At 50.7% G+C, this 138678-nt stretch overlaps 7 protein-coding genes across 18 annotated transcripts in view; 4 read left to right on the top strand and 3 right to left on the bottom strand.

Annotated features, from left to right (window-relative positions):
* LUC7L (LUC7 like) overlaps positions 1-2171 on the top strand; it is a 17713-nt gene extending 15542 nt beyond the window's left edge. For 3 of the 4 annotated variants that reach the window (XM_062639497.1, XM_062639499.1, XM_062639501.1), the window contains one exon: positions 1808-2171. In XM_062639497.1, the coding sequence (XP_062495481.1) occupies positions 1808-1949 (142 nt within the window). In that variant the 3' untranslated portion in view covers positions 1950-2171. Of the gene's footprint in view, positions 1-427; positions 490-1807 lie in introns of all 4 variants that reach the window. The other variant, XM_062639500.1, reaches the window with a different exon arrangement.
* Positions 2172-3383: 1212 nt separating this feature from the next.
* Positions 3384-21449, top strand: FAM234A (family with sequence similarity 234 member A). Its single transcript, XM_062639496.1, has 12 exons — positions 3384-3485; positions 9301-9609; positions 10659-10775; positions 10969-11157; positions 14694-14824; positions 17181-17310; positions 17759-17897; positions 18194-18334; positions 18722-18800; positions 19226-19378; positions 20214-20316; positions 20463-21449. Exons 2-12 carry the CDS (start codon positions 9345-9347, stop codon positions 20672-20674), a joined length of 1659 nt encoding a protein of 552 aa, XP_062495480.1. The 5' UTR covers positions 3384-3485; positions 9301-9344; the 3' UTR covers positions 20675-21449.
* A 2899-nt stretch (positions 21450-24348) lies between these two features.
* On the bottom strand, positions 24349-29388 carry RGS11 (regulator of G protein signaling 11). Of its 3 annotated transcripts, none has more exons than XM_062639493.1 (17): positions 29268-29388; positions 28404-28500; positions 27985-28035; positions 27793-27899; positions 27645-27696; positions 27505-27563; positions 27246-27322; positions 27052-27133; positions 26911-26979; positions 26267-26296; positions 26121-26182; positions 25780-25893; positions 25540-25655; positions 25143-25230; positions 24919-25057; positions 24773-24855; positions 24349-24697 (listed from the first exon to the last, which is right to left on the bottom strand). In XM_062639493.1, the coding sequence occupies exons 1-17, from the start codon at positions 29325-29327 to the stop codon at positions 24571-24573; spliced, it is 1413 nt and encodes a 470-aa protein (XP_062495477.1). In that variant the 5' UTR covers positions 29328-29388; the 3' UTR covers positions 24349-24570. The 3 variants fall into 3 exon arrangements, with proteins under 3 accessions (XP_062495477.1, XP_062495478.1, XP_062495479.1); XM_062639494.1 differs by having other exon boundaries at positions 26267-26290; XM_062639495.1 differs by lacking the exons at positions 27645-27696; positions 27793-27899; positions 27985-28035; positions 28404-28500; positions 29268-29388 and having other exon boundaries at positions 27246-27348; positions 27505-27550.
* A 1225-nt stretch (positions 29389-30613) lies between these two features.
* ARHGDIG (Rho GDP dissociation inhibitor gamma) lies at positions 30614-34518 on the top strand. Of its 4 annotated transcripts, none has more exons than XM_062639491.1 (6): positions 30614-30776; positions 31882-32064; positions 33063-33146; positions 33228-33304; positions 33881-33944; positions 34027-34518. In XM_062639491.1, the coding sequence occupies exons 1-6, from the start codon at positions 30704-30706 to the stop codon at positions 34224-34226; spliced, it is 681 nt and encodes a 226-aa protein (XP_062495475.1). In that variant the 5' UTR covers positions 30614-30703; the 3' UTR covers positions 34227-34518. The 4 variants fall into 4 exon arrangements, with proteins under 4 accessions (XP_062495475.1, XP_062495472.1, XP_062495471.1 ...); XM_062639490.1 differs by having other exon boundaries at positions 30631-30776; positions 31879-32064; XM_062639488.1 differs by having other exon boundaries at positions 33063-33304.
* A 213-nt stretch (positions 34519-34731) lies between these two features.
* PDIA2 (protein disulfide isomerase family A member 2) lies at positions 34732-37835 on the top strand. Its single transcript, XM_062639492.1, has 11 exons — positions 34732-34974; positions 35316-35522; positions 35766-35899; positions 35972-36106; positions 36178-36294; positions 36364-36489; positions 36562-36756; positions 37026-37146; positions 37281-37462; positions 37546-37632; positions 37755-37835. The coding sequence occupies exons 1-11, from the start codon at positions 34755-34757 to the stop codon at positions 37818-37820; spliced, it is 1590 nt and encodes a 529-aa protein (XP_062495476.1). The 5' UTR covers positions 34732-34754; the 3' UTR covers positions 37821-37835.
* Positions 37836-39780: 1945 nt separating this feature from the next.
* AXIN1 (axin 1) lies at positions 39781-113153 on the bottom strand. 4 transcript variants are annotated; one of them, XM_062639483.1, is made up of 11 exons: positions 112941-113149; positions 109909-110880; positions 70611-70751; positions 64253-64504; positions 64050-64146; positions 56532-56669; positions 50588-51141; positions 48069-48245; positions 46622-46867; positions 40945-41112; positions 39781-40237 (listed from the first exon to the last, which is right to left on the bottom strand). In XM_062639483.1, exons 2-11 carry the CDS (start codon positions 110784-110786, stop codon positions 40111-40113), a joined length of 2778 nt encoding a protein of 925 aa, XP_062495467.1. In that variant the 5' UTR covers positions 110787-110880; positions 112941-113149; the 3' UTR covers positions 39781-40110. The 4 variants fall into 4 exon arrangements, with proteins under 4 accessions (XP_062495467.1, XP_062495468.1, XP_062495469.1 ...); XM_062639484.1 differs by having other exon boundaries at positions 109909-110877; XM_062639485.1 differs by lacking the exon at positions 48069-48245 and having other exon boundaries at positions 112941-113153.
* A 22069-nt stretch (positions 113154-135222) lies between these two features.
* On the bottom strand, positions 135223-138046 carry MRPL28 (mitochondrial ribosomal protein L28). Its single transcript, XM_062639476.1, has 5 exons — positions 137732-138046; positions 137416-137568; positions 137000-137134; positions 136234-136320; positions 135223-135597 (listed from the first exon to the last, which is right to left on the bottom strand). Exons 1-5 carry the CDS (start codon positions 138017-138019, stop codon positions 135520-135522), a joined length of 741 nt encoding a protein of 246 aa, XP_062495460.1. The 5' UTR covers positions 138020-138046; the 3' UTR covers positions 135223-135519.
* Between the last annotated feature and the right edge of the window lie 632 nt (positions 138047-138678).

Below are 138678 nucleotides of genomic sequence, written 5' to 3'. Positions count from 1 at the left end.
ATCAAAACACCTACTGTGTTGGAGGAAGGATGAGACAAGCATATGTAGGAGTATTAGAAAAATTGAATCCTTGTGTTTCCTTGCAGCTCTTCTAAGCCCAGGAGCAAGTCTATCACCAGGTGAAAAGCTTGCTGAAGCTTTTTTTAAGTCCTCCTAATTCATAGGGGAGTGCTTTAGCACTGTCTCACCCGATTAGGCATCACTGCTCAAGTACAGTTCTAGAAACAAACTGACTGCTGGGTGTCTTGTGTCACTTTAGCTGAGGGGTAAGAACAGGTTTTAAAGATACCTGATGATGGGGAGGGAAATAATGGTCTGAAAAAATATATCTTAATAATTGAGGGGGGATGTGTAAATACTGTTAATTCTCCAATGGCTGAGATACTAAAGTCCTTTTTTAAATCTGTCTTGAACATGAAAAATAAAGAAAAGAAGTTTGGACAATTAGGAAGTGAGGAAGACCCTGTAATAACTATTACTAAAGAGCAGGTAAGGGATTACTTCAAAAACCTTGAACACATTCAAATCGGCCCATGGAGGTTGTAGGGGGATTGGCTGGCTGACAACTTGGGAGAGACCAGGATCAGTTTAAGAAAATAAACCTAGGAACAAACAGAAAACCCCTGTTCCTTCAAAGACTGTAGCTTCTGTTTTCACCTTGAATTAATGAAGCCTGCATTCAGGTTCTGGTCTGAGGTCTAACCTGTAGAAGGAAGGAAACAGGCTGTCACAGGATCTGGAAATCTTGGGGCAGCAGGCATTGCTACGGGAACAGGAAAAGAGTTAGTATCAGACAGATGCATGTTGTCATCTGGTTAAATGTCACCATTTAATGAACATGAAATGGCTTGTGATACAGAGAGCTGCAAGGTTTTAATGTATCAGTTGTGCAGTATTTCCAAACCTTACAATCAATGTGAATGAAAGCTGGAACCTCTGAGGTGCCTGCCAGATCCTCCTCTTTTGACTGTAAAGAAAAACCTGTGTGCTGAGTCCATAACTAAAATGTAATGGCCCTGCAGGGTCTGTGAGAGCCTCTGCCTACTTCTGAAGGGGCTTGGGCCGATAGGGCTCATTCCTGATCAGCACCTTTTGAAGGCTGTGAGACAATAATCATGCAGGAAAACAGCCTTTTTGGAGTGGGCCTTCTGCTTAATTCTGAGTGGGCTGATAGAGTGAAGCGCTGCTGAATCTGCAGCTGTCCTTTGAGCCAGCTGTGAAAGGCGTTGCCTGTAGTATGGGCTGTGAATGTAAATCTGAATCACCCTGACTTTGAACCCAGGGGGCTGCCCAAGACCATGCTTGTCAGGCTGCACAGTAAAAATCCCAGGGCTGAGCAAGCATTTGAGTCCAGAGAATACAGTTGACATTTATAATGGTTGAGCAGAAAGCCACTAGCTTAAAGGATAATGAAAAACTCTCTAGAAGACAAAAGCAGAGCTGAGTCATAGGTGAGGAAGAAATTGGAAGGGCTTTAGCAGGGCCCAGTTAAGTAACAAGGGGCCCAGAGAAGACCTCAGAGAGCCCCTTTAGCCACAGCTTGAAAGGATTACTCCAAGGAGAAAGTAACAAAGGCTGAGCTGTGCACTTAGCACTGTAAAACTGGTGTTCTCCTATATAAAGCTTGTGGAGGGCCCAGGGTTGCTGTCTCAGGGCTGCCAGTCCCTGCAGTGCAGTACCTAGGCACATTTCTGCACAGAACTTGTGTTATGCCACAGCCCTTTTAGGGAAAGATGCTGTCATTTTGTGAGTATTTGAAACTCTTTTAGTTGTGAAGCTCATAGCGATGGTTTACTTTGTACTTCAGATCTTCTAGAGATCGATCTTCAAGAGAAAAGTCACGAGACAGAGAGAGGAAAGAGAAGAGCTCTTCTGAGAGGCGGCACGAGAGCACAAATGGCAAATCTCGTTCCAAGAGATCAGAAGAGAGAGAAGCTGGCGAGATCTGAACTCAAATGATCTGTGTTGCACTGTAAATAGTCTGATAAAACATTCTACACAAAGCCTAAATTCCCCATTTATATTTACTGAATATAACTCATCTTTTGTAGTTTGGAATTTTTATTGTTTGGCAGATAGCTGTGAGTTTGTAGAGACAGAGTTACGTACTGTTTAACAGGATCTTGTTTTAGTAGGAATCAATAAATCTGGATGGATCGTTTCAAATTCAGGCCTGTGGCTGCCACGCTGTGTTTGTCTGACCCAGTGACCGCGGCCACCTCTGCAGCGCTTCAGCCCTTCCCTAAAGATCTCCCTCACCTTCTGTGAGCACACCAGTAGCACTGGTTCTCAATTAATTTCTCCTTCTGTTTATATGAAATTCAGAAGTGTTTTGTTTTTTTTTTTCCTTTTAGTGCTTACACACCTCTTTTATACACCTCCAGCATTTGAGAGCTCCCTTGCTACTGCAGCTAAGTCAAGACAGACCAAATTCGGCCCTCATCTGCACATTTTGAAAGCTGTTCATCTTTTGTGAGAATGAGCAAATGATCTGGAGTACATTTCTGAGAGGGGCTCAAGTCTGGTTTTAGTACTTTTCCAGTTCAGATACAAACAGTGCAAAATCTGGGCCAGTGTCTTCAGTAGGGGGGTATAGAACCAGCCTGCCTGTTTTCTGTGCACTCTGGAGTCAGGGCCACCTCCTGGTGTTTTCTGACTTGCAAAAAAAGCATTTGTGTATGTGTTTTATCCAAGGCCAGGCAGGCAGAAGGTGGCCAAGAAGCAGAGGTGACTGGGGCTGGAGGAAAGGCCAGGGTGACGGAAGGGAAGGCAGGGGCTGCCAGCAGCGCACTGCTGCGCTTGGGACCTCAGCACCAACGTGTGGAAGAACTCTGCATATTGTAACTTGCTTGTTTGTAACTGGGTTTATTTTGCAGTGGGGAGGAGCCCGCCCCGCTGTGCCCGACACAGCCCGGACCCCGGACCGGTGTTCTGTGAGTAACGCACTTGCTGCCAGCCGCGCTGGGAGCTGTCGGGGCACGGGGCTGGCTGCTGCTCCTCAACTCGCTGAGGCCGGTGTCATTAAACACCTCTCTCTCCTAACGCGAACAGGAGCGTGTCTGTCAGCCTGTGCTCCGGCCGTGGCCGGTGCGGGGGGGTCCGGGCGGTGCTTGTCCCTTTCCATAAAGCTGCTTTAACAGTTTCGGTTCCCCGCGGCCTCCCCGCGCCCTCTCGGTGTTAGTCCTTAGTGCATGCGACCCCATCCCTGTTGTTTTACATCTAACCCGCGGTTCGCGTATTGTTTTGTGACCCCCGTGCCGGTGCGGGGAGCGCGGGGCGGCCGGGGGGCGGCGGGGCGCTCTCGGGGTGTCTGTACGTGCCTGTGCTGTTCTCGCGGTCTGATCGCATTAAAGACTGTGTTTGTGGCTCTCACCGCTCCCGGACTCGTTCTTGCGGGGCCCCCGCACGGCGGAACTGGGCAGCTGCGTCCTGCCGTCACTTCCTCCGCCGGAGGAGGAAGTGACGGCGGTGGCGGCGCGCACGGGGTGAGTGCGGAGCGCAGCGGGGCGGGGGTCGGGCTGTGCTGCCGGTGCGGCTCGGCCGCGGCGGGGCCTCCCCGGCTACCGGCTGGGGGTGAGGTGAGCTTCGGGACGCCCCGAAGGTCTGGGCTTGGCTCCGGGCCGCCCCTCCGCCACTGCAGGGGGTCCTGTAGAGGCAGGGAACCGGCTCCAACGGGGCGGGCGTGGTGTGCAGCAGCCGCTCCACCGGCGGGGCCCGCGCCGAGCCGCAGCTCAGAGCTGGGGAAGGCCGCCAGCAGGGCCGGCGGGGAGCACCGCGGAACCCAGCCCTCCCTGCTGCACTTGTCCCAGCCCGGTGCCCCTCCTTGTGATCTGGGTGTGTGTGTGGTGTGTTTGCTGTCCATCTTCGGCAGCTCAAGAACCGGCCTAAAGCTATATCGAGAAGTCTTCGGAAGAATTTAATCCCTTTTGCAAGAGGCAGGGGCTCTGCCCACAGAGCTGGTTTCTGTGTTTAATCTGAGCTGGTTGATCCCGGGTGGTTGGGCTGCGTAGGAGGTCTGCGGAGATGCGCTCGCACAGCGCTGTGCGTGTGGGTCTGTGTTCAGACAAACAGAAACGCGAGAAACCCCTCATCTCTACAGAGCAACCTCCAGCTTTCAACACCCTTCCTGGACAGGGTTCAAGTTCCCTTTTTGTTCTGCCTCAGTGGCTGATTTGCAGATGTGAATTAGAATGTTTCTCGCAGAAAAAAAGTGCTTTAATATGTTGAATTCCAATCTCATTTCCACCCTTTTTGCCTTATTTTGGAAAGCAAAAACCTCTGTGTGACCAGAGCCAGCCCTCTGCAATGGAGGCTGGAAGCCAAGAGGTTCTGCAGGCTGGGTGTTGGGTGTGCAGGTAGAATGGCTTGTGAATGAATGAGGTTTCCTCTGTGAATGTGTGTCAGAGAGAAGAAGAAAAAAATCTATCTCTGGGGGGAGAAGAGGGGTTTATTTGGGAGGTAGCTGACAAGAACAGCAGAGGCTGGAGGAAGACTGTTGTTTCATCCTGCCCTAAACCTCGTTAGGCTGTGCAGGACCCAGTGGGCAGCACGGCGTTTGTGACCTGTGGAACAAGTGTTCCCCTTAAATGTACTTTCTTTCTGTCTTACAATAAACCCACATGAAATGACCATAGCCTCTTCTCAAGGGTTTTCCTGCACCGAGATCCCTCTGGCGGTGCAGAGAAGACTCTGTGCTGGTGAAGGCCGGGGAGCCCCATGGGTGAGGTGGGGATGTCTCTGACATGAGAAATTCAAACAACTCTGTAACTACTGCTCTTGGGGTTGACGCAAGGGATCTGCAACAGTCAGTGAGGGTGAGTGGCCTGGTTCCAGCAAAGCTTGTAAGTTCCGGGATGATAAATGGCGCATGTTTCTGCTGGTTGTTATTACTGGCCTACACTATAATTAGTTCCATACAGGCTCTAATCATGTTCTTCATCTTAGAGTTTTGCTTTTCCCATTGCTCTCTTGGGAACTTACTGGGTCGTGTTTTGCTCTTTGCTAAACAGATCAAGTTTCTCTACTTGAATCCCTGTCTCCTGTCCTGGAAAACAGAACTTTTCTCCTACAAATGACAAATGTATCACATTCTAAGGTGGTACTTGGTTATACTCTGAGGATTTTGTAACTTGTGCTGTGAATTCTCTGTGGCACCAGACAGTTATGTGTCATTTAAGAATAACTTGATGTTTTGGAGAGACACATGATAACAGGCAAAACAGCAGCAGTGAGGGGAGGGCAAAGGACAACTGTAGCAGCAGAATGTGAGTGTTTCTCTGTGCTGGGTGCCTGCGTTGCCTTTGTGTGGTCTGGGTTACAACATCCTGCAAAGGCTGTGTGGACACAAGCAGGAGCAGAGGTACCCGGCATTGGAAGGAGATGGTCTCCTTAAGGCAGTTCTCCCTTCCAGCCTGTGCTGTGACTTTATATTGAGAAAGAGTTATGAGCTGCAGATGACCCAGCCAAATGACAAGCTTGTGTGCAGGGTGTGGATGTATTTGGAAAGGAAAATCTCTTCATTTGTGAGAAGCCTTAGGTGTTATTTCCTCTTGGCTGGACCCTGATGTGAGTGGAAGCGGAACTATGGAAAAGGGAAAAATCCAACAGTGTCTGCATGTTGCAGCAGGTGACTGCCCAGCAACTTTGCTGCAGAGCCATGCCATACAAGGGATCAAAACTGAACAGTCTGCTTGTGGAAGGAGCTGTGAAAGGAATGTTGCATCCTATTCAAAGCAAAACTTGGAAGCTGTTTCACCAATATTAATTGCAGCTTGGGGCTTCAACGGTTTTTGGCTGACAGGGAGGAAACCTGTAAGGTGCTTAAAACAAACAAACACAAGAGCCAGGGCAGCCCAGTGCTGTGTTTGGGTTCCTAAAATGGCCAGTCAGAAACTGAATTTATCATTCTGTGAAAGGTATAAACATACTGAACATCAAACCTAAGTTATGGTATATTGCTAGGAATTTTCCAGGAAGAACTAGTGCCTGGTGAGATTACAGATGCCAGGGTTTGGTATTTTATGGGTGGAAAATGAGTTAAACCTTCCATCACACTGATACTTATATGGTTTCTGTCACCAGTCTTCATACACCTAACTGCATGTGGTTCTCTCTGCTTGTCAGGCAGTTCTAGCTGACTGGTAATGATAGTTTGTCTCTTGGATGTAGCTGTGGCTTGGTGTGAACTGCTTGCTGCACAAGTTTCACTGGTTTGGTTGAGATCAGATCTGTAAATATGCGCTGTAGCTTCAAGGAGAAGAGGAAAGTCAGTCCCTGTGAAGGTGGGTAAAGCTGTGTCTGTCCTGTGCGCAGCATTGTTGCTGTGGGACAGGAAAGGGTGTTTGTTCCTCCTTGGCTTTGATCAAGGACTGCTTTTAGCTCTTCCAGTTGCTGAGGAGAGTAGCCTTTAGAGCTTAGGGAGTGATGGAAGCACTCACACCAGCAGCTGAAGTTGTGTGGGATGCAGACCCTGGCTGTACTGCAGTGGGTTCAGTTTGGGTCTCACATGCTGCGGTTTCTAGTCATTTCCTTTCCTGTGAAGTCTTTCTCCCATGTTTTCTCATGATAATGCCTCCCATCCACAGGTAGCTGTGAGACCTAGTGCATGCAGCGTGTGTTCATAATGCAGCAGCACAGGATCCTGTCACTGCTTAATTCCTTGCAAGGTGGCTGGATGGCTTGAACTTCCCAGTGAATTATTTGGTGTCCTCTACCAGCAGGAGACAAAATGCTGGCTGCTAGAGGATAGTAAAACCATCTGAAACGCATACTATCATTTTCTGCTTGTCTTCAATTAAACCGATTACCAGACTTCTTTGTTGTTCAGAGCTCAGACCATTTCCCGTGCTGCCAGCATGTACTTTGCAAGTGCAAGCAATGGGATTTCCTGTATTGTTTTGAGTCTTTGCCATTGACCTTTGTGGTCCTTGTTCTGGTACTGTCTCTGCTCTGGCAGGGGTGCAAAGGGCATTATTCAAACCCTGAAAGAAGACATAAAGAATTGCTTTAAATGCTTTGAGGGCTCTTTGTAGTCCGTGGCTCTGAGGGTCATTGCTGCAAAAGAAGGGGAATTACTGGGGCTGTCAGGATAATTACCACTCCTTTATTGTTCTCATCCCAGTCTAGATGAGAGTGGTGCGATTTGTAGTGAATCATAAAAATAGACCTTGCATACAGCGTTAGGATGGTGTCCCTTTTGGACTAAGTTGGGAGAAGCCCAGCTTTGGGTCTTCTTGGGGAATTGCAGAGGAGCTGGAAGCACTTGGCTGTGCCCTGGAGGTTCCCTGGCTCCATCTTGTGGAGCTGTAGATGCTGGTGGTGGTGTGCTTGAGCCCTGCTGCAGCCCGTGCCATGGACACTGATTGCCACTGCGTTCAAGAAGATCCACCTCTGCCTGCTGCTGGAGACAGGCAGGCCAGAGGCACAGGAGCCATCTGCCTCATGGCAAGGGAGGTCACTAAGCCATTCCTGCTGCCATCCCCCATTGCTGCAGCGGTGGTTGCTCTGCTCTGGTAAATCATTTGCTTGGCCTGTGTGTAGAGCCTTGTACCTTGAACCTGCTGCAGGTCTGGTGCTTGGCTTGCCAGCACGGTGGCCAGGTCAGGGGGAAGGCTGGATGCATGACTGTTCCTTCCCCTTTCCATCTGGAGCTTTCCTACCCCTGTCAGGTGCCTGCAGTTGGTCTGCAAACAGCCACCTCATGAGAGTGTCTTTTGTGTTGCTGTAGACTGATGTGAAGGGCAGATGAGGTCTTTAGAGCAAGATCTTTGGAATAAGATACAGCTTCTACATTATTGATTTGATTGCATTTGCATGGTACTGTTCTGCTTGAATTAAATTGTCTGGAGTGAGATGTTGTACTCGATGTGCTGTTGTAGAATAGATGTCAGGGTACTCAGGTTCGAGTAAGTGTTCCATGACTCCAGCCTTGTAAGTCCAGCAAGCATTTGAGGTTAGCTGTGGGACTGACAGCAGCATGCCAGGCTGCCCTGCTCGCCCCAGGCACTCAACTTCTGCCTTGCTGTAGGTCTGGCCCCACTGTGATTTGTACCCAGAAGAGAAGAGGCCTCTGCAGCTCTTCCCTGTGATGGGACAGGGACAACCCCAGGAGGTGAGACTCCCCCCTGGCCTCCCAAGGGTGTCTCTCATCTTGTTTCTTTGAACCTGTAAATGAGCTTGGGCGTGAAACATGAGATGCAACAAGCCCTGTTGTTGTTGGAGTTGCAAGCCCAGGCTCTTTGCATTGTGTTGGTGCTGAGTTTAAGCTATTTTCTGCTGGGGAAGTAAATTGCTCCAGTGGACAATCCAGGCACGTGACTGCTGGGGCAGTCATGGAAAATTGGCTCAGTTGCTGTGTTTATTTGCTCTGATATAACTTTTTATGACACTGCCATGCAGCTTTTTCCAGACTACTGGAATGTGTTATTCTGTATTTCTTCCCTTCTGCTATTTTTTGAAAGAAGCACTATCAACCTCCATTAGCATTGTTCTAGTGGGTGATGACTTACAGGCTTCTGTAAATGACCAGGGCTTTTTTTCCCACCCCTCTTTTTTATAAGGTGGATCTCGTAGCTCAAGATTATGACTTGCAACAGGACAAGTTAAAATAGCAGTTGTTAGCTCTTCTTCCATTCTGATGAAATCAAATTTGCCTGATTTTAGTCTCAGTTTGCACCTCCTTTTCCTCCAGTGGGGAAAATCACTCTTGCTTTCTGCAGGGCTGGTTTGCTAAACTTACCAAGTGGTTTCTCTTCTGAGAAGGTGTTGAATAGCTTTGGTTTGTTCCTTACAGAATATGCTGGTGTTTGTTTCTCTCACTGTCTCCTGGGGAAGCTCAAGTGCTCACTGCAATAGGGAACAGCCTTATGTTGAGGTATAAAGGTCATGAGTGTTTCCTTTCACCTCTCCATCTGGGAGTCAGACAGACACACACAGGAGGCAGCAAGAGGTCTTTGCAGCAAAAGGAGCTTTTGGTGTGTTTTTCTTGAGGAAGACCTACAGACCAGTCAGTCCTTTCTGCTTAGAGGCTGTAGCCTTCTTTGTCTGGGTCTAGCAGAAGAAGAAGAAATTGAAGAAGAAATTGTGCCCTTCCTGCATCCCACAGTCTCTCTCCATTGCTCTGTGTGGGAGACCTCTGGTGCCAGCAGTGTTTTATATCCAGCTCTGCAACAATACACTGATTTTCTCACCTCCTGTTGAGTATTTTCAGAGTGAATATCAGGTAGTAACAGAATATTTTGGGTTGGTTGTTTTTTTAATATATTCCAAAATCTACTTTAACTGCTCTTTCTGTTACTGTAGGTGAAGGGAAAGAAGGGTGTCAGGATACCTATGAATGAGGTGTGATGGATAACAAAGACTCGGAAGCTGAGATCCACCCTCTGAAGACTGAGGATGTAAAAGTTCAAGAGAACCATGAAAACTCTGTGGAGAGAAGAATAGTGAACAAGCAGTCATCGCAGCTGTCCCGGCTGTCCCGGTGGCGCACTGCCGCCTTCTTCATCTCATTATTTCTGTGTCTCATAATTGTGTTTGCTTTCTCCTTTATCATTCCTTGCCCAGAGAGACCAGTTTCAGAAAGAACATGGTTCCGAAACTACAACCATGCAGGTGAGCTTGCTGTAGCAGGATAAATAACTACCAACAGTCCTTTTCCTTTATGTGCCATGAGTTTGAATTGTGGACCTCTATCTAATCACGATCTGGAGCCAGGCCTGCAGGGATGCTGCCCTTGGGAGTAAGAGCTGCGTGAATACCTGACCTGAATAAGCAGTGGCCCGTCATAATTGGAGTGGCCTTCCAGGAGGTGTTTACAGGATCTAATGGACAAATTAGATGCTGCTCTGAAGCTCTAACAAGGTAGCAGGCTGGCCTCATTTGGGAAAGAATTAAGTGGGGAAGTGAATCTAGGAATATAACTTTGTTTAAATTTGGTCTGTAAAATGTTCCCTTGAAGTTTGAACTGAGGTCTGGGGACAATTAGGCATTTTTTTCCTCTGTCCGTATGACTTTCTGACTTTTCCCCATGGCTAACAGGAAGGGGAGAAGAATTGCGTCTTCTTGTGGTTTTTATAAGTTGCACACATTTGTAGTTGCTTTAGTTGGCTCATTCGCCTGGGTACTGCTCCCTGGTGGCTTCTGTGAAAGCTTTTCTTTAGTCTTATGTGTGGTGGGTGTGTGCTGGTTGTGCTATAAACACAGAGGTGGTGCTCACCAGTGGGGATTGAGCTTTGTGTGTTCCTGCGGACATCCGAGTTCTTTTGCTCTGGGCTGAAAAAGGCTGTTTTTAGCTGAGAAACATGGAGTATCTGGGGCTGGGTTTGGGTTTGTTTTGGGGCTTTTATATTTCAGAAATAGAAACCCCACACCAAGACCAGAGCTGTTCTTTGTTCAACATAGTTCAGTCTCTGGTTGGTTGGCTCTTAAAAAAGGACAAATCCTCTGGGGCATAAGAAACTTAAAAAATCCTTTGGCACTAATTTCCAGCCCTCAGTACTCATGTGGATGGCTTTTTTAATACAAAAGCCAATTTGTCCTGAGGTTACACTGTCAGAGATGGAGGCAGTGAGTAGGACTCTAGGAATTTGTTTTGCTCCAGCTAGCTTTGTTGTTGGTTGAGGCAATCCTCACCAGTGCCTGCCTTGTGATCTTTTTTACAGTGGCCTACCAGTTTCTCGCCATACAAGATGTGAATAAAGACAAAGTGCAAGATGTCATCTTTGCATTCAAAGCTAGCAATGGCAGCAGCAGCTTCAACAGATCCTGTCTGGATGAAGGTAGCTGATTCAGAAACAGAAAGCCTTGCAGTAAGGGCTGGTTTTGCTCTTTTAGCTCTAATTAGTGAAGCTGCTATGGGTCTGGGTTATGTGGGTGTGGAGAGGGACTGGGTGAGTCCCAGCTCTCAGGTGGTGTGGAGCAGCAAAGGTAGGGTGTGTAGGTAGTGTTCCCTCTGACATGTCTACTCCTCAGGTCTGCCTTCTCCGTGTGCCTTCATTGCTGCTGTATCTGGCACCAACGGGAGAGCGCTGTGGGAGAGGCCTGCTGCCGAGGAAGTGGAGTGGATGGAGTGTGGCATCAAGCAGCTTGGGGGGGCTGAGGCCTCGGGTTGTCTGGTGGTGGGGAAGCCGGTGTCTCTCACAGCAGTTGACCTGCACACAGGTGAGTGGTGAGTAGGGTACTGCTGCCATACTGAGGATGGTGCTCCTGCTTTCCTCACCCTCTGACTGTGGGACCTCTGCGGCTGGGGACGCCAGCATGACATGACTTGCTGGTACATGAACAATGGGCACAGAGTATTTATTATCCTTCCCAGAGCCATTCACTGGGCTGTTGAGAGGCGCCTGTTCTCTCAGCCTCTCTGTTCCAAAGGCTGGACTCTGTTGTGGTGGTTTGTGCCAGCTGCTGTATTGTAAGAACAACATCTCAACAGCTTTTGAAACAGGAGCAGCAGTCACTAACTGTGAATGTTACTTCATACTGTCAGGGGTTGCACCTGCAATGCTTCCCAGTCATTTGTGTGTGTGTGTGCTAGGAGTGCCTGCTGTGACAAGAGGAGTGTTAAGGATTTATCATTTTAAAGTCATCAGGGAGAGCACTTACACTCACGAGTCTGTTTCTGTTGTCCAGGATTTTGCATAGTTCCTCTGAAAGCCTTCATTTCTGAACCCATAGATGGAGAAATTCATTATCAACTTGCCTCATGTAGGGTGGGGGTAAAGAGTGCCTGTACTTCTCTTGGAACATGGCAATGATCATCCTAATGCACTTTGAACCTTCCACACTCTTGAAGCTTGAAACATTTTTCCATTTTGGTGGTCACTGTTTCAGAGGCTCTAAAAAATGCATGTTTTCCCTTGGAACCAATCCTAGGATCCTGTACTCTGTATCTCGGATTGAGGCACTCGCGCCCTATTATCCAAAAACTGGGAGAGAAACAATGAGAGGTCTGAGGAAGATCTACTGTAGCTTTTGATTTCCAGTGTGGATGGAAGTATAGATGCACACATAGATAGAAAGCTTCTGTAGCAGCTGAGATATCTTAGCACCATTTCCCTCATCAGTAACCTTTAGCACAGGTTATTTAGACTATTAATGAAGCAGTTGCTTTCAGGTCAAAATGTAGGTGCCAAATGCATGTAGCTAGAGACAGTCATAAAGAAGTAGCTCCTGGAGAGAAGGAACCAGGCTAAGCCAGAGGTCACAACAACAATACAGTAGATAAAATTTATTTACTGTATTTATTCTGTAAATAAATTAAAAGCAAGAGATTAAAAATTGCTTCAGACAGAAAAGTGAATAACCCAGAAGTTGATGTATTTGTTACCTTTATGCTATTAAGTAGGTTAAAAGGGCTTTTTTTGGTGTAGTTGACTTTGGTTGGGGGTTGGGAGGCCAGAATAAAATGTATTTAAATAAGCTAAATGTATTTAAATAGGCTAAATGTATCTAAAGTGGCAAAGTCTGACTTGCATCACATTGTGCTAAAAACAGTAGCCAGAACAATGTTTAGCTGTTAATGATTCATTATTATGGAGCATTGGTGAGATCCCAGGGCTCTCAGGCTGTCTAACCTCTGCCTGTAGGTTAGGAGGAAAGATAGGCAGATCATCATCTGAAAGTATCTAATGTGTTTTTGATCTTTAAATGCTGATAAAGCTAGTGCTTCTGTATCAATTCTAGTTGTGTTAAGTCTTGCTCTTTTCATTGTCAGAAGTGACCTGAGCATACAAGAAGTGTAGGATTGCATGCCTCTGTTTGTGTGGGACATCTAACATTCCTGCATGTTTATCTTACAAGCAAACTGAGACACAGGAGTTTAAGATTAGCTATTCCAGGTCAAAGCAAAAGTCGATGTAGGTGCGTATTCCATCTCTGCCAGGGCCAGGACCAGGACCAGAGTCAAGAAGAGGACAGGAATAAGTCTTTTGTTCCAACTTCTCTCTTCACCTTGTCCTCCAGCAGCCTGCAGTGTGAGCCCTGTGTGTAGTTCTGGTCTCCTGAGGGGTATGGCAGAAAGTGGACCACGATGATCAGATGTATGAAATTGTCTCTGTGCAAGGAATCACTAAATAAGCCGCAACTCCAGCCTGGAGGATGTCTGACAGAGAGAAGTCCTCTTCGGCTGCTTGAAGCAAGAGCTGGAGTCAGTCCTCCTAAATCCTAATTTTATTATTCCTTCTATATGACCAAAAAAAACCCAACCGTTTCACCCAGGTTTGATTTGCTGTCCAGGCACTTGTCTGATTTCCATCTTGCCTTCTGTTGCCACGCTTCTGCTGTGAGCTTGGGCTTTGAGCAAGCACCTTTGTGTTAGACAGAATAGTCTTATCTCCAGTTGGTGGAACAGAATGGGACTGGTTTCATAGTTAGTGCTCCTAGAGCATGAAAGCTTCTCAAGTGCTTTGTGTTGAGTCCATCTCACTGTTACCTGTTTCAGTTAAGTCAGATTGCTCTTCTAAGACAGTAATATGCGTCCTCCAAACTTTATCCGCTGTTTGACCAGCAAAGAATAGAGCCCTTATGTATTGAAATCCAAGTATCATCAGCCTGGTCTTACTGTTGTAGCTTTGAACTGTGCTGAACCCAGGATATAGTTATTTAAAACTTCAGTTTTCCTTTGCCTTTTTGTTTTCTCCATAGGTAAAATTCCTCACCTTCCCATGACTTCGTAGGGGCAATGTTCTTCACATCTGTTGTCATAATTAAAAAATCCAAGTATTTTTTTCCAATGTTTTAGTAACGGCTTTGGAGGAATCCTACTGCAAATACAGCCTGCCTTAAATTATTGCAGACAGCATCAGGTAGTAATTCTTGGCCTTCAGTACAACTGCTTTCCTGACAAGGAACAGATTATGATGTTGCATTCCTGAAGTGGTAATTGCTGTATGTGATACTGTTTGAAGGGGAGATGAAGCATTTCCCCTCTAAACACCTAGTTAGTCACTTAAGTCTTCCTTAAAAAGAAACCCCCTCAGTGGTCTCCCCACACTCACACCAAATTCCACTGCAAATTCCACTGGGCTGTGACTGGAAAGAGGCCAGCAGCATATGGAGTAGAGCCACTCAACCAGCCTAGAGCTGTTGAGGAGAACACCCCCCCCCCCCCCATTATTTAGAAACCAAATCTTTGCCACCTCTATTTACACACGAGCTTGAATGTGCTGTGTGTTCTTCAAAAGAGGGAGAGGGGGATGTGAACAGAGTTGCAGCTGGTTGCATCACCATGGAACATCTTGGGGAGGCAAGTTGCAGCAAAGAAGGTTTTATGGGGAGTAGTTGCAATGCTGTGTTCAGAATTCAGCTGCTTTATGGTATTCAAATGTCTGTACAGATTTAAACACACAACAGTAAGCTTTGGATCACGAAAAAAGGATTCTCTGTGCCATCAACATGCTGATAAACGTGTTAACCTAAGGCACAAGAAAACCTGTCCTTGGGCCCAGGATGTTTGGGTGCATTTGTGCAGGCAGCTAGAATTACTTTCCAATATAACTCAAAATTGTGGGTATTGGGACTCGTTTGAAATGTGGAAATGCAATGAAGTACCTTGTGATGAGCGTTAATGTGACTGGTTTGTGGTGCTGATGGACTGTGAATGGCTGGCTGCTGCAAAGTACTTCCAGGAGCAGGGGCAATAAAAGCCTTTCAACCTAAAGTGCGTTTTAGTGAATATTTCCTAATAACTTGTCTTCTAGGGGAAATTCAGTGGAGACATTCCAGTGATTTTGGAACTAATTATACTGTGCTGACTCCTGTGTCAGTGATTCCAGATGTGGATAATGATGGAGTTCAGGACCTGATAATCTTCATTGCTACAGGAGATAAGGTACGTCACTCTGAAGCTGTGATAAGCCCAGTGGCTGGACCACGGGGCATGGCAGGAATGCTATTTATTTCAGTCTTGTAGTCTAAGAGGGGGTGTCCAGAGGCCTCTGCTCTCTGTGGGTTTGGGACAGGTTCTTTCCCACCCTGCAGAGATGAATCCAAACGCTCCCAAATCAATGTAAGTGATTTACAGTTAAAAAAGAAAGAAAGAAACAAGGAAAAAAAGCTGTCCAGGAATCCCTGCCCTTCCTCAGTGTGCTCTCCACTATGTGTTCCTGGGTTGTGTGTGAAATGAGCCTAGGCTAGATGAGCTTGCAGTTTTCTGGGACTCTGTTCAGAGTAGTGGAAGTGAACAAACCCTGACAGGTTTGGCTCTTAGATCAAAGCACAGCTGACAACCAGTGCTTTTGTACCACCACTGCCCTTTCCTCACACATTATCTCTGCCTGTGGTCTGCTTTGCAAAGCTCTCTTCCTAGTGTCACTGTGCCAGTTACTTCTGACTTGGGTCAGTGAAATAGCTGCCAGTTGTGTTACCTTCATATTTCCCATTTCTTAGAGGGGGAAAGTCATGTATCTAAAAGTGTTTTTACGCTAGAACATCTTTATCTGTGATTGAGTGGTACAGCATCACCTGCATGTGCAATCTGTCCTGTTTAAAGCATACAAAAGTTAGTCTCCCTGCAAGTCTGATGGGAGGAGTGGGAGCTCCGTGTCTTCGCACAAGAGTCCTCCATAAGCAAATAAGGTTTTGCTGTCCAAGGCATTGTTGCCAGCGTCATCAGAAATTCCATCCTCTTGACTCCTATGGTTCACTTCTGTTTTCTTTCTTCCTTGTTTTTGCTATCCCAGTTATCTCAAGACTTCTTTTTATTTTATTAATCTTAGGTGGCCCAGAAAGGTTTGAATGTAGTCTCTGTTCTGCAAACTGCCTTTTGATTTGTTTTCCAGTTAACCTCTCTAGCTATCTTGGTACAAAATCCCTTCCTCCTTCGGACTTGGCAAGCACTCTGCCAGCTTAAGTAAAAATATATTCTTTTTTGAGAAATCATGCAAAATGTAGGGAGCTTGAGTGGCGCTCTGCAGCTTGGAAAAAAGCAGCCTTGTCAGAAGGCAGATTCAGAATTTAAGTAAATTAGCTTTGTTGCTAAGAGGGGCTGAAGCTGAACTTTACTTCATACTGCTCTTCCCTGACATGGCAGAACTTTGAGAGGTGTGCAGGGGGTTTAGATGGCAACTTTTTCTGAGAGGGTTATTGACCTCTACCTGCTGCAAGCTTCAACACTAACATTTCCAGGAACATACAAGATTTTTTCAGGATACATTGCCTGTAACAGCACATAGAGGTATTAAGCACTGCAGTGAGTAAAGTGGTGTGTAGCTGCACTTGCTGTATGAATGCCTTTGGCTGTTGCTGTCCTGGGGCAGCTGCTGAGCTAGGGCTTGTAAGTAAAGGTGAAGCTGATCTACAAGAGCTGGTATGTGTCTCCTCCCAATGCAGGAGGCTGGGAACAGCTGGTGGATGCATTGCTCTCCCTCTCCAGCTGTGACTTTCATTCTCCTCAGCAAACTATTCCTTATTTACCTGCCAGACTCCCCAGCTACACTTCCAGAGCAACAGATCTTCCCTTTTCCATCCCTCCCTCTCAAGGACCAGAGAAGGGTTCCTCCCTGACTCAGCATCTCTGAATGATGCTATTTCTCTGGGTCTGATGTTTCTCTTTTCCCTAGTGTGTACTGCTCTCCACAGACCATGACTATTGCCCAGACATTTGAATCTGATCCTCATTTTAGCCTTAATTCTCATCGGTCAGATGTTTTTAGTGGATTTTGTTACCCTGTTAAAAGATTATAAAGAAACATGTCAGCTCTTTTATCCCCTTAGATTCATGTCAACCTTAAGAGGAGTAAATTAGGGCACTTAAAATATTTAGCAGAGCTACCATGTGAAGCCTAGTTTCCCCTGTGTCCATATGCTGGTATGTTTCTGCCTTTAGGTCCTCTCCATTGTTGTCACTGTTCAGTAGGCTTGAATAGTTCTTTGCTGTTCTTAGCAGAGCTGGGACTTGCTGTTGGGTGGTCCCAGCTTGCAGGGGAGGTGGTTGGCAGAGGTAGTAAAATCTCAGGGCAAGGGGATGTGCTGAAAGTGACTTCCAAACTTGAAAAAGGGATCATCTAACTCATGCCTATCTCCAAAACCTCCATCCCAGGCTATGCTGCTCCCACTCAGCTGCTATTCAGTACCAGCTGCTCAGAAGCTTTGTGAAACACTCAGGTTTGAGCAGTAGCAGTACTGTAACCTTTTTTTGTAGTCTTTAACCTTTTTTATTTTTTATTTTTTATCCCTTCCCTCTGTAGATTAAGACCTTCATCCATTCAGGAAAAAATGGCAAACAGATCGGCTCCACTGGAAGCCTGACTGTGGATGGGAAACCTCGTTATATCAGGCTGAACCTGGTCTCCTCCTCCTACTTTCTTTTCTATACAGGTACAGTTCTGTTTGTGAATTCAGTCTGAAAGCAGTAATTATAGCTGTGAAATGGGGATTCCTAAACAGTTTTCTGAAAGAGTGTTTTGCATTCTTAAAAGCTGTGTCGTGCTTTCACCTAGCAAAAGAGCTATTCAAGGCCAAGGGAAGAGGTGGCTTCTGCTTAAGCTAAGGTTTGTTACGCCTTGTAGTAATTTTATTTGAAAAAATGTTGAGAATGTAAGGTTTAAGTAGTCATTTCTAGCAAGTGATTACTGTGGAACACTTGGATTATGAACAGATAAGATGTTAAAAACATTCAAATGCAGGCTTGAGTCTCAAAATACCACTACAAGTCTATGATGCAAGTCCTAAAAATACAGTTGATCTGCCAGATCTGGAAAATTGTAGAGTTCAGAGGAAGGGCAGGACAACTTACCTCCTTCATTCTTGTTTTTTTTTTGCACAGAAAACTCTCTCTATGCGTATTCCCTGAAAGATCTCTACAGTGCAGCAACTGGGATGGAAATTAAGCTTCCCAGCCTTCAGCAAGATCCTCAGTGGGAGAAGAACATTGACAGCACTACGCACCGCTTGTCCCTTCTCAGGTGTGAGGTTGTTTTGGTTGCTGGTGGAGTGGAGGGTACTGGTGTTCCTGACAAGATGGCTTTGTTCTTTCATGGCTACATGGCTTTTGGACTAGGAGCACATCTGAAGCTCATGGAGAGTGCTGGTGTTGATGGCTTGGTCAGGGTTTCACAGGAAAGGAGAGAAAGCAGGCTGGGGTTTCCTATATGCATTTACTATGCAGGGAGAAAAAAAGCCAAACCAAGCCAAAAAACAAAACCCTCAATAAACCCATCCACAGTCTAGAAAGCATAATCATCCCTCTGTCCTTGTTCAGCTTTGGGGACATCCGTTACCTGGCAAAAATTCCTGGGCAGTCACAGGAGAACATCCTCGTTGCAAACTCGGACATGGCTACGCTGATCAATGCACACAATCTGCAGACTTTGTGGACCCTCAACGTGTCCCGTGTTGTGAGGTAGCGTTACCAGTGTGGGGTGGATGTGGCATTTTCAGGTTCCTTGCAACAGCAGAGTCCTGGCAGATACATTTTCATTTGGGACACAGGAATTATGTTATCTGCTTATCTAGACCATACTTACTGTGTTGTATGTCCTCTGCTAGCAAATGTCAGGTGCTGCTTCACAATGGAGGCACCCAAAGCTTTGATTCTTCATTCTGTGCCTGTTGTGATATGCCTAGGACTGGGCTTAGGGTTGGAGTGATACCAGGCTAACCTAATGTTGTGGCAGTCAAGTCTTCTACCAGGGGAGCTGTGGGAGGACAGAGGCTGCTCTGAAAGAGCAAGGTATGCCCAAGCCATCAGGGTGTGTTATGATCTGTCCCTTCTCTTTCTCTCCCTTAGTGAGCCGCTGCTTGGTTACTATAAACCTGATGTTCTTGGTATTGTCCTTGAGAGTGAAATTGGACCCAACAGGAAGAAGGTTTGAAATCTCTTCCCTTTAACTTCACTTTTCTCTGCATCTCACAGCTCGAGCAGGCATTGAGTTGAGGACAGCTGGTGGGATGTTCCCTCTGGCTGGTTTTAGGAAGCTTTAGGCAGGGAAAGGTTCTCTTTCAACAGGTTATTGAAGCTGGCTCAGGCACTTTAATTCTTTTTTCAGCAAGAGGCTTCAATGAAAGAGCTTTGAACCCCTTGAAATAGCTACAAAACTTTGACGTTGCTCTAACGTGGACTGCCCCAGCTCTCACAGCTCTGTGATGCTCAGCTTCAAGTATTTCATCAACTTCCCTTGAATCAGATGCTTGTTCCCATAGACTGTGTGGGGTGGAGACAGCTGACTCAATTTCTCTCTCATGGCTTGTCAGAGTTCTTTGGTATGAGTTCCTTTTCTTTCTTCCCTGCTAGGTTATGGTTGTTGAGAGTGGATCTGGAACAGTCCAGTGGAACCTGAAGCTAAACTCAAGAGCAGAGAGCCCTGGGCCAGCCACACTTCCTACTGCTGATCATCGGTCCACCTTCCTCATCTGGGGTGAATACCAGGTGCCAGGAAACGAAACGGTGAGTAGTGCTGCTGAATGGTTGCTGTTCCAGGCTTTGGGACAGAATTGGGTGGAGCTTCTCCCAGTGTTCCCATTTGCATTTGTCTGTGCCGCTAACACTGCAGCCTCTGCACTGGGTGTGGGGGCTCTGACCAGTCTGTCCTGCTTCAAGCAGGTAGACCTCTGCATGTGGTCTTGTCTCTGTGGGGCCCTCACAATGTCCATAGCAATGTCCCTGCTAACAGCTGGTAGTGGCAGCAGCACCTTTGTCATCCTCAGCCTGGCTATGTAAAGGGACTTAGCGTCATTACAAGCAAACTCACTGGATGCCCTGAGCCCTGCCTTGGTGTGGTACTGTAGGTGAGGTGAGAGGCTGCTGGCTTGGTACCTCAGTGGTTGCTGCTGTTTGGCCAGGAGCCTCTGGTGGCAGTACCACACACAGTGATCTCCCATGGCCATGTGAATATCCTCTCTGTGCACAACTCAGCTGGGTCACAAACAGCTCTCTAGGGCAGTGGCTGGCAACGTTAGTGACGGGTTGTGTTGGAGTATGCCATGTCTGAGCACCAGCTGAGCTTCCTGTGCTTCCCTGCTAACTCAACCAGCCCTAAGGCAAAAATCTGTCTCCTGCCTGTGGCAGGCAGGCCTGCTATTTACAGGGAGCTTGGGGCGGGGAGGAGAGCACTGAACAGTAAGCAGAATCCCAGCACTAGTTCTAGTGGCATCAGACAGGATAAGTACATGGACAGACATGGACAAGTAACTGGATTTATTCTGAGTAATAGCTGAGCCTTGTGCTGGTGGTGTCTCTCTGATAATTTATGGGTCCATGTCCTAATGGTGTCCTCTTGCAGAGATCCAAAGCTCCTCTCCAGAAGCTCTATCTTTTCCATCCCTCCTACACTAATGTCCTGTTGGAGCTCCGCAATAGCACAGACCAAATAATTGCATTCGATGGTAAGTCCTCTCCTTCCAGCCCTCCAGTGAGGAGGCACAGGGGGACACTTCTGGTACCTCCTGTACTCTGGGTGCGTGGTATTGGGTCTGGTGGCCACTGAGCACAGAGACCTGAGGCTGGGCTTTCCCTCTGCTCTGCATTACAGCCCTGCTGTTCGAGCGGAGCCGTCACGCCTGTTATGTGCTGCTGCAGGGCCCTCAGCCCAGCGAGGAGCCAGGGACGGTGTCCCTGATGAAGCGTAAGCTGAAGGAGGATGTGTCTGGGAGCAGGGTGATCTGGCTGAGCCAGGTGGCTGTGGACAGTGAGCAGTACATCCGGGACCGCCTCTACAGGATGCGATTCCAGAGCCGAGTGTGAGCTGGCCGAGGAGGGGGAGAGGCTGCCCAGGGCCGGGTGCCTCTGTGCTGCTTCTCCTCTGCAGCCGTGCTCTTGGCAAACCCAGATCATGGATTCAAATGGGAAGCTGCCTTTCTTGATCCACAAACCAAAGCATGACTGGTGGGGAAGCACCCCCAGTGTCTGGGGATGCCCAGGCCATGGGGGAGCTGCCAGTGCATCTGTCCTCAGAGCTGATGGGACTTCAGTGCTTGGCGACCACTGAAGTGCTGTCAGCTTGGGGAAGAGGGCTTTCCCCTCAATACTTCTGTGCCCACAGAACTGTGCTGACTCAGCCTGTGTCTGGAGGAAGGCATGTGCTTGCTGGGGATGCCGGAGTTGATTATTTCTTGGGTGCTTGTGTGAGAAGTGAAGCTTCGGTGTGTGGTGTTAGGTGTCCTTTCTGAGTCAGCTCTCCTGGCGTGGGAGAGGTGCTTGGCTGCAGGTTGGTTTGCAATCACCCTCTCCTGGATTTGGGCCCCTCCTTTGGTAGTCATGGGATGTGCATAGTGATAGACCCCAGCCATGGCGAGGTGTCACGGAGGCCAGCAAAGTGCAGGTTAAACTGTTCATTCTACTTAGAAAATGGCCTGTTCTCCTAAGAACAGCCCTGTGTGCCCTACTGTGCAGTCACAAACCTACCTGTGTCTGTCTCCTCTGCTGCTTCCTTTCCAGCCGGGCTGTGCAGTGTTGGTGACACAGAAAGGGAGCTGGTCTCTCACCTGATTCATGCATCAGTGTTCCTTCCTGCCCCAGGCTGGTTGGTCCCTGCTGGTTCAGACACCACCTCTCTTACTGGTTTTGAGGTGCCAGAGGATGTAGGACATTATTTTCAGAGTAGAATTGCATGTTAACCTTTTCTGGGAGCTGGGCTTGCCACTCTCAGAACCCTCTACCCCAGTGGCAGTGCCAGCTGCCCTGCAAGTACTCATTCAGTCTTGCAGCTGCTGAGGAGCCATCTCCAAGCACTGTCCCCTCTGCCAGGAGGTGGGCAAGCTGTAAGACTGCATGGGGAAACAGCACAAGTTCTCTTTGCAGCACAGCTCCAAAGAGAGCTCCGTGCCCTTGGAATTGAAGTGATGCTGGGTGAGGATCTTTGGGTGCTGTTCTCTCTGTCCAGCCTGGTAGCCTGAGGGAATGGAACAGGTTGCTGAGTAAAGGTGACATCTTCCCTGGAGACTTCTGTGGCTCAGTGTCTTTGCTTTTCCTGGTGGGGTCGGGTGTGGAATGTGGAAACAACAGCCTGGAAGGAAAGGTCTGAGTTGGCTGCGCAATCCTGGAAAGCTGCAGTCACCACATGAGCTGCTCTGAAACATGAGCCCTTCAGCTCTTCCAGTCCTGCAGTAAAACAAGCTGCAGCATCAGTGGTCTGCCTGGACGCTCACCTCCTGCTTCCAGCTGGTGTGAAGTGTGCCCTGACTCCCTCTGCCCTGTGATCCATATCTCAGGCAGTCAAGAGAGCCATGTGGAATGAGTTCTGCTGGCCTCTGCAGTCCTGCCTGTGCAGGAAGCTGGGGATGCTCCCTGGAGAGCACTCAGAACCTTCAGAGCACCCTGGACTCAAACTGGTGGGTTTTCCCTATGTTTCTCTCTGTCCAGGCTGTTCCGTGCGGAAACCTGGGGGTGCAGGGATGCTTTCCTGCTGTGTCCCCAAGCTTAGGTTGCCTCTTTGCTCAGCAGAATAAAGACCTGAAGTGCAGCAGCCTCACAGGTCCCTGTGCCAGCTTTGCAGGGATCACGGGGCTGTGCCAGTGCTGCACATCACGGGTTGTGAGGGCTGGATTCAGCCTGTCCTGGGGCAGAGCTGGGAGCATGGCTGCAGGAGCCCAAGGCTGAGTGCAGTCTGATCTGAGTGTTGGATGCAGATTGTATCCCACTGAAATTCCCTGGGGAGGGAGCAAGGAGCCCGGGCTGTATGCTCGCTGCAGTCACACTGTTGTGGCACTCTCCCTCCTCCCATCCCTACCTGGACCTGACCTTTCCCATAGGCACACTGAATGTTGCTTCAGGAAAGATGAATTTTCGGCTTTGGGAGGCTTTTCTGGCTTTAAGTTGTTCATTAATGTTTCCAGATAGTTTGGAAACGGAGATTTCCCTGTGGCAGCTCAATTAAACGCATCAGTGCCAAACCAGCACCTTCTTAACAAAACAAGTCCTTTTTCCAGCTTGTTTCTCAGTGTAATTGTTTCTTTGCAGTATTTAATGAATGACTTTGTGCCTTGATTCAATAACTCAGATGGGTGATGATGGCATATATCACTGTGTTACGTATTAGTGTGGTTTTTAACACTAAGACTGTTTGGTTTGGTTCTTTAACTTATTGCAAATTGTGCCCTGTAGGACTTGGTCTAACTGAATGGTTTCAATAAATCCTCTTTTGCATTGTTTGTAAATGGTGCCCTGCTTTTGGTGTGGCAGCTGAGGTTATGCAACACTTGGGATGTTCTGGCAGCCCTTTGTGTGACTTCCCCAAGGCAGAAACCCCTGTTTTGGGATGGATCCAGGTGTTCTGGTGATGCTTTGATGGCTGAGCTGGCCGTGGCTCTGCCCCAAGCCACCTCCTGCTGCCCTGTCCCACTGCCGGTAGGTGATGGACTGGGAGAAGGGACCATGCAGAAGGAAGCTGGAGTTAGATAACAGCTCAGGCAGCCCATCCCTGCCTCCTGCCTGGGGCTTGTGACCTGGTTTTACACCCCTGCTGCAGTTCATCAGCATGAAAATCTCATGCTGGGGTTTGGCTTTGGATCAAGCCGGAGGGAGCCGCATGGCAGGCACTGTCTCCTGGAGTGTGGGACCATCTGTCACTGCCCAGTGGCTGCCAGCACCAAGCTCCCAAGCTCCATCCTGTGACTGAGGCTCCTGCAGCTTCCCCTGCACCGAGGTCCCTCTGTCTGACCCCGCACTGAGCCATGAACTCCCCCCTGCTCCGTGCCAGGGGCCCCAAAATCTGTGGCAGGGAAGGATGCTGTAGTCCCGAGCATTCCCAGCACCCTGCTGTTCCTTAGCTGGGGTGCGGGCTGGCTCTGCTCAGTCCATTGTGGGCTGGGGATGCCCAGCAGGGGATGGGGTATGAGGCTGAGCACTGGTGGGCACCAGCCCCCCTCTCCTTTATGTAACTGCCAGCATTAATCCCTCACAGCTGTGGCTCGGCTCCAGGGAAGAGAATAATCCTGATGGAGATCCTTGGCCTCTGCTCAGATTAACGGGTTGTGGGCAGGCAGAGGCTCAGCTGCCAGCCCACAGCGCCACTGCAGCCGAGTTTGCTGACCCCTGGCACCTCTGGCCCCACACGAAGGGCCTTTTTGTCCACTCCATGGGCTGTACATGTGTGCACCAGGGGCAGCAGGGTGACTGAGTGTCTCAAGTGCTGGCTCAGCCATGCCAGGAGGGCAGTGAAGTTGACAATGGGTCTGGTTTTGCCCCTTGGCACAAACAGAGCCATGGTGGTGGCTGTGCCATGGGCACATATGAGTGGTACCCCCCTGCCTGGGGTCTGCACCCTTGCTGGGTGCTGCAGGCAGGGGAGGGTGCTGCTGCCAGCCCATGGCAGGAGACGAGACACAATCCAGCCCGGTTGCCACCATGTGTGCCCCCACCCTGCAGCTGGTCACCCCTCCACAAAACCATGGGAGCCACAGCTTTGCCCATGAGGGCTTTATTGTCTTGTACCGGGGGGTGGGAGGAGGGTGCAGGGTCCCCAAGGGGAAGAGGAGGGTGCAGGGATGTGAGCAGAGGGTACCGAGGGGGGACTATGGCTTCTCTCCTTCAGTGCTACTGCCCCACGGTGCTGCGGCGGGGCAGGGGGTGCTGGGCAGGGTCTGCAGCCACGCCGGCGGGTGCCGGGCCTGGGGGCTCCCGTGCTGGTGGGTCTGGGACTCTCAGCTCTCCTCCTCGGGGACGGGGTCCGCGGCGGGGCCGCGGCTCCGTTCCTCGGTGTCGCCCGCGGGCAGGAGCAGCGCCGGGCTGGGGCTGGAGTGCCGCGGTTTGCGCATGAAAGGGAAGACCCTGCGGGCACAGCAGGGTCAGTACTGGCAGCCACCACCCCAGCACCGACCGCGCCGGGGCCAGCCCTGCCCTCACCTCTTCTTGGTCTCCGGAGGGATGACGGCCTCGGCCAGGAGGTTCCTGTAGAGCTCCGACTTGAGGAAGCGCGGGTACGAGTCCTGGGCGGGCAGAGGTGTCAGGATCCTGCTCTGCCCTGCCCTGCCCTGCCTGCCCTCACCCACCTTCTTCATGAGCATGTAGATGTGCATCTGGGCATCGTCCATCACGTAGCGGTGGGGCGTCTTGATGCCCTCCAGTGTCCGCTCCATGGTCTTGCTGTCGATGTTCACCCAGCGAGTGGCCCCGGGAGCCAGGAACTGCCTGGGGGGTGCCCGGCCCCTGCACTGTGATGGCCTGACTCCCCCTCAAAACCTTGCCCCCCAAACCTTGCCCCACTGGCACTCACTGGTAGATGGAGTCCACAATCTCGTGGATGCGGGACTGCTCCCCATAGCGCAGCTCCTCACATGCCTCCCAGAAGCTCAGGTTCTCGGCTGGGGAGGGGGACATGGTGTTGGTGATGGGGTTGTGGTGCTGGGCACCCTCAAAGTCCACCGTGGCTGGGCACATGGCCCAGCAACCACCCCTGGGATGGAGCCAGCTGGTGTGAAGTGGTACAGGGGTGCTGGGACAGGTTAGCTGGGAGATGCTGGGATTGGGAGGTCAGGTGGGGGAGGGCAGGACAGAGCAATGGGTTGGTTTGGTGTCAGGATGGGATGGTGGATTAGGTGGTACTGGGACACGGTGGTGGGTCTGGGGGTGCTGGGATGGGAGGTTTGGGGTGCAGGGCTGGGGCTGCTCACCACTGAACTCCTTCTTGAGGAAGTCGAGGAGCTGCGCCCGGCCCAGGGGGTCCATAAGGAGCTCGCTGAAGTTGAAGCCCCAGCGCTCCACACGCAGCTTCGTGGGGGTCGGCACCCTGTGGGCAGCACCTCGTGGAGCTGGCAGGGGGCAGCCCATGGCTGCTGCATGACCCAGCACCTCATCCTGCAGGGTGGGGTACTGAGGAGCTGAGGGCTGGCAGCCCCCATGTGAGTGCTTACGTGGGGGCATTCATGGCCCAGTACGTGGTGTCGTCTGTGATCCAGGGGTTGCTGGGCAGGCAGCCAGACATGATGGGGTCGTGGGGCACGTACTGCTCATTGAACTTGATGTACCTGCCAGGACCAGCAGCTGGAGGTGGCCAGGGCCACTGGCTGCTGCTGCCACCAGCCCCAGCCACTGTGGGGTAGTGGCAGGGACACGGTGGGGATGTACTTTGTGATGACCACAGAGCCTCAGCTCCATTCCCTGCCGATGGCGATGGCAGTGTGGAAGCTGTGGCTGCAAGGATGTGGGTGCTCCCATCACACCAGCAAGGACCTGGCAGCCACCAGCCACTCACCCCTCGAGGCAGATGGAAGACTTCACCCTGGTCCTGGCCATGGCCTTCCTGAAGTACTCGATCTGGGGCCAGGAACAGGAGACACGTCAGGGGTGCTGTGCAGCTCATGTCCCCTGGGAGCAGCCTCCATCCCTTGCCCCACTCACCTCCCGCTTGTAGTAATCCATATTCTTGGTCTGCAAGGGATGTGCAGGGTCAGGTGAGGGCATGGTGGGGCTGGGACACTGTGCACTGCCCTTGCCACCCTGGGCAAGAACCCAAGCATCCAGCCCCCCTCCTCACCCCAGCACCCCACAGCCCATCCTTGTGGCCCCAGCCTCATCCCTGCACCCCTCCTGGCTCAGCCAGCACAGTCTGTGGTGTGAACCCCAGCATCCACCCCCCGGCATGGCACCAGCCCTGGGTTAGTGACACTTACGTGGGCAGAGGACACGGCACCCGGTGCAGAGAAGAGAAAGTGGGTGGTTAGTGAGGGTGAGCTGGGGGGGTGAGGGTGTCTGGGGCAGCGTTAGTGGGACCATCACATGGGGAAGGACCCAGGGATGGCTGCTGGCACCCAGGGTGCTGGGGCTCCTCATGCACAGCTACACTGCAGGGATCAGGGGTGCTGGCACAGAGGGGTGTCAGGTACACAGGCAAACACATGGATACCCCCCAGCTCAGCAGGGAGACAGGCTGGACACGTGGATGTTAGCAGAGCTGGGGCTCACACCCCAAATGGGTTGTGTTATGGAGTGGCAGCTCAGCACCCCAGCACACAGGGTGGCTGTGCCCTGTGCACCTCACTCACCAGCTGGACGCGGGTGGTGTGGCAGTTCCTGCGCTCGGGGCCCTGCTCCAGCACGTTGGGGGCTCCTGGCTGCAACAAGAGCATTGTGCCAGGGGCTGGCAGCACCCCCGTGCCCTCAGTGCTACCCCATCACGTACTCACTGGGGGCCGGTTGACGAGCCAGTATGCCTGCTCCTGACAGTCGATGACGATGCGGTCGCCCTTCCTTCGCTGCTTGGCTGCCCTGCCCATGCAAAGGCAGTGGAGAGGCGCTGGAACCCTGCCTGTACCATCACCCAAGGGTGCTCCATCCCTGGCAGCTCCCTAGGGTGCAGCAATGCTGTGCCCGAACTCACCGGAGCTGCTCCCGCGCCTGCATCACCACAAAGTCCCACGTGTGGTTGATCCGCTTGTGCAGGAGGTTGTAGTTGTCCTGGGGAGCAGCAGTGGTGGTGTCATCTGGGTAGGCATGGCATGACACCCATCCCCGTGCCTGGATCTGAGTCCCGTTGGCACTCCAGCACAGGGAGTCGGTGTTGCCCCACAGGTGAGCCCCTGCTCCTGGGTGAACTGAGACACCCTAGTTCGTTGCAAGGTGAGGAGGGCAGCGCTCACCTTCTCATGCTCGATCAGGTCACCCTGCCTGCGGATGTTCTTCTTGGCCAGGTAAATGGCTGCAAGAGGAGCAGTGGCACCTCAGGGAGGCCAGGAAGGGGCTCGTCCCATGCCGGTGCAGGTGATGTGATGGTACCTACCATAGTCCAGCTCTGTGGCCGGCCACTTGGTGCTGGTCCAGAAATAGGGGGTCTGGAAAGGGAAGAGGAAGAGGCTGACGTTAGCACCATGGGTGTCGTAGTGCCGGGTAGAGGGAGCCCCAGGACTGTAGCTGCAGCAGGACCCTACCTGGAAGCGGTAGGGCGACTCGTCTGCCCGCAGCACCAGGCTGCAGGGGTCCTTGAGGGGATAGATGTAGCCGTGCTTCACAATGAGGTTGCCGAGGTGCAGCGATTCTGGGGGAGCAGCAATGGGGCTGCACGTCTGCTCAGCAGCCTTGGCAGCCTCTGCCGTGCCGGCTGCGTGTGCCGGGGCACTCACCCTCCTCAGAGATTCCATACTTCTGGATGAGCCACTCCACGATGTCATTCCCTGGGGACCGAGGCTGTGTTAACAGGGTGCGATGGGGTCCCCCAGACTGAGCACAGGGAGGTTCCGGGACTGGAGCACCACGGTATGGTGGGTGCCAAGGGAGTCACACAGGGTGATGGGGGCCCTGCCAAGGCCATGCTGGGCCAGGCACCCCGGCGAGCGCCCGCCCTGCTCAGCCGATGCATAATTGATGCCAGCTGCAGTGCTGAGCACCCGCGGGTGCAGGGAGGAGAGCGCTGTGGGGTGCTGCTGGAATGGGTGCTGCTGGGGTCCACCCAGGTAGCTGGGTGCTCCGCGGGATTCCCTCAGGGAGCACCCAATGCCTCCCCACCCGTGCACCTCTTGGGGCACCCCATTGAGGGTCCCACCTGTCATGGCGTGGGGGATGACAGTGATGAGCAAGCGCTGGTTCCTCATCTTGACGCCCATGTCGGGGTCCTGCATACTGACGATCATCCGCTCCATCTGCCGGGCAAGCATTCGCCACGCTCAGCCCCTTGCCCAGGGCACTGGGCCTGGACACTGCCTGGATTCACCCACCCGACACTGGCACCCTGTGCCTGGATCTGGGACAGCCCTACACCTCGCAGCCGGACCAGGGCACCCCGCAGCCGGGCGAGTGAGCAATGCCGGAGCTGCGAGGTCATCCCCGGGCCAGGGAGCCCCGGTTTCGGGGACCGAACACTGCCGGGACCGTGGCAGCGCCCCGGGCCGGCGGGCAGAGGCTGAGCACGCATCTCCGAAGCGCTGCCGGCGGGTATCTCCCCGCGGGGCGGTGCCCGGTGTCCGCGGAGCACTGAGTGGTGCTGGACCGCGGTCCCCGGAGATCCCAACACCCGTGCCGCCGGGGGTGCCCTGTCCCTGATGCCCGCATTTCCCAGTGCAGTGCTGGTGCCCGGGTCCCCTCGGCGCCAGGTCCCCACGGTCCCAGCACCCGGTCCATTTCGGTACCCAGTGTTCCATAGTGCCTGTGCCCGGTACCAACCATCTCAGCAGCCGTTTCTCTCGACAAGCGGTCCCCAGTGTCCCAGCGCCCGGACCCCTTAGTACCCAGTCCCCAAGGTACCAGTGCCTGGTCCCCTCGGTACCCAGTCCTCAAGGTGCTTGAGCCCAGTCCCCGTTATGCCAGCGCCCCGACCCCGCGGTACCCGGTCCCCCCTATCCCACTACCGGCTCCCCTCGGTGCCCGGTCTCGGCGCGGTGCCCGCTGCCCGGGGCCGGTGCCGGCTCACCTTGTGCAGGCACGGCATCGCGAGGCGGGGGTGCAGCCGGCGGGGACCGCCGATGGTCATCTCGGGTGCGCGCCCCGCTCCGCGCTGCTCGTCCCGGCCCCGCCCCGGCCCCGCCCCGCGCTCCCCCCGCCGCGGCTGCCGCCGTCTTTGCTGGGCCCCGACGGGCCCCCCGGTCCGCGGCACCCCCCAAGCCCCATCCCCGGTACCGGCCGCTGCCCTACCCACGGGACCCCATGGCCCTGCCCGATGGGGACTGCCCTCAGCCCCTACGTGCTGCCCGGGACCGCGGCTCTGCCGGCTGGGACAGGGGAGCGCAGGGCTCATCCCGCTCCTCGGGGGTTTGTGCTACTGGGTGACGGCAGAGGGGCACCACTGTGACCGTTGAGACGGGTGTGCTGGCAGGGAGCAGTACAGGCAGGGCATGAGCACGAGCACGGTGCGGGCAGGGGGCGGGCAGTGCACTGAGGATGCAGGCAGGAAGCTTGCGGAGTGCGGGCAGGGTGAACAAGGCCTTGGCAGGGTGTGGAGGCTGTGGGCAAGGGGTGGGCTGTGTGCAGGCAGGTGTGACTGGGCATGGGCAGGTGCGGGCAGAGCTGGCAGTAGGACAGGGTGTGGGCACCGGGGGTGGGTGCCGACACTGGGGCTCGGTGCGGGCAGGATTTATACGGGGCACCAGTGGGGCAGGGTGTGTACAGTGGGACAGGATGCAGTCAGAATGTGAGCAGTGGGTCTGGGTATGCGCTGTGGGTCTAAGTGCGGACAGTGGGGCTGAGTATGGTCAGTGGGGCTGGGGGCAGACAGGGTGCAGGCAGTGAGCCTGGGTTTGTGCACGGTTTGTGCAGAGCGGACAATGGGGCTGGTTGCAGGCAGTGGGGCAGGGTGTGGGCAGGATGCGGGCAGTGGGGCTGGTTGCGGGCAGTGGGGCAAGGTGCAGACAGGATGCGGGCAGTGGGGCTGGGTAGGGGCCGTGGGGGCTGGTTGCAGGCAGTGGGCCTGGGTGCGGAGAGGGTGCGGGCAGTGGGTGCCGGTGCGGGCAGGGTTTGTGCAGGGAGGCAGTGGGCCTGGGTACAGGCAGCGGGGCAGGGTGCGGGCAGCGGGCAGGGTCTGTGCGGGTTTGCGCGGCGCTGCGCACGGCGGATGAGCTCACTGCAGTCTCGCCGCCCATGAGCGGCGGGGCTGGAGCCGCCCGGCGCCGAGGGGCGGGGGCGGGCGGGGGCGGGCAGCGGAGCCACCGCGTCTGCGGGAGCCGCCGCCGCCGCCCCGCCGGGCCGCGCCGGGCAGCGCAGCGGGAGCGCAGCGGGAGCGCAGCGGGAGAGGCCAGAACGCGGAGCGGGGCAGCGGGCCCCGGCGGAGCCGCCGACACCGGCAGAGCCGCGCCCCGGGCCCCGGCAGCGGCCGCCCCGCCCGGCCCCGGGGGCGCTGGGCCCGGCCCGGCCATGCTTGGTCTGGATGTATGCGAGGCCGGCGGGCAGCTGCTGGAGCTGCTCTGGCTGGCGCTATGCTACCGAGGTGAGCGGCGGCGGGCCTGGCGGCGCGGCCCCGCAGCGGGAAGGCATCGCCCGGGTGCCCCGGGGGCGGCGGCGGCGGGGGGGAGCATCGCCCCGGGTGCGCAGCGGGTGAACATCGCCCCGGGCGCCCGCTGTGTTCAGGAGAGCATCGCCCCAGGCCCGGGGTGCCGGAGCACCACGTACGGGCGGGGGGGGACTCCCCCGCAGCCAGGCCTTTGGCACCCAGCGCCCACCGCACGGTTCGGCCACCCCTGCGGGGTTGAGCGAGACACGGGGAGGGGGCATCCCCGGGTGGGAGGCAGCGCGGCCGGTGCTGCACGCTGTCGTGACAGCCGAGGTGCAGGGGCTGTCGCTGGGGACCCAGGGGCGCAGCGGGGCCATCGCTCCTTGCTCCGCTCACTGCCGCTGCCCCGGGGACACGCACAGCTGGACCGGGGTCCGGCGCCTGAGCGAGGTGTCCCCTGCCCCAGGCTGTGTCCCCAGGGTCGGGGTTTCCAGGGGTTCTGGGGGGCTCAGTGCTTGTAGTCACAGGGTGTGGGGGGCGATACAGCAGGCAGGGCAGCGTCGGGCTGTGGGGCATCCCCCACCCTTGTGCCCCCCAGCAGCCTGGCACCCACTGCAGGCGCTGTTACCCTCAGAGCTGGCTTTATTCCCTGCAGCCGCCGGTGGTTTGGGTTTGGGGTGGGAGATGGGGCTGGTGGCTGCCTAGCGGGGTTGCAGGAGGTGACAAGAACCTCTCTGATTGATGAGGCACGAAGGGCACCCGCGGGCCGCGGTCGTCTGCAGGCACCCTCAGCACTGTGCGCACCACGTAGGCACCAGCGCGTCCTGCTCCATGACCATGCGGAAATGCAGCCGGTGGCAACACCTCTGGTCTCAGCTGTGGCACCAGGCCCTGAGGACACGGAGCCTGGCAGTATCCCCATGGCCCTGAGCAGGGGGACAATGAGGCTGCCCCATAGGGGTTGCCTGCATCCATCCGCAGTTTACCCCAGATCAGTTGCCCCCTGCCCACCAGTGCCTGTTTATCAAGGGGTGGGGGTGTCTCCAGGGTGTCCCTGGGGTGTCCCCAGGGCGGTGGGACTGCCACTGCCTGTCCCCCGCAGACATCATGGCTGACAAGGAGGGGGTGACGCTATCGCTGGAGGAGGAGGAGGATGCCGACGTGGCCCTGGCGTACAAGACGCCGGAGAAGAAGAGCCTGCGGGAGATCCAGGAGCTGGACCCGGGGGATGAGAGCCTGCAGAAGTACAAGCAGGCGCTGCTGGGTACCATCCCTGTGGCCGTAGGTAAGGCTGGGGGCTGCCCCCCAGGGCTGGGCACCTCGGTACCCTGGCATCCCTGCTGGGTGATGCAGCCTCAGCACGTGCAGGTTGCTCAGGCATCCCCAGTGCCCATGGGGCATTCCCAGCAGGGGGGGTTTGCATCACTCATGGGTGCTGCCTGTGCCCCCCACCTGCACAGAGACCTCAGCATCCCCCTGCAGACAGGGTAATGATTCCCGGGGACCCCGGTTGCCTTGGTTACGGGATCACCGCCGCAGTTTCCATAGGAACAGTTACAAGGGACCAGGAAATTCATTGGGATGATGGAGATGGAGTGAGCAGCCGCAGGAGGCTGGGATGGCACGACTGACAGTGCCCGCATGGTGCTCCTCACTCCCCATGGCATCCATAGCAGCCACCCCAGCCTGGTGCTGCCCTCAGTATCCGTGGGTGCCCCCCACAGGTCTGTGGGGTCTGTGGGCTCAGCACTCTGCCATGCTGCCTAATGGGTGCATGAGAGCTGGGGGGATGGTGTGTGCAAGCTGGTGAGGTGTGTGCAAACCAGTGGGGTGCATGAGGTGTGCACAATGGTGTGTGTGCAAGCTGGGGGTGGTTGGGGGGGTGCAGGCTGGGGTGTGCAGGAAGGGTGCCTGCCCCAAGGGATACCTTTATCTGCACATCTTGCCTCTTCCTTCCCATTGCTCTGGCCTGCTCCTGAGCCAAGGAGCACCATACCCCAGGAGATATCTGCATCTGGGCCCTTGAGATGTGCTCTTACCCCAAAGGTGCTGATGCCACTGTTGGGGCTGGGCTGAGATGCTCCCAGCCTTTTGCACCCTGCCTGGGCTGCCCAGCACCCTCTGGCTCCTAACACTCCACCATGGACACTGTGGCCCTTCATGCTGTTATGGGGGGGGGGGGGGGGGGCACGGGCAGCCCCTTGGCTGTGTGGGAGCAAAGGGGCCAGTGGCAGTGGGCTGGGCACGGGTGGGTAAGGGCTGCACCCTGCTGCTTATCCCTAGATGCCAGCGTGCCCAACGTGCAGGTGACGAAGCTCACCCTGATGTGCGAGCAGGCGCCGGGGCCCATCACCATGGACCTGACAGGTGAGCAATGGGCACCCATGGGAGGAGGAGGAGGAAGAAGAGGAAGGGGGGCAAGGCTGAATGGGCCATTTCCCTGCACAGGAGACTTGGAGGTGCTGCGGGGCCGAGCCTTTGTGCTGAAGGAAGGGGTGGACTACAGGGTGAAGGTGTCCTTCAAGGTGAGGTGGGATTATAATGCCCTGCTGCCCTTACATCCCGGGGTCCCTCTACAATGGGATCCCTGCTCCCCATGGGTCCTTTTCCCACATGTCCCTGCTGCACATGGTCCCTTCTGCACCCATGGGTCCCAGCTGCCCTGGCATCCCTGACACCCAGGGTCTCTGTGCCCTTGGGGTGTCTGGCTCCTACCCCTCACCCTGAAAGTCCGTGCCCCTCTGGGGGTCCCTGACCCCCTGGGAATCCTTGCTGTCCCCATCGCTGACACCCCAGTGTGCCTTCTTCTGTCAGAGGTTCTATCTGTGTGGGGTCCTTGCCTTTCCCAGTGGTTCCTGGAGGTCTCATTGGAAGGGGTGTCCCTCCCATCTCAGGGTCCCTGCCCCACTCGGGGGTCCCTGCCATGCTGGGGTCCCTGCCACCGTTGATATGCTGCCCAATGCCCAGTACTGACCAAGAGGCTGGATCCTGGGGTAGGGGGGATTGGGATGGGGGTGCACCCCACCCAGGCCAGGGGTTCCAGGGCAGCAGTGGGTGTGCTGTGGAGCAACACCCATGGCACCCCTGCCTTGCGCCCGCAGGTCAACAGGGAGATCGTCTGCGGGCTGCGGTGCCTGCACCTCACCTACCGCCGGGGCCGGCCCGGTGAGTGGGGTTGGGGGGCTGGAGGGCGGCTCATGCCACTCTGGCCCCGCTCATTCCTCCCTCCGGTCCCCTTCTCGCCCAGTGGACCGCGATGTCTTCATGGTGGGCAGCTACGCGCCGCGGGCCGAGGAGTACGAGGTGGTGACGCCGGCGGAGGAGGCGCCGCGGGGCTGGCTGGCGCGGGGCTCCTACCGGGTCCGCTCCCTTGTCACCGACGACGACAAGATAGAGCATCTGTCCTGGGAGTGGAGCCTCTGCATAAGGAAGGCCTGGGAGGACTGAACCCCCCGTCCGCACCCCGGTTCCCCCCCGCCAGCTCGGGGACGCGGTGCCTGCCAGCCCGGGGGACCCTGCTCCGGCACCGCCGCTGTGTGGGGTCGGGGGGGTCCACGGGCAGCGGGCGCTCGCGGTCGCGGTCTTCGCAACCAAAGTTATTTTTAATTGCTCTTTTTATTTAACCCCCGTCGCCCGCTCGGTCCCCATCGCCAGGGCTGGGCCGCGACCCTGCCGCGGCAGCACCTGGCCGGAGGCTGTGCTCTTCCATCGCCATTAAACCCCACAGACTGGTCTCTTACTGGTGTGTCTGCGCTCCCACCGGCTCTGCCTGTTTCCCGTCCCTCTCCCGCTGTCAGGGCCGGGTCCTGTTGCAGGGATGGGTGGCTGGAAAACGGCCACCTGGTCCCGTTGCCTTATCGGCAGTGCCGGGCAGCCAGTAGCGGAGGGACACGAGCCCCAAGGCACCGGCACGACCCGCCCCGGGCCCTTATCTGTGCCCTCACCTTCCCGGGCACCAGCTTTGGTGAGGGCACTATGAGGGGCTGCGGGGCCCGGCTGGTTTGGCTGCTGGTGCTGGGGCTGGCCTGGCTGGGACCAGTGTTGCGGGGCGAGGAGAAGGATGGGGAGATGGAGGTGGAGGAGGAAGATGGAATGCTCTCAGATGAGCTCGGGGAGGAGGATGGTGTCCTGGTGCTGCACGAACACAACTTTGCCCGTGCCCTGAGTGAGCACCGGCTTCTGCTGGTGGAGTTCTGTAAGTGCCCCACTGTGGGCAGGGGTATGGGCAGAACCAGACACGGACGTGGGTGCAGAAAGGGGCACAGGATGGGGATGTGGGCAGGGGCACAAGGCATGGATGTGACAGGACAGGGTATGGTGCATGGCATGAGGACCGGGACACGGAGCAGTGACACAGGCAGAGGCATGGGGCAGGGGATGTGTAATGGGAATGGGACACAGGGCATAGGCACATAGTTGGGGTGTGGGACATGTGCCCTGGAGCAGGCTAGAGCCCAACATGCTCACGCAGCCTTTACATGCCCTGGCAACCCACCGAGCCCACCCTGGGGACCAACCACCAGCCCTTGCCCACAGACGCGCCCTGGTGCCGGCACTGCCAGCGGCTGGCCCCTGCCTACACCGAGGCAGCTGTGGCACTGAGGAACGAGTCCAGCCCGGCACGGCTGGGCAAGGTGGATGCCACAGCACAGACAGCCCTGGCCAAGGAGTTTGGCATCACCTCCTACCCCACACTCAAGCTCTTTCGTGACGGCAACCGCACCCACCCCATCGACTACACCGGTAGGGCTGTGGTCACGGCACTGTTGTGGGGATGCTGTGATGGGTGCTGGGGTGGGATGGGTGTGCAAGGATGGGTGGCAGTGGGTGATGGTGAGATGGGTGTCAGTGTCCTCATGGGGACTGCAGGGTGGTGATGGAGAGCAGGTGATGGCATGGGGTGATGGCAAGCGGGTGGCTGGGGGCTGATGGCACAGCGTGGGTGCAGCCCAGTGAGGGTGGCCGGGGTGATGGCCCCCATGGCAGGCCGCATGGACATGAAGGGCATCGTGCGCTGGATGCAGCGTCGGGCCAGCCCCAGCGCCATGCTGCTGCAGGACACTGACACCGCCAGCACCTTCATCAGCTCCCAGGACCTGGTGGTCGTCGGCTTCTTCAAGGTGGGTTGGGGTGGGTAAGGGCTGGACCGGGGCTGTGCCCATGGCCATGGCTGCTCACGGGTGGCTGTGCAGGACCTGGGGGGCGAGGCGGCCCAGGTGTTCTATGAGGTGGCCATGGAGATGGTGGATGTGCCATTTGGTGTGGCTGAGGCGACTGAGCTCTTCCAGGCGTACGGGCTGTCGGCCGACACCGTCTGCCTCTTCAAGGTGAGGAGGGAGTGCAGGGGCTGTGGGCACATCCTGCCCACCGCAGCCCTCACCGTGCTCTGCACTGTCAGTTCAACGAGGGTCGGACAGACTTCCCCATGGACCCAGCACAGGGGCTGGATGCGGCTGAGCTCACCCAGCTGATCCGCGCCCACAGCCTGGAGCTGGTGGTGGAGTTCACCAGAGAGGTACAGCCTGTCCCTGCACCCATCCTTGTGGAGCCAGGGCCCTGCCCTCACCCTCCTCATACTCCATAGACCTCCGACCAGATCTTCAGTGCCAAGATCCCACACCACATGCTGCTCTTCCTCAACAAGTCATCGTCGGCACAGCTGGCACTGCGGGATGGCTTCCAGGCAGCTGCTGGTGCCTTCAGGGGCAAGGTGAGCAGGTCCCATGGTGGGGACCCACAGCCGCAGGTGACACCAGCCTTATGTCACCCACCCATCTCCCAGGTGCTGTTTGTGGTGGTGGATGTGGCCGGGGATGGTGCCAACGTCCTGACCTTCTTTGGCATGACCCCCGCTGATGCCCCCACCCTACGCCTAGTCAAGATGAAGAACAACCGCAAGTACCGCATGGAGCAGGATTCCTTCTCGGACACAGCCATAAGCACCTTCATCCAGGCTGTGCTGGATGGCAAAGTGAAGGTGAGCGGTGCGGCACTGTGCCAACCAGCATCAGGGGTGCTGGTTGCTCCAAAGCCTGATGGACACACCAACTTGTGCTGTCAGGCCTGAGGATCTGGAGGGGGGGGTATGGGGAAGGAGGCAGGGGATCATTGATGTGGAGACACACAGAGCTGGGGTGGTGGCGGCAGAGGGGAAGCAGCGGTCCGATGTACAGGAGCACCCCCTGGCTGCCGTGGGGCCCTGGCACCGCTCAGCCCAAGCTGTGGCTGTCCCGACTGTCCCCACAGCCCCACCTGCTGAGCGCGGAGCCACCCGAGGACTGGGACACGCGGGCTGTTAAGGTGCTGGTGGGCCAGACCTTCGAGCAGGTGGCGTTTGATGAGACCAAGAACGTCTTTGTCAAGTTCTGTAAGTGCTGGGACCCCCATAAGCCCCTGGGCTCAGCCTCCCTGCCGCAGCCCCAGTCCCGCCTCAGCCCCCTCAGCCTGACCCACGCAGAGCCGTGTCCCTGCCTGGTCCCCGGCACTGTGCCTGCCCCACAGATGCGCCGTGGTGCTCCCACTGCCAGGCGATGGCGGCAGCCTGGGAGGAGCTGGGGGAGCGCTACAAGGACCACGAGGACATTGTCATCGCCGAGTTGGATGCCACGGCCAACGAGATGGAGAACGTCACCATCACCAGCTTCCCCACCCTCCACTACTTCCCCGCGGGGCCAGGCAGGAAGGTGGGTGAGGGCACCAGAGGGTGCTGTGCCAGAACCCAGGTGATGGGGTCATCATCATCCATCTTTCCACCTCGTGGCTGCAGATGGTTGAGTTCAAGGGCTCCCGCGACGTGGAGACCTTCTCCAAGTTCCTGGAAAACGGGGGAATGCTGCCCGAGGAGCCACCTGTGGTGAGCGGGGTCTTCCCACCCCCCTGGGGTGCCTCCAGCCTCTGTGGGGTGGGGGACAGATCCTGTGGGATGGGGACAGGCAGGAGCTGTGTCTGTCCATGGCTCACTACTGCCTTCTCCAGGTGCCCAAGACCCCTGAGAACGGCACAGGCAGCAAGGAGCAGAGCGCATCCCGGGATGAGCTGTGAGCCCTGTCCCAATCCAGTGCGTGCTATAAACCACCTGGAAACCATGTGGGCTCTGGTCTGTGTCTGCAGCTCCACAGCACCATGGCAGCAAGTCTTGGGGAGCACCCACGTCTTGGGGACAGGGCAGGGCTGACGATCAGCAGAGGAGGGTGCAGCAAGGGGCCCTTGAAGGGCCCTCTGCCTCCCCAGGGTGCTGGGCTGGCACAGCCCCATGTGTGCTGCAGCACTTGGACTGGCAGCCCTGTGATGGCACAGGGTGGCCAGGGCTGAGGAAACACAGCTGTGACAGGGCAGTCTCCCTCACGCTGGGCTGCCAGGGTGCAGGTGAAGGGGGCTGGCGGAGCCCCTGTTTCATAGCTTGCAGGCAGCTCTCCCACCCCAGGCCTGGGCTCCACAGCCATGCACCAGCCCAACACGGGGCTCCATATGCTCCTCTTCAGCCTGGCTTGCAACCTCTTGGACCCCCCCAGCATCCCCTCAAGGCCCATCACCATCCCCTCTCCCCTGGGTTTGCTGCTCCCTGACCCCGAGCTGTTCCTCCGTGGGAAACATGTTGGTTTCCTGGGGCCGGTACCTGCCCTGCCACCCCTCCATGGAGCCCATCACTGCCCCAGCCTCATCATGTGCCCAGGCCCTTTGCCATCCTGCTCCATCTGCTGGCTGCGGGGGCCACGGCGTCTATTCCACAGGGAAGAAAGCAGCAGGCAGTGGGACATGGGGTTTTATTCACTTTATCCAAGTACCTTTGAAAAGACCATTGTACAAGTCAGCACATGAGAATGTAGAGAAGGGGGCTGCGCGGCCACTGTACATATTTACAGGGGACCCCCTGAGAAAAAAGGGGGAGACGGAAATTCCGGGCACGTTCACAACCTCACCAGACACAACCATCAGAACTCAAAAAACCAGGGAGGGAAACCCCTCCTAACGCTGTTCCTGGGCTGAAAACGATTGTGGATTTTGCTGGACTTCATGTAGAGTATAGGCAAGTCACAGAACCGTGTTTTAAAGGCACTCGGTGACATATACAACGGGCTGAGTCACATCCCGGCGCCATGCTACAGGGTCCCCAGCAGCCCCAATGCCAGGAGCAGTGCTGGGCAGGGCAAGTGTCAATGTGGAAGCCCCATGGCTTTGGGCGCTGCCTTGGTTTCAAAAGGGCTGGTCTCAAAAGAGCTGGCACAGAGCTGTAGCTGTGCTGGAGCAGGGCAGGGCCAAGGCCAGGGTGGTGGGAGCACCAGGGCAGCCCTCAGCTTTCTTGCATCTGAGTAATCCCAGGAGGCTTCCAAGGTGCTGCTGGCTGCCCCACTGGGTGCCCTGGCTCTACAGGAGCCCCACATACTGGCATCAATCACCCCTCTGCTCTCACAGCAGGCTGCAGTGCTCTCATGCTGCCTCCTGAGACACAGAAGCCAACAAGATGCAGGACTCTAAAAATAGACATTTCTTGTCCTCAACTTTAGTGTCTTATCAGTTCTATCCCCTATGTTTCTCCTAAGAAGAGTCCCCTGTCCAGAGCTGGAGCTCAGCATCAGGAGCTACAGTGAACCAACCCTTCTCCAGGGGCACACTGTTGGGGGGATGAGCACATGGGCTGTGGGATGCCAGAACCCAGCCTGCCAGCCCACCTCCGAGCCGGTCCTCCCAGCCCCAAGAGCTGGCACCGACCCTTCTATCCCTCAGGATTTACTCAGTCACAAGAAAGCTCAGGAGGAAAAAAAACATCCTACCATGTGCAGCAGCTGAGACTGCCAGAGAGGGGAGAGACCGACTCAGTCCAAGTGGCTCAGTGATGTTCCGAGGTGAGCAGCAGCCTCTCTGGAGCGGGGCTGTGCCATCCACACTGGGGGCCAGGGCAGGGTGCTGTGAAAGCAAGGAGCAGACGGAGTCTGATGGGTGGCTGTCTGCTTTGGGCGAGCTCTGCAGTACCTGTACGCTTTACATTTACATAAGAGCACTGTGACATTGGAAGTATTTTCCTTTTATTACAATATATCAAAAATATGCAGCTTTAGTAAACAAGGTCATATTACACTTTCTAATGCACTGTACAATGCTACATTACACTTATATTCGGTATGCAGAGGGAGCCCAGGCTCCCACTGGCAGGTCTGAGGGGTGAAACGGTGTCTACCAGCAACCCGGAGCTTGGCCAGGTCCGTGCCGGTGCAGGCTGCCGCTCTCCGCCCAGTGCCCATGGCAATGGCATCACCAGCATCCGCCCCAGACCTTCTCCTCCGGTCCCAGAGTCCTTCACAGTCCTGTCCTCGTGCCTTGGCAGACCTGGAGCCTAGTCGATCTTTTCCACCTTCCCAATGATCTTCTCTTCAAAGATGGGCAGGATGGTGTCATCCTCCCGCACCTCCTCGAAGACCACACCACAGTCAAACTCGTCACTCACCTTCTTAAAGTAATACCTGAAAAATAGAAACATGGGGGAGAGAGTTAAAAACCATGTGGTGTGTGGGGAGCAGCTCCCCCAGATGTGGAGGCAACCTGGACCACACTTCTGCCCTGCAGAGTGAGCTAAAAAAGCATGGTCAGAATCCATGCTAGCACATTCCGGAGCTCCAACCGTGAATCCAAGCCCATTCACAGCTTTCTCCAAAGCAATGGATGAGGCAGTGGTACTGGTGAAGGGTTGCTAGGCATGCTTTTCCACGGCAACTCCTACTTGGAAGGGAGAACTCTGAGAGCTACTTGCCCCATGCCTGGCTGCTTTGTGATTCTCACAGGACCCAACCTCCCTATTCTCACTGGAAGAAACTTTGGGAGGAGCCAAACCAGCTCTGGGAGTCAGAGTGTTACCCACAGCATCACTGAGCACTGGCTGATGCTGCTCCTCACCAGCCCAGGACCCCACAGGGCACCTCAGCAGCTTCTGCTGAAGGTGCAAACTGTGATACAAGATGCTTTTGCCAAAAAACCCAATCTCCCTTGTCCCTGTAACCTGCCTCTTAAAACAGCCAAGATGCCTTGGCCATGCTGCCACATCCCCACCACAGCACGCCCTGCGGGAGCCCTCCTCCACCACGCTGCTTCACTTTGGTGGGGGCAACATGGCATCTGCTAGGGGTTGCTGATGGTCTGCGGCACCACAGCACGCACGGGGAGCAGCCCTTACCTGTAGTTCCCTTTCTTGGTCAGCAGCTCCTTGAACTGTCCCAGAGTCACCACGCGCCCCTTGACGAAGGTGCGGTAGGGGATGGGCTCTCCGCAGAAGTAGTAGGCGACCACGATGTTCTCACATGGCTGGGACGCGCCACTGCCTGGTCTCTTCTGAGGCTTCAACCTGGTGTGCACGAACACAAGAGACCTGCTGAGTATGAGCCCACAGGGCTCAGCACCACTGATGTGGGTACCCATCTGGGTACAGGGCTGCCCAGGAGAGCAGTGCAGGTCAGGTCCCACTGGAGGTGACAGATTTGGCTGGAGGAAACACAATACATCCTTTGCTCCCACCACCAGCTCTCTTGACACACATATGCACACTGAGGCTGGTAAAGAAGGAAAAGGCACTTGTTGGAATGGCTGGATAGGGCCAGACCACAGTTACAAGGTCGGTGCAGCTCACTGAGGTTCTAGCTTGGCCCTTTCACACTGAACAAACCTATCTACATGCTTTTTGCTGTGCTTTCCAAAGCACTGCTGGTCTGGTGAGTCATCAGTAAGCTCCACACAAGACAAAGCATCCCAGGCCCATGGCAACAGACCCAAGTCACCATCAGCATGCTCCTGGCATGCACTGAACAGGCAAGGCTGGAAGTGTGCTTGGGGATGATAATGCAAACACTGCTCAGACTGCTTGGGATTACTGTTGCCATGGCCAAAATAGCTCAGCATGGCTTTCTGATGACCTATATCCACAGGGCTGTGCAGACAGCACTGCTCCTGCTCCCCATGGCACCTCTCCCATGGGAGATGGAGGTTGGAGGAGACAGAGGTCCCAGTGGGGCATGCCCTGGAGGCTTTGCTGCCTGTCCCATTTGCACAGTGTAGCAAGGCTGCTGCCATCCCTAAAACCTCAATGACTTTCAACCTGCTGTGTTCTCCTGACCCTCAGAATATTGGTCTGCTCTCTGCTTTCAGCCCCCACACTGGGGTTTTGCTACATGGTGCCATCACTGGACCGCGAGCATCAGCCCAGTCCTAACCCCATTTTCAGCGGCAGATGAAAGTAGTTGTAATAAAAATCAGGGTACTTTGTCCTTCTGTAGAGCTTCTCATCTGGGGTGCTGTAAATGCTGCACAAACACTGGAGCAGCCTACACAAACTGGTAAGTTGGCATGTGTGGTCTCAGCCAGATGCAGCCTTCCCTTTTGACGTCACATAAAACAAATTCAGCAGCTTTAAGAAATGGTTTTAAAAGCACGCTGGATAAAAAGGATGATTTTGTATTTACATGGCTGGAAAGTTGGTGTAAAAAACAGAATTTGCCAAGCACATGAGGTAATTGCAGCTTTGGAAATGACTCTGACCTTAACCTTTAAACACTGGCTCACGGGCAGAGCACCTACTTAATGGTATGCCCACATAAACACTGGCATTGCAAACCAAGACTGAGCACAATCTTTACACCTCTTTCTATAGGCATGAGAGGTCTAATGTTCAACTGAACAACCTTCCTGCTGCCTGCTCTGCCTGGGGGACCTTGGGAGAAGACGCAGCATCCTGAGAGGCAAGGGTCCACTCCTGGTGCCAGCACTGCCCTCAGAGCCTCTCCCATCCCCATATCAAAGCACAGGATGCCCTTTAGCTAGAAAAACATTCCGGAATTGAGTCATCCTTAGGAAAAAAAATAAAATAAAACGAGCCATTTAAAAGAAAAATGGGTCATAAATTCAGGCAAATTCTGTGAACCCTGCAAGCCAGAAGTTAATTGAAGGGGTTTGGAAAACCTCAAAGTCCCCAAGCTTCCCTTAATCCTGCTAGAAACAAGTCATGACTAAGAGAGAGCTGCTGTGTGCCTGGGGATGTAGGGACACAGCTTCACACTCTGTGCAGGCAGCAAAGCTGGTTCCAGGGCTGCCATTCCCCTTTGCCTGGGGAAGTGCAGAAGACACCCTTGAGCTCTGCACAGAAGCAGCAAGAGTGGGATGGTGCCAGTGGCTGGAAGCCTCTTTCTTCCTCCTCCTCCTCCTCCTGCCATGTAATTCATCCCTGAAAGGCTGTTTCTGAACATGCTCAGCCCAGCTCCAGTGCTCACCTCTTTCCAGAGCAGAGATGTGCCCCAAAATGATTCCTGAAATGATGCTCCAGAGCAGAAACTCTGCACTGCTTCACAGAGCTAGAGGTAAAACAACCCCCATGGCTTTTGGATGTCCCTGCTATGCCAAAAATCACAGTCTGGGTTGGAAGCAGCCTTGCAGATCATCCAGTTCCAACCTCCTGCCATGTGCAGGGACACCTTGCACTAGAGCAGGTTGCTCCAAGCCCCATCCAAACTGGTCTTGAACACTGCCAGGGATAGGGCAGCCACAGCTTCTCTGGGCAACCTGTGCCAGTGTCTCACCACCCACACAAGAAAGAATTCTTCCTAATACCTAATCTAAATCTCCCCTCTTTCAGTTTAAAGCCATTCCCCCTTGTCCTGTCACTATGTGCCCTTGTCAAAAGCCCCTCTCCAGCTTTCTTGTCAGCCCTTTTAGGCACCGGGAGCTGCTCTAAGGTCTCCCCAAAGCCTTCTTTTCTCTAGGCTGAACAAGCCCAGCTCTCTCAGCCTGTCTCCAGAGCAAAGGTGCTCCAGCCCTTGCAGCATCTTTGTGGCCTCCTCTGGTTGGCTTTCTGAGCTGCAAGTGCACACCGCTGGGTCATGTTGAGTTTCCTGTCAACCAACAACCCCAACTCCTCCTCAGGGCTGCTCTCAGTCCAGCCTGTGTTTGTGCTTGGGACTGCCCAGAGCCAAGTGCAAGACCTTGCACGTGGCTTAGTTCAACTTCATGAGTTTTGCACAGTCCCACCTCTCAAGCTTCAAGGTCCCTCTGGATCCCATCCCTTCCCTCCAGCATGCAGATGGCACCACACAGCTTGGTATCATTGCCGAACTTGTTGAGGTGGAGCTCAATCCCACTGTCCACATCACTGACAAAGATGTTAAACAGCACTGGTCCCAGTACTGAGTCTGAGGAATGCCACTCGTCACTGGCTGTGTCTATACTTATAAATTGAGTCACTGACCACGACTCTTTGAGTGTGACCATCCAGGCAATCCCTTATCCACCAAGTGGTTCATCCATCAAATCCATGTTTCTGCAGTTCAGAAACAAGGATGTCGTGTGGGACAGTGTCAAATGCTTTGCACAAATTGACGTAGGTGACATCAATTGCTCCTATCCAGCAGTGCTGTAACCCCTAGCAGGCTGAAGCAGAGCTGAGGAATAAAGAATCACTGAAAATGGAATTTTCCAAGAGCTCCTCTCAGGAGGATGAGACAACACAACTGTCTCCGCTTCCGTCATCTCCTGAGACCATGGCTTACCCAGACAGGCCACCAGACTGTCTCTGAGCCCTGCCTCATTAAAGCTTCCACCTGCACCTATTTCCAGGGTGGCAGTGTGACCCAGAAACATAGTCAGGGACCCCCCCCGCCCTTTCTGGGATCACCTCCGTTTGCTGCATTTGTCACAAGCAAAAAATATTACCCATTAAGGAACCAGCAGCACTCATCTGACTCACTGCATCTGCATTTCAGTCCTGGTTTCTCAGCCGCATAAACCAGGGGTGCCATGACAGGGAAACTAAGTCTGTGTTACAGCACCAATCTAACCTTGCTGCCACACAGAGGTAAGGCACCTGGTTCACTCCAATATTCTCCCCATTTGCTATGGAACAGCAAGAGAAAGGCTTTTTCTGCAAAAGAAGTGTGATTTATGGAAGAATATCTATGATTCCCAGTACAGGCACTAGAGGTGCCTCCTTTATCTTTAGCAGGGCAGTGCTGGGGTGGGAGCGAGACTGCTGGCACCCCAGCCAGGGCAATGAGCTGGGAAAGGCCACTGCTGGTGAGGGCTCTGCCAGAGGACACATGGGTAACTGCTGGAAAGCTCAGCCTGGCCATACCAAGCTGGCATGGTGCACTCTCTTCCCACAGCCAGCTCAAGCTGGTGCCTCAAGGACACCTCCACGTCTCCTGCCACTGGCACTGTGCTTCCCCAAGGCTGCTGGCAAACCTAGGACACTGGTTCCAATCTCCCAGAGTTCTTCAAAGCTCCCAACTGAAATAAACTGTTTTCACATGAGCTCTCCTCTCCGTTTCTCCTTTGCTCTCAGAAGAATGATGGGGTCTATTTTCAGGCAGACTCCTGTGTTAACCATGGCAGCAGCCTTCTAAAACGCTGCTAGCTCAAGCTTGCTTCAACTGGAGCACCCAATCCTGCCAAAATCCAGCAGAGAGATTTCAACATCCACAAATCTTTGGCTCCTTGGTTACCACTGCATCCATTCTTACTTGCTACTGGGCATGGACACATCTGCCTTTCATGAACAATTCCCTGCTGGCACACATGGCTCCTTGGTTTTCCACACACGGAGCAGGTCAGGGGGATCCCTGCACCATCAGGAGAAGAGCCAGACCTCATGAAGAGGCAGTGTAAGCAGAGCAGCCCAGCACTGGAACTGCTCAGCCTGTTCTCCCACTGGTCTGCATGGCCTTTACCACAATGCTGTGGGGTTCCTACAAAAGCTACACTTACCACACATGCCAAACTACTATGAGAGTATTAACTGCATATGCATATAACCCAGGTCATTGTTTCCAAAGTGTGTACCTGCATCTAGGTATTTCTGGGGAAGGTGCATGAATTTAGTACAATTGTAAACAACCGTAGTAATAAACCTGATCCAATTACACCAACTGAAAGGTAGATCAAATAAACTTGGCTTAACCTGACCTGGGAGAGCTCTCTAATTTTACCTGGCTTTCAATCAATGCTGTGACATCAAGATGCAGAAGTCTGCTACATGGTCACTGCAAGCAAAAATAACTTGAGCTCAGCAATTAGAAGAGCTTTTTTTAAATTACACTTGTGTTTCTAAGAGCCAGACTGCAGTTCCAGGTTTTCAGAAGACAGCTATAAAGCCGTGAAAGGTTTTTAATGGACAAAGTGCTTTTAGCTGTTAACAGTAATTATCTAGCACTCCCCAAATGCTCTTCATCTGACAGCTGTGTGCCTTGCAAATAACGTCCCCTGAAAGATAAACACAGGAGCAGGAGAATTAGCTCTGCAACAGGCATTAAGCTGAGTCACAAAAAGATGCAGTGACTTGGGTACAGCCATGCAGTGAGTCAGTGCTGCAGCAGCAGGACTACGGTGCACTGCTCTCATCCAGGTGCCATGAGCATCTTTTGCCGGAAGTCTGCGGGAGATGTAGATAAAGAGCAAATAAATATTCCTCTTCTGCACTTAAATCTGCTGCATTCTGCTAAATCCTGCTCCTGTACCAACCTTTGAAATCATCACCTGAGTGTGAATGAGCAGAGAGTCAGCAAACACTGGGGAGAGAGATCTCCCATGCCATGCCCCTTCTAGATACACTCCCCCTGTCCAGCTCCTCAAGCTCTCAGCAGCCCTTTCCCAACTCTGCCAGGAGCATTTCCAGGTTCTCCATCCACAAACCACAAACCCAGGCCCTCAAGGTGGGTTTTGGCATTTGCACCATGATGTCAGAGCAACTGGTGCAGATTTCTCTGACCCAGATGGTGCTGGGAGCTGGAGACCACAGCAGAGGATGTGGACTTCTCCTTCAGCTGCCACCTTCAGAGCAATCTCCCCCTTCCCTACCATTCACAATCAGACCCTACCTTTGTTTAAGGGGGAGTTTTCCAGCCCTTTTCTCTTCCTCCTCCAACCTCCTGCGAGCTTCTTCCAGCTGGGTGAGAGGGTTGGGGGCTGGATTGGGTGGCATGGTGGGATCTTGGATGAATGGGTGAGAAGGCTGGACGACGTTTCGGAGCTGGGCACTGACCCATGGATGCACCGCAACAGGTCGTTCAATGGAGAGGGATCGGACCATATCATGGGACAGCTGCTTCTTAGCACCAGAAGAGCTGCACACAAACACAAAGGTTTTACATGAATCAACAAGATGCTTTGCACAGGTACACAGTCACTCCTAAACAGACCTAATGCTTTTTCATCTGGACACAGGCACCCCTGGGAAGCTCCTTATAGCATGGCTTCTGAAGGAAAGGGGAGCACCATCCACCTCTAGAGAAGATTTCAGGAGAGCAAGTCCTGAGACATCAGGGTGAGCAAGCCAACCCTGACACAAAGCCCACAGATCTGTTTAAGGGCTCTCATCAAGCCCACAGTACATAAAAATAAAACCAGCAAAAGGCAGCTCCACCATTTGTGACATTCCCCCAGAAGATGCCCTTCTACATTCTGCCAACGCTGCCAGCCTGGGAGCCTCTCCATGACCTGCTGGTCAGCATCCAGGGAAGGGGATGTTGCAGAGATGTGCTTGTACTTCCCCAACTCCAGCAGCAGAACCTGTTGCCTTACTTCACAGTGGCCTGGCACTGCCTATGGCCCTGGCACTCAGTCCCAGCTGCCTGCAGTGCAGCTCATCCTGACCTCTATCATCAAGCAAGAGAAGAAACCACCAGCAGTTTGACCACTCAGCCACCAGCGCAGCAGTTCCAGAAGGGACAAGACCCCGGATCCCTCTTGTCAACACCCAGCAAGTGCTGTGTTTTGCCAGACTGACCAGACTGTGATTAAGGATCAGTGCCCATCAGAGTTATGTTTGACTACAGAGAGATTCCCGAGACAGCCATATCCTTGGCTCCACTCTAGGCAAGTGAGGCCATCCCAGAGGATGCTCCCAGCAAGCCAAAATGCTGGGCAACCCTGAACTGTGCTAAACTGCTTACTCAGGACCAATGGCTAAAGTGCATCAGGTTCCTACGTTTCTATCAGCACCCTGCAGGAGTAACAGGTATTTACAAACAGGTGAAAATCCTGCATGCCATGTTATCCACCTTGGAACCACAGAGATAATTCATGAGATTCCCTGGTGCTGCAATCTTCCGCCATGGCCTCAAGTTATCCTTCAGAAAAAACCAGCCCTAATAGCCCCTAAGCAATCCTCAGTCTCCAAAGGGTCTAAACCCTTGTGCCTGGTGGATTCTTGTCTTCCTGAGATCTCCAGGAACACGGCAGAGTGTTAGTCAGCCTAGACACCCATGCTTTGTGCAGGGGATGCAATACCATAGCATGAAGACCCCTCGCTCTGCTCGCCCTTACCCATGGTTTGTTTTCTTATGCCTGCTGATCTCCTTCTCTCCTTCTATGATCCACTGAAGGATCTTCTGGTTTCTCTCCACGTCTTCAGGAGATCCTGGCATCTCATAGTTGGCACCATCACTTTTCCCTGAATCGGTCTTCTTAACATTTCTTTTTGAGAGCAGACTTGCTTTCCCACTGCAAGAACAAAGCTTGAGATATTAGCGCTTTGCCTAAGCCAAACCACTGCAGACCATGGCAGAGGATGGACACGTCTATCTCCAGACACATTCATTCCTGCCAGGGTCTGGTGCTCCTGCAGTGCAGATGTGGCCCTGGCTGCCTTCCAGAGCCCTCTGGCGTTACTATAGCTCAAAAACCAACCGTGAGCCCAAGAGCAAGACTGGCTAGACCTAGGCACAGCAGACTTCTCTGTCCAGCCACCTGCAAGGCCTTCTCCTTAGGCCAAATGAGCCACAGCAACATGGCAAGATCTCCTGCCACAAGAAGGGCTGTGTTAAACCTCCAGCTCTTTGCTCAGAGCAGGAGGTTCATCCTGGTGCTGCAATCTGTTGCTGCTTCTCCATGCCAAATCACTGCTTCAAACCTGGACCTTTCCCATCACCCCACAGGTTTACCGATACCCCAAACTGCTGACTTGCCATGCCCAGCATTTCCTTCTCACCCCAAATTGAATCAAAGCTTCTCATCATGGTGGAAGATCACATCCTAGCAGGGTGGGCTGCCTTCTGTGGCCTCTCATGCACTGGGAAGCCCAGCCACCTCACAGACTGTAGCCAGATGGATGCCAGGCAGTAGCCATCACTACTGTACAGAGGTTTCTACAGAAACCCCATGTGCCCAGCTGAGCTGCCCCATGTTCACAAGGCCATGTGGAACTTACGCATGCTGGCCAGTCCTTGTCACAGCCTGTAATTTCATGGGACCCCCACTATTGTAATCATCCACTTGCTGTACTCCATAGGACTTCCCTACCTCTGTTTCTGCATGCTCACTAACACACATAGGAGAAATAATCTTAACACCACAGAGGAGTCAGAGGCCTTCAGATAGCTTTGCTGATTTTTTTGGGAAAACCCTGGGGAGGGGTTGCTGAGGATCTACAAAGGCAGGATGAACTGACAACTTCTCTCTTCTCCCCACTTGAGGACTAGTGGGTATCAAATGAAATCCTCCAGGAGCAGGTTCAGTGCAAACAAAAAATCCCCTTTTTGTGCAGGTTGTAATCAATCACAGACACAGGAGCAAGGGACTGAAGGGACAGCAGCTCAGCTGGGGTCAACCAGGAGCCAAGGTCAACAAAGGAGCCAAATGAGCCACTGTAAGAGACTGCTGGCTGCCAAGCAAGACCAAACTTTGCTGCAGCCTCTGGTCTTGTGAAGTTCCTAACCCGGGGACTGTCATGAACTAGGGAGTTTGTGCCAGAGGAAGGACAGCTCTGAAGGTGCTATCTTATAACTCCCTTAAATACATGCTGTAGTTGATGCTAGAGACAAGCTCTGTGTCTAGGATGGGGCTTTGGGTTGACCCAGCATAGCCATGCTCATGCTCTGTTGAAATAACCTTTCCCCCATAGAAACAGGGCAGATTTAAATGTTTCTCTCTCCCTGGAGCTTGGGCTGCCTCTGCACTCTGCCTGGAAAGTTGGTCCTGCCCACCGCAAACCCAACCACCCTCCTTCACTGGTACCACCCCTGGTACGCTGCAAAGCAACACTCCAAACCCATGGCCTTAGGGAACCGGCACAGCTCTCCCCTGCGGCTGCTCCACCACCATCCCTTACCCCAGGCAGACCACTCTCACCTTTGCAGTCACCCAGTAACAGGCCTAGCAGGACCTGCCATGGCAGAGGAGTTTTGCCCTTTCACCTCAGCATAGAGGGGATGGAGAAATTCAAGTGGCCAAGGGAAAGTGAACAAAAGCCCATAGGCAGCAAGATGTCTTTTCTGGGTAGAGGGTCCCCTAACCCAGAGAGCATCCAATTAGTACAGGATGCCACAGCAGTACCACAGCATCCATCGCTTTGCTAGGAAGAGAAAGGAGCCCTTCTGGTGAATGGTTTAGGACCTGCAATAAGGTGGCTTTTTTGTCCTCTCATAACACCTTATGAGATCAGCCTCTTACCCAGACCCTGAGACACAGCCCTATACTTAGAAACTCCTGCTGCACGGGGAAGCAGACCAGCATCTGTAATTTCTAAGCACCTCCACTACTTTAAGGAGCAGAAAACTTACTTTACAACCAAGACCATTAAAAATCCCAGGAAGAGGTGTCTTTCAGCACCAGATCAGAGAGATAAAAAGGGGTCTATAAGGACTACTGGGGTCTATAAGGATTACCAGGGGCACATCCATTTCTGAAGGGAAAGAGCAGTGGGAGGCACTCAAACTGTGTCCCAGCACAGGCTTTCACAACATGTGGTTCAGACACTGTTTCACTGACATGCTACAGCTGTTTATGAAAGAGCTTCCTAGAGGAGCCACAGCTCTGGGATTCCTGTTAGGTGTTGCTTGACTCACCTGTAGCCTAAAGAGTCCATGGGGACAGGGGCCATGCCCAAGTTTTCAGGGTAGTTTTGTGTCTTTGTTGCATAGTTATGTGAATCTATATTCCAAGCAAAGCTGTTCTGTACTCGCTGCGTGGCCTCAGCCTCGATCTGCTCTTTTGGTTTCATCATGCTGTGGTGATGGATGTGGTGGTAAACGTGTTTATGGTGGTATAAGTTAGATGCATCCAGTTTCATTCCTGATTTTGTTGCGTGCTTGCCATGCCCTGGAGGAATTGTTCCTAGTGTCCCTGACAGTTTTCCTAAGTGGCCGCTTTCTGGGGACCGTGGCTTAGGAGAGTGGCGTCCAGGTCCTGGAGACTGGCAGCCTGGTGTTTTCATCACACGCTGTACGTGTTCATCAAGGATGCTTTCTGGGTTTTCTTCATGAGCATCTCTCATCTGCATCCCAGTGCAGCCCATCTCAGAGTAACGAGGAGCAAAGTGATGAAAGGCTTGGGCGGAAGGCATCTTGTGGCTAATGACTGAGGGACCAGAAGAGATATCTGCATCCTCACCTTCTTCTTCCTGCAAGAAACATGAGAACAATCAGAGAACGACAGCAGAGTGCTGAAAGGGCCCCAGTCCCCCCTCCCGCTCGCAGCAGGACTGCTGCCAACCCTTGAGTCAGGCCTGGCTTAGTCCAACCAGATCCTGAAAACCTTCAAGACAGAGATCCACCAGCCCTCCAGAGACCTGTCCCGGAGCGTGCCACCCTCCTGCAAGGAATTTCCTGATGCTCAATCCAAGCCTGTGCAGTCTTGCTGCCACCGAGCAGAGCTGCTCATGTCTGTCTATGTACCTGCTTTTTGAGCCACCATTAGCAAGGGTCTCCATGCATTACCCAAAGAGACTGAGGCAACCTCTGACAGGCAGCCCCCACACCACAACCATGGTTTACAGATGCAGCTTTCTGAGAAGTGTAACAACTCAATCAGATGTATGACTGGGCAGAGCTTACTGAAAAGCTCCTATATCCCTTGAAGGTGGCCCTGTAACAACCACCGCCAGCAGAAACACAACTTACTGCACTGTACCTGTGCTTCCTATGAGCCTTTGGTAAGGCACTGCCTCAAATCCTATCAGATAAAGCCCAAAGCGACAGGATATGTGGCAAAACAGTTCTGGAGTCAGGACCAGGGGAGTTTCTCACCCAAATGGCTATTTCACATGGTAAAGCCAACAGTGGGCTTGTAATGGAAGGGAACAACTGAAGGTTGACAGCAACATGAATGGTTTTGAAAATCAAACATTGATTTCTCCCAGGCCTGCTACAGGCTGGAGTGAAACACTTCATGCAGATAAAGAAACAGGCTGGAACTAGCTGCTTGTTCTTGTAGTTCACAATGGTCTAGGACACAGTGTTAGCAACTTCAGTCCTTGCCAGGAAGAACAAAACTCCTCCATGCTGACAGCCACAGTTTTGATGCTGACAAACTACTTCACGCTCCAACATAAACTCAGAATGAAGTTTCTTTATTGGAAGTCAGGGTTCCTATTTTTTTTTAATTACATAAGCAAGATTCCAGTGAGTCCTTTAATCCTGCTCTCTTTTCCTCCTTTGGCATGTAAAGAAATCACTTGTAGCACAGGATATCTCTGTCCTGCCAGATAAATGCATCTGCCAGAAAACACTGACTCCCATCAGCTTTGCCTGTCAGATGTCATCATCCATCACTTGCTAACTAGCTTCAAAGTTTCAGCTGCCAACCACACAGAAAGCAAATAACAGACTTCTTCCCAGTTGTCACACCTGGGGACAGGGACAATGTCAGGCTTTGAAAATGCCAAAGGCATAGACACTGCAAGCCTGGGGGTGTGACATGATGCCCACGTCTGGAGGGGACACACCACTTTCTAACAGATTGCTTTGAAGAACTTCAGAGGCACCTTCCATCTACAGCCACATCGCTGCAGCTGCCAACTGCTGTCCCTGGGAACCTAGCTCAGGGACAAGAAAAGATGAAGCATGTGCTGTCTAAATCCCTGCCACTGGGGTAGGCGTTTATGAGCAGTTTGTGATAATCTGATAGGCTCAGCATTTGGTAGGCTTTTAGGGCTGGTGCTTTGTGGAAAACGCTAAGGTTTAAACACCACCTAATGTGCAGGGAAAGATGTGACCCATGCACTGACCCCTGAGGAACGGCAGTGTGCCCTTTCTGCTCAGGGCCCAGAGCTCCAGCTGGCCTCTCACACTGGAGCAGAGTGGCATGAGAGTGACAACCTGGGATGATCCGGCCAAATGGATGCCTGGGATTTGGGAAATCCTCTGGCTCCCTGGAACTCTATTTTGCTGATAACTGGGACCTGGTAGTTTGCTTTGCTCCAAGAATGAGGTTAGGGTGGGTTAAGGGAAGGAGAGGGATGCATTGGCTCTCTCTGCCTTGGCTCAGCTCGTCTGTGTCACTGAGCAGGAGATCTGGACCCCAAGAATGTCCTCAGGCAGGAGCAAGTGATGCTGAGATGGGTTGTGTACAGGCAGGCCTGGGGCAGCTGGCTTCCCACCCCCTAACATGGGTCTCACCCTGCATCAGATAAGAAAGCCCCAACAGTGAGAAAACAGTAGCTAGTGAAGATGTCCCTGCTCATTGCAGTGGGGTGGACTACAAACCCAAACTATTCTATGATTCTGTGAATTGGGGTGCCTATCCCAGGCTGCCCTCTCTCCCTGTGCAGGGCAAAGGGTTGAGTCAAGGCTGCAGATCCCAGTTCTACTGAATCTTTTCACCAAAAAACTAGTGAGGTCAGGGCAACCCAGGCTGGGATTCTAATGCAGGACTTTGGACACAGCAGAGTCAAGCTTTGGCTCAGCCACAAACACTGGTGCACTGCAAGGTGCTTCTTCCCTGTGTTACCTGACTGCAGTCTGTACCTGCAATGTAGTAGCAGCCTTCCCTCCCTCTCAAACCTGCCTGTACCCAGCTGTACATGACTGCCACTTAGCCTGCATCCCTCTGTGCAGCAAGCACAGGCAGAAGAAAGGGACTGCAAGACAACAAGACCAAGAGGCAAGGCAAGAGGCAATAACTGCAGCATTTTACACCAAAAAAAACTGTGGGCCTGGGAAGCCCCCCTCCAAGGGCTCAGCTTCCCTGGACGCACGGGTGGCTTGGGCCCTAGAGCTGTGTTTCAGCATCTTGCTGCAGTGAGCTGGGCAAAGCTTGGCAGCAGCACAACCTCTCACAGGCAGGGAGGCCCAGGTGCCATAACCACTAGATGGTGCTTTGTTGACACAGTATTGTCAGAAACCTCTTCAGCTCCCAAAGGCAGCGGCAGCCACAGAGATGCAGGCTTCAACTTTGCTGTCTGCTGAGCTATTTTTACTCTCCAGCAAGGCTGGGGGTGCTCTTCCCTTTGAATTAGGAGGGAGAGACCTGCACTGATGAGCTATGGGCAAGCGATACCTTCCTGCAAACCTCGTCTGCCTTCTCCCAGTCCCACCTATCAGTCTGTTGCTGGTGGTTAGGGCAAAACAGATCACCTAACCACAAGTGCGCTTTCGATCATCATGCAAATGATTTCCCTCTCTAGTTAGGCCATATTTTATATCCAAACAGCGCGAATCTCAGCAGTGGCTTTGCTTCCCCTGGGTTATTTTCAATTTGTTCAGTTCAGACAAGGACAGAATGACCTGTATGATATGATACCGATCAGTACGACATGATACTGCAGCTTCCATGCATGGACACGAGACTGAAGTGGTTCAAACAGTAATAAGGGAACACACATCTCCTCTAATCCTCTCCCATGACACTCAAAATAATGAATGAATTCAGAATTTTGGTGTTGTTTTTTTAAATCAGAAACCTTACTTTTTTTTTTAGTAAAAGGCATTTGGCTTTAAATCAGATGCCTCTTCTCCACATTGCTGCATGATGCGGCTTTGAAAGGGAACCTGCAGGCATCTCAGCATGGGGGAGAAAAGTTATTTTCCCCTAGGTCTTGCAAAATATTTCCAGCTTCTCTGCTAAGCTGCTAACTGTCCAGTGTGAGTAACGCTGGTGGTTTTCCCTCTGCGGCTGTGCAGTGAGCCCTGCAGACATGGTAAGAGGTTACCCTGTAGTCCTGGTGCTCAGGTTGCAGAGAAAAGCTCTGTGACCTATCAGAATTCAAGCTCTCCTCTTGCTGATACCAGCAGCTCCTGCACCTTAAGTGCTGACCTAAAAGAGCTACAATTGCTTACTCTGAGTTTTTCCTGAATGGCTAATGCCAGATGCCAGCCAGTCAATGAAATACATTCTGGAGACAGCAAGGAGGCTTAATATATAGCATTAGTGGGAGTCCTGGGCTTAAAAATAGATTAAGTCACACAAAAATGTGTTTCAACAGACTTAAATTTATTCTCTGGCACAGAGGTATTTGCCGATTTTATGGTATTGCTACTGGCAGCTTCTTCAAGGAGGGAGAGGGCTGGGATAATGTAGTCTGGTACAGGTGGCAGCTGCAACTGAGCCATGGGAGGAGGAAGAGTGCTTTAGGATTGTGTTATCAGAAAATGCTGCTGTTACATTGGCTTCATCTAGAAAGCAATAGGTACCAGGTGGAGAAATTCCAGAAGTATGGGAATCTAACAGGAATCTAACCTAATCTCACTGGCTTTCTCTGGCTGGATGCTGGATGCAGGGGTATCAGAAGTCTGCTGGACAATGTTTGGGGCTGGAAGGAGCCTTACCAATCCTCCTGCCTTCCTAACTTCTCTGCATTTGAAATACAGATGTGATTTAAAATGAATACTTAAACGTACAGCTCCTTCCTGTTTAAAGACCTGCTAGATGAACATTTAAAAATACTCTAATGGGGCTGTAGGGTCTGCCCTAGAGCTTCAGCCTCTCTGAAAGCACAGAGCTAGCCAAAACAGACACCAACGCTTCTGCTTTAAGGCAGAGCTGTGGGTTACTAAGCACAGAGCCTTTGCCTCAGGGCCATGGCAGCTATTAACTGCAGAGACCCACAATTATTTCACACAGGGTTGTAGCTATACTGACACTGGTGATGTTCAGTAACACTGTGGTGTCCTCTGAAAACTCTCCTGTATCCCCAGCACAAAATGTACAGGTACCAATGACATGCATCATCTCAGAAGATGCGGTGTGAGTAGTTCTGAACAGAGCGTCTCACACAGGCAGTACTACATAACCAATACCTAACTCTCTCCCTTTTGGACCTTGTTGTGGAGCTAAAGACCTTCCACACTTCCCTTGGTTCATCTACCGAGTCTTTGAGCTCTGAAGGGCCCCAGTGGTACCAGGGCTCACAGCCTGTAGTGCTGGGTTGGTTTTCCCCAGCCACCCATGTGCCCAGGAGAGGATTTTTGGATGCTACACCTCATCAGTTCCAAATTTTCTAGGGATGTGCTAGGCACTGATGGGCAGAATCCTTGCCTGATAGCAGACACAAACATCTCACATCAGCTAGGCACTGATGGGCAGAAACAGCCTGATAGCACACAAAAATATCTCCAAGCATAACATCGTCTGCCATCTGATTACTAATTGTGGGGAAAACAGGGATCACACAAAACCCCACAGGTGAAGGCAAACCCCTGTTACATAGTACCCATCCTCACATGGAAGGGACTGCTCACAAAGTCAGGAGAGCAAGGGTGCCAAAAGAATGATGGAGAGCATCCACCACCTCTAACTGGTGGCAGAAGTGGGTAGTGCTGTGCCATAGTTGGTATCTAAACTCCGGGAGGGAGCGTTGGAGCTCACAGAGCCCTGCAGGTATGGGGGAACAGCACTGTGGAAGATCCTGGGGCAACGTGAGACTCCAGGAGCCTCCGTGGAAGTGATGACCATGGCTGTTAGAGCAGGGGAATGGTCACCTCAGTTACTTTTACAGCAGCTGAAAGCTCCTTGTGGTGTACAGAACACAGACAAGACTCCCGGGCTGGTGGAGGGGGTAAGGAGGTTACTAACCGCTCGAACGCGTTTAAGACGCTCCTCTAACTTCTCCTCTGCTTCACGTTCCTTTTGTACTTCCTCCAAACGATTGATCAGCTCTGCAGCAAACTTCTCTGGTTCAACGTGGATATCCTTTGGCATTCGGTATGTACGCTGCAAGGAAAACACACCAGGGGTTAGCAAAAGATGCATGGAAAATCACACGTTTGCTGTGGAGGCTTTGGTAACTGGAAATGCCAGCCATTCCGGTGGGGAGTTCAGGAAGGGCAGGCTGGCAGGCAGAGGTACAGCCCAGGACCAAAGGGCTGGAAGCTGAGCCATTGCCATCGGCTGGCACCAGCTCCACACACCACCCCATGTAAGGGGAAGGTTTCCTGGAGGCACAGCTCAACAAGCTCTTCTGGCATCAAGCTCTACTTTGGGATGGATGTGCTTGCTCCTGTGTACACAGAGTCAACAGGAATATCCTGATCTCAAAGGGTGGGAAAACGATGTACAGAGAAAACTCTCAAAAATCATGCTCATAGCAGTGATGTTTTGACTTTGATAGAAGAAGGACTCTTACACATTAATTCAGCTCATTCCAGGTGGATCAGCATATGCTGGTCTATCTGCAGATCTAGCCCACAGCCACAGAAAGAAGCGGAAATTCTGTCACCTCCAAGCACCTTACTTCCCTCCATCTTCTGCTACAGCCCAGTCCAGCCACAAAAGGCTGTGATTCCCACAAAGCATCCTCTCTTACTAGAGAATCCTGCAGGATTGCATCTTAGCTCTTCAGAGCTGTGCAACTAGCAATCCCCTGCTTGTCAATACAGCGACCTTACAAACACAGAGATACCATTTTTCTACTTGCTCTGGGTGAGCAAATGAATATTTCTGAAGTTCAAGGGCATTCTTGGTTCCTAATGCTGAGCTACTTCGTTCTTAAATTCCTGAGCTCTAGGATAAGAAGTTCACGTACTGAAGTATGAAGCTATCAGCTGCTGGTTTTTTTCCCCCTCATTTTTATTCCTTCTGCATTATTTTGTTATAATAGTAGAAAAAATGACACAGCAGAGTTAAAAATTTAATTTGGAGAAAAAAATATACAGAGAATTCAACAGTATAAAAACCTGCATTCAAATAGTTTGATACCAACATGAGAGATATCCACACTCTATAGGACCAGAGATAAAATGAAATGTGAAGATGTGAAGTAATTCACAGCAAAAGAACAAATGCAGCACCAGAAGCAGACATCGAGCTTGAAATCTTTAAAGGAGGATGAGAGACCACCCGCATATATCCCAGATCAGCCAAAAGATCAGTGTGGAAGACTAAAATAAACCTGACAAAAAGTATGCAAATCACATTGGGTTTTCATTCTGCCAGCTCCCAAGTGGAAGGCAAGGGAAGAAAAACAGAGGCATTGAGAAGCTGAAGACATCTTTTGTGACAGCCGAGTTGGGTTGCAGAGTCTCAGTTAAAGCATCACTTGGTTTGTTCGCTGAGAGCAAGACCCAACCCTGCCAGCAAATCCCAATCCCAATGCCCACTGCTGTAGCCTTCCCTTCCATTCTGGATGGTGCTGGGCTGCAGCATCCCAGGGGACATCTGCACACACGATGGGGCTTTGCAGGCACAGGGCTGCCTGCTCTAGCACCAACTTTCCTTGACAAGCAGAGGGACTGACAGCTCTGAAGCTGTGCCAGGTAGGACAGACCCATCCAAGCTGGAAAGGGCCCCAAGCAACCATCCCCTTTATCCAGCGATGAAGATGCTGGGGAGGGCATAAGCATGTTTAAGCTACCAGGTGGCTCCCACCCTGGGATGGCAAAGTCTTTGCTGCCACCAGGTCCTCCAGCAAATCAATGGCCTATATTAAAAAGAAATACTGCAGGAAAAGATTTCTATCAACAAAAAATGACATTCAGTCTTGAAATATTGGCACACAGGCTGAAGTGGCATGTTTCATCCCAGAGCCTGGAACTTGTGCTCTCCAGAAATGGGCCCCAGACATGCTCCATTAGGGGGGAAGGCATGACAGAACTTGTCCCTTCTCTGTTACTCCCTGGGGAGCTTTTAGGATCCAACTGATGTTTCCCCATTCCCCCTGCATAGCCCAAGGGAACACTTCTGGCTAAGGCAGTCTGCTTTAATCAGAAACCCCAAACCCATGACCACCACCATGCACCTGGTGAGGTAGCGCCAGCGACTCCCTAAGGAGGGAAATCTCTCTCTTGCCTGACAAGTCACTACCTGTCGGTGATGTGTTCACTCCTTCCTGCCACCCCAGACATGCCAATTCTCCCTGCGGTTGTTTATATGACGGCAGCACCAAGCCCTGCTCCGTTAGAAACTTAATGAGCCTAATGAGAGGCAGGTTGGTGCTCAGCAGTTACAGTCCTGGGTCTCCCTGCTGCAGCTACCACAGTGACTTCCATGGAAAAGCAAAACTGGGAAAGAATTTCCCTTTATTTGCAAAGCCTTTGATGCAATGCAGCATCCCAAACCAAAGTCTCTCCTGAGTCCCCAGCAACAGTGGGTGCAAAGGCTGATGTTTGCTAACCTGCATGTTCGAGTCCTGTTACAATAAGGTGGTTGCCTCCAGCCTCAGCAAAGCTTAAGAACACAGCTCTATCTCTGATGAGGATCTGAAGACATTCAGAGTCACTGCTGTAGCCAGGGAACTCAAGATGACTTTGGTCTTTTACAGCTCTCAAAGTCTGGAGGTGATTAAAGCTTAACTACAGAAATGAAAGTAACTGAACCCAAGAATCTTTAGGATGAACTTTGTTTTCCTCTCTCTTTGATAAACCACTGCATTTGCAAAACCCACTGCCCCATTCTTGGAGCCTTCCACTCAGCGGGATGGCTTGCAGAGGTCCCGTTCGAGGGTGCAAGATGCAGGTTCCTCTTTGAAGCCATTTCTGCAAGGGTCTCCCTGACCATCCAAATTCAACGCAACTGAAATAAGCCTTGCATCACCGCACAGATATTGGCTGTAAGTGCCCTGTGTTGCTCTGTAAGGGGCACTCACAGAAAACTCACAAGCAGGATGATGCTCTGAACACTGCTGCTATGGGTCTGACTTTATTCCTAGCTCAAAGGATGAGCTACACAAGCTTCCCCAAAACCAGCAGTACTGCAGAGTAATGCATGCAAATTCTCTGTGCTGAAACAACACAGATAACTGCTGAGGGCTCTCCCTGTCTCCCTGGACAGCAAACATGGACTGCATTTACCTGGTTCAAAAGGCTTAAAATGGTGCATTTGAAATGTTTATGAAATAATAATAGGCTTGACTTTGAAGGGAGTCACACTCCATAAAGAGGATGAAGGGAGACATGCTCCATCCAAAACCAGCCAGGCTGAGCCTATGCCCAGAGGAGGATCCTCCAGGGCTTCAGAATTTTGAACTTGTCCCTGGATTCATGTGGACATACAGAGCCCTGCCAGTTTATTGCTCCAAATGCTTTTGTTCCAAGTAAAGGGTGCAGAACTCTCTAAGAGCTGGCTGGTTTTGGAGGATCCAGCCCTCCAGTCTGAACCAGAAGGTGATCTCTGGACATTATGGGTCAACAATTCAGAAAGAGCGAGCTCCATTTAGACCTTTCCAGAACCAAACCATGCTGAGTTGTGGAGGTTGCAGAGGACAACAGATGGGAGGGTGAATGCCAGATAAGCTGGTAAGAAAGAAATTGCTTGAAGTGTTCTGCATGAAGCAATCTTTCCTAGTGACAGCTGTGAGGAAGAATTTCTCAGGGTACCTATCACCAGACATTGTCCTTGACATGTGAAGTCTCTGGTACCCTTGGGAAGGAGCAGTCTGCTATGAACATATGAGATACACAAGCTCTCTAGTAGCTCCATTTAGCTCCTGCTATCATGTTTTCTCCTTTTCTTGGAGCTGACAGAGTGGGATTTGCAAGGGATTTTGCTCCATGAGGCTCATGCAGGTTTTGGGTTTCGATGGAATTCACCTCCCCTGAGAAACTGAGTTCTGAGGACCAAGTTGCACATCAGAACACACCAGCATCCTAAATGTCTGGTTTTACTACGATCTATATATGAAAAGGCTGAAAGGGAAGAATCTCACTCTGGTTTGCAGGTTCTCCTTGGGAAGAATAAACCTCAGCTGCTCTGAGATGAAACAGGAGGTTTTACAATGTTATCATTGGCTAGAGGTCTCCAACCAGCCCCAGGGATCCATTTCTGACACATCCAACTGGGTCAAAGAATTCTGTGCTGCTAAATCTCCCTCTTCTACAGGAGGTGTGATGCCTTCATGATGCCTGAGTGGCCAACTTTAGCTCACAAGTCAGTCTTGCAAATTAAAGGAAGACAGCAGGCTAGAGAAGCCAAGAGAAAAGAACTTCTGAACCTTCATGTTTCCCAGATTAATGCAGTCCTCTGTGACACATGGTTTTAAAGAATAAACGGTGTTTCCGTACCAGAAATGCTTGTTTCAAAGCTCATGGATAGCTGAATTTTAACATCCATGTTAGCAGCATTCAAGGATTAGCAAGGAGTCCCACTGCTGCAAGGCATTTGAGGAGAACGGCATGAAATGGCTGGTGGGAATTCTGAGCATGTTTCCAACTTGCAGGAGCAGAAAGCTCATTTAGCTGTAGTTATCCAGGCAGCACAAGACCAGGGCTCATCCCATACACTCCTTACTTGTACAGCATAGCACAGTGGTCACTCAAAATCTTGTGCTGCACTCAAGCACGCTATGGAAGCCACCTTGCATACATATAGCCCTGCATTCTCTATGTCTTCACACTTCCTTTGGTAACTAGCTTGCTCTTTCCTTCCTTGGTGCTCCAAGTCTCTGTTTGAATCCAAGAGAGACACAAAACCACATGAAAAGCAACACTTGTTTGCCATATAATGGGTTCCTGCCAGAGGCACAAAACAAAGGTTTCACTGCTTGCTAGTGACCTTCACCCACTTCATTCCTGGGCAGAGAGCCATTTTACAAAGCACAGCTTTTCCAGACTTGGAGCACTGGTGAGCTGGGAAGTGTGGAAGGTGCAGAACACAGCCATCCACGCACCAAGATCTCCTGCTGCACAGCAGGGCATCCCACACAACCAGCACATGCCTTCATTATTTGGAGGCAGCACAGCTGTTGAACCTAGCAGGCAGTCTCCTATGAACACATAATCACTAGAGTTTATAGCTTCTGGACCTGACTAAAAGTGCTGCTGTTAAAAGTAATATAAGTTCTTTCAGAATTTTGTGTAATAGCCCCATAACTCATTTGTAAGGGAACAGTAAGGTCTCTAAAGGACTTCTGAAATGGCTTTTCGGAAGTAGGAGGTTCTCTACTATCACTAAGAAAACATGCCATGCATTCTGCAAGCACTATCAGTACAGACTCTAGATATGAGTCCATAAAGACATTCACTCAAAGGTTGGAAATTAGTCATTGCTGCATGTTTAAAAGCATGCTAAACACCAGGTCTAGGCAGCTGATGGAGACTGCTTTAGCTGTGGGCTGTGAGATAGCCTAACCACTGGCTTTGGAAAGCACCACTTGAAGAAACATTTGCATGGCTCCTTGCTAATTGGGGACATTTAATTCAATAAGTGTGCAGTTCGAGGTGATTTTAAAAGACTAACTTTATAACATTTCACACTGGTGTTGTCAAAACATATTGTCTAATTACCTTCTCCTTTCTTGGCTGATTGATAAGTGAGGGCAGAGCTGTGCCTCTCTGAAGTCGATGCCAATTTTGTGTCAGTAATTGGCTGGCAGGAGGTGCCAGAGTGTCTGAACTAAACTTTTATTCCCTGGAGAAAGACTACAACTAACTCGACTTCTCAGTCCTCCACTCCCATATAAATATGCACCAAGATGCTTTTTTCCCTGAGACTTAAAATTACAGTGCAGAACCTAATGGAAACAGTGGATGTTTCACAGAAAAATCCTTGTGAAGCATCTATGTGTAGTTTAGGAGGAATCTGTAATTCTAACAGACTGTGTAGATAAGTAGGATAATATAAAAATTTATAAGCAGCAGGTGGCCAATTTAAACCTTGTTTTCCCCTCCCTTTTTAAACTGGTTTCCAAAAAGGTTGCTAAAATTTAATGCTAAATAAAACTAATTAGCCTGCAAGGAACTGCTGCTGGAATGACACTTATTCAGTTCAACAAAAGAAATGTTTGGCAGATGGAAGTTCGTTAAAGCAGAGCTCACTATACATATTTAATGCTCCATACTCCGAGTTTATAACCTGCAGTTCACTGAGGCATTGGCAGTGCACACGATCAACAGAAAGGCACTATTATTTTTATCCAAAAGGTAAAGCCACTGACAAGCTTTGAAGTTGGAGAATATTCACTCAGTCGTTCCCACTGCTGGGGAACAGCAACAACAATAACAACAAAAAAATAAAGGCCAAGCTTTCAAACTTCAACTCTAACAAAGACATGCTTACAGTAAAAACGGCATCGAGTGAAATAAAAAGGCACCCAGCCAGCCTTTTCAACAGTGAGCACACTGTGAAAGCAACTGTGTGAAAAGAGAGGTGACTGAGCAAGGATGGCTAGTGAGCGTCCGCAGCCAGGGCTTTTATTGTCAACCCAGTGATCAAAGCACAGGAGACCCTCTTAAATCTAAGGAAAATAATCTAATTTAAAAGGCAAAACAAAGAGTGGTGGTTTGGGGTTTTTGGGTTCTTAAAAAAAACACCAAATCAGATTAAAACAAGGGTGCATTGCTGCTGGTATTGTGCTGCTTTGAGCAGGCAGGATGAAAACAGCTGTGTCAAGTTTGAAGGCACTTCTGGAGAAAGCAGATGGAGGCTGTTTTTCTCCCTGTTTGATTTGTGCTGGAGTCCAGCTGTCCAAAGGGGAAAGAAGCACCTTTATTCTCTGCTAGATATTAAATGTCACCTGTAACTTCTCACAAAAAGAAAGTAATAATAAGCAGAGCTGCAGATGGTGCTGCAGAGCCCTAGCAGTTATGCTCATCTCCCAGAAGCTGGCTGCTTACCTGGAGCAACTGGAGACACAGAGTCAGACAAATACTTACGCCTGCACTTTCTTTGCTTTCCTGCCTCATATCCCCAGGCATGCTTTGCCGAGTACTTGAGAAGAACAGGTTACAGCTGCCTTTGGCTGCCCAGTGCAGAAATACTGCTTGGGACAGTTGCATTTCTCCCCAGTTTACCTTGGCTGGGAGCTACATCATCCTCCACGTCCAATGACCTCCTACACCTTCCACAAACACCTTCAGCTCACCCGAGGGCATGTAACCTGCTTGCAGGTAAATGCCAGCCAGTGCTTCCCTTCTCCAGGAGAAACAACTGGCTACTGACTGAACAGTTAAGAAAAATTATGCTTTCTGGGGCAGCTCTGGATGATGAATTTGGCAGAAAACTACCAAGCCCTTTCTTAGAATGGTCCACATCCATCTTAAAACATCCTCAAATGAACACAGTGCTAAGGGCGGTTAAACTGGAGAAAGCAGAGCAACTGTATACTAGAGCTCTCACATATTTTGCATATTTACCTCTGGGAAAGGAGATAGTGCTACTTACAGGAATGTGAGGTAGTGGCACACGTCCATTTGCTTTGGCACTTTCTTGCATCTCTCTGCGATGCTGCTTTCGGAGTCTGTATGGTGGGATCCCATCTCTGCCAGAATAAAACAACAACAGGCCCTGCTTTAGTGCCTTTCTCTGATACATTATGTTCACTTAAGCTTTGCAACTGCGCAGTGTCAGGTAGGAAACCCCTTTACCTTTGAGAAAGGCTTGGCATGCCCAGGGCAAGTGCAGCAGAACAAGAGGAATCTATGTGGGGAATGATGCTGACCGAGGTTCCTGAACCAGCAATGCTCCTGGCACTGGGTACCAGGAGGGACTTACATGGTATCTGTCTGGAGCAGAGTGAGGTAGGGCTCCTGCAATCACTGCTCCTGACAGAGGGCAGGGAGAAGGAGTTGGACCACATCCTGGCACCTTTCATAGTTGGTTGCTTTCTCTTAAAGAGCCTGTAATATACACATTAAACCACAGAGCAGACTAGGAGAGGGAGGAGGAGGAGTGGGAGCTCAGTGAGCATCTACACCTTGCTTGGGGAACAAGGTATACATTTTTAAGAGGGCATGACAACTTCTCAAATGGCTTATCAAAGTGAAGGGGTAGGCTCTGCTGCTCTTACGATGATCCCCAACTCAGTCTGAAATTATGGGCTTGATACTGGAGTTACTGTGTGAAAGGACCTAGCCCTCTCTCCAGAGGAGGCTGGATGAGGTTAGGAAGGGATGCCGTAGGCAGTGACATCCAGTTCTATTCAGGTCTGTGCCCTTACTGGAAAAGCTGGCGACAGAGATCTCTGTCTCTGCAGAGATGAATTGATGGAGGTGGCAACGATCCTTGGTCCCAAAAGACCAGGAGCTGGGTCTGTGGCTCTGCCATGCACTGGGTGATGGTGCAGACCTGGTGTGCCAGGGCGCACGCAGGGCAGGGTGGACGTTGGTCCCAGTGATGGCATGTCGGGGGGGCAGAGGCACCAGGTTTCACTAAGCAACCCTAGCAGCAAAGCATCACTGGCTGAATATGACTGCAGGTGAAGAAAGGAAATGCATTCTTGTTCCCATCACTGTGACCAGCCTGCTTACATCCAGGGCGAGAAGAATGTGGATAAAGCAGAGCCCAGTTATGAGACAGGGTCAGGGGCCCATCTCCTGGTGACACCAGGTTATTTTGAGAAAAACCAATGAATGCAAAAACATTGCCTGGCAATTTGGAGCTTTCTTTTTTTTATTTTACACATTTCACTGATGCAGTAAAAGTAACTGCTTGGTAAGGATGTGCAATGCCACAGAAATGGGAGGATGTGAATGGAGGGATTTGGTTTGTCCAAAGTACCAAATAACTTCCATGCACGCACACTGTCTCCTTCCAACCCCACACCACTCTGAGCAGTGCAAACGAGCCAGTCCCAACACATATCACAAAGAAAAGATGTTTGCATAAGCCAAATGTCTTTAGCACCCACCCCCCTCCTCAATTGCCAAGCACAGCTGCTTCTCAAGAGCATAAACTAAACAGTTTAACCAGCAGATTTCTAAACTTGAAATGCCATTTGGCAAGGAAAACACAATATACTGTACTGCTTTGCCTGCAAACCTCCCGAGTTACAAGCACCAGCCTGTGCAAGGATGGTCACCATCAGCTTTCTTTCCCATTTCCATCGTACCTGCAGCCCGCTGGCTCTCTGGAAATGTGGGTGCAGGCAGAATTGCCACCAAATTACAACAGAATTCAATTTCATGCAGTAACTCAGGCATTCAAAATTAAATACCATTAAAACAAAATAAAACCTGTGATTAATGACAAGTGCTTTTTAGTAGGAAGACAAATGAGACAACAGAAAATTAGCCAGGCTAATTACAGCTCTGGCTAGTGGCTGCAGGTAATGCGGGAGGAGGAAGAGCATCACCTCCATTGCACCCGGCAGTGACACCTTACGGGAGCAGCAATTTGCCCAAGCGTTGCTATACCGACAGGTGATTACGATGGCTTTCATTAGCCAGCTTCATTTTCTTTAATGACAAACTTCCATTTGAAAAATAGCTTGAGAGTCACAACGGTTAGAGAGTTCCATCACCATGCAGCTTTTTCCAGGCTGGATGGCAATGAACAATTGGCAACTTTTACAGGAAAACATAAAACCCAAAATCTGGGGGATTATTGTAGCCATCACTGGTCGGCATCAATAGACAACATTCCAGCTTAACCGCCGCACAAAACCTGGTTGCCAGCAACTCGCCACACAGCCATTCGCAGGAAAAGAGGCATTATATTAGAAGGTGCAATTTTTCTTTCTTTCTCTCTTTTTTTTCTAATTCTCCCCAGCAGCAGTCCCAGCGGAAAGAGCGACTTTTGTTCCCAGCACAGTAGCGAAAGGCTGATAATGGCCTCTAATCTATCCAGCTTCAAACACATGTTCAGCCCTGCTGTGCTGCCTTTGATGTCATTTTAACTAGATTCCCCAATGCCACCTCTGAACTTGGAACATTCCTTCGTTCAATGTACTGTGCCAACTCAACCAGAGGAAGCAAATTCAAAGATAAGCACTTTAATTTTATCCCAACAAAACCTTATTCAATAGATGGGGGGAAAGCAAGGAAAACCAATACCGCACTTTTGTTTTCCTTTTGTCAGGTAGCTTGCTTTGAGATATTTTCAATAGATAGAGAAATATTATATATATATAAAAAAAAAAATCAAAACTTTTTTTAGAGCACATCTACTTTTAAAATAAAACTTTCCCAAACTGTTTTTCCTTGTTTCACCATGTGATTTTCTGTAGCACCAGGAAGCTCTGTGCTGAAATGCAACAGGGGGAGCAAGTCTTTCCGTCATTCATTTAATGATAAAGCAATTGGTTTGCTACTGGGGAACGTGGGGGTTTCCTCTCCTCTCCAAACCAACCTGCAAGAGCCTCTAGTGAGCAGGATGGTTTTGGTGTGGCTCTGCAGTTGGACTCTTCTAACAAGGGCTGTCTTTGCTCCTCCGTAGACAGGCTCCAAACCCAACCATCAAGCCTAACAAGTTGGAAATCACCATTTGGAATCTTTTAAATTAAAAAGCTGTTAAACTTGTTTAAATACAGCAGAACTCAAGGTCATTCTGAATCACTGGCCATAGGAAAGACAGGAAACAAATCCACAGCAAAACTGGTATTTTCTACCAATTCCTCTTACCAAAGCACCACTGTCACTGAGAGACCCTTCTCACATAAAGAAGCATGATGGGAAAATCACCAGGCATTTTGGCCAAAGGCCAGTCATCCGAGGAATAATATTTAATTCACAAGGTTTTTTGAAGGAGTTACTGCTGTCCTAAACCTCTTTGCTCCAGCAAATGGCCATCCATACTCTCAGGCAGGTTTGACTGGAATTGGGGAAGAGTAAGTACTCCTCCAGCCTAGCCCACCAGCATGGAGGGCTTCTCAAGCCCCTGGGAGAAAGCAAAGCTCTCAGCCAACCAAGATAAGCCAGGACATACAGTAAGAGCCAGAGGAAGGAGTATTGCTGTTTAGTTGGACCACAACACTGGGTTTAAGAGTTCACATTACCTCTTGTTTACCCATGTAAGCTCTTGCAGAAACAATGAAACATATGGACCTAAGGCATTTCTGCATCTGAACTGGAGCATCACATGGCAATTTAATGCATTTCAGCTTCTGCCTGTAGTGTTCCTACCTAGAGCTGCCTTAATTTCCTTCGAGCATCTCTGTTGTGACAACCCCTCCTACCCAGAGGCTGTTTCCTCCACTTGGGAAAAATGCTGTCCTTATGTGGGGGTTATCAGAGACAGCAAGAGCAGTTGAGGACTGTACTGCAAATGGTGCTGCAAGCCTGGGGCAGGTTCCAAGCAGCCCAGGATGGAGGCAGAGCCCCAACCCACCACTGACCCACCCCGAACGCCGGTGCTGAGCAACTCAGCCCCATGTGTGGCCAAGGCACTTTTGCCGGGCCAGCGCTTGCTGAAGCCTTTCACCATGTCCTCTCCAGACCTTCCCTCCACACAAACCAGCTAAAACAACACAGCTGCGGTGCCGATTATAAAAACAGGCTTCAACAGAGAGGACTGGAGCTGTTTTGCCTACAAGGGCAGAGGAATTCGTATGATACAGGAAGACTGAAAAATAATCAGTGGAGCGCAGGCATTTAAGAGCAATGATTTTTAAGCCACTCGAAAAGCAAACTCCTCCAGCAACAGCAACCAATAACATATTCGTTATACAAATTCAACCCATTACAATAATATTTACCAGAGCTTGGAAAGACATCCTGTTGAAAGTTTGTCTTTTAGACAAGCATGTTTGTAGCTGGTACCACAGAAATGACTTTAAAAAACACTCTGGTGAGCTGGGTGCTCCTGAAAAGCCTGTGCCTGCCTCCCTTCACTGCAACTCAGGAGGCCAGGCAGCCAAAGCATTGCTCAGGTCTTTGCTAGAGGCTTTGCATAGCTGGGCTGTGCCTGCAGCCACATCCAAACCCCGCACTCCCATCATCCATACAGTATCAAAGCTTGGAAGGGAGCTGGTGACACTAGAGAACAAGCAACTGCTCTATGTGTCTGCCTTCACTGATATGAGCTGGCCAACACTGAAGAGCGTGCCTTGCATCTAGCCATGATCTCTGTGCACCTGCCTGCTTCCCTGGTTTATTAGTGCTTCCCAATTAACTGATGTTTGCATCCTGATTGTCCAGACACATTCTCCTCTGATGGAGGGTCACAGAGGTTTCTGCCTTGGGATCGCACCCATTCATGTGCTGCCTTGGAGCAGAAGCCAGATTTATTCATTACTGAGCTTGACTGCTGTATGTAAACAGCACACATAGGGAAGAACCTCGCTCATCAGCAAACGAGGCTCTTATTGCCATTTTCCTCAGAGGAGGCCTAAATTCAAAGCACCAAGACATGTAAGTCTTGTCAAGCAGCAGGAGTCCCTTCTTTAACTTGCGTCTGGTTGTTCTTCATTTTAGCTGCCTTGAGCAATACTGCAAAAATTCCTTTGAAAATCAGGAGGCAGATAGGTTCTGCAATGCCACATAAAACCCGAACAAAACCTGCTACTGGAGTTCTAAAGCATGTAATGAAGAGCGAGTGCTGAAAATAGAAAGAGTTTTTGTAAGCCAAAGGTCAAGGCTGTACATCCAGAATCCCAGTTTGGGGATCAATCTGCATGCAGCCAGTTTAAGATGCACAGGAAGAAAGATCACAGGTTTACCCTTACAATTTTTGAGACTCACTTAAAATGAACCACTGAGATTGGGTTAATTATTAGCAGAAGTCAGCCCACATATCAGAAGTAATTAAAGTCCTAGAAGCATAGGAGGGATGGTGGGCATAGAAGTGATAAAATGCCCAAAGGAAAAAGGAGCAAAGAAAAAAGAATGCGTAAGACAGTCCAACAGAAATTATTCCCCTCGTGAAAGAAATAAATTATGGCTACTGAAATAAAAATTAGAAGGGTGAAGACTCCAGCATAAATGATCACAACTTATCGCAGGTATAACCATCAGTGCAACCCCATGAGCCTACTGGACCAGTGGAAAAGGAAGCGCTAAAAGCTAATTAATTTTGAAGAGTTCTTACATCTGTCTCTTCCGATAACTAGAAGTTACATGACCCCTGCTAGCTTCAGAGTACTCCTCCATACACATTGATGAATATGAAGAATTGCAGAAGGATGCAGCAAAGCAGCTGGACTTGTATCAAACAGAGCCTTCAATCAGCAGTCCTCTACAGCTTTCTGTCCTAGGGGTATCCTCCCACGCCCCTTTGGCCAAGGCCTGCCTCCACCATTTTGTAACATGGCACGGGTAAGCTGTAAGGAGCTGGTGCCAAGGAGCAAAGTGGACTCAACAGCTGATCCTAAAAGGCTCCATGTCTCCATGAAGCCAGACAAGCACACTACACACAGAATCCTCCATATCATGCTGCACACTCACCAACTCATGGTACTCACTGAGGGCTGTGGCACCCCTTAACAACATCTGTGACAAAGGCTGGAAAGTTGCTTCAACAAGGTCTGACAGCTCCTGATACTCACAGTGACACTAAACGAGCCTCTTGGAGGACTTTGTGTTTACAGCACTGAAGTTAATAAAACCCTCTCCTAATTCTGTAAACCTGTCATCTTTCGCTTGAAGAATCAAAGGGTTTCTGCTCTACAGAAGCATTTGCACTACTAAAAAAACAGACAAAACACTATTTCCCTCCAAATCCTTTTTTTTTCCATCACAGAGATGCAGTCACAACAAGAATCCCTTTTTTCTCCCTTTGCAGACCATCTTTAAGGAAGGTATCTCATGGGTAAGATACAGGGCACTGTCATGAGGATCAGAACTAGATAAAGCAGAAAAGATTTGGTGGGGCTTTATCAGTGCAAGTTGTGTTAAAGTGCACACATAAACTAGAACCGGTCAGTCACCAATCCTACTGAAGAGTAATCGCAGACTGAGCACAGTCTGGCAGCAAAAAAGCCCCCAAGAGAAGTACCCAGGTAAGTACCACTGCTCAAAAACCAAGTATGCTATTGTCCCACTTATTGTCCACCAGACTGGAATTACTTACACGCTGCTGTCTGTCAGCGACATCGTATCGGCATCACTGGACATGCTCTGCTGCTCGCTGTCATTGGCACTGGTTGCTGGTGCCAAAGCGTAGCCCGTGTTGACATAGTAAGGGTTAACAGGCTCTCTCCATGACCCATGTCTGCAAGAAAAATGAGAGTCAGATTAGAAGGACACAACCTTGACCATACTCTGCATCACTATGCAGTAGAACTCTGCCTGGAGCCCCAGCATCAATGACAGGCTACAGAGCAACACGAGTTCATACTAAGTTGCACTGACAGAACCACAAACAATTTGACTTGTAACTGGAAGGAAAAGGGAATTCATGGAGTAATGAAGATGATACTGTTAAGACATGCAGAAGGGAGGGAACCAGACTATACGGAAGAAGTCCAGTTCCCATCAGGATTTAAGGTGTCCATTGGCTAACTCCTTACCATTGTCATCCTATGAGCAAGGCAGGATGTTTAAAAGCAATCCTAGATAACAAGACAATGTTTTTCTCAGTCAAAACGGACTTCTTTGTTCCCACAGCAAGCGATACATAGTGCAGCTCACCCAATCTATGCTTGCTTTTACATCCCTCTTTTCACCAATATGCTTGCCAAGGGAGGAAGGTAAAGCAAGAAATGGCTGTTGCTCCCAATTCAGTACCAAAAGCTGACCTCAAATGTCACACTTGGGTACATCAAACACTTGCAAATTCCACCAGGAAGTACCATCTAATCACACCGGCTTTTCCAATGGACAATCTGTTCATGTATCTCTGGAGGCTTGTTTTTACACAACCACATGCCTTGTCCTGCAGACAAGTTATTCAAGTACGTGTGCATGCAGGCCAACATCCTTCTCTTCAAAGAAATGACAGGGAGACTGCCTGCATGAGCTAATCTGAGAAGCGAGTTCCTTGCTCAGGAGACCTGCATTAACGGTGAAGCAGCCTGTGAACCAAGCAGGTAAGAGCTCCTTCATGCTGACTCTGCCACTGGCATAGAAAAGCTACTGCTGCGAACGTGCCTGCAGCTCTGCTACACTGCAGGACAGTCAGGCCATGCAGGCGTCTTCTTGTCAATGCAAGTCATTTTGCAATTTGCCAGAAGGAAGAACAAAGCTGAAACATTCACACCAACACAGCGCCGCAGCATAATTTAATCCCCCCCTCTCCCTGCTTACTCTTCTGCATGAAGAGCAGCATTTGTAAGCTATCTCGGAGTTTATGAATTCCCGGGTTTTGTAAGCTCTGTTACCAGCTCTGAATCAGAGTCCTGTTTTAATTCAGATCACGAAGCTCATCGGCATGATCTTTCATTTAGTAACTCAGTAACCGACACCTAGTTGATGTGGTTTGTAATGGACCTTGAGCAAACACCTCCAAGGAGGATACATCACATAATTCATGCTTCCTCATTCTGCCATGAAAAGCTTTTCTGACTATTCAGTGGCGGTCAAAGGTATACAGACAACAGAAAACAAGCCACTGCCCTCATGAGTTTACATTTAGATACAACATGGAAACCTGTGAGAAACACACAGATGGAAGGACCAAAGGCAAGACACCAGCAAAGTTGGCAGTTTCTGCATATTTGCACAGAGTATAAAGGCAGGACAGCTACTACATGAACTGGGACTAGCAGGCAACCCATTTAAGGTGGAAGTTTGCAGAGTGATTTATATATAATATGGTACTTGGTGCACAAGGATGGAAGCATTACCAAAGTATTTTAAAATCTGAATTTGGCAAGGCTATAAGCCTTCAGTTAACACACTGCTCATACAGCTCTTATTCACCCTGCCCTTCTGCTCCTAGTCACAAAACCAAATTTCTTTGTAACAGGAGTCATGGATGCTCACTGATCACTAAGAAAAACCATACTGGTTTAGGTCCATTATGGGGTCAGTTAGAAATGAACTACCCTTCCAATCGCACAAACAGAAAACTAATACTTTGCTTGCCACAAACCAACAGAAACGCCAAGCTATTTCTCCTCAGATGATGAAGCTCAGTATAGCTGCTGAGCGGTGCAAAGAACATTCAAAACTGAATCAGCTGAGGTTTTTCATGATTGCTTGAGGGACAGGGTGCCTTGTCAGGTTTCTCCACACTTGGGTGCAATACAGAGTCAGCTGGGTACGAACGCTTCCAGGCTCCTTGGGATGGCAAGTCACCATGGACATCTTCCAGCACACGTTTTCTGTCTGTCACTGTAAATGTGCAGTGGAGCAATCTTATTTCTATATTCCATCAGATTTTAGAACAGCTTTCTAGGGCAAATGTTTAAGGCTGGAAATAATTTGAACAAGTTCACCCTGAAAAGCAAGGTATAATAAGTGAAAACCTTACCACCCCCCTTCACCAGTTCTCTCCTTGCATAACGGTCAGTTCTGAACATTAAAGGAGTGCTGGGCAGTGCAACCCTCCTGTCAAATCTTATATGACAGTTGCATGATGGAGCCTGATACAACCTCTTAAATTGAGGCAGGAATGATGGATAGCTCAGGCCTTCCCTGCGGGCAAAGAGAAGGATGCTTTTTGGATAACCCAATTAAAATACAGCACCAACTTCTACTGGACCTTCTCCCAGGACTCTCTGGAAGAGACATGGATTGTTCTAGCAGTATATTAAGAAAGCACTATGATATATAGAATAAAATAAATCAATTTCTCCTTTGTATCTGCTGAGACAAAGACAGAGCAACAGAGAGCATCTGAAAAGTTTGTTGGGTATGGGTCTGAGATGGCTGAAGGAACCAAGAGGGAGCATATGGATGCCGGGTGGAGGAGTCAGGATGGATGGGCTCTCCTGCAGCACTCCACAGGTGTGGGCTTCCCACTGAGGATGCAGGCAAGAGCTTGGTCACAACTGTTTTATTTAGCTAAAATTACACACTTAAGCATGTATACAGCAGGGATTAATTCCATTTTAGCTCTGCCTCTAATACATCAATGCAAATGTAAACTTTTGGTAAGCATAAGTAGATGGAAAGGGTATAGGATTTCAAAGCAATCATAACAGGTTACATTACTTTTGAGGAATCCATCTGTATTCAATCCTTCTCCTAATGTTCCCTCTCCCTGACAAGTCTCTTCAGCTGGCTCGTATCACTATTTGAATGTTTTGTGGCGTGCCTCTGAAGAACGCTTTCAACATCTATTAGGAGGAAAACATTAAAGGAACATGGAGTCTAACAAAAAAACCTGGTCACTTCTGATCTGGGAGGGGAGGCTGCTTTAAAAGGGATACAGGCACACTCAGAGAGATTTGAAATGTCAGCTAAAAACCTCACACACTGAGTTCTATGTGCTGATAAGGGCGATAAAAGGAAAGGTGAGCATTTAAAGTTAGACTTCACAAAAATTCCTGCAGACTTCCTGAATTTAATTTTATTTTTCAGACAGAAAAGGGGATGAACGTTTTTGAAATGAACACAGAACATTTCACACATTACAGAAATAAAGCTCCATGTCTCTTCTGCAGCTCTCAGTTGCTCAACCCTCAAAATAATCACATAGGGAACAATTATAATAGAGATCACAGTGACCCAAGTAAGTCATCCTGACCAGCTGCCTTTTCTTTGCATAAAGTCCTCCAATGATCACTGTAAATCCTGATAATGCTGACAAGGGCTAAAACTGTTGTAGAAAACCAGCAAGCATCTGCTTAGAGCTTCCTTCTACCTGTTAAGAGTTTATTTTGAATGATGTCTTGGCTGCATCCCATTGCCAAATTTTTCACCCCTCCAACAAAGACAGCACTTTGAACATTAGCACCATCAGATCTTGGAGCTTCAGTGTAAGTTAGAAGAGAAGTAAGGTCTTCTTTGGTCCTCCTGTGCTATCTGGAATTCCCAGTGCACTGCGAGTCCATAAAGGCATCCTTTTCCTTCTGGCCTGGGATCCCCAGTCTCTTTCACACAATTTCACCTGATGGCTATTTCAATTTTAAATTAAAGATGCAAAGTCCTCTCAGTTTTTGCCAAACATCTGCTCCCTGCTCTATGCAAAAAACACAGGGGCGGCAAGCTCTGGGGAAGAACTGCATCACCTTCACCATCCATGGTGGAAGATCTTACAGATCCTGCCCACAGAGCCATATCCATGCAGTACACTCCCTTTGCTTCTCAACAGTTACATACCTCCTTCATTGAAGTTCTTCATCAAGCATGGGAAAAAAAAAATCAACTAAGGCAAGAAGGAAACTGCCTGGGAGATGAAAGGCCTCCAGGTAACTAACTTCTGGAGAATTTAAATTTACACCGGAGGGAATAAGTTGCACAATGCTCTATTGGCAGGTCTGAAGAGACATGGGCTTCCCAAGTCTGCTAGCAGTTCCAGTGTGGCTGGAACAGCTCCCAGTCTAACAGGGAAGCTAATCAGATCTATCAGTTTCCATTGCTACCATCTTCTCCAGCTCCACCACTGAAGTTTTATGACACTGACATTTTCTGGAAGAAATGTTTTACTCAAAAGAACTGAAGCTGTGATGGAATCCAGGCAGGCTGGCAGTCCTCCTTTTGCAAGGGTCCTCCATCTGCCTGGCCCTGAGATAAACGCATCTCCAAACACCCTGGTGGCATGGTGAGGCACCTTCAAACCCCTGCACTACCAAGGAAGCAGCTGCTTGAGACATTAGATTAGCAAACCCAAGAGATAAAGACTCATGAAGCTGACAATCACAATGCTTTCTGCTTATGCTCCCTCTAAACAGTGCTTCCAGAAGATATCCCCCTGTGACACACTTGGAACCTACAGTCACCATGGTGGGTAAGGAGCTAATTTTTAACACAAGAAATCCCGTTTTCTAGAAAGCTTGAGCCCTGAGGCAGCTGATAATCAGCAAAATTCATGCGATGCCTTGGAAACTCTGAGCTGCAGAAGACATGGGGATGTTGGTAAGTCCCAGGGACAGATACCATGAAGCGGGCTCTGCAGAAACTGAAGATCTCTCACCGCAGCCAATGGCAGGTGGAGCAGCTCCTGCACAGCAAGGAGGAACCCCTCAGCAGGACACGGTTCCTCCTTTCCTGCTCTGGTGGGCAGTGTTTGAGCTGAGGGACGGTGCCCAGAGACCATAGACCAGGGCTGCAATCCACTGAGGCCCAATTACTGAGTCTCTGTGCTGCCACCCTGCATTTTCACACCAACTTCTGACAACTCAGTTCAAATTTACAGAGTCCTGTGTTTTTGAAGATGGCTATTTCCAGAGCTACTTTGCAGGAGGAAACCAGCACTAAGCACTACTCCCATCTGGCGTCTCTGGTCATTTTGCCTTCTTCATTGGAATGACTGTCTTAACACTGAGACATCCTTCCAGCTCAGTATTTTGACATCTCCCATTTACTGAGTGTGAAAACCTTATTTTTTTCTGTTTAAGAAGTTATGTACTTCCATCTAAGGTAAAAAAAAAAAAGCTTCCAAAATGACAGGTTGCTGAGTCTCTGGCTGGCCAGACATGATCAGGGCCCCCTTATTTCCCATATTTACATCTACCAACAAGCAGGAGACTGTCACATCCTTCACGCAATACCACATTTCATTATCACAACCAGTCAATCAAATTAAAAGCTGCACATGTTGGCTTATGATGTATGAGCTGAAGCAAATCCCTTCAGCATATTTAAATAGCACATGCTGACAAGAGTGTCCATGTGGCAGGGTCACCTTTAAACAAAGGATTAGAACAGCACCCACTAAGAAGTCTGGTTTACAAGATTACATTAATCTACCACCTGAACTGAGAAAGTGTCTGTTCCCAGTCCATAGTACCAACAACCATCACAGAAGTTGCACCATACTGGGTATAAAACCACTAGAAATGTCCCAAAGCATTCTCAGTATTTCCTAGTACATCACCACATATGTTTCGGAGACAAGAACAAAATGTCTACAAAGATGCAAAGCTGAAAACCTTTACTCCTGACTGGATTTAACCTGCACAAAAGACACAAAGTCTGCTCAAAAGCTTAAAATTGGGGATTTAGCTGATAATTTGATTGCAGATCCTTGGGGCTGCTCCACTTAAAACCTTTCCCAATTACTCTGGGTACTCAGACACTGCTGCGCATCTCAACTTTATCACTGACAATGTCAAGCTAATCACATGTGTTCTAGGCAAGGGCAGCTTCTTCAAAGATCACATCAATTCTGGACAAGTTAATCTGTTCTTTGAGGTCTCCAGATGGCTCTTGCCAAGAAAGTTCACTTCCAGCCCTGCAGCCGGCGAGCGCAGCGGCCCTGGCGCTCTGCAGAGCATTACAAAGGAACCAGATCAAAGTTGTGTCTTACAAAAAAAAGAAATCTGAAGTTTGAAAAGCAACAGCAGCCTGTCACTTGTAGGCTTAAAGATGACTTCTGCATGCTCCAGCTATCAGGGAATTTATGATTACAGTCTGGCTTTTAAGAGCTGATGAAAAAAACGACGCTCTTTAGCACTTCTTGCCTTTGCAAATCTGTATCTTCTGTGCTTATTCATCCTCCCACGCTGGAGGAAGACAGGAAATAAATAAAAACGTAACTAAAAGTACAGATAAGGGCTGCTCTTCCCTTTTATTCTAAAGCATTCAATTCCATTTCAGGACTACACAGGGATTATTTTATGGGGAGCTTCAGTAATTATTGTGAAGTATTAAAGCACAGTTACAAAAGCTAAATCCAAGATCTACCAGGCTGAGTTTCCAAATTCTCACTCCTTTGCAGTTACCAAGGACATACTGCTTCTCAGGGAAGGCTGAAGTACAGAAGATGCATGAATTGAAACCAATAATTTACATCACAGGATACAGCAAAGTGGGTGAGGAAAGTGGTTTAAAATTTGTCAGAATCTAGGAAGCTGAAATACAGGAAATAAACTGTTTGCCTTAGGAAACAAATAAAGACTAGACAGGCTAACTGCTGTGGCCGTATTGCTCTATAGCCATCTTAGCCTTCTTAGGAAACGCTTTCAGACAACAAGATGCAACCACTGTGTCCCAAGGAACTGCAGAACTAGTCCCTCAAGATTTCATCTGACTGTGCATTTGCAAATCAGCCCTCCCAGCTCCTCCTTCCCAACAGAGGCAAGGCTGTGCTCATTCATCACCCCAATGTAATACTATATTTTGTCCACTAGTTTTGGATTTAGAATCAAAACTGTAAAAACCCAGTTTCGACAAACAATAAAGTTGAGTCCTTCCTAAACACAATGCAAGTCTTCCCTAGGATAAAACCAAACCCCTCATTTGTTTAATAACTCAATGCACAAGAAATGGATTACAATAAAAGAGAAAATATGGGCAACATGATGCCTGCACATCAATTAACAGGATGTCTGGATCATCTTCCTAAAATAAAGTAAATGTTGCAGAACAGCTTGGTCCCTATCTAATAATAACAGGTATCTGCTTAGATTTATTGCAATATATTAGTCTGCATTTATACCATAACATAGTTGGTTTGTTTCGGGGTTTTTCGGTTATTAATTATGACATGATTAATATGAATCCTTATCCATTATGAAAGGCTGGCATTAAATAGGGACATTTTCTCTAAATATAGAGGATATTTGACTGCATTAATTGTGACGGAACAAGAGCCTTACTGCTTTGAAGCAGCCTGCTCCATCAGTCATTCAAAAGCCTTTATAGTGATTTCAGCTACAAAACCAGGGAAACCCCAGCATTTCCTGTGTGCATTTTGGATATCCAGGGTACACTGCTCCCTCCACAAGCCACACTCACCTCCATGTCATGGTCCCTGTCAGACAATACGCCACAGCGAGAATTATTTTTAATATCTTATTGGGAGGGACAGAATCAAGCCTGCACAGGGATGTGCTGAACACCCACACTCTTTGCCAGGAAACATTGCTCTAACAACTAACTGACATCAAAATGCACCCTGAACACAGTGAGAGGACCTTGACCCTGAGGACCAAATCCTCCTGACACCTCCAGAACAGGGAGGTCCTGCCCAGGATCATATGCATTAGGAGGAATGTCAGAATAGAAGCTCTAATGTGCTTTAAGGTCATGTTGTGCATTTAAATGAATACAAATCTTTTCAAATCACAGGGCCTGTCTACACGATCCCTGCAGCGTGCCCAGGAGCTCAGGTTCCCATCCCTGGGCAGGGGATGCCATGTTCCCAGCATGCTCCTGATGTGTTCCAGCTGCTCAATGGTTTGGGTGAGAACAGCTCAGAGCAACCCCCCCCCACCCCGGGGAAAGGAGTGGAACCTGAGTCCTCATCCCCACTCTTTGACTCTCCAAACATGCTCCCCGCAGGCCACTGGACTTGCTTGTGCAGACACAGGCACAACAGGGTGATAATGCACTGTCCCTCCCCCTGCTTAAACTGAGAGCTGGGGAAAATTCAGCAAGAGGCTGGTAGATGAGATTTTTCTGCTCTGCTAATTGGCTTCTCAGACTGAAATGACAACTATGTTTAATATAGCAGGTGGTTTTTTTTTATATACATGTAGGTGCTTCAGCGGTGGAACACACAGGAGCCATTTCAGACAGCATGCAGCACTGCCAGCTCCCAGCTCTCTGCTTTCCCAAAGTAAACAGGTGCTGGCGGAGAGGGAAAACGCTCTGCAAAGTACTACAGGGGTCTCTGCATAAGTTTCTCTGTCTTTGCTCCGTGGTCTCCCTTCCCTGGGAAAGCCAGCAGGGCAGCTGGGAGATGTGAAGGTGTCACAGAGCAAACAGCTCTTCCCAGAAGGGGCAATACATCTATCACATCACAGTGTAAAACCACCAGTGAACTCCCAAACCGTTCAGAGCTTCCCATGTCACGCCACGCAGGTGACCACCTGTCCCTTGCTCCCACCCTGCCTGCAGCCCAGGATGCTGCTCCCTCCACACACGGACTAAGCAGCCAAAAGCATCTCTCAGGTTCCTGGCTCTGCAGATACCCTGGCAACACGGCTTCCAGCCCAGAGCAACCCCCTCGCCTGCACAGCCAGGGCCTTCATGAAACAAATTACTTCCAAATGCCTGCCTCTGAGGCGCGGGGAGAAAGGGAAGGCCAGGTTTATACCTGGGTCTGCTCACACCCTAATGAAGGCAGCAGCTCCACTTAAAAACACCACTGCCTGCAAACTATCAAATTAATCCCAGGATTTCAACAGCTTTTCTTCATTATTTTTCATCTCAACCAAACCACAAATTTACTTAATGACTAAACCAGGCAAGCGAGTACTTTGTTTCCCAGGCAGCAGGAACCTTTCTAACGGGATCCAGGTTTCTAGAAAACACGTTCACCCAATGTCAGGCAAGGGAGAGGGTCCATGTCCAAGATGCGTCTGATGCTTTTTTAAACACCCCCAATCCCGTCAGCATTGTGGTTGGGGTATCTCTGAGTGCTGTGCCCGAGGAGAGGCGCTGAGCAGGGTGAAGAATACAATAAGAACACTGTGTTCCAGGAATGATTGAATAAAGGCAAGAGCATGCTTTTGGCTAGCAGCATTCAGTGCTGTAACTCCGTATGCTGCTTTTCTTCTCTGTCTGAAGCAATGTTGTTTGTCCACGCTTCTCTGAAATGGAAAGTATTTCCTCTTGCCTGCTTGTTCCAAAGAAAGATCTGAGAAGGCCTGGTTTAACCAGGCAGAACTGGGGATTCTCCAGTGCCTCGACAACTCTTTGCCAAAATTTCTGCTCAACAAGAAAAGGCTTACAAGAAAGAAATTACAAGCAGATTTCTCTGTAAGCTTAGTAACTTAAGACCAAGGCCCGTAGGATGAGTAAGTTTTTGGAAGGGAACAAAGCATACAGCTTTGGCCAATGACTCCAGACCATTTTCCTTCTTCCTACATACCTACAGAGCCTGTGGAGGGTCCAAGAACATCTTGGTACATCTACAGGTACATTCAGGTACATCTACAGGTACCTGAACCATGTTGGGGAATAGGAGGTATCAGAATCAAAGGGCAAATAAGACTGCCTGGGCTCAGCGTACCCTTAGATCACTGAAGCTTTTCAGGAGGGCATAAACCCCAGCATTGCAACCCGTTGTCTGTATTGCTTTCAGGGGTAAATTTCCTGATACTTAAATCACAACAGTGCTGTTGCTGATGACCAAATGAAGGGGAAAATATGCAACTTGAAGGGGTTCCATTTAACAAAGACTAGTTGCAGCTTTGACATTAAACTTCTTGCTTGTATCACTGGGACACGTAATGTAAGCTGAGCTGCACAACCACAGACTTGCTAGCCTCATTTAAATCCTCACCGAAACAATGGCATGAAACTCAATACTTACTACCAATTTATTGCCAACAAACTTGGTATTTTAATGAAATTACCAATTTGGGTGACAGAAGAAATGAGCTGATGTAACATTTTGAACATTGATGATGGACTTAGCACCTCAAAACCACCCAGGTTTGTTTCCAAAGACCTATTAATGATGAGGTGGGTTGGATTAGCAATAATTCTGCACAAAAAAAAAAACACAGAAAGATTATTTCACTGAATAAGGTCTGGCTCACCAACACACATGAAACGAAGAGGTCTGCCTCCAAGCAGAGCTGCTCACTGGTGTCTCAACTGCTACAGAAAGGATCCAAGAAATTCCCCCAATTGAACAAGAGCCTTTGAGGTGACCGAATTCTGACCTCAGCTGGTAACAAAACCAAAAACATGGACGGCTGGCAAGACCTGGCAGAGATAAAGCTGAGAGTCAGGATTTAATAGTGCTCCCAGAGGGGAGATTCAACTGATTAGAAACATTGTAATCTTCTTTCTCAGCGTATATTAAAGGTCAAGAAGTGGGATCAGATATTGGCAGCACATGAAAAAACAACTCAGTTGAGCAAAAGACCTTCACAAAGATGTTTCATACCTTCACATTAAAAATTCCTGCAAAGCCTTATTTAACTTTACTTCTATCTGGGGAACACATTCAAGTTCAAAGTCAAGAGACCATTAGATGAGGACAGAAAAGAAGATAACCCCCCAGATACTTCTGCCTCCAATCAGTACTTTATAATGAGCAGGAATTCTTAAGCATAGTTGACTGCAACCATGACAGATAAGTAGGTCTCATGAAACAGAGCTTCTCTAGCAGTGTCTGGAGTCTCACAAGCTCCCTAAATGGGGTCATTAAAGGATACTTTTTCCATCATGTTAACAAACAGCAGGTTATATCAACAACAAAAAATTGGCAAGCTGAAAAAAAACTTTTAAACCTCTGCTATCATTTATTGCTCAGCTCTGAAGAGATGTCAGCATCACAGCAAATGTGTAAATCCTAAATTGGTCTCTATTAGGAGCTCTTAATCTGATGTTGCCTTCTCAGTTCAAACTGACCTGGCCAATACAACTCAGTTGCTGGGGCAAGATGAGGGTGGACCATGTCATGCTATCCTTCTCACAAGGCCAAATAGTAATGGCTATACTTTTACAAATGGATCTAAATTCAGTGGCTGACTGACAAACCAAGAGCAGAGAATTCAGCAGTGAGATAGATGGAGATCAACATCTGGAGCCAGCCAGAGCAGGTCAGACTGCAGTAACTGTCTACTAAATATACCTATGACTGGAGTGTTCGAATGGAGTGTTACAGGCTTTTTAGAAAAGACAGGCCTGGCAGGCGGGGAGGGGGAGCTGCCCTTTATGTTAGGGATAGGCTGAAGAGTATGGAACTGTGTCTGGGGACAGGTGAGCAGTCCACAGAGAGTTTGTGGGTCAGGGTTAAAGGGAATATAGCTATGGGAGACATTATTGTGGGGATCTGTTACAGACCGCCTGATCAAGGAGAACCTGCGGATGAAGCACTCCATAGACAGATAGGAAAAGCCTCACGCTCACAGGCCCTTGTACTCATGGGTGACTTCAACCACCCTGACATCTGTTGGAATGTACAGCAACAAGCAATCCAGGAGGTTCTTCGATTGTGTGGAAGACAACTTCCTTCTGCAAGTAATAGAGGAGCCGACAAGGAGAGGTGCCATGCTTGACCTCGTGCTCACCAGCAGGGAAGGGCTCATTGGAAATATGATGCTCCAGGGCAGCCTTGGATGCAGCGATAATGAGATGCTTGAATTTGAGAACCTCAGGACAGTGAGAAGAGCGTGCAGCAAGCTCACTGCCCTGGACTTCAAAAGACCAGACTTTGGCCTCTTCAGGAACCTGCTTAGTAAGGTTCCATGCGATATAGCCCTAGAGGGCAGGGGGGCCCAAGACTCTTGGCTGATATTCAAGGATCACCTGCTACAAGCTCAGGAGTGTTGCATCCCAACTAGAAGGAAATGCAGCAGGAGGGCCAGGAGACCTCCTTGGGTGGATAAGGAACTGCTGAGGAAAATTCAAATGAAAAAAGAGGCTTATAATAAGTGGAAGCAAGGACAGGCAGCCTGGGAAGAGTACAGGGATGTTGTCCGGGAAGCTAGGGACCAGGTTAGGAAAGCTAAGGCCCAGTTAGAATTAAACTTGGCTAGGGATGTTAAGGATAACAGGAAGGGATTCACAGGTACATAGCAAATAAAAAACAGACTAGGGACAACATAGGCCCCCTCAGGAAGCTCTCAGGAGAACTGGCTACACAGGATTTGGAGAAGGCTAAGGTTCTGAATGATTTCTTTGCCTCGGTCTTCACTGACAAAGGCCCTGACAAAACCACTCAAGTCTTGGAAGGCAGATACAGGGACTGTGAGAATGAAGACCTTGCGCCCACTGTAGGAGAGGAACTGGCTCGAGACCATCTTAAAAATCTGAACGTGCACAAGTCCATGGGTCCTGATGAGATCCATCTGCGGGTCCTGAAGGAGCTGGCAAATGAAGTTGCTAAGCCACTGGCCATCATATTTGAGAAATCATGGCAGTCAAGTGAAGTCCCTGACGACTGAAAAAAGGGAAATATAGCCCCCATTTTCAAGAAGGAGAAAATGGATGACCCGGGGAATTACAGACCAGTCAGTCTCACCTCTGTGCCTGGCAGAATCTTGGAGCAGATTCTCCTGGAAGGCATGCTGAGGCACATGAAAATCAACAAGGTGCTTGGTGACAGCCAGCATGGCTTCACTGAGGGGAAATCCTGCCTGACCAATTTGGTGGCCTTCTATGATGGGGCTACAGAACTGATGGAAAGGGGTAGAGCAGCTGATGTCATCTACCTGGACTTGTGTAAAGCATTCAACACTGTCCCACACGACATCCTTGTCTCTAAATTGGAGAGACATCAATTTGATGGATGGACCACTCGGTGGATAAAGAACTGGCTGGATGGCCGCACACAAAGAGTTGTCAATGGCTCAATGTCTGGCTGGGGACCACTAACGAGTGGTGTCCCTCAGCGATTGGTGTTGGGACCGGTCTTGTTCAACATCTTTGTCGCTGACATGGACAGTGGGATTGAGTGCGCCCTCAGCAAGTTTGCCGATGACACCAAGCTGTGTGGTTCGGTTGATATGCTGGAGGGAAGGAATGCCATCCAGAGGGATCTTGACATGCTTGTGAGGTGGGCTGATGCCAGCCTTATGAAGTTTAACCATGCCAAGTGCAAGGTCCTACACCTGGGTTGGAGCAATCCCAGGCACAGCTACAGGTTGGGCAAAGAAGAGGTTCAGAGCAGCCCTGCAGAGAAGGACTTGGGGGTGTTGATTGATGAGAAAATGAACATGAGCCGGCTTCAGTGTGCACTCGCAGCCCAGAAAGCCAACTGTATCCTGGGCTGCATCAAAAGGAGCATGACCAGCAGGTTGAAGGAGGTGATCCTGCCCCTTTCCTCTGCTCTTGTGAGACCTCACCTGGAGTATTGTTTACAGTTCTGGTGTCCTCAACATTAAAAGGACATGGAACTGTTGGAACAAGTCCAGAGGAGGGCCACAAGGATGATCAGGGGACTGGAGCACCTCCCGTATGAAGACAGGCTGAGAGAGTTGGGGCTGTTCAGCCTGGAGAAGAGAAGGCTGCGTGGAGACCTCATAGCAGCCTTCCAGTATCTGAAGGGGGCCTATAGGGATGCTGGGGAGGGACTCTTCATTAGGGACTGTAGTGACAGGACAAGGGGTAATGGGTTAAAACAGGGGAAGTTTAGACTAGATATAAAGAGGAAATTCTTTTCTGTTAGGGTGGTGAGGCACTGGAATAGGCTGCCAAGGGAGGTTGTGAATGCTCTGTCCCTGACAGTGTTCAAGACCAGGTTGAACGAAGCCTTGGGTGAGATGGTTTAGTGTGAGGTGTCCCTGCCCATGGCAGGGGGGTTGGAACTTGATGATCTAAAGGTCCTTTCCAACCCTAACAATTCTATGATTCTATGTAACTAAGAAGGACCCCACTGGGAATGCTTCTCTCCTGAAGGAGGCATCTCCAGAGGTTCAAGGTGCAAAAATCAGTTCACCTAATTTAAAGAGGTATTAAAATGTAATGAAAAACACCTAAAGGAGGCAGGGAAGCAAAAAAATAAAATACTTCTTCTTTTAAAAAAAAAGAGTTGTTCATAAACAAATTGCACAGGAGCTCACAAGGTAGCTCCTGGGGCACTGCAACACCAGAAGGTCCAGCTAAACTCCAGACCAGAGCAGAGATGAAATACCCTAAATGTAGTGTGAGAATGTTAGAGCAGCCATCAGGAGGCCTATATACGCAGTTCATCCCATCACCATGTTTGGCCACTGCTCAGGGAAGTCCTGCGCTGTTTTTTTCTTGGTGCACTTTATATCAAGTAAAATTTGACTTCAAGAACTGTGCTGGGGTTTGTTGCTATTTTTGCCTTATAGAATTCTTCTGGTTTGGTTTTCATCCATTAGAATAGACAGATACAGGGGCTTTTACCTTTATTACACAAATTCTGCGGGATCTTTTCATCTGGTATGCATTATTGCGGGGATATATATGAAGTACCATGTCTATCTGAAGTGTTATAAAGGACCTGTTTGAACTCTCGCTCCATTCCTACATATCTTTATACAACTAAGACCAGTTGATGATTCCATTCAGAAAAAATGAGTGACAACACAAGCAAAATGGGTTTTGTTCTAAAGAAATTAGCCACTGTTTGGATAGAAGACAGCTGTATTGATTTTTTTTTTACCTCAGTTTCTTAAACTGTGTGTGTTTCCATTGATCTTATTTTATTCCCTCCAGAAATTCTGAGTACAAGGTATTTGCTGACATCCAATCAAATTCAACAGGGGAGGGAGGTCCCAAAGATGCTACGATAATTAGTGGAAACAGGAAGGTGTGGAGAGACTATTCACTGCTCTGAGTAAGGACAAAGCTGTGACCAGATCTCAGCAGAAAACCTACATGGAGAAGAGATTTTACAATCACCTCAAATGCTCCATCTGACAGCTTCCCAGGCACTGAAGTCAGCACAGGCCCATTGCAAAAGCCACATTCTGGGATCCCCAGTGCTTAATTCTGCATTTTGGATGGCCGTGGATGGGCCCAAATCACTTCCAGTTGACATGATGTATTATAAAATCACAGAATTCTAGAATGGTTTGTGTTGGAAAGGACCTTAAGATCATCCAGTTCCAACCACCCTGCCACGGGCAGGGACACCTCACACTGGACCACGTTGCTCAAGGCCCCTTCCAACCTGGCCTTGAACACTGCCAGGGATGGGGCATTCACAACTTCCCTGGGCAGCCTGTTCAAGTTCCTCACCACCCGCACAGCAATTGCTGCTACTGTTTTCTCCTTCTATTGCAAGTGGAGCCCAGAACAGAGCACCATGGCTAGCCTGACCCACTGCCATGTGCTGCAGTCATCCCAGCTGCCATAACTACAAATGAAATCCTGTGGATGAAGGAAAAGACTGTTATGAAACACCATGTGATAACACTGTGCATCAGACTTGCACTGTCCCATGTCTACATGGGGCAAATGTACTCAGCCCCTCTCTCCCATTTGGCTACATGAGTTCAATCACACTGTTAGGGCTGGCTCACAGCCCTCCCCATTGGAGGCAAACAGGGTTCTCTCCTCTAACCTGCCATTCATTTACACAAAAGGGAATTTCAGCCTATTATCAAAACTGGCTGAGTGGCTCAGCAGTATCTTCCTCCTGCAGAACGGTCTTGAACTAAGGCAGAACAGCACCTGAAAACTCCGGGAAGCATCAGAAAACCCCTTCCAGTATCAATATCCTGTACAGCCTCATCTCTTGCTAGCTCCCAACATCACCTGCTCACTGCTGGAGGACCTCATCCTCCACACCTCCCCGCCATCACTGCCCAAAAAGCCTTTTTTGGTTTTGCTAAGTGCATTTTCTGAAGGATGCGAGAGCTGCTCCCCTAATGACAAGTGTCAGCGAATCCAGAATCATCATCATCAGCAATAGGATTTGCAATTTCCAGTCTCTGAAGTCTTAGCCATGAGCATCATCAGAGCAAATACACTTTTCAGGATATTCCAGCTGCCAAAATTTTAAACCATCTACTACAGAGTTTGTGCAATTCTCCAATTTAATCAAATTGGACAGATTTTCACGTGGAGAGCAAAAGGTACGTTGAAGCTGCCAGCACCCTTCCCACCTCCAGCAACCCACCCTGCCAAATGATACACCCCCTCCTCAAAGTAGGAAAGCTGGATGGTTATCAATGAAAAGTAAATTGTAAGACTCTGACACAAGCAAAACACTGTAATTTCCTCCTCCTCTGTTTTTGCTAAAATTTGCCAAAATAATTAAGCCTTCAGCAAAATCTCAGCATGGAAGAATACCAAACAACACAGTCTGATAAAGATATGAGCAACTACAACAAAGTTTTATATAATGGGAAATGTTAGGCAACCATGACTACAGCCATTGCCACCAGCTCCACCTATAGAGTAAATGAGTGATATTTTAACATCACTATTAACTCCCCATGCCCCTGCAAAACTACAAGCGAGTCTGTAACGTGACTCATAATATCCTTGGCACACAGTTTGATCGCAAAGTTGATGAAAGCATCCGTCCCCGAACCTGTGTGTGAAAACTGTAGATGAATTAATCAAAACATGCAGGAGCTTGTGACACCAGTGTCTGAGCCTGCACATCTGCAGTGGTGAGACTCTTGCATGACACAATGCAACAGCAGACAGACCTGGCTGCCAACTTTTGCTGCTGGTACCCTATCACATCCAGGGAACAGTGCTTGCCAGAGGTTCTTGTTCTAGGACTGATCTTTCTGGACTATGTGGATATCCACAGCATGATGTAAAAATTCACATGGTGAGTAAGGGATAGAAGAGAGACTCTTCTGTTTTGCATGTGTATGTTGCTAACACAGGAACTGCTCAATGGCATCATCTTCTCTGCTCAAGATGGTAACAGACATCTCTGTATGCTGCAGAGAGGCATTTGTTGTACAGCTTTAATCAAATAATAAAAGAATTTATGAATTCCACTGCTGGCAGCTTATGGAGATATCCATATGCAGGATCACTTCACTACTTGCCTGCAGGCAGCAGGTTGACTGCCTGGTGGGACTGCCTGCTGAAGTGCCATAATTTCTGACCGTCAAATCTTCAGCTTCACAAGTCCTCCCAGTCTTACCACTGGAAGTGGACCTCAGTCAGAATAATTAATCAGGCTGCTTTCTTCAGTAGCAAGGCAGAGGGCTTCCCAAGCAGCTATTTCCTGACGCTAACCTGGCAAACCTCCCTTCAGGATGTTTCCTCTGGGAAAAGTTAAAGAATGGGTTGGGACAAATAAATATCTGCACAATTCCTTAATTGGGGCCAATTGCGGGAGATCAGGAGGCCATGTATGTTTGTGAGCAGCTGCCCTTGGGATCAGGATTTACTGCTGGAAACGGGGTTGCACTGAAAAACTTTGGCATTTTTATTGTCTGCTGCAAGCAGAGGAGACCTGGGGCCACAGCAGCTCTGAGGGCACTGCTCACAAATACTTGGGCTTTACTTCCAGGAAGAATGCCATTGCTGGGGAAGAATTCTGTCTCCGTGGTAGTTTAGGGCAAGTTCATGAAGAGATTATCTTGACACTGACCTTCACTGAAAATGTGGTAAGAATCCAGAAGAGTGAACGCACCTCTAGAACAGCCTCTGCTGTTTCCATCAGTCCTAAAGAGGACCAAGGACTGTGATTCGATCAGCCAGAGAGGATGTGTTGGTGATCATTAGATCCTTTTCTGATCCTGATCAGCACCACTTTCACAAGAACCTGCAGGCCAAAGTCACCTGCCTGGCTGAAATTCAGCCTAGGAAGGCTGGTTAAGCAGCTTAAGATGTATCTTCAAACAGAAGTGTGAAACGTGTGAAACTTCTACAGCAAGAAAAGATTTTGACCCAGTTTCAGATTTTAAGTCCATCTCCCTAAACAAAAGCAGCTGAAGTTGAAATGAGCCAATTCTGCAGATCATTATGCTGTTATTACACAATTCCTTCTAATCCCTGAAGTGTGGAAGATGTGCCAACGCCAACCCAGGCACATCTCTGTCATTTCAGCTGGACTTCCATCCTTTCCACTAAAGACTTCATTCTGCTAAACCATTCTTGACAAATGCTAAACACTAAAATCTCCCAAATATTTATTGCAGTTTCTTTGGCCACACTATCACAAGTGCCTAAATTCCCCTTCTCAGTTGGAGAGCTAGCTAGACCAGAGGTCTCCAAATCTTTCAGCCTAATAAACATCACAAAGGCTCATGAGCCCCTATGAGTAGTAAGGGAGAGACTGTACCACAAAAGGAACAAAAATGACCAGCCATCCCCTGCTGACTATTCTCCTCCCCATAGAACTTGGTCTAATCCCCTCCATCCTACAGTCCTTAAAGCAATGTGCCAAGGAGAGGGAGAAACTGCCATGCATACTGATTCTCCACCTAGCTTGGACATGGCCCCTAGAGGACCACTGCCAGCCAACTGCTAAAGCAGCCCCCTCTGAGATGCTGTGCTAAGGCAGAAGGTTGCTTTTCACCCTTCTGTCTCAGGGACTGCCCAAAGAAACCATTAGGCTGGCTGCAGTTCTCCTGGGCTCATACAACAGGAGAGTTCTTCCCACAACCTGTTTGGGTCTCCAAAGCCAAACAGATAAAAGGGCTTTGAAGCCCTTTCAGACTTTAAGACAGCCACTTTTGGACCCTCCCTGAGCCAGCATGAGAAGCAGCTTGGGCTCGTACAAACATTTTGGCGAGAAGGCAGAGGATGCAATCCAAGGAGCACATTTCTATTTCTCTTCCAACAGTCTCTGCTTACACAGCACCCTTCAGGTGAGGAGGTACAAATGCTCACTGACAAACCATGCAGAGAGCAAGGGCACAAGGTACCAAGGGACAGGAGGAAGATGTGCCAGAAATGTGGTGTTATGGCAGCTCTCAAAGCCACACCTGTGTGCTCAAGGCCAACCCTGAAAGTGCTGCTGTCTCTAAAAGAAGCCACAGTTGAGAAGGTAACATTATAAACCTATAAAAAAAGGTTTTACTGCTGCTGACTAGCTGGGACATGCAGAACATGTGTTGTGGGGAACATAGCACAATTTTATTAGCAAACGCAAAGCCATTCATGCAGAGTGGCCCAAATGGGGTGGGTTGAATTAAGAGAACAATAGCAGTTCATCAGATGGCCCTTTCTTCCACATATGTCTTTAGCTTCCTATGCTAGCAAATACTTAAAGCAACTTCGAAATTCATTTTCATCTGAAGATCCTCACGTTATTAACATATTAGATTAAAATCAAAATAATTGAGAACTTAACTTATTCCTGATGCTGTTCATTAAAGGGCTAAATCTAAACCACCAGCACTCAGCCAGCCTCCTCCCTCTGGAAAGTCACTTGCAATCAAGTGACTATTTGCCCCATTTAGCCCAAGCACTCTGCAGCTCTGCTGACACTGAAGGGGATACTCTTCCGGCACTGAACACAACACTGCCCTGCTGTCCACATGTGTGGGTCACAGCAGAGCTGTGGATCCCTCATGCTGTCCAGGGAATGATGTGCTCAGGCTCAGACCAATTTGAAAGGAAAAAAGCCCCATCCCATTGCGTCAGAGGCTAATGCTAACCATGTTTCAAATTCGAGCACGGATTCCAGTTCCCCAAATAACAAAACAATAGACACCAAAGAGGAAAAGTGGAAACTGCTGTTTGGAGAAGCTTGCCACAACATGCTGGCTGGAAGTGTGCTGGGACTAAATCCTGCTGCAGCCAGGCTGGGCTCAGCATACCAGGGCAGCACATAGGAAAGGCAAGGTTGGGTTCCCCCTTTTTGAGCTGCCTGCTGGCCCATTTGCCTCCCTCCCTGTTTCATCTCCTTGCAGTGCCCGGTCAATGCACAGTCCTTACGCTGTTCGCTCACACCAGGGTGGGAGGAATGAGAACATGATGAGCAGAAGAGACAGGGGACAGCATGGAGATGGGCTTGGGAAAGAGACTTCAAAAGTCACACAGCAGGCTCCAGCTCTGTCCTCGCAACGGGCACCCCTGCAGTGACTTAAGGATCTAGAGCTGCCTCAGTCTTATGTCTAACCATTCTTAAGACTTTGTTTTGCAAAACAACCAGGTAGGTGAGCAGAGAGGCTTCTGCTTTAAAGCTGGTGTGAGGAACAGCCAGCCTACTGTTCATGGCTTAAATTACAGATTTGCCACAGGACACCAGTACAAATGATAAGGCTGCAGCCCCTGGCTTAACCTTTGTGAAAGAATTCCTAATCTTCTCCAAGATCAGACTTTTGTTCTCGGTAACTGCCAGCCCAACACACCACCTAGACGGCAGGGGGCCAGGCCCACAAACACAAATTAATTACATCAGCTGTAATTCACACCTCTGGATGCTTTTGAAGCTACTCCTTAAGTGCTTTTGCATAAGACAGCTGAGGGAAAAAAGCCCAACTAGTAGTGTATCACACTGAAATACAGATTTCTGTTGTGGAAAGAACACTACACACATTAAACTCTGATATCCCAACTGGTGAAATTCAAGCAGATGCAGATCACTTCAGTGCTAGTCTGTGTCTATCAGCTTGCACAATGCATCTGGATGCTTCTATGGTCTGCAACAGCAGCAATAAAATGGACATACAGCAAGCTCAGCTCATCATTTCATTAATCAAAGCCCCAGAATTCAGTCTCTTTCCCCAACAAGGGCACAGAGAGAGTAACTTCACAGCCGCTGCAGATAGACACTCATCATTCAGCCGCACCAAAAGGAAGCTGAAATGTCACTGAGGATGCTGTTCCATGAGGGCTAGAAAATCCCCCATCTTAATGCAAATTGTAATGTTTCCCTCTTCACAGCCCAGCAAGCGGTGGCCTCCAAACACCACCACTGTGCAAACAACACACCAGAAGTGCTTCAGCTACAGTAAACTCTGCAATATGACCTTGAAGCGAGCAACGTGCCCACGTGTCTCTGAGAGCAAGCTCAGCAGCAGGCCTGTGGGCAGGACAAGGCCAGGTAACTGTGCAGCTGTTCCCACTGCTCAGCACCCTGCAGGGAACACATGAAAGGTTTAATCAATCCCATGATGGTGCTGCATAGCATTCAAGGCTGAAGGACAAACTCATTTTCCTATAATTTACTGGAAAGAAATTGAAGAGCAGCTCGATTTGCTCAGAGAAAGACAATTCCCCATCACACAGGGTGAGGGCTGCAGCAAGGAGACTTGGCCATGCTTTAGCAGTCAGCACTGATGGAGCCGTACAGATCCCAACCCTAACCCATGCCAAGACAACATCCGAAGGGAAAACTCCATGCTGCGGTCCTCTCCCTGCTTCCTTCCTGCTCCTCCAACCTGGGGACTGCAGATGAAGAAAACCACCAGAAGCTTAATGATGGATGGGCAACCCCTTTACACGTATCAGATGATCACTACCCGGAGGCTGATGAGGGAGATAGTGGCCATAAGCTCATCCTGCTGGAATGGCACGTCAGAAATGCCGGTGACTTTCTGCTTCCCAGTGAGCAGAGTGGCAGGATGAGGTGGGGAAGACAAGTTTTAGCCATTTTTGCTGGTTTAGCATTCCTACAGCGACCACACACTGCACAAGAACAACTTCCAAGCCAATTAGAAAATTTAAAAAAACCCGACACTAAGGACTAATTGCTTAAGATAAAAACACCACTTATCTCCCAAGTGATTTCCCCTGACCCTTTGGTGCACAGCAGCTCTCTTCTGAATGAAAATGTGAGCTATTTACCCAGGGTGGGATGCTCATAAGGGCTGCTCGCGTGTCAAGGCAAGGTCAGTAATGATGGAGGATTCTGTATTTTAATTCTTTTTAAGGCCAGCAGCTACAGATTGGAAAACCCAGCAAGCAAGCTTACAGGCCCTCACATTACCCTCCTGGTCTGCATGAGAAGCAAGAAACTGGAAGTCAAACACAGGCTGATAACAAATGTTCCAAGTTAAATGTGTTAATCAATTAGGTAATTGGAGTGAAAATGCTGCTCAGAGCCCCTGAAGAGGCTAGGAGAGGCTAGTGGGGGAGATGTGTTAAAGCTGCAGAGAGATGCATGGCTGTCCTCCACGGAGCGCTGAGCTTACATGGTGGTGAAGCATTAATGTCAGAAAATAGAATCATTTCTTGAATTCAGGATTGTTAGGATCAAGCAAAGAAATGCAGCTCCCAGCCCATCTTCAGAGGCATCTCCTAGGCCTTCACCATGAATGAGAGCTTCTCCTCAGCGTTTGTTCCCCCAAAATACACAGTTTGCATCCTGGAGCAATAGTCCAGTGGTGCCTGGGGTCCACCTCCCCCAGACCTTCCAAAAGCAAGCTGCTTTCTATTGATGGGTTTCTCTGGGGTGACAAAGCCCTCCATGTATGTAGGGATCCTGCAACCCCAAGCCCAGGCAAGGACAGTGACCACCTCTCTGTGCAGACCCTGCCTGTGGACCATCGCAGCTAGAACAACACAAGGCCACACTCTTTCTTTGCATAGCCTGGAAAGAATCTCAGCAATTTCAACGACAGCTATCTCCCTGCCTGACATCTCCTGTGGATTTTCAGCATGGCTCCTTGACACTGCGAATGCCAGCTCCATACCCCTCATGAGCGAGTTATTTCAAACATTTTCAGCCTGTGTAGTGTGCCGAGGTAGAGTTGGGCGTGAAGAAAGCATTCGTTGACTTAACTCTGTTTTACTCAGCAAGTGGAACAAATTTCATCACCCCCTACAAGTCCATTCTGTTTTCTATTTATACCGCAGCCATTTGGTGCTGGACTCGGGAGCAGCAGGAACAGGTGATGTAATGCACTGTACAAACAGCATTCTGTTCATACAGTGGGAAAATAAAGTGCATTCTCTTGGGTTCTTTGATCACGCTTAAAACAATCAGATTAGAAGTCACAGATAACCCAATACATGCTGCAGATGAAAGGACTCTGGAGAAATAAATCACCCAAAGTTAGATATTAAGCAAGATTTCTCTCTCAACAATCAACTTATCTGCAGAGAGCGGAGGAATGACCATGTGGTTTCAAAATCCTGCCAGGCATTTTATTTATTTTTATAATACCATAAAGCTACTCCACCCACTTTTTCAGAATGAATGTTGCATTACACAACACATCAAAGAGACTTTATGGCCTAAATTAAGCAATAAAATAGTTGAGATTGTGCGTTATGCTTAAAATTGGCCTACTCCTGGTGCCTGGTGAGATGGGAGGTGAGCACCACATGTTTAGAGCACCTGAAGAAAGCTCGGGGCAGCATGGCCTGAGGTATCAAAGTGTGTGGCACTTGCATTTAATAGACCAAAGTGAAGTTCAAGGCCTCTGGTGCCCGTTGTAACCCTCTCTGGCTCAGGGGATGGTATCAACCTAAGGCATGGCACAGGATATTGGTGCTGGCATGAAGAGCTGGTGCATTAATAGGATATGGTCCTTTATGCCCATGACCTTTAAAGTTTGGTTCATAGGTAAAGGTCTGTTGGAAGCTGTGGGCTTCATGGATGTGGTTCCCCACCTTTGACAACAAGCCATGCCTCAGGAAAAGGGGATGGGAAAACCCAAGGGAAAGCCATTAATAGGTCTGCAGCATAACCACACTTCCTACCATCTGGCCATCTTCTCCTGCCTCTCCTACCTTGATCAAAATTACACAAACTACAGAATGAATTAAAGCCCCTCTTAAAATGTTTTCTGCCTCATATGCATTTTTAATTGAAAAATTAGCAGGAGATGAGATACGCAGGAGTGGTGTGTTGGTGCCAAGTGCTTATTTTCTAGCTCTGGCTTACATCCTTAAACTGAAAGGTGAGAAATGGAGGATATCAAGAGAGAAGAAAGTTGGCAGGTCCATTGCTTCAGAGCAGGCACTAGGCAGTGTTTCCACTGAAGCAGCTTGGGAGGCATGAAGGAAAGTCAACTTGCAACACCCCATGAGCTGGCGGGTCCCACACCCCCCCGGTGCGTGTGTATCCTTCCCTTCCCGCTCTCAAAACAGGGCTTTTTAAAGAAAGATTTAATTAATTTAGGCCCTATCATGATTTCTGTGGCCTGACTCATAGCGTTTGATCTCCCAAGGCTGGCGAGAGGTGTTTGAGCCTGCCCTCAGAGCCCCTGGCGCTCCAGCCAAGCACCAACAATGACTAGACAGACTTTAGCACCACTCCTTCCATCTATCAATAGAGTCACTGTTGGGCGAGCTGACTCACCGCTTTCCCTGAGAACTGTTCGGCACCGGTTTGCCATCAAAAGAGCAAAAATAAAACAAAACAATTCTATGTTTGTGGAGAATGAGTTTAGAAAGAAGAGGGGTTTTATTTTAAGGTTTTGTTTTTAGGAGGTTCCTCCAAAGGAAACTTGCACTGCTGCTTTTGGGCAGCAGAACTGGCCAGGAGCTCCTGAAGAACACTCCGTGGCTCTTGATTCTAAGTCATGCTCTAAAGGCACAATGAGGAGGATATTTAAACCTACATACTGAATGTAAAGGAAACACATGTACTCAAACATCTGAAAACCCCAGCTGTAAGATCAGACCTACTCATAAGCCAGCCTGCCTTGCAAAAGGATCTCCCAGGGCTGCAGTGGGCAACTAGAGAGCTTTTAGTTCCCCCTTTATGGCTCTCCACCCCCCTACACAGAATGTAAAACCTCAGACTGGCAGCACCAATTCCTGTTGCTTCTCCACTGTTCCTCAGAGCTGCGCTTGGGCCCAGCACAGCCAAGCCCAGGTGGAGATGAAGGAGGGGTGAACATACCCAACCTGACACTCCTATTGCTGCTGTAAAACGTAAGAACAGAACTTCAACAAAGAATTTCCTAGTAATGGCCAAGTTCAATTAAGTATTAATGTTTCACCAAGGACAGATGCAGTTTGGGAAGATGATGACAATGAAAGCTTCAGCACCAGTGAGCATGACACAAACCCAGGGGGGCACAACTTTACAGACAGAACTTGACCATGCAATATAAACCCCAAGTCACCCCAGAATCCCAAACCCACACTTCCACATGTGCCTTGCCGTCACAGTTGGATCAAGGGCAGCTGAGCAGCAGCAAATGGGACACAAGGACCAACTCGCTGTGCAGACATGCCAGACTAGGATAAAACATGCTTTTAGTCTGCAACAGATCCAAGTTCAGTATAGTCCTATTCTGTCTGCTCTACATCCAGGTACCATCACACACCAATGAGAACTGGGGTTCTCTGCATCTCTCAGTTTCCCTCAGCCTGCTAAGCTTTAATTAAGTGACTTCTCTACATGGATATCAGAAAGCTCTACCACATCTTCTGATTAACTGCATTTAAGCAATTAATTCCAATTCAGCCTGTTCCTCCTGAAACTTCATGCAATATGTCAGAATGAAGAGATGCCACTACCTTGCTAAGAAGACACCAGCTGTCTGAAGAGTGTTTTAGGAAAGGACAAGCCAGACTTTTACACACCATCACATAAAGATGGTGTTTAAGATTTCCATGTTCTTTAAAGACCTCCAGGACTTCACAGGAGAGACCAGTCCCAGTACGAACAAGTCACCTAATGCAATTACAAGTCATGGTAGAGTCCCCAAACTTATCTCAATCAGACACTCTTGATTTCCTGTTTGCAGCATTGACAAATAAAAAGCTCTATATTACAGGTAATTATACTTCACAGAGGACAACAATTAAGAAATAGCCAATTACATTTTACAAGCTCAGGATAATCAAAAGCTTCCTCAAATATCTAGAGTTGCAATAAGCAGTTAGAAATGGCAACTCCCAACAAATTGCAGGTAATTTAGAGCAATTTACACAGATGACATATTTCCCTATCTGTGTTCAAAACCTTCAAACCCAGTTCTCAAAAGAACTGCAGGAGTTCCTGGAACATATCACTGCTGATTTCTAAAAATAGTGCATTGTCCGTTCCCACCTTTCTGGCCTCTGAGGTGAGATGCAGGACCTCTGGTCTCCATGCTGCAAAGAGAAGTACACCACTAGAACAGATTTGAGATCAGGTATCTAAAAACCTGGAGGATCATAACGTGCATACCAAACCTAAACAACAACAAAAAACCCATTCCTTCTATTGCTGTTGTTTGAAAAACATGCTCAATTTTATTACTGCATAATTTGATTTAAGCCTTACAGTTTTTAAAGGAACAGTCACTTGCTTTATTTGTAAGCCAGTGGGGAAGCTCCCACACAGTAAATCCATGAGAACCAGGATCAAACAGCAAATTAAAAGTCATTAAATCTCAAGAGGAAAGGAAACATACCTCATTTTTAAAGCTTAACCCTTCAGATATGAGATTTAAAAACACCTCTAGAAGAACAGGGGAGGAGAGACAGGCAAGGATACAATCTGCTGCATATGGCTGCTATAGTAAAGCAGTTTCATCCCTCTCTTTCAATGCCTATTTTTTTGGGAAAAGAAATGCTTTTCCTTGCTCATGTGGCTTTGGTTGCTGGAACTGCACTTTCACCTCAGTGCAGGCTCTCATATTGTATTTCATGATTATTTGTGGGTATGGCCGCCTCCTTGCCACCAGTCCAGCTGTTAGTGCCATTACTTCACTACACGAGCATATGAGTTTCTGCAGGGCTCACTGTTGCATAAAAGCTGATTAAGGCCTTCAAACATACATGTGATAGAGGAGGATCTGCCTGGCAGCTAATTAAGGACTAAAATCACAGAGGTGTTGGTTGGAAGGAACCTCTGAAGGAGCAGAGTAGCCCAACCTCTGGCTTGATGCAGGACTACTGTCAATACTAGAAGTGGCCATGGTTGATGTACTTGCATGAGTATTTTAAGAAATCTGGTGAGAGAGGTAAAATCACAATCAGCTATGGTGAGATACTGGAACAGCCTTTTCTTTTCTCGTATCGTGGGGATCACAGGAAGAGCAAGGGGGAAGGATTAACCCAAGCAAAGCCAACAGGACGCTTAAAAGAGCCTGGGACAAGCTTTAACAAACTTTACTCCAAGAACTGACGCACGCCTGTTTTGTCTATATGGGAAGCTGGAGATAGGAAGATTAGTAAAGCAGTAATAAGGCACTCCTCCAGGACTCGGAGGGCACTCTGACCTCAAACAGCTTCTGACAGCTCGCAGTCAGCAGGTCCCCAGCCAACACAGGGTCATAACATCTACCCTCTTCTCTATTCCACCTCCTCAAGCCTGGATTGCTGCAGGTAGCAGACTGCAGGCTATGGCACTGCTGCTCTGATGCCCCCCATCTCCACACTCACTCCAACACCTGAGAAGGATTTCCGATCCCTGAGGTCCCCACCACTGCTTTGTTTCCAAATTTATGCTCAAAATATGGCAACATAGAGGGAACTGATGCACTGAGCACTAAGATAATAAAGGTGAAATTCATCAGCCTAGCATAAATGGCTGCAGCATCAGCTGGGGAGGGGGACTTGGTGCAAAGGGTCCCCTGTATGAAAGAGAGAGCTTGCGAAAACCTTTTTCAGGCCTGAAGGTGCTGACTGTGTAACACAGAGTTTAGATCTGCAACACTAACAGGTGACCCTAAAGAGGAGGAAAGATTTCTTTTCAAACTCCATCTCCACCGTAAGTGCACTGGTAACAGTATGGTTAGATAGAGACCCCTCTACCATACTCCAGACTGTTTCACTTGTCCTCTGTGCCAAAGGCAGAGTAACTCGATGTTGCAAATCCTGTTCACACTCAGCATCACTCGGAACAGAATATAATCCTGTTTGGCAAACCTGCCTGTTTCACTAAGTTGCTAACTAACACGAAACAGATAATTTCAAATGCTTGCCCTTACAGTTCCAATTTTGCCTACCTGGAATATCAGTGTGTGCACATTTGATTTAAAAATTAAAAATATTTTAAAATTAAAATGTTACAGGAAGTATGTTTTTCTTCCCTGCTAATTGCCTTCTGTGGCTTGGCATCACCTCTGTGGACAATAGGTGTTCCTGCCACTACTGTCCCATCTGGAACGAGAGGGTTGGCTACAGTCCCATCCTCTTTCTTCAGCTCAGGCTTCCAGGACGACTTCCAAAGCTGGGAAGTGAGAGGATTATGCTGCTCTGTACCACCTGAGGCAATACACTACACCCAAGTCCACAGCCCAAGATGGGCTACCTGGGAGGGTTTCTGACATTGCCCGTGCCAAGCCACAGGTGGCAATTAACAAAGAAAAAGGGTTGCTTGTAGCTTGACTGCTGGCAGTGTGGTTAGTGGCTCCAGACAGAAGAACCTACATGAGGTGAGAAAGAGAGCAATCCATGCAGAGCTGACTCAGGGTGTCACCATCAGGGATCAAAACCCAGATGACCTTGCTGAGTCCAAGCAACTGCTGCCTGTCAAGGGTGTCCTGCCACTGGGGAGGCAAATCCAGACAGCTGTAGGATGCATTTATCCTTCTGAGCATGTGGAAGAACTGCGGGCAGGCACCAGAGGAATGCAAGCCCAGCATCTTCACTATAAAATCAGTGATAGTGGAGCTACAGCTCAAACAAGCCACGTGCTCCAGGCTGAGAGTGCCCAAGTCAAGTGCAATTTGCAAGGGACACTTGGGTTTCAAGGAGAGAAGCTCCAGCACTGCATCAAGCAAGAAAAACTGATCAACAAGAGGCCAGCTGGCTTTTCTGCCAAGACTGCTGCAGGATCAGAAAAGCCTCCTTGAACTCTTGACTAAAGCTGCAGGCAGCAGGGTGCAGCAGGAGAGGGGCTAGAACGAGCACTGGACTTTCTGCCTTCCTCAGATCTGCTCATCTCTTGAGGCAAACAGCATGATGAAGCAGTGGAGCTTGACTGGTGACCTGTCCCAGGGATGGAGGACATGCTGCTAAAGTCTGGGTCAGAGACGCAACTCCAGATGTCTGTTTCAGATCCTTCCCCTCCTCTCCCTGCTTCAGCAGGTGCCTGCCTGTGCCTCTCACTGGAGGAAAAAGCGCTCTGAGCCTGATGAAACTGGGAGGTGTTGGTTGTTGCAGTGACACCCACTGCGGTGCCAGCTGCCCTCCCGGCCACGTGGGCAAGTGCCCTGCCCCGCGCGGATGCTTATCTGGGCTGGTGTGTCAGGCAGAGTGCTGTGTTAGCATAAAAACAACAACAACCACCCCGACAATTCTCAGCCAGTTCAGTGTAGCACATTTCCAACTTCTTGGCAATCACAAAGAGAGCAGTATGTGAACAGTGCCCCTCTCTCAGGGCAGACCACCTTCTCCTGAGCACTGCAGGGCTCAAAATGAAAATCACGAGTTTTGCCCAGCTGGGCAGAAAGCAGCAGCACCTGCAATGACATACAACAAGGAAAAGCACCATACGTTCCACAGCCTGAAAATCAGACATGGCCAGCCTTCTGCACCCAAAAGGGACCACCCAAAGGAACTTCCCCCATTTCTTCCCCAGACCACTACAATCCATACAACACATACTGCTAGAGGGACTTAAAAAGAGGAGAGCAGATACAGCCCCCAGCTTGGCTGTCATGGCTGTGGGCACACAAAGCTGCTCCCCAGCCATCTCTGCACCAATCCCAGGACCCTGGCTACCCTAGTGTCAGCCACTGCTATGACTGACTGCACCTCCCCAGCGAAAACTCTGGAGATGGAAAGGCCCACAGAGACAAAGGTGTGCTGGGTTTACCTTTGAAGGGATTTAGATCTGGGGCACTCACCACTGACAAGCTGCTGAGACAGGCATTTACTCAGGTGCATAAACATCACGGACGGCAAACGCCAGCCTTGCAAGAATTCTCTTCCAAAGCTTAAGAATAAATTCAACATGTTTTTAAATAATTATGGATGAATCATGCAAAAAACTTTCTACATTTTATCTTCAATTGCTGACACTGATTGTGCAGCTGTTTTGTTTCTAATACAATTATATATTCCCACCTGCTTGCACTCTTAGTGTGTAGCAGAGAACCTCAGGTAGCAGAAAACCTGAATCATAGGCTGACATTTCCTTTTGGCCTTTGGAAGTGACAGAACAGTTAACACAAAACTTAATTTATTTGAGGTAGGAGGGGGAAAGAGAGGCCACAAGTTAATTTCCCTTAGAGGCCCAATGGTCCCCACCCAGAAACCTGCAAACAAAAGAATACTGCCTTTTAAACTGGTAGGTTAGGTCTGAGACCAGAGGGAAGGTTTGTCAACCATGACAAGCCACGGCTTGTTTAACAGTCAACCGGAGGGTTGAAAAGTCTAATAAAACCAAAGGGCCTTCCATAACAAAGCTGCTGCCACTTAAGAAGAACATTCACACCCATTCAGTGGGTTTTTTTCAAACATGCAAAGGTATTTGGAGCCTCTAAAGCCAGCAGCACCAAATCCCAGCAGCTAGAAACTGCACCTGGAAAAAAAAATGAAGAAATTAAGGGAGCTGTAAGGAACACTGGGAACACCAAGTAACTAACCACAGGAAGAGATAACAAAAATGCTGCATGATCTCCCATCACTTGGATGCCTTTCTAATAGACACTTCAGACTGACCACAATTTGTTGTGCAAGAATCACTGGGTGAAGCTGAGTGACCTGTTATCTCCAGGACTACCAAAGGAAAATTTTTCCCATACCCATTTGGAAAGCTTCCTCTCTTCAGAAGGAGGAAGGTTTATGGATCAGTGTTAGCAGGTTCCACCAGCCTCTTCTGGGGAAGACCCAAAACCACCGCTCGGGGACAGCGGGATGCTCTGCTCTAATGCCTCCATTTGGGCTAATTTCCCCAGCCAGCAGCACTCAAATCACCCTTGGGTCACAAATCCATTGCACATATCCAGAGGGGAAAACTGCAGTGCTGTTTTACAATGTGACAAATCCTACGCTGCAGTGACACAGCCACACATCCTTCACTGCCTGTTTCCATCTCATTTCAAGCTCATCTATTTTCGGTAACATTGGTCCATCCTGAAGAGGGTCAAGTGAGCCTTGTCAAAGTAGCTTTTCCCAAGAGAGGAAAACAAAGTTTACCTGAATGGACACATGTTCACAGACACATTAAACATAAATACTTCCACATAGAAGAAGGCAGCTTCTACTGTTTCTTTTCATGGTAGACACATGGACCAAGCTACAAAGGACTTGGGGTGATGGTCTTCATCCAGCACCAGCAGATCAGCAGAAGACACATGCTGCACACACCTGAGGCTGCCCACGTACCCAACAGCTTTCTGCTGTGGCTTGCTCAAGAAGGAACATTTTTCATTTCCTAAGAAATAAATGTTATGACAGTCACATGGACTGAATTAAAAGTACAAAGACAAGGCCTCTTAGCCAAAGACCCCAACTTTTTATTAAAAAAACAAAAAATACATGCCCCATGGAAATCCAATCTGGGTAGGGCCATGAGGAGAGCAAGAAGGTTCCAAGGTCATGTTTTAAAATCTTTTGAAGCAGGAATGAAGCCGATGTCCAAAGCAGACATTTTGCACTGCAGTCTGTACAGAGCTTCCCTTTCTTCTGCATGCTGCAAATTTACAGTGCAAGAACTTGCTGTCTTTGCTCGGGCACTCTTATTTATACACAATAAAGCCCTTGTGCAGAAGATCAAGGCCGCATTTCATTGATTTGACACGATGGTTAACCTGTGAACTTTGCCCCTGCTAATAGAATAATTTCTATTTGTTGATTCCTCTTTTGGGATCCTTGAGGGTAACAGTCACTTCATCCCAGCTCTCATTTAAATGTCTGGTGCTAAATGGTTTTATAGGTCCTACTTCCACAGAGCAGAGCCAGGACAAAGTTACTCAAACTCAGTAGCTACAGCTGCATACAGAGTCCCACGCTCTCTCCTATCACTCAGCTCTCATTAGTATTTTGCTTGTGAAAGCTTGGTGAGGTCCGCAGCTACCAAATGATACAGTGAATATATGCACTGGCTGGAGGTCCCAAAGCAACCACCAGGACCAGGTTGGCAGCACTGGCAGAACAAGGAGTCCCCTCTTCTGGATAAATCTCACCCAGTCTGAAATGGTGATTGCCAGCCAAGAAAATGGCCAAAATTTATGACTGAAAAGGGTAAATCTGACACTAAGGGCATGCTTTTCCAGCAGAGTTAACCTGTCCTAAACATGGACCACCGGAAAAAAAAAGTGATCTATTAGTTACTTAGATCAGCTAAAGATTAGCTAAAGACCTTCTAAATGCTGGTACTTTAAGGACAGGTTGTATCTTGGGAGACACAGGATTAAAAAATTCCAGGTTTTACCACAGAAGTGCACTCTGGAGTCTTCAAAGGTAAAATCCAATTTCCTTTTGGGTTTTATAGAATTTGGATAATCTGACTTAAAACTGCAACGGTTCTACTTAAATTCATCACTGCCTTACAATAGTGAAGAATCCAGACCAGGGCTGTGAGTAACGACAGTTTTGCTTTTACATGCAAGCGTAACCTGCTACAATTCAATTTCTGAGTGTGACTTCAGGCAAAGCATATGTCATATGCTCTGGCATATGACAAAAGGGAATGAGAAGATGCATGTCTCCAGAACAGTCAGACCTTTCCTGAAGTGCACAGAGCTGGGTATTCAGGGTTGCACCAGTGAATGGACAGCTCTGGCCCCGACAAGCAGAGATGGGCACTGCAGACTCCAGAGCAGCTCACACCTGAGCCACATGCATACTGCAGAGGTAGGAAAAAATGAGCCTTTAAATAAACAAGTCACCCCCAAAACAGCTGACCTCTGTGGGATGGTATATTTCCAAAAGTATCATCTTTGTAGAGTCTGAAGTTGCACTTAAAAGTGAAACAGGCAGTTTCCTCAGAGGGAAATGCTGATTGCTGGCATTAGGATGATGTTGGACTCAGTTTACATCCAATTTGCTCAAAAGTGTAGCTTTCCTCCAGTATGATTCCACTTCCAAACCACCTCCACAAACTTACCAGCAGAGAGAGGACATCCCATCACCATGAAAGAGGTTGATAACAAGGCACCGAGGACAACCATCCCAAGGACACACGGGGATGGCACAATAGCGGCTGCTCCACGGTGCCCAGCAAGCCCAGGCAGAGCAGACTCCTGCTCTTAACCAAGTGTCAAATCTTTTCAGAAAGATTCTCAGAATTATATTCACCAGCAATTTGACTTTTTAATCATTTCAATTACTGTGACTAAAACCCTTCAATCTGAACAAAACCAGGGAAAAATAACCCCTCTCCTTCTGAAACAGCCTGCCTAGCTTAACAGACCGTACCAAATCGTGAAGGTTTTTGCTTTTGTGGTCTTCACATATTTCGTTTAATGCAGATAATTAACCTCAGTTTCTAATTTCAAATCCTCCACATAAGGAAGTGAAGTGATTGAATACATTCACTGACAAGATGGAAAATTAAAATATTACTACAGCTTCTGCATGCGGCTCAAAAGAAAGGGCCTTGCAAAAGATCTTTCTTCTTTTATTTGACTGATTAACTGTAATTTGCTTAATGGATTTAAGGATGAGCCTAATAATCCAATGATATTTCCAGGAACTGATTTAGGATATCAGCACCTCCATTCTGAGGGATTTTTTAAACACAGTGATTTTCTGCACTACACATGCAGCCACTTCTGAAACCAGATTTTCCCATTAATTCAAATAGGATCGGTTTATTTTAAATGCATGGTGACTGCATTGACTGGCCTTGCACTGAGCAGCCATAGCGCTGTAGCTTCTTGGAGTACCTTCTGAAGCTCCAAAGCTAGGGATGACCCGCAGCTGTGGTGCACTCCAGCAGCCAGTGACCCAACCCAGCGAGCATGAAGGACTTCTTGCATGGTTTGTGAAGGCGGGGAAAGAAATCAGCAGCTCTACCCTAACATGAAGCTAGCATATGTTCCCCCAGCACCCCTCACCTTTCTCAGTCCCTTTTCCACCAAGCAAGCCCAGTGTAACAGGATTTCACAGTCTGTCTCAGTAAATCCAGGATCTAACAGACTATTATTACAGGAAAACATCCAAGAGGCAGTCATTTTTAAAACATCCAGTGGTAACTAATTATTCAAGGGATTAGTCTGTTATAGCAAGAACAAAGAAAGCCTTAAAACATAAAGCCAAGTTAAATGGCAGATCAAAACCAAGGTGTACCCACCCTGTGGCCGACCTCCTGGGTGCACTTCTCAGTATCCTGGGATCTGTTTAGAACCCAAACCATTCCAACTTCCAACCTGGTCCTCAAAATATAGCACTTCATTATTTGTGCTATCTTTGTATCCTATCAAAATAGGACTATAGCCAAACCAGCCATGAAGCCCTCCAAAGATGGTGACTTGGTTCCTGGACTACATTGTGCCCCTCAGGAAGATTTGTTTCCTGGTGTGTCCACCCAGAATCTCCTCAGCACCAAAAAGCAGGAGATACAACCCCCTCTTTCATGCTTTTAAGAGAAAAGATTCTGTAACCCAAATAGAACCCAATCACAACACAATAAGGTAGCTGTTTGCTGGAGGAGGGGAGAAAACGCTATTCATTTATCAAACAAGAGTGCTCAAAAGCTTAACTACCTGTCTTTAAAAGGAAGCCAAAGCATTGATCCATAACCAAACAACAAACAGAGCACCATTTCACCTTGATCTGTGTAGAGGCAAAGCTATGGGCACAAAAGCTGTTCTTCAAATAAAATCCATTTTAAAACTTGGCAACCAGTGGTATAAATACTTTACACTGTTAATATAAGCATTTCCATGCAGAAGTTTCATCAGCTTAACAATGTATTGAAAAAAGCTGGCGTAACTTCTGTGCAAAAACACCATCAGTCTTTGCCTTGTATATCTTACAGTACTCTGGTCACTAAATTACCACATAGTGCTGTTAGCATCAGACCCCAGCTCCCCATTAGATTAACTTCTCTCAAGAACAATGTAGAACCAAACCTATTCTTCCATAACTTATTTTCTTTAAAATTGGAAATAGCTGCTGCTCTGTACAGACCTCAAGTCATGTAACAATTGCAAGTAATGTTATGGGTTCAGCAATTTTAATTCAAGTTAACTTTCTTTCCACCATTACATATGGGTATAATATTCAGTAGCTGCTTTTTTCCAGCAAACAAGCTCTCATGAAGCTCCAGCAGCCTAACTCCAAGATGCACATGCTGTCTCTCCAGTTAAACGAAGCATCAGTAAGACAGTAACATATGTCTAAACTTTCTAAGCACAGACTTCTCCTGCACCAGCGCTTTTGATTTTGCATCCCCAGTCTTCCACCCGTTCGGTACAATTAACACCTCTTCCTTCACCACACAGTCTTGAGTCAGAAGTGTGCAATTTAATATTTAATTACAAGCAAAGCACCAAACCTTGCAATTACGTCTGCCAGTTAAATTTCACCTTCCTGACGCAGGCCCAGCTTTTGACCGCTGGACCATTTATGCTGCCTAAGCAGCAGAGAGATCCTACATCTTCCCTGAACTAGCCTACACCGTTCCTCTCCATGTCACAGTTCATCATTGCATCGCCTCAGACCAGGGGTTGTCACGTCCCTCCAAAGCTCCTTCAGCTTTTCCTCCCTTGCTTTTCCCTGTTATGAAGGATTGCTGGTTGTATGTTGTGGGGAGAGCTGCCCTCACACATGTCCAGAGAGGTTGCCAATAGGTGGGCACAAGCACAAGGACCCTCCTGATGATTTCTGCCGGCTCTGGTGGAGAATCACACTGCCCATCTTTTTGCTGGAACCACCAACACTTGTGAAATGCCATGAGCTTAGTCAGCTCAGCACTGTGGAAATTCAAGCCTGAATCATGTAGTCAGCTCCCTTCTAAAAAAAACCAACAAAAAACAAACCATGTGTATATCAAAGCCCCAGCTGAGAAATTTCTCCATCCATGCTTAGCTCCATCGCAACACTCATCAATACACAACAGTTGGAGACTTCACCCACGACTGCATGTCCTCCCATCATTCAGGTTTTCTTTTCAGCATGTTGTGTGCTTCATGACACTGGTCAAACCTCAAAACTAACCCAAATCTCCCAGTTAAATTGGCTTTCAGAAGAGATGAAGACACAGCTGCTCGCAGGTAACATCATATGCTTTTCTCATATCTCACCAGGGAAGAAAGCAAAGGCAACAGCTGTGAGCACTACTCTCCAATGCTTTGGGAGCTGGAGAAGAGCCTGTTTCAGCTCAGAGCTAAAGAGACTGCAGAAGAAACCCACTCTGACTAAAGACATGACTTTAAGACCTTTCACCACCAACACCAAATTTCCAACTTTTTAAGATACGTGTGTTTTCCTGGAGCACTTGAAAACCAGGCTGCAAGGTGATTCTCACGCACAAGTTTAATTCCTGCTCTTGGGATCTGAGGAATGCCATCCTGGTGCGTCAGAAGAAGGTTAATGAACGATTTAGCCTCTCTCACAACCACGTTAGTGTCACTTTCGGAAACTGCGAGTTAATGCCCAAGATCTTCGGGGTTACCCCCTTTGAAGTTTACTGATCCATAACCAACGTCCAATTAATTTGCAGGAGCCTCACTATAATGACTATTGGCCTTTTCCTAAGCATACAAAACCACAGTGGGTAATGGCAATGCTTGTGATTCCAGGATATTCTCAAACACACATGTGCACTTGCACACCTTCAAATATCAGTGCTAATAATGAGTTGTCTTCTGCTGTTTGAGGAATTTTCATGTTTGCTCCCCCGAAAGCAGAGCTACCACATCAAGATTCATGAACTTTCTGATGCAAAAAAATTTGGAGCTGATTCAAGATGCTCATTTGCTACCAGACAAATACTTCTGTTGCATTTGCTCTGATTCCTCTTTATTTAGTGTTTCCATGGAAGCCAAGGAATAGAAGTTCAATCTTGGGAAGATTACACAGGCCCTCAGATATAATGTAAAACAGCTTATTTCAACATTCCCTCAAGAACAGAAATGAGAAATTCTTCCACACATATGCAAAAAAGAAAAGATTTGTGGAGACTTTCAAACTAAATTGGGACCCAGCCTTTCAAGTGCTGCACGCAGCTATGGCCTCTTGCTGCAAGCAGATCCACCAGCTTCCAGCACAGTTCCACAGGTGAGGAAGTAAATGAACAAAAATGTCTGCAGGATAAAGATGCTACAGCTTAAAAAACCAGCTTATTCAAGACAGCTATTGCTATACAATGTCCGGGAAGTAAGTTAATTCAACCACAAAATCTTGCACAAAGAGGAACAATCACCTCATAAATTAGTATCTCAGCAGATGCAGTTCAGCAGCATCTTCCATGGCAATGCTCTGAAGGCTGACTCCTGTTCTGGTGAGAATGGCAAACACTTCTGTGCCTCCCTACCCCACAGGTCAATGGAGTGTCAGTAGCCACAATGACAGGCTGTTGGACACTACAAATTAATAGCTATGCATTTTTAATGACCTCCATCCTCCAGGTAAAGATTTGTTTCATGTTGTTGCAATCTGGTATGAAAATGCTCAAGACTGTGGAACTTTACTCCAAAACGCTTCTACTCCACAGCACATTTCTTAAATCATTTTAAAATCTGGCACTGATGCATTCAGATAATGGGTAAAGTGCATTTTTGTCTGAAGCTGCAGCTGAGAAGCGCAGCGCTGCACGCACTGCATGCAGGTTTTTGCTACCTGGTCTAGTAAGGAAACAACACAGCTGAACCTCAAATGAGTTATTTTCAATCTTAAAGCCATTATCCCTTAAATAAAGGTACCTAAAAGATAGATTTTTCTAATTCTTCACTTATGGTGAGTACCCAAGTGCCCAGTGAAAACACACTTCAAGAAACATTCAAGGTTTTTATTAACTCCACGGGAAAGTCCCAAGACACTGGGATATTTTTTTCCTGACTCCTGATTAAAACAGCAAGAGTCCGCATGAATTCCCCCTTCCCCCCGACAAGATCTTCACATGCAACATCCCCTCCTCAAAATCTGTAAGGAAAAAGAATCAAACCAAAAACATTTCGCCAGCTGAAAGGCGCCGAGACCTTGTGTGGGGCGGGATGTGTTTCCAGCTGCCAGCCTAAAGGGACGGCCGAGGGAGATTAAACACAGAAATGCTTTTCATAAAGCAGGCGGCTTTGAAGAGGACAGTTCAGCTACTTCATTTCGTAATCTTCACAAAGCGTCAGATTTTAGCCTAAGCAGGTCTTAAAACAAGGAGATTTTATTAAAAAAAAAAAAAAAAAAGAAGTAGGAATGTGTTCTGGCGGGGTTCTGTTGATTCAGCAAGGGTTAGACACACACACACTTATTGATCCCAGAGAGCTCCCTGCTAAGTTAATTGTCTGGAATTTTAACTGAGCTCTCAGCAAGTTGCAAAATCCATGTTGGCTGGAGTGGGTGGGGGACCCAGAAAAAAAAAAAAAAACAAGCTTCAAAACTGTGCAACTCCTCCAGTTAAAAAAAAACCAGCAATTACTTTGATGAAGGGAAAAACTGCAGGAGGGAATGGTTTTAACTGGATCTGGTGATTCTGACTTTGACACTGCTACAGTTCAGTGCCAGGAATCTCCTGTGCAAAGCCATCTCCCATTGTCAGGGTGCACTGTGAACCCCATTTCACTCATATAAACATTACCGAGGGGAGGGTATCTGCTGCAAGCTTTCTGCAGCTTTGAGTGGTGGCTCATAATAATTTCCTGGTGCATTTACACAGAGAAGTTCTACCGCCAGCTTACTTGCCTTCATTACAGTAACTGAACACTGGCCTTCTGCTGGTGTGGGCTATAGCCAACCTAAAACTGTGGCTTGCTCAACTGCCTGTGCAGGCACAAGGACTGCCCATAGCTCTGCCCTGCCCACCAAGCCTACCGGCCTCCACCCCACATCCAGTAGCAGTTTTTCCAGATAAGGAATGTGCTACAAGGATGATTTGGGGAAATCAGACAGGAACAGCCAAAGACTACTTTCAATCAAAGCTTTGCATTCCATCAAAGCATCCGCAAAATGCCATCCTGTACCAATACAGATGCTCCCCATCACACAAAGTCCTCCAAAGCTCCCATCACCCAGGTGCCTACAGTGGTTCCAAGATGCCTGGAGGCACCTGCAGAAGGGACGCTGTCCCGGCGCTCACCTACCTGAACTCCCTCCCCTCGCTGTAGCGCCGGGCCGAGGTGGCGCGCTGCGTGGCCGTCTCCAGGAGCAGCTTTTGCGTGAGCCTGCTGGAAGGCACTGAGTCCCTGCTGGCCTCTGTCTCGGCCTCTTGGTCACACTTCCACTCCTCATCCTCGTTCAGAGTTGGCAGATAACCGGGTAGCCCTTTACCTGTCCCAGACCCTGAGCTCGGATCGCTGTAAATTTTTGGACTTTCCCCACCTGTCCTTGTGTATTCCAAATAAATATCAGACTTAAGGAACAAAGGGTAGGTATTGTCTTCTATCATGCACTGAATCTCCGTTTGGGCCTGGTCAAACATGTCAGGGTCAATCTGCAATTTGACAACGCAGTCTTTGATGAAGCTTTTTGTGGCTGGTTTGATCTGCCGGGACACAATGCCGTTGTTGTCGAGGATGTATTTTTTGTAAATGGCTTTTGCCAGCTTGAGTCTTTTTTCCTCATTAGACGCGCATGGCTCCAGCTTCCTGAAGCCGCTGCAGGCAAACCAGAAGTCCAGCAGATCCGCGCAGTCCTCCTGTTTCAGGAAAGTCCTGAAGAGATTGATACCGTCTTGATCATCCAGCAAGGAATGCAGTGACTCGGCCCACTTCAGGTAGGGTGGAGTTGGTGAAGCACTCCCCTCGGGCTCATACCCCAAATCCAAATCGGAGCGCCTTGGTGTTGCCGTGGACGTCTCATTTCTAACCACATCACCTTTACTGGAGTAGAAACCATGGCTAACTGGCCTTGGATCAGTGGACACAAGTTCCCCCTCCTCACCAGGAACCGGTGGCCTTGGAGCATCTTCAGTGAAGCTTCCTCCGAGGTCCAAGGGAAAGCCTTTCCCCTGGATATTCATTTTTCTGGTCCTTGCTTGTGCAGGAACAGTGCGGGATGAGCTCAAATCTCAAATCAACAGTATTTGTAGCTCCGAGGGGAACAAACTTGTACTGCTGAAAGAGATGAGAAAAAAAATAAGTGAGTATCACTGTAAATATACACCCTAAGATTACAAACCACTAATTTTGCTTTGTACTACTGCATTAACACCTCTTTTTCAACAGAATCAATGGAAAGGCCCTTGGTGACTCCAGGCAGACCCAGGCTCAAACCAGGCACACTCTAAAGATAACAGTCACAGAATAACCCAAAACTTTACATTCAGCATTTGGCATCATTGATACAGCTGGTGCTACACTAAAACAGCAGCCAATTTCCCCACACCAATGGTTTTACAGGATCCAGGTACGAGGCAGTGCCACAGGACAAATACCATCTCCTGCACCACCATTAACTTCCCTGCACAGCCTGCCTGGACAGCACATGTACGAGGTCACCATAAGGCAGCATGTTTTTATCTGGTTAGGTTTCTCATCCCCAAACAGGATTTTAAGGCTTGTGAAAAATACTTTCAAAGACCATGCAGTTAGTCCTGAAAGCAAGACTGCACCTTAATCAAACACAGGTGGCTTTCGTATGCTCAAGTGACATACCGGCGCCACATTCCTCACAAATCTCTGCGTTTCAGAGTACGCTGCATTGCCTCGGCTAGTTCTAGGGGAATCCAGATGCATCGCTGACCCCAATATTTTGGGCATCTGGACTGCTTTCTTGCTTCAGATGGGCATGTTAGCACAGGAACTCAGCTCTGGCACTGGTTTTCTCAAAGGCAGGCCATTGAGAAAAGGTTCGTTTATGCTAACAACACTGCATGCTGCAAGCCTGGGAAAATTTCAGGTCATCAAAGGAAGATGAGAAGACCACCTCATGAAGGAAATCCGATCAAGTACAGCGTTTTTAAAGAAGAGCAATGAGTCAATATGGAGAATGGAAGGTGTGGGGAAGGCAGAGAAGGGCAATTCTTGTGTTGCTGCTTGACATGGTAAGTTCAGCATTTAAAGGCAGCAGCAAAAGTCTTGTTTTACAGAACAGCATCAACCTGGAAGCCCTGAGCACTGCAGATCACCAGCTGCCTGTGCAATCCTTGCACTGAATTAACTCAACCGCACATGAAAACATACTAGGAAAAGACACATTTTAGCTCGGCCTTCCTCTCAAAGCTCACCTCACCCCAACAAACGCGTCTTTGGGATGCTCTGCCATTTTCCCCTCGTTCCCTATCCCCGGCTGAACCAAGAATCACCACCTATGCGGTGCCTGCTCTTACACCTGCACACTGCAAAATAACCCCAGCAAGACCAGGAGCGGCTAAGGAGCACAGCCAGGCCCCCAGTGCTGACTTGTGCTGAGCATCGCTTGAGCCAGGCTGCCCTCACACACGGTAAGAGCCACCCCGAGCACGCAGCCACTGCCCTGGCACCGCAGAACGGGGCCCTTTTCGCACCGTGCTGCGGTTTTCGGTCGTTTTCATCCCGGTTACGGATGCGAGCACTGGTCTAGCATCACCTCACTGGTGAAAGTCCCCAGCCATCCTTGCCTGGGCGCTGGAAAGCCCCCGGGGCAGCCGCCCCACAGCCATGCCCGGCATTGTTGCGGGGAGGCGGCGCTCGCTCCTCGCCCCGGCCCGGGGGGGAGCCCCGCGGGGTGCCCGCCGAGAGCGGCCGAGCGCCGACCGGAGCCGGCGAGGTGGAGCGGGGGGCCCCCGGCTGCTCTCTGCCCTCGGGGGGACCCGCATCACGGCCCCTGCCAGCGGAGGCCGGGCCCCCGCAGCCCCAAGCCGCCCCGCGGGACGCACCGGGCCGGGGCACGGCTCCGCGGGCAGCCCCGGCGCTGACAGGACGAGGCGCGGGGTCCCCCGCCGCCCCCTGGGCAACTTCGGGGGAGGCGTCGCAAGCGGGCCCCGCCGCCACCGCTGCCCCGGACCCGCTCACCCTCCGCGGCGTGCCCCGGCCCGTGGCCGCCGGCAGGCGCCCGTCCCCCCCGCGCCCAGGGCGGCCTAGCGCCGGCTCGGCGGCGCCCGGCGCGGCCCCGCGCCTCCCGCCTGGCGGCGGCCTCCGGCGCGGCCTCGGCGCAGGGCCTGGGCTCGGGGCCGCCTCACCGCTCACTCACTCACCCGCACGGAGCAACGGCGGCGGCGGCGCTGGGCCCGGCCCATGCGGCTCAACAGCGGCGGCCCGGGACAGCGGGCGGCGGCGGGGCTGCGGCGGCACAAAGCGGGCGGCCCGGGACGCCCATGGCCGCGGCCGCTGGCTTGTGGCGGCGACAGCGAGAGAGCAGCAGCGAGCCCCGCACCGCTCCGCTCCGCCTGCGCCGCTGCCTCCCAGCGCCGGGGAGAGCGGCTCAGCCGCGCCCCCCGCGCCCCCGGCCGGTACTGCGGGACCGGCAGCCCGCGCCGACAGCCGGCCGCGGGGGCGGAGAGGGCCGGGCCCGGCCCGGGAGAGGCGGAGCTGAAGCACCCGCGAGGAGGCGGTGGCGGGCGCGTGGGCAGCGGGGCTGAGGCTGTGGCACCCCGCACTCGCTGCTGGGCCAGAGGGAGGAGCACGGAGATGCCCGCCCGAGAAGGCCTCGAGCCCCGAGCGCATGGCCAAGGGTGCGGGCACGGCGCAGGTGGCCCCAGTTGAGCCCCATAGAGGGCAGGCCTCGCTTAACGGCTAAGCGGCTCCAGGGTCCCCAGGGCTTCCTCGCTCTGGCCAGGCGGAGCCCGCAGAGCTCCCCCTAGCATTCTGGGCAGGGTCGGCCCAGGGGGAGGTCGCGCTCTGGAGACCTCCAAGGCCTGGAGGATCCGGCTCGGGTTGGTGGGTAAAGGTAGCAGCTCTGAAAACCATCACCAGCCTCCACTGCTCCGTCCCGGATCGAGCGGCATGTCTGAGCTCTGCCCAGGAGCGACCGCGCATCAGTGAGCCCAGTGTTGGAGGAGCACGGTGGCTGGGCCATCAGCGGCTCTTGCCTCTGCCAACAACGAGAGCTGGGTTAGAAACCAACGTGTGTGTCCTGGTGCTCTGAGCAGGGCAATGCTGCAGCGGGGAGAAGTAAGGGGACTCGCCAAGAGGTGGCACTGTATGGATTGAAATGGGTCCAACAACATGGAGACTCCAGAGGAAGGTGGCGGGGAGCGCTTCTTACAGGGACATGGTAGGTCATGGGGAGCTTCTGCCCAGACAGGGTACCTCAGCACTGAAACGGCAATGCTGTCCTGGGGTGATGGGGACACTGAAGGAAGAAGGTGTGGATTACCAGGTGCAGAGGTTGAACAAGAGTGGTGTGATGGGGAAATGCAAAGCCTGTCTCTTCCCTGGAAAGCGAGGGTACACACAGAGCGCCCTGGGACTGAGCCAAGCAGTCTCCTAGGTATATCCCAAAAGCTGAACATGCAAGCAAGTCCTCTAAAAACCAGAATTCACTCAGCAAGATTTCTGACCTGACAGGATGGTTTCTAGGTTTTGATGCAATTATTTTACTGCATGTGCCTATTCACATGCATTTAGGGAACACTTTTGGAAGCGTACAATGCTTTTTTCCAGCTTTCTGAAATACACAGAATTCCATCCTGGGCAGCAGCACTCCCCTTCCTGCCCCGGCGCTGAGCCCAGCAGGATGGTGCAGCTCCTTGAGCACTCTCATGTGAAGGATGCTTGGAGCTGATTTACACATAGCAGTGCAATACTGATCTTGGGCATAATAATAGAAAAGCTGATGTGGGATTCAGCTGGTAAAGAATTAAAGGATGGGAATATAATTAATGCAATCAGCCTAGTTTCTGGAAAATAGCTCTTGTCAAACTGTGATGTCATCCTTTGAAGAGATTACAAGTTTGGCTGATAAAGGTTATGGCATAGAAATAATAGACCTGGACTCTGTTCAGGCATGTGACTTAATCCATAGAGTATTCTGATTAAAAATTAGCACAATACAACATCAAGAGAGACACCTTAAAGGGACTGGGAGCTGGCAAACCGACAGCCATCAATGGGGAATCCCTGCAGAATGGGAGTGCTCTCAGTGGGTGTCCGGGGCTTGGATGGGAAGCCCAATGCTATTCAGCGTTTCCATCAATGGTCTAGAAATAGATTAAAAGGCCCTGCTGAGAAAAATGCTGGGGCCAGGGAAATGAGAGGGGCAGGAGACACGGACAAGGTCAAGACAGCTGTAGAAAGCTTCATAGGCTGAGTTCTGGGCAAATAAAACGTGGTTGAATGTGAGCAGCTGTGAAAGGATCCCTCTGCTGAGCACAAGGCCCTTCCGCTGGAAACCCATGCTTGGCAAGGAGGGACTTGGGGGTGAGTTTGGAAGGCAGGAGGGACAGCATGGCAGCAGCAGGGGATGTCCTTGCCAGGATGGGGCTGGGCGCTGCAGGAGAAGGGGTTCCAGCATCTGCATTTCAGAAGGGATGCTGCAAAATTAGGAAGAAGGTGGATAAGAGTTAAAAGTGACCCCTGCTTTGCAGGGGGATGCCTGAGAACCGCAGCTTCCTTTGCCAGTTCAAAGGAGCCCTAGAGAAGCCTCGATTACAGCGCTTAAGCAGCTTCATGGGTGAGAGATGATCAGGTATTAGAGAGCTTTTCATCTCCCAGAGAAAGGCCCAGCAAGATTTAATGGCCTGAGCTGAGTTCACACGAGAAACTGGAGCTAGATTTCTCCGTGGCAAGGGAGGTATTGAGGGGGTGGCGTGTTGGATGCACCAGGATGCATGTGGCTGAAGTGCTGGGGCTTGGCATGCCCCCATCCCTATGCTGCCAGCCTTCTCTGGAACTTTCTTTTACTGCTCCTCAGGGCCGGCTGGATCTGGGGCAGTGAGAGAAGTGCTGGAGGATTCTCTCACGCCCAGCTGCTCATAGCCACATTCCCCAGATCAGGGGACACAACATGGGGTAAGGAATCAGCTCCCATGAGGCGGAGCTGGGGAGGCAGAGCTGATCCATTCCAGCAGCGCAGCATTGCTGTGTGCATGCTCTGTCCTCATGCCCTGAGAAAGCACAGCCAAGACAGCCAGGCAGCTGTACCTTTGTAGGCTGGAATAGGTGAATTCCCTGAAGGCTGATGCTCCCTCCCAGTGCCTTGCCATTTTCTGGTCCTCCAACAGGGCTGAATGGGGTTGTGAGAGCCATGGGCTCCCTCCGGAGACCCCTCTCTACCTTTTACTCCTTTGTTTCCCACCCTGAGGAGCCCAGTCCCTGCACTTTGTCAAGGGCCAACATCAGCAACTTTCAGATTTACCTGAGGACATCAAAGAGGTGAAAAACCCAACTGAGCCTCCCTGGCTATGCAGGGAGGGAATCAGCCTGCAAGGTCTTTCAACAGAGGGTAGAGGCAAATGAACCAAACCGGGTCATTTCTCCCTTCTTCATCAGTTCATAGTGTGGCCCTGCCTTATAGCCCCTCAAAACTGCCACAGCCAAGATGCCAGCAGTGTTTGGTGCACAACTGGTGTCAGCCTGCAGCTGAAGCTGGTCCCTGTGCAAGCCTGGAATGCTGTACATTTCCCAGCTCCTGGTGCACGCTTTCATTTCTGCCTGGAAGAGCCAGCATATGCTAATGATAGAGGAACTGCTCTCAGCCTTTGTTCTAAGGGATGTGGGGCTGTGTCCAAGCAGTCTGACGTTGTGCACACAACATTTGTGTGGTGTGATTTGCAGAGCCTCCCTGCGAGCCCTTCACTCCCACCTCTGAGAGCTGCAAAGCGATATTTCTGGTAGCACCATTAGTTCCCTGCCAGGTTGGCTTGTGAGCCACAAGCCTCCCAGCATCACTTCTGCAGTGAGAGCACTCAGTTCAGCTTCAGCACTGACAATATTCATCTCAAATTAATTCTTCTCTCTGGCTTCCCCAAAGCAAGGCTGGCGTGACGCAGAGCTGATGTTTGATGGCTGGGGGGGGCTGTTAGCATCCAGCATACCCTTCTAGCGGCAGAGCTGTGCCAGGGTGAGAGCCGGCGTCCCTCCGGCCTGGGCAGTTTCGGGAGGAAGCGCGCTAGATGGTGCTGTTCAACCTTTGGCTGCGATCTGAGAGGACCCTGCAAGGTCGGAAGTGGAGCCGAATTTCGGTGTTACTAAAAAACCTGTTTGAAACTGGAGAACAAACAGAAATACCCTCAAGTATGAGGTCCTACACCAATTGCTGGCAAAGGGCAGCTCGCCCTTAGGAGGATATGTGCCACCTCCTCCATCGTGCCTGGAGCACCCTCATTTCTGAGGAAGGAGTCAGGGCTTGGCTACATGAGCCGTGATGGCAGAAGAGGTTGCTAAGAAAGAAATGTTCTTGGGTGGAAGAGGAGGTTCCTAGCTCTCTCTTTGGACTGCTGGCAAGATAGCACTTGCAGAGTGGGAGGAAGAACATGTATTAGCAGTCAAGGTAAAAACATTGCTATCGTAGCACCAGGAACTGAAGGCACCCCGAATAGCTCAGCTGGGATGAAGCACCACAGCCCAGTGGCAGGGCCACAGAGGGGATGAGAAAGTGGAACCACAGTGCATGGCTGGTAGAAGACCAAAGCAGAGAAGAAATTCTTTCCTGTTAGGGTGGTGAGGCACTGGAATAGGTTGCCCAGGGAGGTTGTGAATGCTGCATCCCTGGCAGTGTTCAAGACCAGGTTGGACGAGGCCTTGGGAGATATGGTTTAGTGTGAGGTGTCCCTGCCCATGGCAGGGGGGTTGGAACTTGATGATCCTAAGGTCCTTTCCAACCCTAACTATTCTATGATTCTATGATTTTATAAGTGGCCCCGGAGAGAGCTCCTGCCCCACTGGTCAGGAGAGACAGAGCACTTCTCTGCATGGGCAGCAAGGATACCCATGGGCAGCCCTGCCAGGGCTGGGGGTGAGAGGTGAAGCAGGTGATGCTGGTTGCAATTCTCACAGCACCCCTTCTTGCAGGAGGCACTGGACTAAAGATACCTCCCCACCCTGGCAATGTCAGCTGCACAAAGTATCTATGGACCAGTGGGTGCAGGACACATGGACAGCCGGTGCGTGTCTCCTTTGGACTCCCCACCAAAAAGGCAAATGCTCCCAAATGCCTTGGGTTTAATTCCAGGATGAAGCACCGTTAGGACACCAAGCTTAGCCTTTTTGCACAGGTGCTGCTCTTTTTATAAAGCTCATGCTTGAGCCTGCTGTTCCAGGCAGGTGGGAAGCCTGCAGGGTCCACTCCTCTTGGTGCTCTAGTCTTTGCCCTTCAGCAAAATCATCCCAGTTCCTCAATTCACTTCTGTTCTCACATGGATGCTCTCTTGCAAACCCCCAGGGTACACCAGGGCTCCCAGGCCTCCATCCATGCAGGTACAGGACTGGAGCTGGTGGATGGGGCAAAAGTTTCACTGCCCACTGGAGAAAAACTCCAGCCCTTCATCTGGGGTGGACTCCATCCAGGAATGTAAGGGCAGGAGGGTCTGGGCCAGCTCAGGTAGCAGTCTGACATGGTTTCTGCAGCTGCCAGCATTTGCCCATGGTAGGGCAGGTGTCTGTGTGGCAGAAGAAAGACCCTGCACGTTACCCCAAGTTTCTGCAGTGTCATAGCACCCCGGCCTGTTCTCCCCAGGGTCTCGTTCTGCCTTCAGCTCTAGGAGCATCTCTGCTTGGTGTTTCCCCTTGTGCCTGCTCCCCCCAGCTCTGCTCTGCCTTCCCCTGCTGGGTTATGGAGCCCCAAAACTGGTGTTTCCCCCAAAAAAGTGTTACAGATGAGCTCGTGGTGTGCCTTGGGAGGTTGCTCTGGATGAGCTGATCACCCAACACCCTGTGGCTTTCCTGCCACCAGCCCTCAAACCATCCCCAGCTCCTCCCCTGGCTATCAATCAGCCACATCTAGCGATGCCAGGACAGGTTCTGGGCTCAGGACTGAAGTTTTGGTCAAAGCTTTCCCCATCTTCTTTCTCATTCCATCTGACTTCACAGCAGTTTCGCAGCACCTCACAGCCACTCTCCTCTGCTTGCCTCGTACCTTCCATAACACCAGTAATAGCTAATAACAGTAGCAGCTAATGTTCCTTTGCCCCTGGCTGCATCAGAGCCCATCTGTTCTCATGGGCTTCTCTTCTCACCTCTTCTGTACCAGCTCCCCAGATAAGCCATGGGCTCCTGTCCCACCTTTCTGCCTAGAAATTTCCCTCTCCCAGTTTTTACTCAGGTCTGGAAACCCAGCTCGTGTACAGCAGCACGGGGTATGGGGTTGTTCCTATATACTGACAAAGAGCTTGGCTGCCCTGGATAACCCCTCAGCTATTTCTCTCAGACAGCAATGATACCTTGGGGCAGGTACAATCTCCTTCTAGAAAATCATCTGTAATTAGTGATGCTCTGGGGGTTGTATAAAACCTGCAGCAAAAGTGATAGGACTGAGGCTGCAAGTGGGATTTAAGGTTGAAATTCAAATCCTGAAGATCACCTGGGCAGGGACCCCCCAGCCCTCTCCATCTGGCCCTGTGCTGCTTTTGGGAAAGGGTTGCCTGTGTTTGGCACAGCAGAGACCCTGCGAGACCCCTGCTGCACCCAAGACCCTGCGACTGCCCTGGTGTTGATCAACCCTCTGCCAAAAACCATCACACGCACACTTCCCCAGCATCACCAGTGCCCAATGCAGTTCATCGCCGGCTGCTGGTGCACCCCTTGGTGAAATCCCACCCATGCGCCTTCCCGCACCTACCTTTGGGGTCTGCCCTGGCCCGGCACCCCACATGCCTGCCTCTCCATGCTCCTGACCACCAGGATCGCTGCCTCTCTTGGGGGCCCAGGGGAGGGATGACATCCACGTGTATTCCAGCAGCACCACTCTGCAGAGAGAAGAGATGTCAGCTCATTCCTGCTGGGACCACCCTGCTTGGGAGATGCTTGCAGGCAGGGACACCCTCCACTCCCCACTTGCGAGAAAGGGATCCTTCTCCCGTGGTTCTGATGGACGCATTTCATATCTTGGCCCTGCATGAGATAGATGGAGTTATCTGGAGTGGGCTCTGCTCTACCCTGAGCTGTGCTGGGACTGTCCCTGAGCCCAGGGGCTCTGGAGCATTTATCTCTACAGAAATAAACCCACCTTGCAGAGCAGGGGCAGGAGGGAGCAGCAGCACCAGGGGATATCCCTGTCCCTGGTCGCCAAGCCCTAGTGCTGACCCAGGGCTTGCCCACCTGCCCCAGGGCATTGCTTGCATGCCCTCTGTGCCTACTGCTCCCATGTCCCTGTGGCAGGATGGAATGGGGTGGGCACATGATGGGCATCATCCCTGTGGAGAAACACAGTGTCTGGCTGGTGGCTCACACTGTTGACCAGTGTGTTGAGACAGCTGTTGCAGAGCAGCCTGTAGAAATTCAACCCATTTGATCCTGGGAGGAGAGACAGATCTGTTTTATCCAGCCATGAGTGACCCCAACCAGCTGGGCTACTGGGAGGTGAGGGAAGAGCACTGCTGGAAACATCAGTTGCTTCACTCCTGCAGATCTGTTTTGCAGCACGGGCAAGATCTTCTGGCTTAGATGTGGTCAGTGGCCTGGCTGGTGAAACAAGCTCAGTGCTCAGCGATGCCTTGATGTCTGTCTGACAGCATTGCAGGCTTCCAGCCTGGCTGTTTTGATAGGATCTCTACCAGCAGCCCAGCTTGGAGAGCAGGTGCTTCTCCCTACTCCTGGCTCACTTGTCCTGGAGGGTCAACTCTCCAGGGAGCTGGCAAAAGGTTTGTGATGAGTAAGGTCTGTTGGCTATGGTTTGGCCAAAGCCTGGTGACCAGCTGGTGGCCAGCTGGTTGCAAGCTGCTGAGATCAGGCTCGTTGACAGTGCACTTGCTTTGATGAGGTTCTTCCCAGAGATGCGGAAGGCAGTCAATGAGCATCATCTCGTATCATGCAGTTTTGGTTTATTGCGAGTCCACCTAGTGGCCCGTGGGGTTATGGTCAGCTCTGCTGGGCACAGCGAGGCTTGTGAAGACATCTCAGAAACACTCATACACCCAGGACAAGCTCTGGGAATTGTTTTACCTGTGCACATACCTGACAGGCACGGTTCAGGTCTCAACTCATCACTGTCCTTCTCCCAGCCCACAAAGTGACAACAGCAGCTGAGGTTGCGACTGGTTTGCTGAGGTCCAAAACCCAGACAGACCTGGGCGAGGGCCAATGGTCCTTGTGATCACGTCGGGAGCTGCAGAGGGAAGCCCCGTGGCATTTTCACCCCTGATTTCTCCTAAAGAGTGGTTTTCCTCACTTCTTCATGCTTCTGAGACATTAAATGCCCCAGATGCTTGTCTTGGAGATGCCGTATCCTTGGAGAAGCATTTGTTCTGAGGGCTCTGGAAGGCCAGAAGCTGCTTACAGCTGGTAGCAGCTCTGGTAGCTGCCCACCTAGCTGCTCATGGCAGGTCCCAGCCTGGCAGCCAGAGCCCTCACTGCACTCCTCTGCAGCGCGACATGCTGCACCAGGACCAGGGGTGCTCCAGGGCTGGGGGACAAGCCAGCCCTTCCTGGGGGACCCCTAGTCTTGGCAGGCACTTGTGGGAGCCCCCTGCTCTTTCAGCTCTCTGGTAACACAGCCACAGACCCTCTGTGATGTCTCTATACCCCTGCTGTAACTCCAGCCTTCAGCACCCCTTTCCCAACCTCCTGTGTCCCAGCACCACCATCAAACCCTTCAGCCCCAGGTGGGGGTTGCCCTCCTTTGCCGTCTCCCCTTCCTCAGAGCAACCATCCTGCACCCACCGCCCCAGCCATGGCCAGCCCTCCTGGCTGAGCTGGTGGATGGGACCCCCAGGCTGCTGTGTCACCAGCACCCAGCCAGGGCAGCTGGGGCTTGACACAGGCAAGTCCTGCAGCCCCTTTGTCCCTGGAGACCTGCCTGATGGCTGCACCACCTCTAGGAAAGGAGATTTCTCTGCAGGATTCTTCTTCCATGGTAGGAATGAGGCCACAGGAACAGAACCAGGAAAGGCTCTGCACTGATGGATGCCAGCTGAGGACCTGACCAGCTGAGCCAAGATGCTGAACCCAGCCCAGCAGTGTCCCTGGGGTTTACCTGCTTCTTTCTGCAGAGAAGAGCAAAAATGGGGAGATAAATGGTGATAGAAGGAGCCCGTATGCTGCACCGTCTCTGCTGTGGCTGGAGATCTGCAGACTGGCTGTGGACACCCAAATGTTAGGGTTGGTGGGGCTGTGCCAGTGGGAGGAGGCTGCAAGGGGGTGCAGGCTGAGGCAGGCTCTGCTGCTCCTCATTAGGGAACTGATGCTGCATGGAGCCCCAGCTGATGAGCTGGAGGTGCTCAGTGAGTGCCATTTATTCATGCTCTTATGGAAGAGTCTCCAAACTCTTCTGCTGACATAGCTGCCCCAGCACAAGCCCAGCCCAGGAGATCATCTTGGTGCTGACTCATCTCAAGGCTTTCTGGCACCAGCAAACAGATGTGCAGAGTATTGGTGTCACCCTGACACAGAACTGGAGAACTTGCTCACAAAATCACCATGGGATGAAACTTGAAGAAGTTGGGAGTCTCTGTCTTTGGAGGGGTCCAAGACTTGCTACACAGCCAAGGCAAACCTGATGCTGGATGTCAGCCATGAGATTTCCCATCCCCTTCTGCCAGCACTTCTGGGACCGTCACTGACCCCTTTCCACTCGTGCTCACCACTTGGTAGCTCTGGGTGTGAAATCCCAGTCTCCATCTCTCCTAAAATCCCCTCCCCTTCCCATCCATGCCAGGCAAACCACAGCACAGACAGGTCCTCTCTGGGACAGGATGGCTAGGAGCAGTGGGCTAGTGATCATGAGCATTCCACAGTCCTCTTCCCTGGCAAGGAGACAACAAGAACTGCTTATTGAAGGTGCAAGCATCAGGCTGGGCAGGTGTCCCAAACTTTGCTGTGACCCATCTTCTTCAGATACCAAGCCTTGGGCTGTCTTCCATAAAGCTGTGCTGGTTCCCAGCCCTTCGGCCCCTGTCCTGATCAGGATACAGATCAGGATACAGAGGGCACTGCCACTCACCCTGTCTCATGTCCAGCCTGCCCATTTGCAGCCATTTCACACCACTCACACTCCTGCCAGTGCTGTCCCTTAGCCTGTAGAGCTCTTCTCCCCATAGTGGGAGCAGACAGCAGCCTGATCCTTGCAGCCTCGACCTTTCTGACCTGAGGGTGCTGGGCTCTCTGGGTCTTCTCCCAGGGGATATATTCCCTGCTTTGACTGTCCTGCTGGACGTTCTCCTATTACTGCATCTCCTCTGTCAGAAGTCCTTCAGCGTGCAAATGCTGGCTGGCATGGTGACTGGCCTCAGGAGAACCCATGGCTGACAAACATGATCAAATCTGGCCTTGTGTTTCATCCTGATCCTTTATAGTTATAAATGGCCAAAGCATGAGAGAAAGTGTGGCAGTGGATGTACAAATCTTGCCAGACCTTGGACTTAGCACCTTCCTGTAGCAGCAGCCTCCCCAGTGTGCCAAGGACATAATTGAGAGCATGGCTCACAGAGGATGTTGACATGGACTTTGGTGAGTCTTCACATGCTTCTCTTACCCTCTCAGGGTCATGAGGTGGGGTGAGTGCCCCTCGTCTGGAGATGACCATCTTGTGGGCAGCCATTCCCAGTCCACTTGAGTCTTCTCCTGCAGCAGGATGGGGAGCAGAGGTGCCTGAACGGGAGATCCATGGCTCCCTTTTCCCAGTGTTTTTTTTCAGATTTCCAATGCTGAACATCTTTATTTCGGCCTATTTAGCTTACTCACACATTCACCTGCTGCCCAGAGCCTGGCACCTCTGTAGCTCCTGCCATTAAACTTCTTCCTGATGAAAATGAATGATTGAGCCTGAATTATCATCCTCTGTCTCCCAGGTGCTTTGTGCTCCTTATGCGTTGGGCTGGTCTGGCAGCTCCTGTGCTGGAGGGACCTCTGGATGGACTGTACAGAGAGGAGTTTTGGGGATGCCTTGGTGATGATCAGAGCAACGTGCTGGGTTGGGCAGTGAGGCTTAGTGAGCCCAATTATGCTTCAGCCTTTGGAAGAGTGGCTGCTTTCATGGGTTGCGTCCACATCCCTGTCCCTTCTCCCTTGGCTCCCTTGGCAAGTCTCAGGATGGAGACAGGGCTGGTGACAGCTTTGTGCTTAATGGCTCTGTTTGTCCATCCAATCCATGCAGAAATCTCTGAGCATTGCCCAGTTTAATCATATCTGAGGAAGACTGTAGTTCTGAAGCACTCCAAGTACCTGCAAGTGCAGTGACAGCAGAAAAGCTGGACCCAGGGCTTGTATTCACAACCAAATCCCTCTGAGGCCGTTTCCTCCCTGTGTCACTCCCATCAGTGCCCCATCAGGACTACCCCAATGGCTGAATGCCCTGTGCCCACCTCAGGAATCATCTGGGGGTGCAGTGACCCTCCTCTCTCAAGAGCGGGCTCCTCTCTGCTGTCCCTTGTCATGAGGACCAAACCCTGGGCAAGGCCTCTGGGTGCTTTGAAACAAATCCTTTTGGCCTCTCCATTGCTGTGTCTCCATTCCAAGTCTTACTGAAGATCTACTTGTCTACACCTCAGCTACTGGCTGTGGACAGCACTGAGCTACCCACAGTGAGAATAAGGTCATTTTATACTCAGTGGCATCCTAGCAGGACCATGAGCTGCTGGGCAAGCTCACCCCCACCGGAGGCCCTGGTACCTTGCTTTGCAGAGTTCACTGCTGGCTCAGTCCCATCCTCATCCCATGGCCACCAGCACCCATCCAGCCATGTGTTTTACAGCTATTGTTAATCACCGGCTTAAGCCATGGGCCCAGCCTGGCTGGCTGTCCCCTCCTGCCCTGCTGTGGACCAGGCACGGGCTCCCACCCAGCCCTGACCTGGGGGAGCCCATTGCTCAGGATGGGCCATACCCGAAGCCTGAGTGGCCAGTGTCCCCTACTCATCTCCAGCATCCGCAGCTGGCAGCCAGGATGCCACCTGGACCCATCTCCACTTGGCCCCACCAGCTCCCACCTCCTCCAGCCTGAGCACCCTGCATCAGCTGGGCCATGGCCACATGGTCCCTGCTCATGTCCCACCTGCCCTTTGCTGCCATTGGTTTTCCAGTTCCTTGGCTCCAGTCTCTTGCTTCTCCAGGTTTGGAGGACAAAGTCTAACCACGCATTGCTCTCCACCTCACCTCCCCAGCAGCGCTGCCCCTTCACAGTGCAGGCAGCTCTATTCCCGCATCAGTCCTGTCCCACATCCTTGCAGGAAGGTGACTCCTGCCAATCCCAGAGGACCCTGCCAGAGCAGGGTAGCGTTCTGGGGGGAGCCACCCCAGCTTCAACTCCCCACGGGAACCATCACCCCAAAACCAGGCACGGGACAAACCTGCCCTTGCAGTCCTGTGCCACCATCACCCTGAGGCAAGGAGCGAGAGTCCCAGCAGGGTCCTGATGGGGTCTCAGTGGGGTTTTGGGGCTGGCTGGAGCTGGGAACATCCCTGTGCTTTTTGTGCTCCCCCGGTGAGCAGCGCAGTGCAAATATCAGCCGGGTGCTTTGAAATGAAAATAAACTGATACAAGTCGGGCAAATCCTCTGCCCCAGCCCCTGCTGCTGGCCCGAGCGGTGGCTCTTTCTGCTGCCGAGCTGGCTCCCGCAGTTATCAATACATTATGTATGCCGGTGTCCGTCGGCCAGAGCCTTTTGTTGATGCTGAATATGTCCTGGCCAACAAAAGTGGACTGGATTAGCCACAGTGGATTAAAAGATTTTCTTCTTGGAGTTTACCTAATAATATAACAATTGACATAGAAGGTCTCTTTGAACCCTACACGACTCTCTTATTTTACCATCTGTGAGTTTGCTTTCCATGCCGTTGATGGTGCTGGTGGTGGGAACACTGCCCGGAGCTGAATTTGTCACTGAGCAGAAGAAAGCAGCCCGTATTTGAAGCGAGGCAGTGGGAAGGGAAAGTGGCACAACTTCTGTCCTCCTGCCTTTGTCTTCGGCCCTTCTGCTGGTGGCTCACCAGGCTCACGATGCTGCAGCGTAAGGAGAGAAGAGACCCAAGGAGTGGGCTCAAGCATTGGGGAAGCCACCCACTCATCTGCAATTCGAGGTGTCCAGAGGGGTCCCGACCAGAATAAGCTCCTTCATTAATCACAGATTTTGGGAGAGTTGAGGAACTGTGAGCCAACAGAGTTCGCACGTATGGATGTCAGGCATTGGGATCCAGCCACTGTCCCTGGTCTCCATTGCAAGATGGGTCAGGCAGCAGCGGCAGCGACACTGGGAAACATGGAGGGCAGCGGCAGCAGGGGAGGAAGGCTCCCCCCACCATCCTGCAGTGCCGACACTGCTCGCCCCCTCCTCCGGCACACCCCGGCCCTTGGGCTTTGATCTCATCCGGGGGGGCTCCATTCAAAGTCTTTCATAGCAGCCTTTGGAAATACCCGTCCTCAGAAGTCGCGAGTAATGAGATGGGGAGACAGCAAGCAATTTAGGCGCCGCTCTTTCTTGCTTGTGCTTTCCTTAATCTCCATCTCCCACCCCCCCTTTTTTTTCTTTTTTTTCCTCTTTTTTTTCTTATTTTTTTTTGGCAAAGACTGTTCTGGAGCGGCATCGACTTTGTGTGGGATCCCCGCACCACCCCGGGCCTGCCGGGGGGGCAGGAACATGGGGCTCGTGCCTCTCAGCCGGGGGCCTTTGATGAAGCTGCTTTGCGAAATTTGATTTGAAAGGCCTATGATGGCAATTTGGGGAGAATGGTGGAGCCTTTCTGCACCCGCCTCTCTTTGTCTGTTGCCCAAAGGGGGGGTTCATTGTGGGTGCCGGGGCATGGGTGGGGTGGGGCGGCGGAGGGGGCCGCGGCGCGGGAGAACAATGAGCGGGAGATGGGGAGTGTTGGGATTTCTCACCTGCCCGGGTGCCTGCAGTCCGCCATGACGGGAGCAGCCGCCCTGCTTGCCGCCGTCTGGAGCACTTTTTTTATCCCCCCGACTCTTGAACCTATTTCTCTTCTTGGCAAGTGCGTGGCTGGAAGATGGGAATCTTTACTTTATATTGCAGCTTGGTCTTCCCAGCCTGATTGGCTGCAGCCAGGACCAAATGCTGGTCCTTCCATCCCATCGTCACTATGGCAACCGGCCCCGTTAGGCACCACCGATTTACTTATAATTGCTGGGTAAATAGTCAAGACAGGCCGCTTTCATCCCGCACCGAGAGATTGCTCTTCCTCATCTCCTTTTTTTCCCCCTTGTTTTTTTTCTTTAGGAGAAGGAAGCCCTAAAGAGCAGCAACACTCCAGGAAAACTCATTGAAGGCTGTTGCAGGAAGCAGTGCCTCCCTCCTGGCCAGCCTTCCCCCATCACTCCGTGCTGGCACTATCATGCACCCCTCACCAACATCCTCCTGCAAGGAATGGCACTGTATGAGCATGCACAGCACTCACTGGTGCAAGGGCTGGCCATGGCAGGCTCTTGTCACCAGGCTGCCAGCCATCACTCCTGCCATTTTGGGGATTGCACACCAGAGAGCAGCATGGGGCTGAACACTCCTCCATCACCTCTGTCCTCCTTCCCCACTGCTGCCAGCAGTGATTCATGTTCGCAGCACTGGGGTTTCTGTCCAGCCACCAGCACTGCCCGGTTCTTTTCCTGGTTCTGTTGGACCCACCAATGGTGCTGGCCAGGACAGGGCAGCTCGGACCTCTGGCCCTGGCCATGCTCATCCCTGCAGGCTGGGATGCTGGAGCACCCGCGCTACCTTGCTACCTTCATGCTGAGCCACTCCTTGCCGGGTCTGCAGGGCAGGGAGCTTCTCACTACTCCTGGGGGTGTTCAATGACGATGGACAGGGCGATAAGCGCAGGTATTGTTGCCAGACCTGTGAATGTGAGCCAGGATCTGTGCTCATGGACAGGTGGGTCCCACAGGAGAGATGCAGGTGGGAGAGTGGTCCCACCAGCAGCCACCCTTGGATCCTCATGATCCAGGGATGGATGCTGCAGCCAGAGAACAGGTGCCCAGCCCAGCCTTGCTGGCTAGAACAGCCACACGGTGCTTCTATACCCACTGGTCATCAAACAGTGATGGCAGGGAAATGGGAATACATGGGTCCTAGGGACAATCTAAGGGCTGGAGAGATCCTGGGAAAATGGAGAGCTCACTTGCAGCAGGGTGAGAGAGGAGCAGGGTGGGTTTGAGGGAAATGAAGCCAAGGTCATCTTCCCATTCCCTCCTCACAGCCATCCAGAAGGATGAGTCCATCAGGGCAGCTCCAGGAGCACTGGGAGACACTGCCTGAGCTCCCTGCTTCAGTGGGAGACCTGCAGGATCCCAACCCTGCTCGCTGAGGAGCACAGAGGAGGCAGAGGTGAGAACGTGAAACCAGCAGAGGATGGAGCAGCAATGAGCAATGGGGCTAGGAGGGCCTCTGAAGGAACTGTGGGGATGAAGCAGCTGGTCCTCAAACAGCCCTACCTACCTGTTCCTGGAAAGGGCAGTCTGGAGCCTGGCAGGTGCAATAACAATTGTCCTTTCCACATAGTACAGGGAGGGCCAGGAAAGGGCAGGGCACTAACTCTGCTACCAGGAATCCAGCAGAGATGCTCCTGCAAACAGAGTGTGTGGGCACCTCAGTGAATACACCCTACCTGGGCAACTGAGGTGGCTCACAGAGGGAAGGCCTCTCTCCTAAGAGCAGCCAGCTTGGAAGGTGCCAGCAGCAGTGTACAGGGGTGATACACACAATGCAGCCCTCTTGGGTGTGCAGAGGGCTGGTGACAGTGCTGTCACTGAAGGCCTTCAGGGACATGGAGCTGGCCTGCTCTGGGATCTGCAAGGCACACAGTGTGGGCTCAGGACCCCAGGGACCAGGATCCTGTCAGGCTGCAGGTCCCAGCACACTCTGGTCCTGCTCTCCCACATGCTCTTTCTCTGTTTTAAAGGCAGCTTCTCTGTGAAGTGCTTTGGGACTCATCTGAAAAGGGGTTGCTTCCCTCCTGGTGAATACAAGCCGGTACCTCCGCAGGTACCTGCGGGCCCAGCCACCCCCTCTCCAGCAACAGGAGCCTTGCAGCTGGCGACCTGGCGCAAGCAGCAAGGCCATGGAGCCCTGTGAGCATCCTCCCATGGCGGTTCCCATGGCAACTCCCTGGCTCACAGGCTCCCAACTCGCACAGCTGTAGCCGCAGGATGGCTTTAGCCACATGCAGCACTCACCAGCCCTGATCTTGTGCCAAGGTCTCATCACCCTCTGCCCTCTGCTCCCACCAGTGCTGTCCCCTCCTGCCACCCAGCACCTCCTGTCCCTCCTCAAGGGACCCATCGTTTTGCTCCCTACTGCAGAGAGCTGCTCCAGGAAGTACTCCCAACCAAAACACCTTTCCCAGGGCTCTGCAAAGGCCTTAATTCTCCTTTTCCTGAAGCGTATCATGCAGAAAACAAGGAACAACTGATAACGGGTGAGAGGAACAGCATTCACGGAGGAGAAGGAAGCTAAGCAGGACAAGTGGGTCTGTGTAGAGGAGATTTACCTCCTCTGCACTTCAGCAGGTCCTGACTCTGCACATTCCAGGACTGCCTGGCTGGGCAGGAGCCTGCTGGCCTGTGCCTGCATCCAAGGAGTTTTCCACAGTTTTTGGTGCTGGTGCCCAGCTCCAATCTCATGCTTCAAACTACTGTAAAAAGGAAAGGCAACAGCTGATGATTTGTAGAGAAAATGCCTTACAGCAAGACCTGAAGCTCGATGTCAAATAGACTGAGAGGCTACAATGTGAGAAAGAGGAGAAAATATCTCGTACAGGGAAGCCTTGCTCTGGGAGCCAGGGCACGAGGAGGCTCAAGTCCCAGAGCTGGAGCAAGGCAGCTTAAAGTTAGGAGTAAAGACTTTCCACTCCTTGAAACTTCCTAAATCTATGCATGGCTTTTGGGAAGAAGGATTTAAGCAATCTCAGGTCCTCAATCAGCCTTAGAAGTTGAGGGACAACATCCTAAGGAATAAAACAAGTGGATGCACAGATGGCGATAGGCTACCAGGACAGAGTCACCCCACATCCTGCCAGGAAGGTGAGACTCAGCTGGGAAGGTCCATATGGGTCTCACAGCTCATTCAGAAGGGGTCTGTGTAGGGGGTCTCAATCAAATTAAGGTGCTCTGGAATGAGTGGGCAAGTCCCCGTGTGAATAAATACCTGGATAAAGCAGGAAGTGGTGCAAAGGTGCCCCCAAGGTCCCCTGCACAGCCCCACCAGCATCTGGGAGAAGGGAGGTGATTGGGTTTGCTGATGATACCTGTTGATCAGGGTGAGAAGATGAGGGCTGGGTAGGAAGAGCTGCAAAAGCATCTTACAGGACTGCCTGGAGGATTGAACAGCAGGCAGAGATCAGCCTTTATAAAGGCACAGACAGAAAAATCCAGCCTGACTGCACAACAGCAAGCTGTGCTCACAGAAAGGAGCAGCCTCCTTGGGTGAATAACCTGGTGATAGCCAGGAAACACCAGCACAGTGCTGGACAGCTCTGACTGGTGAGGATGCAGCTCCATGAAATGCCTGCTCCATCCATCATACCGGCACTGGGCTGCTTCAGACCCTGACGTCGTCCCAGGGTCGAGCTTTGCTGGTCCCACCCCATCCATGCCAGGAGTGTTGCTGGGGAAACCCACTTTGTGGCTGCTCCCTTTTCCCTAATGTCTCTCATTCCACATGCTCCCTCCACCACCTTTCTCCCCAGCCTGGGACACACAACCCTGGGGACACCGGATCCTGCAAGGACCTTCTCTGAGCAGCCACATCCCTGGTACTTGGAGGCCCTGTGAGCACAGCTCCTGTCTCAGCAATGCCAGTTCCTGTGTTTTCAGGGTGTTCTGACTGGCCTGAACCAGCACCATTTTCAGTGTTACCATGGCGATGGCTGCCTGGGAAATGTGTGTGATGGAGGCACATGAAAGGCAGAGTCCAGCCAGGGAAAGGCTGGACTTTGACCACCCTCAGCTGGCACGGCTGCGCCTCGCACCCACAGCCTTCATCCCTCAGCCAAGGAGCTCCATCGGAGCCCACAACATGCAGCAGGAGCTGAGGGTGGAGGTAACTCCACAAACCCACCGGTGTCCCATGTGCACTCCTGGGCCAGCACCCTCTGTCCAGCTTAGCCCATGGCTGCAGGACAGGCTGCAGCAGGAACATGCCAGGGGGTAGATGCTTTTGGCAATTAGTGCCTTTGCATATGTCAATTCTATGAGTTGTGGTTTTGTTTCTTATGACTCCTTACTGTCAAGACCAAGCTCCCACACAGATCTGCCTGTGGCTGTCTCCTTGGAGCCAAGCTCCAGCCAGGACCCTGTGGCTGGTCTCACCCGCTGCCCTCTGAGCCATGTGTCCTACCCGCAGTGAGCCCCAGGACACCATCAGACCACCAGTCTGCTGTGACACAGCTCCTCCATCTCCCACCTCATCCCCTCCAGGGCTGGTGCAGCCGGCCAGAACAAGCAGAGCATCAGGACACCTGGCAATCACTCATGGAGAGCCGGCAGGGCTCTCCTGCTGGGCACTCAAGGCAGCAGCCCCAGGATCCCCCAGGGATGCTCTGTCAGAGCCAGGTTATTTGCTGCTGCTCCAGTTTGCTGGGCTCCTGGTGATCCAGTGTGTGGCCAAGGGCTCCATCCCACCATCCCTGCTCGCAGCCACTTCTCCGGGAGGTGATGATGGTGCATGAGATACTTGCTCAGGTGGATGGGAGAGAGCACAGCATACGGCTGAAGAAGGAGCTTCAGGCAGGACAGAGACTATTCATACCCCAGAGAAGGGAGAGAATAGGGATGTTAAGACATCCCCTCCTCCAGCTCAGACAGGGCCCTTCCCCTCCAGCCAGAACTTGTTGTTCTCCAGTTCTTTACTCATCCCCCTGCTCCAGCTGATGGCTGTTTTGCAGAGCTTCTCAAGGTGGAGTAGCGACTAGAGCTGCATCAGAGAAAGCGTGAGGTTGGGAGGACCTCTGGAGGTCTCCAGCCCAACCTCCTGCTCCAAGCAGGGCTGGCTGCAAAGCTGGAGCGGGTCACTCAGGACCTTCCCCTTCCTTTTGAATGCCTCCAAGGATGTATATGCCCCTGCCTCTCCAGACCTGTCCCAGAGCTGTACCACCTAGTACATGGAAGGAGTTTTCTTTACATCCAATCATAACATGGCCTCCTGCCCTCCCCTGTGTCCCTCTGAGATGAGCCTGGCTCCATCTTGATCCCCCAAATCCAGAATGGCTTTGTTCACAAAACCTGGGAAACTGCCACGGCTGGAGATCCACCTGCCACTGACTGGTGCTGGGCTGCAGCGCCCTCATGGCCAACCTGAACCTGCAGTTTGTGGCCATGCCCATTCCTTGGTTCATCTGCCATGGCCACCCCTGCTCCTCTGTCTGAACCACCAACCAACCCTCCTGGGCATGGGATCACCCCTTGCCAAGCCGCACTGCTGCAGGTGGGAGACACCGCTCCATGGCACACTCCAGCCCTTGTCTGTGCTTACAGATGTGCTGCTGGGCAGTGCTTGTCTGCAACAGCCAAGGGAAGTCTTGGGTGAAAGCCTCCAGCAGTGCTTGGTTGGGTTTGGGTGACTGGCCCTGTTCTCCTGACCCATCAGAAGTCCTCTCAGCACTGGCTGCAGTCTTGCACAGGCAAATAAAGCCACTGAGTGATTCCCTACCCATGGCAGGGGGTTGGAACTGGATGATCTTAAGGTCCTTTCCAACCCAAACCATTCTGTGATTCTATGATTCAGCAATCCAGGTGCCAGCCAGCATCCACCTTGCCCAGGAAGCACACCAACAGATCGGCACAAACCCTGCCCTGCCTGTTTGCTTTATCCTGTGGATTTTTCCTTTCATAGCGCTCTTGCCAAGACCACTTTCCCCTGTTCCCCCTTCTGAGCAGTCTCTGCTGCTACCCCAGCCTTACATTCAGCTGCCAAACCAAGGTGAGTCTGCACAGGGCTCTGGCAGCTTGCCAGTGGCTGTCATGTCCTTGCTCCCAGCCTGCTGCTGGTATCTGCACGCTGCAGCGGTGCTCAGCACCCTCAGGCCAGAAGCCAGAGCCTGGTGACCTTTGCTGGAGCCTGAGGCAGTGCTCAGGTCTGAGCTCTGCTGGGCGGCCAAGCCCTTCCCATGTCCACTGGTGGGTTTGCAGCCTCAAGCTGATGGCCCCAGCTTGTACCCGTGGGTCTGTGGCTTCCCAGGAACATGTTATCATGGCAGACTACAAGCTCCTTCAATTGCCTTTGCTGGGGCAGTGAAAGAACCTGATACCTGCCAGACTGAGCTGACCTGGACAGGTAAACACTGCCACTGCGCAAGCAGAATCAAGTGCTCTGTGTGTGGTCAGGGTTGCAAGTGAAGGGGCACACAACCAGCAAAGGTCTAAGACCAGGCGCCGAGCTGTTACTTCATCTCCTCATGGTAAGCTGGCAGGTGGTATCATAGCCCAAACTACCCCAAATGCTGCACAGGGGCTCCCTCCTCACCTCATTTGCAGCTCTGCCTACAGAAGGGCGACCAGCCCCGCTTTCAACTTTGCTTCCTCTGAAGCTGCAGCTCCCCTGCTCCAAAGCAGAGTTTCCTGTTTTCCTGAAGTCAGTGGAGAATCTCCATGAGAGTATGTCCCTGGGGGAAGCTCCCGGCCACGTCCAACATAGGTGTAGGCAAAGGAGCAAGGGGAAGGTTTCTCATCAAAGGCAGGATGAGAGAATGGAGGGCTCCAAGTCAGAAGTCGGGATTAACTACATCCCCAGTAGTTTACCCATGGAGACACTCCTGCAGCTCCTGTAGCAGCGGGGTAGGAGCTCCCCTCAGGTCTGGCCAAAAGCTCCTGCTACCCCTGTCACTCCCCAGACCTTCCCAAGGCAGCAGATCCTACACACTGGGCACGCACAGGGAGCAGCACCACAGAAGAGCCCACTGCAAGGACAGTGCAAGCTCACTGCACTCCCCAGTGCAGCTGGGGAGGACGTGCAGCCAAAGCCCTCCCGTTACAGCACCACACAACTGTAAGATGATTTTATATAACTAAAACCTACTGGTTAGAGAAGCAGCTGCTAATGGCTCACTCAGCCATCCCAAACAGTCCTTCACTGCTGAGGCACTGGGATCCCCGAGGGCTGAGAGCAGGACCCAGGCAGGTGCCCACCACGCTCTACCATAACCCAAGAGGCCAGACCCAGTAAAGCTACTGGAGGGGGGCTGGGACAGAGCCAGGGTCTGGAGCTTTGCTCAGAGCTGCATTAAAATGCATGAGCTGTGCTGGCCTAATGATGAGCAGAGCTGTCAAACCAGGAGCTTGTCCCAGCTAATTATCTCTAACGAGGGCAGAGTGTCAGGGTCCCCGAGGAGATGGGCAGCAGCTTCCCTCTCAGCTCAGTTGCAGAAGAGGGAAAAGATAAGCAAACGTCCTTGTGCTGGCCTAGCTACAAAATCACTCATTAGCATATGCAACCTTCTGCACCAGTTTGCTCCTGAGAACCTGGACTTGCTGCAGCAGAGACACAGGCAGGCTGGAAACACCCCAGCTTTTGCCACCCAACCATCCCCTGTGGCACTGAGCCTCCTGCGCCCATGCAGAGACAGCACAGCCCCTGACCAACCATCCTGCCAGTCAGGGGCTGCACAACTCTGCTACACTCACCCTGGGGCTCAAATACCCCTTGCAAGGGCTCCAACCCATTCCCTGGCCCAGAAAGCAGCAGAGAAGTCTGGTCTTCGGGAAATGCCATCATTTAGATGGTGTTCACCTCATCACTCCTGTCATCCCAGGTCTGTGCCTCCCCAGCAACCACCTATTCCCTGAATCTTTAAGGCAGACATTAAGGCTGTGTGAATTTCCTCTCTCCGATCCTACTCCCTCCCCGTGCAGAAGGGGCCAGCCATACACCGCTCTACAAGCCCAGCCTCTCTCTCCTGTGGTTCAGAAACTAAGACAACACACTCGCCCTTATAGAGAGGAGGAGCATGTCTTGTCCCAAGACATGGTTAAGTCTCTTCCAGGGGTGACAATCCAGAGATACAGCTCACATGAGGTCCATCCTGCAAGCTCTGTGCTTGTGCCTTACCTCTGAGCTGAAGGGAAATGGAAGAGAGACTTTTTTTCTCCATCCAGCAACACTCAGGACCATGAAGCTTACAGATGACACCCGTAATACACAGTGATGTTCATTAGCATGTAATTATGGCAAATGCTTTACAATCCCTTATTGCCAGACAGGAGCAAAGGCTTGAGCACCCACTTCAGCTACATTTTTACAGAATGAAAGATTTAAAAGTCACCAACTTCAAACAGGAACAGCCTTGGTATCCTTGGGACCAAGAGGTCAGAGTGGCCAGCAAGCTCAGCCCCACTGCTTGAGGTAAGGAATTGGGGTCCCTGCTGCAGAAGGCTGGGGATTGATCTATGTTACACCATCACTGTGTCCCCCTGTCCCTGCTAGAACACACTAATGAGCCATTAGTGATCAGAGAAGTTTACTTATACTCCCAAAATACGTATTTCATTTTACATCATGACTAAACTCTCAACAGCAGCCAACTACTTGCAAAGGCAGGACCACATTAAGTCAGTCTTACAGGAACACTTTCAGAGCCAACAGGAACAGTTCCTCATGAATTTATGCTGTTGTTAGACTTCAATAACTGCAGCATGCTCTTGGGCACGCTCTTCATGTGGCCCCTTCCACACAAATGTGGTTCAGACTGAAGACTCACTGAACCCCATAGCGTGATCTGCAGCAGGGGTTTTGCTCACAGGTTTCTTCTACTGCTTCTTCTCTGCCTGTTCTTTAAGCTGGTTGACGAGCTCTTCAGCATACACCTTAAAGAGCGGGACAGGGTCCTGAAACAAGACAGAGAATAAGCCACTTACAAGGAGTGAACCTGCACAGCAGCAAGGGGTGCAGCCTGCTGGAGAACTCTGGGAGCCACTGCTGTGGGAGTGCCAACAGTTAACACCAGAGCAAGACGTGGTCAGGTATTTTTCAGTGGCTTAACAAGGCAACCTGCTACTTCCCCAGAGACATCTGCTTTGAGCTCTGTAACCTTCCCTCACAGATGTCAGGCACCCGTGTGGGACATTCATCAGCTTTTCCCCCTTCTGCCTGCACATGGGAATCAGCAGCATCTACCAGGGTTCCCTTTCATTCTAAAAATGCTTCCCTCCCTCCTCACACTGCCCTCAATCGGGGCTGTACTAAAGCACATTGGGTGAACACACCCCTTGAAGAAGCTGCAGCCCCATGGGGTTCAGGGTCCAGCACCACCTCATACAGTCAGTGCTTCTGACCTTTTTGCTCCTGCTGCAGGCAAAATGGGAGCCAACAGGTCTGGGGGAAATGTCGCCATGAGAGGCTCATGTTGCTGCTCAGGAGTTTCGGATCATCCCTCAGGAGCGCTCAGGCTGTTCAGATCAGGTGGACGTGCAGCCTGATGCAGCTGAGGCACCTCAGTGCCAAGCACTGCCTCAGGAACTCACCTTTTTTTCTAGGAGCCTCTGTTTTTCTATTGCTTCTTCTAAACTCAAGCCGACCCATTCAGCTTCCTCTTCTGGAATTACAAATTCCTGTGATAAAGGAAGGAGCAGGTGGTACAGTCTTTCCAGATGACTGAGATGCAAATCCCCTCTATGCCCACCTCTCACAAACATGCAATCCAGCAGGAGCATTACTATGCATAAATCCTAAAACACCCTTCCCTCATTGCTGGCAACTGAAGTCTACTTCCTACCTCTCCTTGCCCCGCAGCAAGAGTCCTGCTTTCTCCAATCAGCCATGGCCGCTGCTGTGCTTCCCCTTTGTGTAGTCCTGGGGCTGTTTCTCAGCACAACTCCATGGACTGTGGATGCTTCTATGGAGGTGTTTCTATGCTGGCAGCCACCACCAGCTGCACAACACTAAACCGCACACAGGAGCTGTGGTCTCCTCGCTGCAGCATCACTACAAATTCTTGCTGCTGTTGGCAGTGCTGGCTCCAACCAGTGCTTATTGCAGACCCTCACTGAGCTCAATCACAGTAGACACACAGGCTTGTCTTCCCAAGTAATCATACCGAAATTGGCAGCCCCCAGAGACATAAAAAGCCTGATAAATTGTGCTTACGCCTTCTTTGGCTGTAGCCTTAAATCTGAACACAGAAGCATTAACACTGGTCTGTGGTGGGACTGGGTGATTAGATTATCAACATGGACAACCCACAAACACCACTGCAGACACCAGGGCAGGAGCTGCAGGTCAGGCGCCCACCTTGTACTTGTTATAGATGGCCTCTCTCTTGGCTGGATCATCGGGATGCAGTTTAGGATCCCGCCGTGCAAGTCGCAGCAGCATTGTTCGCTTCAAATCCATCCCGAGCTTCGAGCACATATCAGCTTTTGGGGTCTGGAGAAATAAAGTCAGATGTTAAACTGCACCAGAAGTCCAGCTGCTAAAGAGCACTCGAGTCTATCAGCACATAGACAACATTAGATGGTTTATCCACACTCTATAGAGGCTTTCAAGACATGCGTTATGAAACCGAAAATAATCCCTTAGGATTGTCCTGGAGCTAATTTGATCCCGGTTCTGACCTTTAACACCAAGTCAAGGGGTTACCAAAGGCTGGAAGCTTTTGACACGCACTAACACATTAACAGCAGATGCCTGCGTGCACAGCGCCGTACCTTGAGGATGTAGAAGTCAAAGCCGTAGGCCTCGTCGATGAGGTCCAGAGTGCGCATGGTGACGGTGATGGTCAGCGTGGCGTCCAGGATCTCGCTGTAGAACTGCCGCTCGAAGAGCTGCGGCTTCCAGATCTTGGGCAGCCTGGTGGAGAGCTGGGCACAGACCGGGTCAGCGCCCGGGGCCGCCGCCTTCCCCGGGGGGCTGCGCCAGGGCCGGGTGTGCGGCGGTCCCGCCCCACCGTCCGCAGCCCCCGGAACCGCCCCCGCCCCCCTCCGGCCGCACCGGCGCAGGGCCAGGCCGTGCCGCAGCGCTCACCTTGTCATTGCGCGCGTACCGGAAGCCGCGGATCCAGCCCTCCCCGCCCCAGAGCCCCTCGTGCGCCGCGCGCGGCAGGTACACGGGCACGGGCACGTCCTGCACGCGCTCCCACTGCCCGGTGCGCGGGTTGCGGCGGCTGCGGAGGCCGTGCGGCCGCCAGTGCACGGGGGTGGGCGGGGTCTCGTCCCGCAGCTCCCGCAGGTAGTGCTGCGGCAGCCGCGCGCAAATCCCCTCCCGCAGCCGCAGCTCCGGCCACAGCCGCGGCGCGAACCGGTGCAGCGGCATCGCTCCCCGCCGCCGCTTCCGCTCCCGGCGCGCACCGCGCCCGGAACCGGCGCCGCCAACGCCGCGCAGCGGCTGGCGCGGGTGGAGCTGCAGCGACGGGGAAGACGACGGCGACGAGACGAGGACGGCGACGGCCGGCAGGGGCCGCGCCGCGCCCGCGTTTCTCCCTCACGGCGATAGCGCGGCGGTGCCCTCAAATAGCTTTATTGGATTATAAAACTGTAAGCGTTAAAATCCACCGTATAAAATAATCACAGGTAGTGACAGCAAAGGAAATGAACCCAACAAACCTGTTCTTTCCCCAGGAATTCGCTCAGATCTTACCCCAGATAATGAACACCACCGCCACCGAATGCAACCTTGTGCTAGGGCAGCAGGAGGCATAGAGCAGAACGTCCACGATCAACACAAAATAAACAATCACGGTAGCGGGATTTCTCGCCCCAAAGGCCCGGTGAGGAATTATTATTGCTTTCTCCGGTAACGGGCAGCCCGGCACGGAGGGCACGGCTGATGGAGCGGCGGGAGCTCCTGGCACGGTACTGGGGCTGCAACGCCACTGTGCAAACCGAAACCGGGGGGAAAGTGCCTAAAAGTGATAAGAGTTCGAGAAGCCCTGAGGGCCCCATGTCCCTCACCCCAGTTCCATCCTGCTGGCG

The sequence above is a fragment of the Pezoporus occidentalis genome, unplaced genomic scaffold, assembly GCF_034315485.1.
Source record: "Pezoporus occidentalis ecotype Australia unplaced genomic scaffold, CSIRO_AGI_Poc_V1 ctg60, whole genome shotgun sequence".
Classification (NCBI taxonomy): domain Eukaryota; kingdom Metazoa; phylum Chordata; class Aves; order Psittaciformes; family Psittacidae; genus Pezoporus; species Pezoporus occidentalis.
This window is presented reverse-complemented; position numbering and strand designations above follow the sequence as displayed.

Excerpts from the sequence above, each read along its gene's own strand:
- FAM234A (XM_062639496.1), top strand. The coding sequence starts at position 9,345 with ATGGATAACAAAGACTCGGAAGCTGAGATCCACCCTCTGAAGACTGAG. Across the intron at positions 11,158-14,693 it reads AGCAGTTGACCTGCACACAG|GGGAAATTCAGTGGAGACAT; the intron begins GTGAGTGGTGAG and ends CTTGTCTTCTAG. Across the intron at positions 19,379-20,213 it reads AGGTGCCAGGAAACGAAACG|AGATCCAAAGCTCCTCTCCA; the intron begins GTGAGTAGTGCT and ends GTCCTCTTGCAG.
- RGS11 (XM_062639493.1), bottom strand. The coding sequence starts at position 29,327 with ATGACCATCGGCGGTCCCCGCCGGCTGCACCCCCGCCTCGCGATGCCG. Across the intron at positions 26,980-27,051 it reads GGCTCGTCAACCGGCCCCCA|CCAGGAGCCCCCAACGTGCT; the intron begins GTGAGTACGTGA and ends CTCTTGTTGCAG. Across the intron at positions 24,698-24,772 it reads CCTCCGGAGACCAAGAAGAG|GGTCTTCCCTTTCATGCGCA; the intron begins GTGAGGGCAGGG and ends CTGTGCCCGCAG.
- ARHGDIG (XM_062639487.1), top strand. The coding sequence starts at position 30,704 with ATGCTTGGTCTGGATGTATGCGAGGCCGGCGGGCAGCTGCTGGAGCTG. Across the intron at positions 32,065-33,062 it reads TACCATCCCTGTGGCCGTAG|ATGCCAGCGTGCCCAACGTG; the intron begins GTAAGGCTGGGG and ends GCTTATCCCTAG. Across the intron at positions 33,945-34,026 it reads CTACCGCCGGGGCCGGCCCG|TGGACCGCGATGTCTTCATG; the intron begins GTGAGTGGGGTT and ends CTTCTCGCCCAG.
- PDIA2 (XM_062639492.1), top strand. The coding sequence starts at position 34,755 with ATGAGGGGCTGCGGGGCCCGGCTGGTTTGGCTGCTGGTGCTGGGGCTG. Across the intron at positions 35,900-35,971 it reads TGGTCGTCGGCTTCTTCAAG|GACCTGGGGGGCGAGGCGGC; the intron begins GTGGGTTGGGGT and ends GTGGCTGTGCAG. Across the intron at positions 36,490-36,561 it reads CTGGTGCCTTCAGGGGCAAG|GTGCTGTTTGTGGTGGTGGA; the intron begins GTGAGCAGGTCC and ends CCCATCTCCCAG.
- AXIN1 (XM_062639483.1), bottom strand. The coding sequence starts at position 110,786 with ATGAATATCCAGGGGAAAGGCTTTCCCTTGGACCTCGGAGGAAGCTTC. Across the intron at positions 48,246-50,587 it reads ATGGACTCTTTAGGCTACAG|TGGGAAAGCAAGTCTGCTCT; the intron begins GTGAGTCAAGCA and ends TTGTTCTTGCAG. Across the intron at positions 41,113-46,621 it reads AAACTCCCCCTTAAACAAAG|GTTGAAGCCTCAGAAGAGAC; the intron begins GTAGGGTCTGAT and ends CGTGCACACCAG.
- MRPL28 (XM_062639476.1), bottom strand. The coding sequence starts at position 138,019 with ATGCCGCTGCACCGGTTCGCGCCGCGGCTGTGGCCGGAGCTGCGGCTG. Across the intron at positions 137,569-137,731 it reads GGTACGCGCGCAATGACAAG|CTCTCCACCAGGCTGCCCAA; the intron begins GTGAGCGCTGCG and ends GTCTGTGCCCAG. Across the intron at positions 135,598-136,233 it reads AGAGGCTCCTAGAAAAAAAG|GACCCTGTCCCGCTCTTTAA; the intron begins GTGAGTTCCTGA and ends GTCTTGTTTCAG.